Genomic DNA, 144,179 nt, shown 5'->3' with positions numbered 1-144,179 from the left:
CACTCCCCTGACATCAGTCTGGAGAAGGGACTTGACCCGAAACGTCACCCATTCCTTCTCTCCAGAGATACTGCCTTTCCCGCTAAGTTACTCCAGCATTTTGTGTCTATCTTAGCGCAATTAGATGTTCGGGTGTGCAATAGACCACTGAACACATGAAACAACTGTAATTTTACTCCAGTTTAGTTTAGTCTCGAGATACAGCTCAGAAACAAGCCCTTTGGCCCACAAGGCCGCACCAACCACCAAGCCCCACGCATTAACACTATCCTACACACATGAGGGACAATTTACAATTTTATAAAGCCAATTAGCCTGCAAACCTGTATGTCTTTGGAGTGTGGGAAGAAACTAGAGAAAACCCAGGCAGGTCATGGGGAGAATGTACAAACTGCATATAGACAACACCACTAGTCAGCATTGATCTCAGGTCTCTGGCGCTGTAAGGCAGCAACTCTACTAATGCGCCATGTGCCACCCAATAATAATTTTAAAATCGTAAAGATGATATTTATCTACCAAGCCTCAAAAAATTTGAAGGATCAAGCAAAAATTCCCTTTGAGGAAGATGACTGAAATAGAAATTGAAAGTTTGCTTTGAAGCTTATTGGGCTGATTGAAGTATAATAAACTAATTTTGTAGGAAATGACAGGCAATACTATATGTATAAATTATACTTTACAAGCATTAACACAGAATAAAATCTCCTGCAGGTTTTATTATTTTTAAAATGGAGTAATACTATTTTTAAAGTGGTATATTTAAAGTGGAGATTGATGGATTCTTGATGAGCAAGAGTGTCAGGGGTTATGGGGAGAAGGTAGGAGAATGAGGATGAGAGAGGGAGATAGATCAGCCATGATTGAATGGCGGAGTAGTCTCAATGGGCCGAATAGCCTAATTCTGCTCCTGTGTCTTGTGACAGTATGAACTTTTGATAGTGATGAATAAACAAGCTTAAGAAAATATAAAGATATTTAGTTTACTGTAGATACAGCACAGAAACAGGCCCTTCGACCCACCGAGGCTGCACCAACCAGCGACCCCTGCACATTAACACTATCCTACACGCACTAGGGACAATTTACACTTATACCAAGCCAATTTACCAACATACCTGTATGTCTTTGGAGTGTGGGAGGAAACCGAAGATCTCTGAGAAAACCCATGCAGGTCACGGGGAGAACGTACAAACTCCATACAGACAGCACCCGCAGTCGGGATCGAACCCGAATCTCCGGCATTGTAAGGCAGCAACTCCACCGCTGCATCACCGTGCCACCACACAAGGCGGTTTGCCGGTTATTTCCATACTAAAAAGTAGGTCAAATTTGAAGAATGACATAATGTTGTTTATTATGTGGTTGTTCTTGAACCATGTGGTCAGCATTAACACTCTGCTCCCTTCACAGCACAATGAGGTGAGAGAAAGTCGCTTCAGCTTCACCGCCTACGGGGTGGGACCGTGTCTCCAATCAAAAGATGGAGTCACTCCAAAAGGTGCCATTAGCACGCCGCAGCCTGCGCCAAAAGGTCACGATGACATGAGGAAACTCTTCATCGACAGAGCCAAGAAGATCGACACGGTAGCGCGGGCTGGTTTCCCTTTAGCCTTTTTAATCTTCAACATTATGTACTGGATCATCTACAAAATTGTCAGACATGAGGACTTCCACCAGCAACAATAGTCCCAGGCCTCGACGAGACATCGTCGGAAGCGGAAAGGAATGGCAGCGTGATAGATAATCCATTAGGCCAGGGAATTCATCTTTAACACATTGAACAGTGGTATTGGAAGAAATTATGCAAATCTAAAGAGAAACCTAAATGAATAAGAATAGTCATCCAGCGCTTTCTGCATTTTCACATCACATGGAATACTTGAGGAAGGGATTATTTACCTGAGCTGAACAACACTGGCAAGGGAAAACACTGGCAGGAATAATAATTATTTAATAGCTCTGTCCTATTTTCTGTTTTTTATCTGATTGCTTCCAGTTTGGAGACAGTAATAATAAAACAAAAAATGACTGCGGAACGCATGTGAGAGGACCATTCTGGGAAAGGAAGTCCTGACAGAGAGAGAGTGCAGGTAATTGCAACTCACGGCTCATCTTTGCGTTGGGCCGTTCTTTAATCCGACTCAAACAAAGGGGGATAAAGTAGTGGATCAGTTCACCACCCCAATTCCACCCCCTGTGAGAATTATCCTTTGTCAGATGCTGTGAATATTCCTCACCCCACGAGTTATAGAAACATAGAACATAGGTGCAGGACGAGGCCATTTGGCCCTTTGAGAATCACAGCACCGCCATTCATTGTGATCATGGCTGATCCACAATCAGTAAGTAACCCATGCCTGCCTTCTCCTCACAACCCTTGATTCTGCTGGCCCCTAGAGCTCTATATAACTCTCTTTTAAATTCATCCAGTGAATTGGTTTCCACTGCCTTCTGTGGCAGAGAATTCCACAAATTAACACACTCTGGGTGAAAAAGTTTTATCTCATCTCGGCTTTCCCTTTATTCTTAGACTGTGGCCCCTGGTTCTGGACTCCATCAACATTGGGAACGTTTTTCCGGCATCTAGCTTGTCCAGTCCTTTTATAACGTTATATGTCAGTGTAGGTTCACTGATGTCGGGCAGGAAGGTGAAAGGCAATGGTGGAATTGAGCAACCTTCAGGAGTTTGGAACAATAAGCGGAGATCTCGCTGAGGTGTGCAAGATCGCGAGAGAAATTGACAAGGGCGACACAATTAAGCTGTTTCCTTCCTCTCAGGGTGTCAGGGATTATGGGGAGAAGGCAGGATAATGGGGTTAGGAGGGAGAGCTAGATCAGCCATGATTGAATGGCGGAGTAGACTGGATGTGTCGAATGGTCTAATTCTGCTCCTATCACTTATGACCTTATGACATCTAGAAAATCCAGAACAAGGTACAAGATCTCGGAATAAGGAATCAGCCGTGTAAGATTGAGATGAAGAGAAGGCTGTGAGGTACATTGAAAAGCTTCAGTTGCGTGCTAACCAGTCAACGGAAGGACAAAACATTGTTACAATGTGACCTTAGTGCAAGAGGTACAGGGTTTGTGGAGTGGATGTGACAGGGGGAGGATAGATTCGCTGAACATATTTTCCTGAATGGTACCTTCAGAAAAATGCATTTAATTTTGAGATAGTTGGTATGTGTAAGGAGGCCCGTATGGAAAAGCACTCCCTGTGATGGTGTTGTGAAAATGCTGGAAGGAATCTAATAGCGTCTGATGGCGCAAGGCAAATTTTCAGCCTCTCCATTGGAAGCACCAGCACTAATATCTTACAGCTTTGCTGCTTTACTACTACAGCGATGGAGTTTTCTTTTGTGCAGGGTGCATTGCATGCCGTAACTGTGTGATACATTCAGTGACTCCGACGGCTCCGTCTGCACCATCTGCGGCCCAGATTAAAATAGACAATGAAACTAGGTGACGCCAGACTGTTCCCCATTTCCAGCGCTTCCACTCAGCATCCTTATAGGCGGCAACAGGGATGTGATCGGCAAACACATTCAATCCACTCCACCCCTAGCTCCTCGACGCAAGCCCACGCCGCCATTTCTCCAACCAAGGAAGCTAAAGGGCCTGTCCCACTTAGTCGGCTGCCAGGAACTAGTTTTAATGGGATTCACCTACGACATCTGGGGACAACATACGACAGCACCTACGACAACCTACGACAACATCTACGTCAACTTACGACAACCTACAACAAGCAAAAATTGTCGCCACTGTCACCAAAACATTTTCAACATGTTGAAAATTTTGCCGCAGTCGCCTATAGTTGTCCAAAAATCGGCAGAAGAAGGGGGGGGGGGGGAGGGGGAGGGAGAAGGAGGGAAGAAAAAGAAAGGGGGAAAAGAAAAGAAGAAGGGAGGGGACAAGAAAAGGGAAGAAAGGAAAGAAAGAAGAAGAGGAAGGAGGGAAGGAAGAAAGAAGGAAGAAGGGGAAGAGAAGGAAGGAAGGAGAAAAAAGAAGAAAGAAGGAAAGGAGAAGAGAAGGGAAAAGGAAGAGAAGGAGAGAAGAAAAGGGGGAATGAGGAAGGGAAGAGACAGGGAAGAAGAAAAGAAGAGAAGAAGAAAGGAAGGAAGAGGAATGAAGGGAAGAAGAAGGAAGAGAAAGGAGGGGGAGGGAAGGGAGGGAGGAAGAGGAGAGAAAGAGAAGAAAGGGAAAGAGGAAAAGGAAGGAGAAAAGAGAGGGGGAAGGGAAGGAAGGGAGGGGGGGGAAAAGAGGAGAGGAAAAGAAGAGAAGAAGAAGGGCTAATGGGACAGGCCCGTAAAATACACTGTTACCTCGGGAGAAAATCGCCAGGGGCAAACTGCAGAAGGTCAGCGGCGTCCTGTCAAAAAAAGCATCGACACCTTGCTGGCTTCACTGACCAAAGCTTAGCAGTCTAACAGCAACTGATACAAACCCTTGTCATACGATGAGGTGTGAAATGCCCCAATGCTCACAAGTGGACGTATAAAGTTGTAAACAATGCCCATTTTAGCGTCTCGGACTTGTCACATTCAGATCTCCAAACAAAAAGTGCTTTTGTTACAAGTTCAGAGTGTCTAACATGTGGCAGCGTTTTCATAGGATGGGCAAGCTCAGTGTAACGCTCTCCAATTTTCACAGTTGGCGCGGGGAGATATATTCTAATCACATGTCCTTTATAGAGTCGTAGAGATACAATGTGGTAACAGGCCCTTCAGCCCAACTTGCCCACACTTGCCATCATGTCCCAGCTACACTAGGCCCACCTGCCCGCGTTTGGTCCATATCCCTCCAAATTTGTCCTATCCATGTACCTGTCTAAATGTTTCTTTAACATTGGGATAGTCACTGCCTCAACTACCTCCTCGGACAGCTGGTCCCATACACCCACCACCCTTTGGAAGGCAAAAGTTAACACTCAGATTCCTATTAAATCTTTACCCATTCACCTTAAACATATGTCCTCTGGTCTTCAATTCACCTACTCTGGGCAAGAGAATCTGTGCATCTACCCAATCTACTTTTTGTATACCTCTATAGGTTCACCCTTCATCCTCCTGCGCTCCACGGAATAGCGTTCCAGCGTACTCAACCTCTCCCTATAGCTCACACCCTCTAGTTCTGGCAACATCCTCGTAAATGTTCCCTGTACCCTTTCCAGCTTGACAACATCTTTCCTATAACATGGTGCCCAAAACTGAACACAATACTCACCAACTCACCAACGTCTTATACAACTGCAACATCTATACTCAATACTCTGACTGATGAAGGCCAATGTGCCAAAATATGTATCTTTACAATGTAAACAGACTGGCAGCGGTTTATTGTGTTCACTGTGGATAATCTCGTAAAATGGATGACATTGGCTCATTCCAAGCTGCCCATTTTATGCAAAATGTCACTCTCTGAAGAATTAAGGAGAAAGCCTTTCTTTTCACTGCCTTCAAAACAGCAGGCTTTAAGATGGACCTGTAGGTCGGATCTGCGTTGACCTTTCTCCTATGGCCTCTGTCCTTAGATGGACCTCCTATATCTGTACTCTCAGAGGTTAAAAGAGGTTAAGTCTGGTGTGAAGTCATAGAACTGTTTATTGGTGAATCGATGTGCCCACTGAGTCTTGCACACACACTCGCAGACACTTTCTACCATGAAGGGAACAATATGTGTATGACCTCCCTGACTGTGAACAGACCTCCACTTATCTGTACACTCACAAGTGGAAAACAAACCTGGTTTTAAGCCAAGCTTTAGAACTATCTACTCTGCCCACTGAGTCTTGCACGCACACACACACACACACAGGCACTTTTTACTGTTAAGGGAACAATACGTGTACCCATGAGCCGATGATTTTATAACTTTCATAATTGACAAGCAAAAAATAAGGAACAATTTTTTAAATATTAAATTCCACTGCCTCAAGGTCTCTTTTAAGGGAAGGACAGGATTTCCCAAACTACTTTCTATAGTTCTTTCTCGAAGTTGCATGTGAATGATTTAGTTCTGGCTATCTGAATGGAAACTTTTAAACAGATGTCTGTTACTGCCACCTCTCGCAGGTAAACTCTGCCTGCACACCTGCCCTTCCAGCCTGCTGCAAGCAAACTGCACCTGGGCGGAGTGCAGAACCGCCAGTGCAGCATCGAGTGATTGCATCAAACCCGTGCATTCCTCGTTTTAACAAGGGCGAGGGAACAGATGGGAACAACACCCAGCTCTGATTGAGCTGACAGTAATACGGCTTAGATGGGCTGTATGGTGTACTGCCACCCTCTGATATTTATATGAATGAATACATTGAATTAAATGCTTTATTGTCACAGGTCACAGGATGTAGTGAAATTCTTTGCATGTTTACCCAAGGTATGCAAATAGTCACCACATAAAGGGCGCTGACAAAAGTACAATGTGTCCCGCACCAGGTCCTCCATAGTTCCCCCCTCCCCCTCCCTCTCCCTCTCCCTCGCAGCTGTTCCCCAACGCCGGATCTTCCTTTGTTCTTCCTTTCCCCCCTCCCCCCTCTCATGGTGTTCCTCCACACCATGTCCACCTTCGTTCTGCCTCTCTCCCCCCCCCCCCCCCCCCCCATGGTGATCCCGCCATGCCAGGTCCTCCTGCGTTCAAAGATACACAAATCTCGGTTATAAATGCAGCTGCAGAAGTTTCGACAAAGTTTTCACTCAACACTCTTTCACAGGGTCATTCTCAGCTGCCAGATTGCCCAATAAGGATTTATTCACTTGGAATTTGCAGGTTAAATAATATTGCGACTGTTTTTATTCGAACTATACAGTCGCTAAACAAGCATCCACCTTCTTGTAAGATTTTATACGGAACTGCATTGATTAGCTTATTAGGTCATAAGTGATAGGAGTAGAATTAGGCCATTCAGCCCATCAAGCCTATTCCACCATTCAATCATGGCTGATATACCTCTCCCTCCTAACCCAATTCTTCTGCCTTATCCCCATAACTTCTGACATCTGTATCGATTTGAATGACCACCATCAGTATATCCCCTTTCCCAACCCTGGCCACAGATCCCCCTAGTCCCGTAGCCCCAAAAAATGGTACACTGACAAGTGATTACATCAAAGGCATCTGATTTTCTAACACACAGGTTTAAGAGCGCTTAAAAATGCCGGACAACAAAAATAGACTGCAGATTCCAAGGTAGGATAGTGGGGTTTAAGAGATTTTTCGAGATGCAAAATTGGAACTAAAGAAACTTTTCAATAGGCACATGGAAATGCAGGGAATGGAGGGACATGGATAATGTGTAGGCCTTTAAGAGTTGGCCTTGGCATCATGTTCAGCACAAACAAGGTGGGCCGAAGGGCCTGTTCTTGTTCTGTACTGTTCTTTGTCTATGTCTTTGTGTATGATTACGTCTATGTCTATGTCTATTTCTCTGTCTATTTCTCTGTCTATTTCTCTGTCTATTTCTCTGACTATGTTTATAATTATGTTTATGGCTATGTCCATGTCTACGTCTACGTCTATGACAATGCCGATGACTAGGTCCATGCCTAAGTCCACAACATGTGGATGAAAGTGAACGATAGGATTATGTTCGGGGCGTTGCTGGATTGGAAGGTCCACCAAATGAGACGTTCATCTTCGAACACCCTCACTAAGTGTGTGCAAAAGCCTTGGCTCTTGGTGACCTGAATCTCCAGTACAACCACTCTATTGTGTGTAGTGTTGCTGTTGAGTGGAGCCGGAGGCCAAGACTCTTGCATGCATTTCACACCGGCAATCTAAGATATGTTTCTCCAACCCACTCCTCCATTGTGCAAATAAAGTTTCAGCTCTCCAGGGTCCAGGTGTGAGGGTGACTCAGCGGTAGAGTTGCTGCCTTACAGTGCCAGAGACCTGGGTTTGATCCTGACTACAAGTGATGTCTGTACGGAGATTGCACATTCTCCCTGTGATGGGGTGTGTTTTCTTTGGGTGCTTCACTTTCTTCTTACACTCCAAAGACGTACAAGTTTGTAGGTTAATTGGCTTTGATAAAATTGTAAATTGTCCCTAGTGTGTGTGTGTGGGATAGTACTCGTGTATGGGAGATCTTTGTTCGGCACGGACTCGGTTGGTCGAAGGGCCTGTTTCCATGCTCTATCTCTGAAACTGAATCTCAGGATTGGTACTTTGATCAGAATGAAATTTACAGCACAAAACTGCCCCGACTTGCATGCAAGTCAAGAGTCCGAGTGGGTTATTTCCAGGTGTTTCGGTTTCCTCCCACACTCCAAAGACCCGCAGGATTTTGTTGGTTAATTGGCTTCCGTAAATTGTCCCCATTTTGTACAACAGAACTAGTGTACAGGTGATCGCTGGTGGGCAGAAGGGCCTGTTTCCACGCTGTATCTCTAAACTAAAACTAGGTAGAGCACTTGTTTCAGGACTCTGGTGTGGGGCATACAAACAATGCACCCATTTGATCACAGACTGTTTCAATGTTGGTCCCAGAAATGTAATGGCCATGGACACGCCTATCCTACCAATGCCTCTGGAGAGTTCTTGTGGAGACAATGCTTGAGGTACCGCTCCATTGTTCTAGGTTGCCTGTATTTCAGATGGCCTGTAGGAGTGTAGGTGGTACTGTTTCCTGATAGACCACGTCTCAACTTTGAGGGTTTTGACCTGCAAACACTTTTTAACTCCGTCAGACATAGACCAAGCAGGTCACTTGTTCCAATACAGCTGAACATGTGAAGTCTGTTATCACGACTGACTTACTTTTCTTACACTGTACAACAAAATCTCAAACGATGAGAAAAATACGTCTACATGTTGTGAAATGTACCAATGGACATTGCCTCCCACAAGCTATACAATTTATGCGATGGTGAGCATTGCTACATCATTTTACTGCTGTATTAGTTCAAACATGACAATATTTTCAGTATGTTTATATTGCAGATATATTAAGTATTTCCGATGAGGTGTTATTTTAGCCTGTACTTTGTATGTGGAGACCTTTTTGGGACCAGTTTTGGAGTGATTTCTCATATTTCAGCCAAACACAAATGAAAATATTTCTTCACGTATCTATAATTATAACAGATTCATAAATAGAAGTAATATTGCATGAAATATATTATGTGAATTTTACTGTGCTTGTCCTATTTTGAATAATATGCAAGCTATGTCAGTGATCAATGTGAAAATTACAGTGTATATGTACATGTAAATATCTTGCTGAATAATTTATGCAAATAAACTTTTTTTTTAGAATCCAATGCTTCATGGTGTGTTTGTATTACAAACAAAATGATTGAATGCAGGAGAATCGAGGAACTGCAGGTGCTGGTTTGCTAAAGAAAAGGACACAAAGTATTGAGGTGTATAAAATTCATGAGAGGAATAGATCGGGTAGGTGCACAGATTCTCTTGCCCAGAGTAGGCGAATCGAGGCCCAGAGGACCTACGTTTACGGTGAAATGGAAAAAATTTATTAGGAATCTGAGGGATAACCTTTTCACACAATGGGTGGTGGGTGTATGGAACAAGATGCCAGAGGAGGTAGTTGAGGCAGGGACTATCCCAACATATAAGTACCAGTTATACATGGATAGGACAGGGTTGGAGGTGGGACTAGTGTAGCTGGGACATGTTGGCTAGTGTGGGCAAGTTGGACCAAAGGGCCTATCACAACACTCTATGACTAAGTGTCACTCTATGACCAAGTGCTGGAGGAACTCAGTTGGTCAGGCAGCGTCTCTGAAGGAAAGAGGACAGACAACATTTTTATTTGCCATCCTTCATTCTGAAAAACTTGTGTCCAGTTAAAGATAACTCTGGGGAAAGACAAGGATGAAAAGGTATAGACACCTCCAACGGGATCCGTAGTGTAAGGGTTAAACTGACAATTTCAGCTGAAAATGTGAAATGGAGTTAACAGTGAAATTAGCAGGGTCTACGACAGGGGTTGGCAACCGACGGACCCCGGACCGAATGCTGCCCGTAACCCGAAATCATCCGGCCAGCAGGTGGATTTTTTTACCCGTAATTATCCGGCCCGCCGAGCGCCGAGCATGGCCGAGCGCCAAGAGTCGAGCTCTGGCTGTAACGCATCCTGCGCAAAGCCGCCGGCACAGCCGCGCACCTTCTGTGAACACGTTTAAGAAAGAACTGCAGTTGCTGGAAAAACCTAAGATAGACAAAAATGTTGGAGAAACTCAGCGGGTGAGACATGCAAGAGGCTGCCTCACCCGGAGAGTTTCTCCAGCATTTTTGTCTACCTTCTGTGAACACATGATTTGATGCCTGCCATCCGGGGCAGGATCCATGTGTACACGTGATAGATGTGGCCCGCCATCCGCTCACAGACATGCGTCCTGGCCCCTATACAGAACAAGGCTGTCTATGAAAACAAATTTATCTCCTCGCACCTGCGATCAGCGCATTAGACAAGCTGCATTGGCGAACAAAACACAACAATGTTTGAGTAAAAGTTCCCAAACAATGTGTGGGTGAGCTGAGCAAAACAACACCAATAGTTGGGTAGACCAACCCACCCCCAGCCGCAAGCAGCGCAGAAACATTGCAGATGAGGGGGGGCTTATGATTGGCTCGGGGAGGGGGAAGTTGCGCTGTGTCTGCTCTGATAACAAATGCCATAAAGATTGGTGTTGGGCACCCTTTTGGGGGAGAGAAGCTCAGCCTTGGACCGTGTCACGAACAGAGCCAGATGATCTTGAACATAACACCCTGCGGCGTGCACTGCTGTGCACTCGGGGTTTGCGTGGGAATTTGGGGATATCCGTGGACACGTGAGTGTACGTGCCTTATTTACTGGCGTATTAAATTACTGAGTGAATCAAAACAGTTAACTGAATCCAGTGATTTATCAAACACAACAGGATCTCACCACTAGCCGCATTTTCCCATCTCCACCCCTTTCCGCCTTCTGCAGAGACCGTTTCCCTCCACAACTCCCTGGTTCACTGATCCCTTCCCACCTAAACCACCCCCTCCCCAGGTACCTTCCACTGCAACGGCAGAAGATGCAACACCTGTCGCTATATCTCCTCCCATGACTCTGTCCAAGGACACCAATCTTTCAGGTTTGGTAGAGTTTCACTTGCACCTCCTCCAACCTCATCTACTGTTTCCGTTGTTCAAGATGTGGACTCTTATACATCGGCGAGACCAAACGCAGACTGGTCGATCGTTTCACGGAACACCTTCGCTCAGCCCACCTGAACCAACCTGATCTCCCGGTTGCCAAACACTTTAATTCTCCTTCCATTCCCACACAGACCTTTCTGTCCTAGGTCTCCTCCATTGTCAGAGTGAGGCTAAATGCAAATTGGATGAACAGCATCTCATATTTTGCTTGGGTACCTTACAGCCCAGTGGTATGAATATTGATTTCTCCCATTTCAGGTAGCACTGACATTCCCTCTCTCCCTACTCCTCCCCAACCCAAGTCGCACCAGCTTCTCATTTTCACTCTACAAACAGCTAACAATGACCTGTTTCCTTTATGTTCATTACTTTTTTGCATTATCGTTCATTCATTGTTCTTTACCTCTCCACATCACCGTCTATATCTCTCGTTTCCCTTATCCCTCACCAGTCTGAAGAAGGGTCTCGACCCGAAACATCACCCATTCCTTTTCTCCAGAGATGCTGCCTGTCCCGCTGAGTTACTCAAGCTTTTTGTGTCTATCTTCGGTTAATTGAAGTGAGTTGGAGAGCAGGAGGAATCCTTATAACTAATACTCTGTAATCAAAGCAACCTTGGTTATGGTTTTAATCAAAGACATTCTCAATTTCGAGCATAATTGTGAGAAAATGTTACAAGCATTAGTTTTATTTTAACTTTATTTTAGCGGGATTATTTTCTTCCACTTTTGTAGATTGCTTAAAACCTTTTGATTAATTGAATAATCTTCTCATCAACTAATGGAGCAATTAGATTTATCTGCTGATTAAATAGGTTTACTGTAAATTCTTTTCAGGACCTGGACCAATTCCTTTCTGAACCTTATAACGCATAAGTGATGTAATACATTGCAGACAATCTTAGCGGTCTGAAAGGTATTATTCAAGTTTGGGAAATATTGCTGAAATATGTGTAGAAATTCAATCACTACATTCAGTCCTCCCTGGGTGACACATTGCCATAGCGGTAGAGTTGCTGCCTTACAGTGCTAGAGGCCCAGGTTCGATCCTGATTACAGGTGCTGTCTGAACACAATTTGTACGTTCTCTCTGTGACTGTGTGGGTTTCCCCCCACACTCAAAGGACGTACAGGTTTGTAGGTTAATTGGCTTCGGTAACAATTGTAAATTGTGAAAGATAGTGCTAGTATGCGGGGATCGCTGATTGGCGTGGACTCGGTAGGCTGAAGGGCCTGTTTCCACGGTGTATCTTTAAATTAAACTAAACTCGACAATCCAATTGGAAGCTGAAAATTGACTGTAAAATGCAAACCAGCACTGCAGTGTTGAGGAAACCAACATGGTTTGCCATGAGTGCAGTCACAGGATATAGGCGAGGTGTTGAATAAATATTCATCATTTGCATTTACCAGAGAAAGTCATGGAAGCTAAAGAATTGAGGGAAATGGATAATGATGCATTTGAACATACCCGCATTACATAACAGGAGGTGCCAGTGGTCTTAATGGATATTTTTATGTCAGAGAAAGATAGATTCCTGATTAGTACGGGTGTCAGAGGTTATGGGGAGAAGGCAGGGAAATGGGGTTAGGAGGGAGTGATAGATCAGACATGATTGAATGGCGGAGTAGACTTGATGGGCTGACTGGCCTAATTTTGCTCTTATGACTCATGAGTGCATGACCTTAAAACATATTAAAGTGAATGAATTGCCAGGGCCAAATCAAGTGTACCCGTTGATATGGTGGGAAACTAGGGAGGAAATTACAGAGGTCTTGAAAGAGATCATTGTATCATATTTAGCCATGCCTGAGGTAATGGAAGACTGGAAGGTGGCAAATATTGAATCTTTATTTAAAAAGGGGTGTACGGACAAGCCAAGGAACAACAGGCTGGTGAGCCCAACATCAGTGGTGATACAGTTTCTGAGAGACAGTGTCTGTCATTATTTGTCAAGGCAAAGTCTGATTAGGTTAAATTTAAAGACAAAGGCAAAGGACAAAGGACATTTATTGTCACATACACCATTTCTGGTTTAGTGAAATTTGAGTTGCCATTTGCAGCACACCAATAAAAGTAAGGCACCACATTAAAAAAGAATTGAACATAAAACATAAAAACATCCCCCCATAATGGTTCCCACTGTGAGGGAAGGCCTATTGAGGCCTCCGCAGTCGCCGCAAGGGCGGCCCGATGTTCGGGCCCTCTTGCCGGATGATGGGGCTTCGGCGTCGGGAGAACACTCTTTGGCAGCTTGGAGCATTTGGAGTAATTAGTTCTTCAGGCTACTGATTTCTCTAACTTCAAATAACTCCTGCATTCCCTCTCTCTCCATCCCTCTCCCACACAAGTCGTACCAGCTTCAGAGTCATCTTGTTAAGTCTCATTGTACTCGTTCTCACCTAACAAAGAGATAACAATGGCTTGTTTCCTTTATCATCATTACTTTTTTGTATACCTTTCATTCATCTTCTATCTATTTATCTATCCTCCATCTATACATAACTAAAACTCTGATCTTGTTATCTTCTGGTTTGCGTGGTCATTCTATTTGCACAAAAAACGGTACGCGATAGTGCTACGATTTTTCGCCAACTTAATCACCGATTTCCTCTGCTGCGATTGCACCAAGTTTCGTTCTGATCGGGGGTCTAATGTAAGAGTTAGCGAGGTTTAAAAATTGCGCGGGCGCAGATCGATCTACTCTCTTGCCAGTCGGAGTCGCGTGGATTGGTCTTTTCTCCTGTCACTCTGTGGGAGGCTCAGCCCCTTCCTGCCCCACCGTGTCTTTACTGGAGCTGATGGAGGCTCTGCATGGCTGGCGGAGGTCTCCAACCAGACACACTCACCCCCTCCCCCCATGCCACCCCTCCCCACACACCACCCTCTTCCCACTCTTACACTCCCCTGCACACACACGCACACACCCTCCCCTCCCCCCCCACACCCCCCTTGCCACACCCCCCCCTTCCCTCCCCCCCTCCCCTCCTCCCCTCCTCCCCTCCCATACATGAAGAGGAGGGAGAGGGAGTGCTGGCGGATGAGGGGAAATGAGCCGCGCCTGCACAGTTAGGGGCTATTGGTGAGTGGTGGAATATAGCTTTGGGGAATGGGTTGCATTGGGGGACCAGACCACCCAACGGGTCCCACTTAGTCTAGTTTGTTCTATATCTCTCTACGTCACCATCTATATCTCTTGTTTCTTTTTCCCCTGACTCTGAAGAAGGGACTTGACCCAAAATGTCAGCCGTTCCTTTTCTCCAGAGATGCTCTCTGACCCGCTGAGTTCCTCCAACTTGTTGAGTCTATCTTCAGTTTAAACCAGCATCTGCAGTTCCTTCCAACACAGCTGTGTCACTTTGCTGCTCGTGGTTGTAATCTGAACAAACTGGCTAAAGGAATGTGAAGTCATTCGAAGAGATATGAATAAATCCTGGATACTAAGAGGATCAATGGATTTGGGGATACTGCTGGCGAATTTCACTGCGATTGCCTAAAGGGCCTGGCCCACTTAGGATATTTTTAGGCAACTGCCGGCGACTGTCATAGTTGTAGCAGGTCGCTGAAAAAACGGTGACTGGACCCCACTTCGACATAAATTTGAAATGGAATCATTATTTTAACAACAAAAATAAACAAAGTCAGCACCGGCGACAACCTACGTCACCTGGCGACAACCACAACAGCACCTACGTCAGGAGAAGTCAAGCTACGCTCATTGGCGTCAAACCCACTGTCGCCGACTGTCTCCGAAAATGTTTCAACGTTGAAATTCCAGCGGCGACCAGAAAGACGCTACGACTCTTTGGGCGACTGAGGAGACGACTCACGACCATACAGGCGACACCCTGGTGACCATGTGGCAACAGCCTAGTCGCCTGTAGTCACCTACAAAATAGCCTAAATGGGACAGACCCTTAACCGTGGTCTTGGTGAATGACAGAGAATGATGAAAGGCCCAGACGGTCCTGTTTCTGATATTCATCTTCAGTGCAAGGACTGCCTAGGAATAGGGGCTCCATGGTCAGCCAAAGAGGTTGCTTATGTGTGTGAGAATCTATGAGTCCAAAGAAGAGAAGGAAACAGCTCGGTCATTCTCTCCAGTGCCGTTCATATGTCCTTCCAGGTACTTTAGAATATAACATCTCCGATAGATTAAATGGTCAATGTTAGTGCCAAGATGCAGTTAGCCTGATGCATCTGATGAAGGGTCGCGACCCGAAACATCACCTATTCCTTTTCCCAGAGATGCTGTCTGGCCCGCAGAGTTACTCCAGCTTTTTCTGTCTATCTTCGCATTAGTTTGGAAGCCGGGCTGAGTAGGGTTTAATATATTAGCCAAGATAATGCAAGTTTGCAATCTAATTCCATCAGTCTAAACAGATTTAATGCCACAGCCGTATATATGGTGTTCCACACGGTATTTCTTCCAGAGGTAAGGTATTTCATTTCCTCGTTCTTTGTTCAATGGGCAGTTCTCATAGTTTATTCACTGCCTGAAAATGAAAGCGTACGTTTCCATCGGTGATATTTCACTGACAACATTGGTGGCATGAGCCCCCCAATTTGTGTGCAGGTCCTCTCGCTGATTCTTCTGGTTGCCTTTGGACTTTACAGCATTTTGAAAGGAGCTTCTTTGGCTGCTTTCAGCTGGTGGTACATCGTGGGAGCATCCTGTATTGTGGCAGCAGCCTTTGCCTCCTTCCGCATCTATGAAGTTTGTTCACTCACATCACAGATGGAGACTACCTCGGAACTCCCACCCCTCAACTCATCACCGTAGCCAGCTCATATTTTTTCGCTTGGACAGCTTACAACCCAGCGGTATGATCATTATTTTCTCTAGAACATTTTTCTCTGGATGAAAGAATGGGTCGTCTGGGCTTGTACTCACTGGAATTTAGAAGGATGAGAGTGGATCATAGAAACATATTAAATTCTTAAGGATTGGACAGGCTAGATGCAGGCAGGAAAAATATTCCCGATGTTGGGGGAGTCCAGAACTGGGGTCACACAGTTTAAGAATAATGGGTAGGCCATTTAGGACTGAGATGAGGAAAAACTTTTTTCACCCAGAGAGTTGTAAATCTGTGAAATTCTCTGCCACAGTAGGCAGTGGAGGCCAATTCACTGGATGTTTTCAAGAGAGAGTTAGATATAGCTCTTAGGGCTAAAGGAATCAAGGGATATGGGGAGAAAGCAGGAACGGGGTATTGATTTTGGTTGATTAGCCATGATCATATTGAATGGTGGTGCTGGCTCAAAGGGCTGAATGACCTACTCCTGCACCTATTTTCTATGTTTCTATCTAAGTTCAAGTTACCCTTGCTCTCCGTCCCTCCCTGTCTCTCCCCCACGAGTTCTCCGACTAGTTTCCCTGTCTTCCTGATTAATTTTACTGATTGCACGCCTCGTTGTCACCTTCCCCTCAGCCAACAATGAACCATTCTACATTTCCTTGAACATCGTCTGCTTTGATCTCTCGTTTTTACACCTTACCCTTCCATGTTTCTCTAGTCTCCCTCTCCCCTGACTCTCAGTCTGAAGACATCTCGACCCGATACGTCACCCATTCCTTCTCTGTAGTTCCTTCCTACACAGTAGTCAGTTGATTCATCAAGCACGAGCATACTGTAACTGCAGTACACAGGTTCCTGTGTAGATTAACAACCTACCACATAATAATAATAATAATAATAATAATAATAATAATAATAATAATAATAATAGTACACTTTATTGTCATTGGAAATACATACAACGACATTTCAGGCGCACTGCCCAAGTGCGACATTTCATACTCCAACGTATCAGATAAATAATAACGAATAACAAATAACGAATAACAAAAATGGCAAGTAATAATGTGCAATATTTCACAGTATAGTGTTGTGGCAGTATAAAATATTGCCAATGGGGGCTGTGTGTTCAGTGCAGAGTTCAGAGTGGTGATGACCTTAGGGTAGAAACTGTTTGTTAATCTTGTGGTGTGTGATTTGATGGACCTGTAACGCTTTCCTGAGGACAGAAGGGCAAACAAGTGATGTGGGGTATGAGATGACTATATTCACTAACTTTGATTCCAGATGCCATGTTTTAAACTGGAATGTGACAGATAAGTACATAATATTCTGCCGTCTGGAACTGAAAGCATGTTTCCATTGGTTATATACAAAGCTAAATATGGTAAATATGGAAGTCTGCAGGATTTGCTTTTGAAAGTTCCTTGTTCCAAAACACTAATTCGGTTTCTCTCTCCACAGGTGTCATCTGACCTGCATATCAAGCAGTCCCTATCTTAATTCTAAGGCCTGGATAGGTATGATACATTGGAGATTCATAGTCTATGCTGTGGGATTGGGCACATCGCTAGGCATTTTATCTGTGATTATTTCCATAACCCTATATAATCTTCAATCTGCTCGAGAAGCTGAAAGCAGGTAGAATTTCAGAGTCAATGCTGCGAGTGGGTGTATAAAAAGGAAAGCAGACTAGCAGAACAATGTTTACCATTTTTAAAGGTAAAAACCCTCAAAGGTAAAGTGCTTTAGTTTAATTTAGTTTAGTTTAGTTTCGAGACACAGCGCGGAAACAGGCTCTTCGTCTCACCGGTTCTGCACTAGACCTGCGTTACCACTAAACCGACGAGCCAGCTCTTAAAATATTTTGTTTGAGCTATCCACAAGTGAAAAAATGTGAAACCACACACCATTAATGACATGCAGATGTACAGTAAGAGTGGAACATGCAAGGAAATCATTACTGCTGCCTATACGTGCTACAGAAAAGGAGTGTGCACTCACTAAGGAGCAGAAACTTGGTTCCTTGGTGCACACACAAGTTCAAAATTAAAAATATATGCAAGGGATATCCTAATTTGAAAAATAAATAAGAGAAGTTAATTTAGTGACAGCAGTCAAACCTGGAAATTAATGAAAACTATAGACCCGAGTGTGATCCTGACTACGGGTGCTGTCTGTACAGAGTTTTTACGTTCTCCCCGTGACCTGCGTGGGTTTTCTCTGAGATCGCGGTTTCTCGATCTAGTTTGTTTCTCTGAGATCTCGGTTTACATTTTTACCAAGCCAATTAACCTACAAACCTGTGCGTCTTTGGAGTGTGGGAGGAAACAAGATCCTGGAGAGAACCCACGCGAGTCACGGGGAGAACGTACAAATTCCGTACAGACAGCACCCATAGTCAGGATCGAACCCAGGTCTCCGGCACTGCATTTGCTGTAAGGCAGCAACTCTACCGCTGCGCCACCGTGACCGCCCATGCTGATGAATGGTTGCACGGACTCAGTAGGCCAAAGGGTCTGTTTCCAAACTGCATCTCTAAACTAACAAAATGTAATCTATCCTGAAGATAAACCAGCATCTGCAGTTCCTCCCTCCACATTTTGTCTAATCTCTTCTGAATGGCCGATCACTTATTTTGTAACTGTGATCCCTGGTATAAAAATCCCAGCGGGGTAACTTTCAATGTATCAGAGGGGTAACATTCTCTCTTCATTGAATCTGTCAAACCCCTTTAGAAATTTTATTGTTTCAAAGTTTCAATCAGCTCATTCTTTTAAACTTAAAGCTTGGGTCCAATTTGTTAATCAGCTGAACAAGTGGGCTGAGGAATGGTTAATAGAATTAAATGCAGATATGTGCGAGGTGTTGTGTCAATCCAAGGCAGGACCTTCACAGTGAATGGCAGGGCCCCTGGGAGTGGTGTAGAACAGAGGGATTGAAGAGTAGACTGAATGCGTAGGAAAGAACTGCAGACGCTGGTTTAAATTAAACGTAGACACAAAATGCTGGAGTAACTCAGCAGGCCAGGCAGCATCTCTGGAGAAAAGGAATGAGTGACGTTTCAGGTGGAGACCATTTTTCAAACTGATGTCAGTAGAGGTACAGTACATAGTTACCTGAAAGTGGTATCACAAGTAGATAGGTTGGTCAAGATGGCTTTTGGTACATTGATCATTCAGGGTATTGAGTACAGAAGTTGGGATATTGTGTATAGTAGTACAAGACATTGGTGAAGTCGCTTTTCCAGTATTGTGTACAGTTTTGGTCACCCAGCTATAGGAAGGAGGTGCAGTAGAAGTACAAGCGGAGGCGGGGTAGGCTACGACTTTATTCCTTGGAGCGCTGGAGGCAGGGTGCTGAATAGACAGGGTGAATAGACAGGGTGAATTCACAAAGCTGAAAGGCTTGTTTCTGTGCTGTATGACTCTTTCACTCTCTGACCCTAATCGCTTACATTACAATCCTCCCATCCCAGGAATCAATTTTGTGAACTTTTGTGACACTCCTTCCTTTAAAAGAATATCCTTCCTTATGCAGGAAGACCCGATCTGTCCCCAACATTCCACAGCAGCCATTGGGACTATAATTGGAATAATGCATTCCTACTCTTGTACCCCAATCCTCTTGCTATAAAGACCATTATAACATTTGCCTGCTGAACCTCCATGTCATTTTCAATGAATGTGGATGTCGGTGTCCCTCTAAGTACCAATACTTTTTAATTTCACTTAACATTTCTCCCTCTCATAGGATCATAAAGTCATAGAGTGATACAGTGTGGAAACAGGCCCCTTGGCCTGACTTGCCCTCACCATCCAACATGTCCCAGCTACACTAGTCCCACCTGCCCGCGTTTGGTCCATATCCCTCCATACCTGTCCTATTCATGTACCTAACTAACTGCTTCTTAAACTGTTCGGATAGTCCCTACTTCAACTACCTCCTCTGGCAGATTGGTCCATACACCCACCACACTTTGTGTGAAAATGTTACCCCTCAGATTCCTTTTAAATCTTTTCCTCTTCACCTGAACCCTATGATCTTCGATTCACCTACTCTGGGCAAGAGACTCTGTGCATCTACCCAATCTATACCACTCATGATTTTGTACATTTCTATAAAATCCCCCTCATCCTCCTGAGCTCTCAGCCTACTCAACCTCTCCCTGTAGCTCAGAGCCTCTAGTCCAGGCAACATACTCATAAACTCTTACCATACTCCCTCTCCTACTACAATATTTTCTGCAAAACCAAATTATCATTGTTTGAATATTTCTGTCCATCACGTGTTCTGACCACCCCACCATCAAAGGGATTTACAGGAGTCGATGTCTCAAAAAGGCAGCCAGCGTCATCAGAGACCCACACCAACCCAGCCACGGTCTCATCTCACTCCTGTCATCGGGAAGAAGATATAGGAGCCTGAAAACTGTAATGTCCAGGTTCACAAACAGCTTCTTCCCTTCAGCCATCAAGCTATTAAACACTACAACTTCCAAATACGCTCTGAACAACATTTACTTGGAAGCATTGGTTTTGTCTTTTTGCACTATTATTGTTTATTTGCATTTGTGTATGTATGTATGCATGTATGTGCATGTGTGCATATGTATGTGTACATATATGTATGTATATATGTGTATAGTATATATACACACACTGAACTTTTTTTTCTTGCTTATTATAATGTTTAGAGTACTATATTTACATATTCTGTTGTGCTGCTGCAGCAGAGTTTCATTGTGTAGATTAGGTTAGTTTGGTTTAGAGATATCGAGCCAACCGAGTCCGCACTGACCAGCGATCCCCGCACATTAACACTACCCTACACACACTAGGGACAATTTACACATACACCAGGCTGATTAACCTACAAAACTGCACGTCTTGAGTGTGGGAGGAAACCAAAGATCTCAGAGAAAACCCAAGAGGTAACGGGGAGAACGTACAAACTCCGTACAGACAGCACCCGTAGCCGGGATCGAACCCGGGTCTCCGGCGCTGCAAGCGCAGCAAGATAGCAACTCTACCGCTGCGCCACCCCAGCCGCCCTATCTTGACATTCCATTGTTCGATCTGGGACAGATGACAATAAAACTCTCTTGACTCACCAACTTAGCATTATTTTTGTCTGTGAAGTATCTTGAGACAATTCTTTATGTTACAGACTTTATACAATTACAAACAGTCATAATGGTGGGTTTCATAATTTCAGAATATTGCATACCTGCAGACTTGTGAATTATTTCTGATAATTAGCATTCTCACAATGGGCACCTTTAATATAATCATCTTCCCTGCTCTGGAAAACCAAACAGTGATGCCCTAAAATGGACCGTCAAAATGAGGAGATGTTCAACTTTGTAAGTGCCGGAGTTGTGTGAAAAGATCATAATAGTCATAATAATATTTTATTAGCCAAGTATGTTTTGCAACATACGAGGAATTTCATTTGCCATACAGTCATACCAATAAAAAGCGACAGAACACACAAAATACATTTTCATATCCATAAACCCTTTGAGGGGGGATCTTATCGAAACTTACAAAATTGTTAAGGGGTTGGACAGGCTAGATGCAGGAAGATTGTTCCTGGTGTTGGGGAAGTCCAGGACAAGGGGTCACAGCTTATGGATAGAAGGGAAATCCTTTAAGACTGAGATGAAAAAAATATTTTTCACACAGAGAGTGGTGAATCTCTGGAACCCTCTGTATCAGAGTATCAGAAGGTAGTTGAGGCCAGTTCATTGGCTATATTTAAGAGGGTTTTAATTGTGGCCCTTGTGGCTAAAGGGATCAGGGGGTATGGAGAGAAGGCAGGTACAGATGATCAGCCATGATCATATTGAATGGCGGTGCAGGCTCGAAGGGCCGAATGGCCTACTCCTGCACCTATTTTCTATGTATCTATGTAAACATCCACCACAGTGACCTCCATATTCCTCACTGTGATGGAAGGCGAAAAAAAGTTCCATCTCTTCCCTACTTTGTTCTCCCGTAGTCAGGGTTATCGAGCCTTCCGTTGACAAGGCGATCTTTGCTCCTGTAGACGGCGGTCGGGCCCTCCTGTAAAGTTTAGGAGTAGAATTAGGCCATTTGGCCTATCAAGTCCACTCCGCCATTCAATCATGGCTGATCTCTGCCTCTTAATCCCATTTTCCGGCCTTCTCCCCATAACTCTTGACACCCGTTCTAATCAAGAACGTGTCTATCTCTACCTTAAAAATATCATCTGATGTGGCTTCCACAGCCCTCTGTGGCCACAGAGAATTCCACAGATTATCTACCCTCTGACTAAAGAAATTCCTCCTCACCTCCCTTCTAAAGGAGCGCCCTTTAATTCTGAGGCTATGACCTCTGGTCCTAGACTCTCCCACCAGTGGAAACATCCTTTCCACATCCACTCTATCTATGCCTTTCATTATTCTGTAAGTTTCAATGAGGTCCCTCCTCAACCTTCTAAACTCCAGCGAGTAGAGGCCCAGTGCCGTCAAACGCTCATCATATGCTAACCACTCATTCCTGGAATCGTTCTTGTAAACCTCCTTTGGACCCTCTCCAGAGCCAGCACATCCTTCCTCAGATGTGGGGTCCAAATTTGCTCACAGTACTCCAAGTGTACTCCTTATAGAGCCTCAGCATTACATTTCTGTCTTTGTATTCCACATGTCTTGTGTTCAACATGTCTAAATCTTTTTTAAACATTGCAATTGTGCCCACCTCCGTCGTTTCCTCTGGCTTTTTGTTTCATATCCATCCCTTCTCATCCCAAACCTATGCCCTCTTGTTTTAGGCACCCCTACCCTTGGAAAATGACTGATTATTAGCCCTGTCTGTCTACACCGCTCATGAGTTTACAAAGCTCAACAAGGTGAATCTTCAGCTTCCTTTGCACCCGGGCAGGGAGTTCCATTCCCCTTATAATTCAAGCCTTCAGGTCAAGGCAACCTTCTAATTATTGTTTTCTGCACACTGTCTACCTGAATCCCAACCTTCCTGCAGCGTGGCCATCAGAACTACACTTGGTATTTTGCTAGGCGCTCCCTCTTCCATTCATTCAGCTTAATAGACCAGTAGTTTCAAATGTACTTCGGTTATAAAGGCAATTTGTACATGATATTACATATCACTCCAGAAACGTTCAGTTTTGTAGGTTGACAAAAATGATGGAGAAACTCAGCGGGTGAAGCAGCATCTATGGAGCGAAGGAAATAGGCAATGTTTCGGGTGGAAACCCTTCTTCAGACTGAAGAAGGATCTCGACCCGAAACGTTGCCTATTTCCTTCGCTCCATAGATGCTACCTCACCCGCTGAGTTTCTCCAGTATTTTTGTCTTCCTTCGATTTTCCAGCACCTGCAGTTCCTTCTTAAACAGGCTTGTAGGTTTGATATATATGTAAAAATTGTCCCGTGTGTGTGTGTGTGTATAGGGTTAGTGTTAATGTGCGGGGATTGCTGGTCGGTGTGGACACGGTGGGCCGAAGGGCCGGTTTCCACGCTGTATCTCTAAAACTAAACTAAAGAAGGGTCTCGACCCGAAAAGTCGCCTATTCCTTCTCTCGATAGATGCTGCCTCACCTGCTGAGTTTATCCAGCATTTTTTGTCTACTTTCGATTGTTCCAGCATCTGCAGTTCTTTCTTAAACTTAAGTCTGAAGTGTCTCGACCCGAAACCCCACCTATTCATTTTCTCCAGAGATGCTGCCCGGCCCACTTGAGTTACTCCAGCTTTTTGTGTCTATATTTAAAAAAAATCTAGATTTAACTTGCAGAGAAACCAAAGGTAACAATTGTAAGGATGTGTCATATTCCACTCAAGTTTACACTGAGGACATTCTGAAGCGGCGCAGTGGCCACGCCACCTTTGATGGTTTCAGTGTGGATTCCTCCCGGTGAATGCGCTTTATAAGGTGACCATATTAACCGCGCCCCTTGATATTAACCTGGCGCAGCTGGCGCTTGGACAGTGGGACTCTGATGTGGGCGGGATGCTGAGCTCCAGCGGTAGTTTCCACGCTCTGCCCTGTCCCTTCCTCCGCCACTGTGGGAGAGTTTACTGCCACTTCAAGCACGCCAAGAGACTGCCAACTCCACAGGGTAAGGACAAGGATCGGGGAGAGGGGTCACGTTTAAGACTGACGCCACTTGCGAGCAGGTGGAATATGTAGGCTGGAACTGCAGATGCTGCTTTACACCGAAGATCGAGACAGTGGATATACGCAAAATGCTGAAGTAACTCAGCGGGACAGGCTGCATCTCTGGGGACATTACACGTCGAGAGGCTTCTTTAGGCAAGGTCTCGACCTGAAAAGTCAGTCCATCGCTCCAGAGATGCTGCCTGTCCCGCTGAGTTACTCCAGCTTTTTGCGTCTATCCTCGATACTTCAATGTAGTTGCGCAGCTGCCCACTCTCTGTTGAGAAGGGAGCGTTTGAATTAAATGCTTTGCGAATTGGTGGCGCTTTGGGCCCGGGTACGGTTTTCCTTGCCTACCTTGCTGGCTCGCCTGCTGTTCCCATACGCATTGTCCTGGCGCCGGTTGCATGGTCTGCATGCAACCTTTCTCGTTGTCTGAAACCCCCACCCGTCCTTCGGCCTTTCTGCTGCGAATGAGGTGGCCCGACCTCTCCAATTAGGGTGGGCACAAGAAAGCGAGATGCTGGTTTGCAGAAAAAAAGACACGAAGTGCTGGAGTAACTCAGCGGGTCAGGCCAACATCTCTGGAGGATATGATGAGGGTCGATTCGAGACGGGGCCTTTCCTCGGATTGATTGTGGGAGGGGGAGGGAAACTGAACAAATGGTGGGGTACACGACAAAGTCAGGCATGTGATGGGGAGGGGTGTTGATTGTCAGATGGGCCAGAGATGGGAAGACCTCGTATCCATCCACTGACCCCAACAACTCTTCCAGATGAGAGAGGTTCACATAATCCTCCTCCAACTTAATCTTCTGCATTCGTTGCTCTCATTGTGGCTTTCTTTACCGCAGTGAGACCAAGTGTAGGACCGTTTCGCTGAACATGTGTGCTTGGTCTGCCAAGGCTTGCTGGATCTCCCGGTTTCTAACCATCTTGACTACCCTTCCCTGTCCCACAATGACTTTTCTGTCCTGGACCTCCTCCATCGCCACATGCAAAACTGGAGTAGCACCTCATAGTTTGCCCGGGCAGCTTACGACCCAAAGACATGAACATTGAATGTGCCAATTTTAGGTAACTAACTAACCACAACATCCCTCTCCTTCAAGCGTCTCACCTGGTTGTGCACACATTAGCTTTTCCCCGTACCTTGGTACACGTGACAATAAACTAAACTATTTATTCTGCTATCCCTTCCCCTTCTGTCCTCTTCCAACTATATCTCTTCTTCTGGCTTCACATTTCATGCCTCTTGTCTCACACATTGTGTCATCTTCCCATCTCCAGCTATTCTCCACCCATCTGCCATTCAACCCCTGACTCACTGCTACTCTCTGGTTTAAACCCTCCTGAGTAGCATTAGTAAACCTCCCTGCAAAGCTATTTGTCCCTATCAAGTTCCGATGCCACCCCTTGCATCTTGTGCCATTCCCTCTACCCCAGAAGAGAACTCCATGGTCTTTATAAAAAATTTAAAAAAAACGGAATCCCTGCCCCCTGCTCCTGACTCCTGACACACGCATTGATCTGTCCTATATTCCTATTCCTACCCTCATCAGTTCAGTTCAAATGTGCAGCAAGGACCTGCGGATGTGGCCCTGTGGATTAAACCGAAGATAGACACAAAACGCTGGAGTAACTCTGCAGGACAGGCAATATATCTGGAGAGAAGGAATGGGTGATGTTTCGGGTCAAGACCCAAAACTTCACCCATTCCTTTTCTCCAGAGATATTGCCTGTCCTGCAGAGTTATTCCAGCATTTCATCTACCCTCTGTTCTGTTCAGTTTATTGTCACTTGTACCGAGGTACAGTGAAAAGCTTTTGTTGTATGCTATCCAGAGAGCAGATCATGCCACTGGGCGTAATCTGGAAATTCCGTCGGGGCCCTGCCTTTTAATCTGTTGAGGGAATGGGTGGTGACGTTTTGGGTGAGAGCCCTTCTTCAGACTGTGAGATAACATTGTTCAAAATGTTGATTCATTTCATTTGTCTAATGTATTTTGCTCAAAATGCTTAAAAGAATGGTCTTTGTTGCTTTCGGCCAGTACTGCTTGAGTTGAGAGTAAAAGGGCTGTCCCACTGCGGTGACCTAATTGGCAAGTTTAGGAGAGTTTGAAAAAAAATGTCATCTTGAAGACCGCCTTCGACTATGTAGATGACCTCCTTCGACTATGTTGAAGACTAGCTTCGACTAGCTACGACTAACTTCGGGAAAATTGGACACCGAAAAGTGGAGAGTGAAGACGATCTCCTTCGACTACCTAGCCGACCTACTACGCCTAAATCCATGAGTAAAAAAGGTATCATTTTGTTCCATGGCGACCTTTTTTTACTCGCAGGCATTTTTCAACATGTTGAAAAATGCACCGTGACCTAGCTGAGGCCTCGATTACACGGAGTCTACTCTCGAGCATGAAGGAGAGTTACAAAGACCTCCTAGCACCACGTGTCGACCATGCTGCGAGTATGAGTCTAGGGCAAACTCGCCAGAACTCGTGGATTAGGTCGCCCAAGTGGGACAGCCCCTTAAGAGAAGATTTCTCTGACGTTTGATCGCCTTTCTAGTTGTAGAATGATTTTCAAAGCAATGCTAATGTGGTGAATCTGTGGAACCCTTTGCCACAGAAGGCTGTGGAGACCAAGTCAGTGGATATTTTTAAAGCAGAGAGATAGATTCCTGATTGGTACAGGGGTCAGGTGTTTATGGGTAGAAGTCAGGAGAATGGGGTTAGGAGGGAGAGATAGATCAGCCATGATTGTACGGTGGACTAGACTTGATGGGCTGAATGGCCTAATTCTACTCCAATCACTTGTGACCTTGTGATGTTTCAACAGGGGCATCTGCCAATATTTTGGGGGACCATCGTGACCGGCCGGTGTCATCTGAAGCTGCCTGCACTGTGGTTGAGTTGGAAAAGATTACTAAAGCAATTGATGACATCAAGAGTGAGGTGGAGCAGCAACAGCAGTTTTTCTTATGCCAGTCTTCATATGAAAATAACAGCTCAGTAACTGCAATGAACTGTGATCCCAGTATTTTTTCCACTACTGGCAAGACATCTACAGAACACAACCTTGCCTCCTTACCTGAATGCAGTTACATTGAGTACAGTCCAACAGCAATACCTAACCGTTCTTCATGCAAATATGTATCCAATGTCCTATGTGAAGAGGGTGCATCCCAGGATATTGCTGAGGTTAATTCCAACATTAAACCTGATAGTTCCATGCATAATAAATATAAGATTGAGCACTACAAACCTAGCAGTGATTTGGAGTATGATCCGTTGGTAAACTACTGTTCCAACTTGAAACCAATTTGTAAAAAGGTATATATGGAGATGAAGCATGAGTCCATTGAACAAGGTCCTGAAACTGAGCACTCTCTTGCATCTGAAACAATGAGGAATTTTCAATCTATTGAAGCTGAGGAGAGCTCTGAAGATGAACTTGTCATTGATGTACCAAACTTGCCTCCACTCGCTCTAAACCCGAGGACCGATGGGAGGATTTGGAGAAAGGGAGATGAAAACCTCCCTTTGATTCGTAAAGTTAAGCCACCCAATGTTGAGGGGTCTTTGGGAAAACCTGTGAGCAACTTTACTGATCTTTGCTTGGAAACCGATTCCCGGGAAATAAAGATGGGTGTGGCTACTTTGCAAAGCAAGCAACCATTTGCCACAGCTGAATGCAGCATAGCCTCCACCATAACCAGTGTCCAGATGAGTGAAGCTAGCTGCTATCACAAATGTATCCAGCTTGCCTCAAACACCAAGTGTAGAGGAGACCCCCTGAACTTAAGACTGGTTCAGATGGAAAATACGCTGGCTCCAATTAATGTTAAACGGCCAAATCGGAAAACTGGACCAGAATATGCATCACAAAAGCTGGGAATGAGTGTCCAGAAACGTGGAAAAGCTAAAGAGCAAACTTCATTCCGTCCGAAAGCCTTAAAACTGTCAGGTTGCACCGGGCAGCTCTCTGGGGATGGGAGTCCGTCGCTGAAAGTTGGTCAAATGACCTTTACTGAAGTGAGGTGCAATGAATTGGAAACTTCATCTGCTTCTTGCGCTGATAAATTGGGAAGGAGCCTGAAAAATGTCCGAGCTTGTGTAAAGTCACCGGACCAAGTTGGTCCTTTTGGCAACGACACCTGTGGTGGAAGCCTTCAAACTACAAGTTGGGACGATGAAGAATCGTCTCTCTCCAGTGAAGATCTGGAACTATCTGACTCTGACCCAATGGAAGAGTGCTTGAGGATTTTCAACGAGTTTTCAGAACAAGAAGTTAAAGCAAATAAAAGTGAAATTGAGCAGGTATTCGTTGTATATTTCCCATGCTTTCACGGGTTGAGCAGGAAGCTAAATGTAAGAAGTAACCAAACCTGGAGCAGGATTTAGACCAGTCTATCTTTGCTTCGTTATTTGCTAGCAATTCCAAAGAGAAGTGCAGGTGTGTAGGTTAATTGGCTTCTGTAAATTGTTCCTAGTTTGTCACATAAAACTGGTATATGCGTGATGGATGGTGGGCATGGAATCGGAGCTCTGAAGGGCCTGTTTCCATGCTGTATCTCTAAAACTAAATTAAAACTAATGTGTCAGATTTAATAGTCACTGCACTATTGTCGAATTTGTTTGATCCAATAGTGAAAAATATCTTTCCTCCCTGCATTGGTGAAAGGCTCTAGTGATGATGAAAATGTGGAGAGGCATTTTTCCATCCATTGTTGCTAAACAACATCTCTCGTGCTTGATTTATTCTTCAGTACTACAATGGTGCAAGTTGCCATTTTAACACTGAGAACAGCAGACATTTTGATGCGGGGCCCAAATCGTCAGTGTGAAACTTGCACTGTTTTTCTCTTAAGAATCTAAATTAAATGAGATGACGTCTGATCCCTTCAGTTCACAAAATTGAAAACTATGAAAATTATATTCCTTCACTTGGATGGACATAAGAGTCAGGCCGTTAGGACCAACTTGTCCACACCACCCAAGATTCCCATCTAAGACGCTCCCATTTGGCTGCGTGTGACTAAATCCTTTAACCTTTCTTGGATATGTACCTGCCCAAATTATTTTAAATGCTGTTATTGTACCAGTCTCAATCACTTTTTCTGATGGCTTGTTCCAAAAGCTTAGTACCATCCCTGAGGAGAAAAGTTTGCCTCATGAATCCCTGTTAAAAACCTTCTGTCTCACCTTAAATCTTTGTCCTGCCTTAAAGTAAAGATTCCCCAAACCCTGGGGAAAAAAATGCATTTACTCTATCTTATGTCCGTCCTTATTTTAAACAACTCTAAAAGATCATCCCTCGGTGAAATAAATTAGAGGGAATAAAGTCCAAGCCTGCCCATCCTCTCCCAATAGCTCTGCCTTGAGTCCTGCCAACATCCTCATAAATGTTCTGCACTCTTAATTACATCTTTCTTACAACAGGGTAACCAAAATTGAACACGCATTGGATGGGTTGAGTAGGAAGGAACTGCAAATGCTAGGTTACATTGAAGATAGACACAAAATGCTGAAGTAACTCAGCGGGACAGGCAGCATCTCCGGATAGAAGGAATGGGTGACGTGTCGGGTCGATACCCTTTGTCAGACTCTGAGAAAGGGTCTTAACCTGAAATGTCGCCCAGTCCTTCTATCCAGAGATGCTGCCTATCCCACTGAGTTACTCCAGCATTTTGTGTCTATTTTGGATGGATTATATTCTTTTTGATGAATTATTAAATTGAAGAAGTAATGTGGATTTTTTTTCTACTCTTCAATGCTTACATTCTTTGTTCTGATGTTCCATTGCAAGGATGTGATATTGTTCGATCCCCACCGATCCCCACCATATTTGGTTTAGTGTATTTTTTCTTCTAGAGTTCTGTTGCAAATCCTGAGGTTCCTGTGAATGATGTTGGTGCTCGCCCAAAGCAAAAGAAGCGGATTGCACATGTTGCAAAATATAAGGTAGAATTTCAGAATAGCTAATTTTGACAAACGTTTGTTGCAAACTAGTAAAATTAATAAAGTCAATTATATTATACATTTCTGCAATGCTGTTTTGCAAAGGTCACAAATAATTGGATAAAATCTCATCTGAGTTGTGTACTTAGTTATTCTTCTCCAAAATAATACATTCAACAAATTTTTTTCAAGCCATGTTGATATGGGGAAAAAATGGGAATGGTATTATAGAAATTCAATAAAATCATGTAAGTGTACAGAAGTGGGGAAGGGATGGGATGTTATACAGTTAGAAAAGGTACAGAGAAGATTTCCCTAGATGTTGCCAGGACTAGAGGGCCTGAGCTATAGGGAGAAGTTCAGTAGGCTGGGACGCAGGAGGATGAGGAGTGATCTTATAGAGGTGTATAAAATCATGAGAGGAATAGATCAGGTAGATGCACAGTCTCTTGTCCAGAGTGGGTGAATCGAGGACCAAAAGACACAGGTTTAAGGTGAAGGGAAAAAGATTTAATAGGAATCTGAGAGGCAACTTTTTCACATAAAGGGTGGTGGGTAGATGGAACAAGCTGCCAGAGGAGGTAGTTGAGGCAAGGACTATACCAACATTTAAGAAATGGTTAGACAGGTACATGGATACAACAGGTTGGGAGGGATATGGGCCAAATGCAGGCAGGTGGGACTAGAGTAGCTGGGACATGTTGGCTGGTGTGGGTAAGTTGGGCTGAGGGACCTGTTTCCACACTGTATCACTGACTCTCTATGACTATGATCAAGAAGCATGGCTTCAGCGGTAGCAATACATTTGATTTACTCCCAGTGCAGGTGTCATTGAGCATGGGAGGGTGGTGCAGTTGAATGTGTGGCAGGAGATGTGGTGCAGGAGAGAAAGCTTTAAATTCCTGGAACAACCAGAAGGGGTCTGGGAGAAAGTGGGAGTTGCACAGCGTAGAGAGTGGTATTTTACACGATTGGAACCAATTTTGTTATCGGCAGGTACACAAAAATGCTGGAGAAACTCAGCAGGCAGCATCTATGGAGCGATGAAAATGGGCTGACGGAGCACAGAGGGGTGGCAGTGAGGGAGGAGGTTGTTAAGCTGCCTTCGGAGAGAGGAGGAGAACATCTTCAAAGTAGGCATACCTTGAGGAGATTTCGCAGTGGAGTAGCCAAAATGTTTAAGAAAGAACTGCAATGTTTGAAAATCAAAGGTAGACAAAAATGCTGGAGAAACTCAGTGGGTGAGGCTAAAGGGTTTCGTCCTGAAACGTTGCCTATTTCCTTCGCTCCAAGATGCTGCCTCACCCGCTGAGTTTCTCCAGCATTTTTGCCTACCTTCGATTTTCCAGCATCTGCAGTTCCTTCTTAAACAACTTGTTATCGGCAGGTTTAATTGCCGTTGTAAGAAATTTAATAACGAGGGTGCCCTACCATTTTCCAAGGAGGCCATTCTGGGACATTACAAAGGCCTCTGCAGGCTTGCAGAGCAACCCCAGTCCTTATGTTCCATGTAGCCTACTCTTTTTCCACATTTCCTTCAACTTTCCCAGATTCAATTGCTCGTCATTGGCAAATTAAACCACCATCAGGGCGACACGGTGGTGCAGCGGTAGAATTGCTGCCTTACAGCGCCCGAAACCCAGACTGAGATCACGACAACGGCTGCTGTCTGTACGGAGTTTGTACGTTCTCCCCTTGACCGCGTGGGTTTTCTCCGAGATCTTCGGTTTCCTCCCACTCTCCAAAGACATACAGGTTTATAGGTCAATTGGCTTGGTGTATGGTAAATTGGCCCTAGTGTGCGTAGGATAGTGTTGATGGTATCTATTTGTTCGACATATGGGGAGAGAGATTTTCAAAACAACAAGAATCATAAGGTTAAAGTTAACTCTGAGGAAAGACAGAGATGGAAGCTTACAGAGACGATGATTAATGATTTCATTCAACTCCAGTAACCACTGTATCATAGACAAATCTTGTTATTATGGCTTGTTAAAACATATGTTGTCTGATGTACATCGATAAGGCCTTTTAATAAACCGACTTGTTCGATCAGCTCACCACTGATCTAAGATTCGCTGATTCACTGATTCTCAGTCTGAAGAATTCCTTTGCTCCATAGATGCTGCCTAACCCGCTGAGTTTCTCCATCATTTTTGTCTACCTTCGATTGTTCCAGCATCTGCAGTTCCTTCTTAAGCACTGATCTAAGGGCTGTTTGTGTCTATGCCTATCTGTGTAGAGTCAGATAAAGGGTAGAGATATAGTAGAAAATTCTCTCCTTCAGTCTGTAACACTGAAGGGTCGCAGAAGACCTTTTTACCTTTGTGCTTTAGAGCTTGGCTTGGATGATGCATCTGATGGGGCAACTTTCAGATTAGACTATTGTCAGATACACCAGGGTGCAATGACATTTCTTGTTTGCATGAAATTTGGAGAGTACACAGTGTGAAAAATATACATCTTCCACATGCGCTGGGACGCTTCCTCAGTGATGTAATCTGGGGTCATCGGGTGTTTTGGGTCTCCCCACACCAGACACCCTCGCCCAGGCGACCCAGCCGGGGTTGATCAGGCCCCGACTTGCGTCCCAGCAGCAACCGCCCACGGATCAACCATCTTAATAACTATTCTGCAGGGGTTGGGAGACTCTAGTGCGTGGAGGGACTGGGCTCTGTGGGGTGAGTCCTGGTCGGGCTCCTCCTGCGTCTCACCAGGTTCAAGGCCTGTGCGCTGCACCTCTTTCTCCTTCTCCGAGCATTTCATTCTCGCCTGATGGATTTTTTAGGCCACGGTGGTTCATTAGGCCGTTCCGTAGCTTAATTGGGTGTCTTTCTCACGAAAGACACAGACTGGGGTGTTAACTCGGCGTGTCCCGGGTGCCGTCTTTCCGTGCCGTCAACTGTCTCTCCAGTAGTCACCAAACTATTCTTGGTTGTCACCCAGTCTATTTCTAGGTGCCACTGGCTGAGCAGTGTATATGATAATGATGAATACAATACTAAATACAATGACTTTGCAAAATGGCAGAATTATGCAAAATTGCAAAACTATCTGAAATAGTAGAGTACTCCAAAGAGTAACGTAATTAATTATGTTTCCATCATGAAACGTGGTGATCTTATTTGTATGTTTTGTACGTTTAAAGCTAATAAATTGTCATTGTTAAATAGATGTTGAAATGTCAATTTCCTTTTAGAAGGGAAGATCGGCATCGAACCGGGTGATTATTCCGTGCACACTGCCAGCACCAAAGCTGAGGGGTCAGAGTCGGATCAAGCTGGTCCAACAACAGGCCGTGCAGCTCATGGCCAATGTGAAAGGTGGTCAGGTTTATAAAGCAAGAGTGTCTGACTCCCCAGCTCCGAAGAGCCCGCTGTTGCAAAGCTCAAAGCCCCAGACTACAAACTCAGTGAAAAAGGGTAATCCGCTTGAGACAAGTTTTTCGATGATCACCCGGGTAGTTGGAGTGTTTGACCGGAGGTCTTTCAAATTGCAACCTGTTCCATGTCCTTGGGGTATTATATCTGTGTACACCATTCATGCTTGTTTGCTGAAGTTACCTTGTTGACATACTTAGCAGTTTTCTAAGATGGACACAAAATGCTGGAGTAACTCAGCGAGCCAGGCAACATTTCTGGAGAGAAGGAATGGGTGATTTTTCAGATCGAGACCCTTCTTCAGACCTTGTTCAGTCTTTCATTCATTTGTTCTATATCTCCCTACATAATCGTCTCCATCTTTCCCTTCCCTTTCCCGTGACTTTCACTCTGATGAAGGGTCTCGACACAAAACGTCACCGATTCCTTCTCTCCAGAGATGCTACCTGTCCCGCTGAATTACTCCAGTATTTTATATCTATCTTCTGTTTTAATATTTTATTTGTTCACCTGGGGGGCCGGGTGGAGTGGTAGAGCACAAATTAACGCGATATTCATGAAAGAACGGCCTTTCTTAATATTATTTATTCTGGGTTGCTTCCTAGTTTCTAGGGATTCGTTCAGGAATATACCAGGTACTTCCCAACACTCCAGAGGTAATGTGCCACAGAGAAAAGGAAAGATCTTGTGCCCTACACCGAAACATAGCCATGATATTTTGTCACGGCATCCAGCAGCAACAGTCCCCGTCTCACAGGTATGCCGACCACTTTTATTTTACTGGAATATTTAGTTCATTTTATACTCAAGGTAATTCTCCCTCTTCGTAGAGAACTAATTTAAAGCAGAGATCGAGAGTCTCTAGTAATATCCGAAGGCAATATCTTGGCTTCTTTATTGAGGAATTCCTGAAGACCTGTTCATCTCGACAGGAAGCAGTCAATAAGGTTAGTATGGGAAAGTGAGTTGTTTGAAGAATTTGATTGAGTTTAATAACCTGCAGATTTTGGAATATGAAATATTACCATATTGCATTTGAGTTATTAAAAAAATTGAGAATTTGTTAATTGAAATAGATGTCTCATCTGTAATGGTAACCATGGAACTCTTGGGTTGTCCGTTTTGTCATTAAGGTGCATTAGAAAAGAAAATTACCATCCTTGTCTTGGGTGACCTGCATGTGATCCCAGATTGTGTAGGGGGGAACTGCAGATGTAGGTTTAAACCAAAGATAGACACAAATAGCTGGATTAACTCAGCAGGTCAGGCAGCAAATCTGGAAAAAACTATTGAGGGTCGAGACCGTCGAGCAGCGACCTGAAACGCGCCTGATCTTTTTCTCTGGAGAAGCCGCCTGATCTGCTGAGTTACTCCAGCTTTTTGTGTCTATCTGTGATCCCAGCTTCCTGAACTGTCTCCCCTCATAGATGCAGTATATTACAGATTAGGATAATTGCAAATGAAATCGCTGGTGAAGTCCAAAGTCAAAGTCAATTTTATTCGTCAGATGCACATTGCATGCAGTGAAATGAATTTGCCAGCAGCAATACACTTAAAAGAACACAGCATACACAATAAAATTTAACACAAACACCCACCACAGCATTCGTCACTGTGGTGGAAGGCAACAAAGTTCAGTCAGTCCTCCCTTGTTCACCTGTGGTCGGGGCCATAAACCTCCGTAGTCGCCGTTCCAGGCAGCCCTCTCATCCGGTTGATCTAAACTCCGATGTTGGGAAGGTGAAACACGCTCCGCGGCTTGGAGGTCCCGAATCGGCACTTTCGTACCGTGGTTTCAGGATGTTATAGGCCGCAGGTCCGAGCTTTTCTCTGGTGATCCCAGGCTCCAGAGGTAAGTCCACGCCCCACCGGAGACTAGTAGCTCCACAGACCGCGGCTTCAAGATATTATCAGCCACGGGTCGGCAGTCAGAGCTCTTCTCTGGAGATCCCCTGAGGGATCCCAGGCTCCGGATGGTAAGTCCACGCTATGGCTAGAAGCTCCACAGACCCACAATGTCAACGACACCAGGCCAGCATTCGGAGCACTCCTCTCTGGCGATTCCCAACAAGGGTTCGCCCGCTCCGTGATGGAAAGTCCACACTGCACCTGCTGCCGATGCTCCGGGCCCAAATCCGGGAAAGGCCGCTCCAATCCATGATGTTGGGCCGCGAGGGAGGCGACATGGAAAAAGTCGCCTCTCCATGGAGGAGGCGGTCGAACGCGGTTTCCCCCTTTCCCACCCCCCCCTCCCCAGCCCCCAAATAAGACATACCAAGAGATACCCAAACTGACACTAGACACCATGTTATTTAAGCACATAATTTGTTGGGTGGCACAGCAAAGCATGAGCACTACAGTAATACACTGCGACCTCATGGCTCCAGAGACCTGGGTTCAATCCTGTGCTTGTTTTTTTACTATATTGGTAGGTTAACGAGCCATTATCATTCACCCATTGTATTTGCCCATTGAGGCGAGACCTGATAGCAGTGTATGGAATCATGGGAGATGTAGATAAGGTAGACAGTCAAAACTATTTTTTCCCAGGATGGAGATATCGAATGCTAGAGATCATGGTTTTAATGATGGGGAATGTTTAAAGGAGATATGTGGACAAATTATTTTGCACAGAGCATAGTTAGTGCCTGAAACGTGCTACCATGGATGGTGGTGGAGGGTATACAATTGTGGCATATTTGATAAACACATGGATATGCAGGGATATGTATTATGTGCAGGAAGATGAGTCTTGGAATCTTGTTCAGTACAGACATCGTGTGCCGAAGTGGCTGTTTGTGTGCCGTGTTGTTCAATGTGAATTACAATGAAAGAGAAAAGATGGTGTTAACATAGATATTTGCATGATGGTCAGCGTAAATGATCCTGGTTCCCAGTGCGGAGGCTGATGTTATCTTTTCCTGTTGCTGCTACTTTGGTTCTTCTCCACACCATTGACTTGAGCATATGTTGTGATCTGCTGCCACAATTTGACCATATTTTGACTAACTTTTCTCTGCTTACTGATTTCAGGCCATGTCTGAGGAAAATAGCATCTTTGAGCACAGCACAAGTAGGTTCATGTATCTGAATGTAGCGGTACATACCCTGAAGATGCTCCGCCATCTTGCAACTCATGAACCCGTCCTTTCAGATGGTATGTTTTCATCACTAGCTCTGAACATGTGCATCTACTGCCCAATATACTCACCTTAAGATTAATTTTCCATTGACTAAAACACGTGAAAGGGTGCAAGAAGATTTATGATGTTGTTGCCAGGATTCGAGGGCCTGAGCTATTGGGAGAGGTTGAGCATGCTAGGACTCTATTCCTTGGAGCACATGGATTGATCTTGTAGAGGTGTACAAAATCATGAGATGAACAGAACGTGTAGACGCACAGAGTCTCGTGCCCAGAGTAGGGGAACCGAGAGCCGGAGGACATAGGTTTGTGAGGGAGGGGGAAAGATTCAATAGGAATAACTTTTTCACACAAATGGTGGTGAGTGTTGGGAATGAGCTGCCGGAGTAGATAGTTGAGGCAGGTACTATCGAAACGTTTAAGAAATATGTAGACAGGTACATGGATAGGATAGGTTTAGAGTGATATGGGCCAAGCATTGGCAGGTGGGACTGGTGTAGTTGGGATAAGTTGTGGGCAAGTTGGGATGAAGGGCCTGTGTCCACGCTGTAAGACTCTGATTCTATAAAGATTACAAGGAATGTTGCTGGGACAGGAGGTACTGGAAACTCCTTAACCTGGAGGAAGGAAGCTGAGGTTTATTAAAAAGAAATTATGAATAGCATAAATGATATGGATTGTCAGTGTATTTTCCCAAAGTAAGAGAGTCTAAAGCTGGCACACATACAGTTAAAGAAAGAGGAGACATTTATTATGAAGATCCCACAGAGATTTCGAGGAATATGGACCTGAGAGGCAAGCTTTTCACGCCAATGGCGGTGGATATATGAATGAACACTTTATTGTCACATGTAACAAGTCACAGTAAAATTCTTTGCTTGCATACCCAAGGTATGCAAATAGTCACTACATGGAAGGTGACTACAAAGTACCCCCGCACCAGGTCCCCCTTTGTTCTCTTGCAAGGAGTTGTCAGTGATAGAGGCAGGAACAAACAACATTACAAAATATATTTTTGTAGATATATGGAAAGGAAAAGTTTAGAAGGATATGGGACAAGCTCAGAAAACATCTTGGTTAGCATGGATAAGTTGAGCCAAAGGGCCTATTTCCATCCAATATATTTGCTTAATTGGATTTGATTTATTTTGAAGGCCAACACCCAGTGAAAAGAAAAATGCCAACTTCAGTAACAACTTTCAAAGGTGAGACTGCCATATCCTGTTAGGATGTTAAATGAGTACATGCTTGTTTTAAAGTTAAAATCCTTTTTGATGTCCATCTCCACGTGACCTGCTCTCTGGGTGAAAATAGTCATTCGTATCAAAAAATTTTGACTAAAATATCTGGTATCATAGAAAATAAAGATGGTTATCAAGAATGTGGTCTTGATCAGCTGGGCAAGTGGGTCGAGGCAGAGTTTAATTTAGATTAAGGAAGTTTAACATGGGCAGGACCTACACAGTGAATGATCGGCTTCGGATGTTGTAGAGCAGAGGCATCTAGGTGTGCAGATGCATGGTTCCTTGAAGGTAGAGTTAAAGGTAGATCGGATGGTCAAAAAGGCTTTTGGCGCATCGGCCTTCATCCTTCAGAGAATTCAGTATAGAAGTTGGGAGGTCATGTTGCAGTTGTATGATTCAAGAGAGTTTATTGTCATGTGTCCCGGATAGGACAATGAAATTCTTGCTTTGCTTGTGAGACGATGGTGAGGCTGCATTTTGAGTATTGCGTTCGGTTCTGGGCACCATGTTATAGGAAATATGTTGTCAAGCTGGAAAAGGGTGCGGAGAAGATTTACGAGGGATGTGGACCAAACACTGGCAGGTGGGACTAGTATAGTGAAGTTGGGCTGAAGGGCCTGTTTCTACACCGTATCACACTGTGACTCTAAGATAAGTGCAAGGTGTTGCATTTTTGAAAAGTCAAACCAGGAGGACCGTCACAGTGAATAGCAGGTCCCTGGTGAAATTTGTGGAGCAGAAAGATCTAGTACATTAGTCATAAATGGCGGTAAGTAATTTGTGAGTGGGAAATTGTATCTCACAAATCTGAGTCTTTGTTTGAAGAGGTCACCAAGAGCAGGGCAGTGGACATCATCAATATGGACTTTGGCAGGCGTTTGAAAAGGTCCTGCATGTTTAGTTTAGACGTACAGCTTGGAAGTAGACCCTTTGGCCCACCGAGTTCACGCCGAACAATGATCACCCATACATAGTTCTGTTATCCTCGTTATACATCTCACACACTAGGCGCAGTTTGCAGAAGCCAATTAACCTACAGGTCTTTAAGCTTATGGGGGAGGAAACCAGAGCGCCTGGAGGTAGTCCACACTGTCACAGGGAGAATGTTGTCTATGTTGTCACTAGGATACTGAGTTGAATGATCAGCCATGATCATATTGAACGGCGGTGCAGGCTCGAAGGGCCAAATAGCCTACTCCTGCACCTATTTTCTATGTCTGTTTCTATGTACAAACTTTGTACAAATAGTCGGGATCAAACCTAGATCTTTTAAGTCAGCAACTCTACTGCTGTGCCACTGTGCCGCCCATACAGACAGCACCCTTGGTCTGGAATGTTGGATCACATGGAATCCAAGCTGAGCTAGCCAAGTTGATTAAAAACTTGCTTAGCGGAATGACTCAAAGGGGATTTGCAGATGGTTATTTTTCTGATTGGAGGCATGTATCCAGTGGTGGGACACAGGTGTTGGAACTGGGTCCCCTGCTGTTAGTCATCCAAATCGCTAATGTATATAGCTAAGCAGTTAACATTGATAAATTTGCAGATGACGCCAAAACTAGGTCAAGGAAAGGCAAATGAAATTTAACCGATGAGTGTGAGGTGTTGCATTGATATGACAAACCGGGACAGGACTTGCACAGTACATGGTAGAGCTGTGGCGAGTGGTGTAGAATACAAAGATCTGGGACTACAGGTTCACAAGGTATAGGAGTAGAATCAGGCCAGTCGGCCCATCCAGTCTACTCTGCCATTCAGTCATGGCTGATTTCTGCCTCCTAATCCCATTTTCCTGCCTTCTCCCCATAACCCTTGATGCCCGTTCTAATCAAGAATTTGTCTATCTCTACCTTAAAAATATCCACTGACTTGGCCTCCACAGCCCTCTGTGGCAATGAGTTCGACAGATTAACTGCCCTCTGATTAAAGAAGTTCCTCCTCATCTCCTTCCTAAAAGAGCGCTCTTTAATTCTGAGGCTATGACCTCTGGTCCTAGACTCTCCCACCAGCGGAAACATCCTTTCTTCATCCACTCTATGCTTTTCATTATTCTATACTACAGGATCGTGGTTCCCTGCAAGTAGAGATTCAGGTGGGCTGTATGTTGAAGGTGGTGTTTGGCACGCTTGCCTTAGTTGGGAAGACCGAGTACAAATGCTGGGACATCATGATGCAACTGCCCAAGTCGTTGTGGCGATCACACGTGTCGTACTATCAGAGTTCTGGTTGACCAACTGTGGGACGGACGTGATTAACATGGAGAGTGTGCAGTAAAGATTCCCCAGGACCTATAACTGGGCTTGCGGGCTGGGGTTATAGGGAGAGGTTGCATAGGCTGGGACTTTTATTCTTTGGAGCATGGGAGGCTGAGGGGTGACCTTATTGAAGTGTAGAAGCTCAGGTAGGGCATGGATTAAGTGAACGCTCAGTCATTTTCCTAGATTAGAGGATTCTAAAACAAGAGGCTTCAGGTGAGATGGAAGAGAATGATGAGGGATCTGGGTGGTGGTGTGGGAAGAGGGTGGGGGAAGATTGGTGCAATTTTTTCACTCGGTGTGCAGTTTGTATCTGGAGTGAGCTGCCAGACAAAACTGCAAAAGTGGATAGATACAGTTAACAGCTTTGAAGGTCATTTGGATGGATGTACGAGTAGGAATGTTTTGGAGGGCATTGCACCAAATGAGGGCACGCATGACTTACCCAATATGTCAACTTAGCAAGGTGTGCTGAAGGATCTATTTCCTTGCTGTACAGTTCCACGACTCTCTGGCTGGAAATTGCATGGGTATTTCTGTTGGATAGATACAGATGGAATGGTATCGACTTCAACTGTTGGTGGAATGTCAAGTAGAATGATGCAAGGTCAAACTGATAAATGTTTCTGGGTTGGTATCAGCCTTGGAATTTGAAGACTATTGTAAATTGAGATAGTATTTATTGGACAATAAATATTACCCCAGATATCCCTGCGGAGAACGTCTGATTTGGGGAGGAAAGGCAATTATCCCAGATTTAATCCTGTGTATCTGAACTAAATTTATGTGATGGGAGGAGAATTAGGCCATTCATCCCATCGTCTATTCCACCATTTTCCGCCAAGTCTATTCCGCCAAGTCTATTCCGCCATGGCTGATCTATCTCTCCCTCCTAACCCCATTCTCCTGTATTCTCCCCATAACCCTTGACACCCTTACTAATCAAGAGTCTATCTGTCTATGCCTTAAAAATATCCATTGACTTGGCCTCTACAGTCTTCTGTGGCAATGAGTTCCACAGATTCACCAGCCTCTGAGTAAAGAATGTCCTCCATCTACCTGAAGGAACGTCCGTTATTTCTGAGGCTCCGGTTCTAAACTCTCCCACTAGAGGAAACATCCTCTCCACATCCACGCTATCCAAGCCTTTCACTATTCGGTCAGTTTCAACAAGGCTTCTATCCTTATCCTTCTAAACTCCAGTGAGTACAGGACCAGTGCCATCAAATGCTCATCATATGTTAACCCACTCATTCCTGGGATCATTCTCATAAAGCTCCTCTGGACTTCTCCAGAGCCAGCACATCCTTCCTCAGATATGGTGCCCAAAATTCTCCAGATGCAGTCTGACCAGCATTAATTACATCCCTGTTTTTGTATTCTAGTCCTCTTGAAATAATTGCGTTTTCCTTGCCTCCCTCGATTCGACTTGCAAATTAACTTTTTGGGGATCCTGTACCAGCACGCTCAAGACCCTGTGCACCTTTGATTTCTGGATTCCCCTTTACCAGTAGGAGAGAACCAAATTGGACACAGTGTGGGAAAGGTGACCTGTTCCATTCTGTTTTGTAGTTTTTTTGCACAATCCGCAAGCATTGCCACTTTTCATTTCACTGCACATCTCGTACGCGTATGTGACTAATATACTTGACTTGACCAAAACGGAGGTGGATCAGACCTTAATGGAGAGCTGTTTGAGAGCGCTGTGCACAGCTGAGCTTATGAGTGTTTAGTCGGAGAGCAGAGCAGCAATGGGAAGGCTCTAAGGAGCATCATGTTAACAGCGGAGCTGCTGCATTTCCAGCCAGGAGGCAGAATAGCAGCAGGAACATTTAAGAGAGCTTCATGTGAGCAGCTGAACTAGTAAGTTGCCAGCCAGGCAGTAGAGCGGAGCAGCGCAGCAGTGAGATGGTTTAAGTGCAGCGTGAACACAGCTGAGTTAGTGTTTCTAACCGGGGCCAGAACAGAGTCGCATAGCAACGGGAAGGTTTTAAAGAATGCAGATCGAGTGGTTCAAGGTGATATAAATTATAGAGTTGTCCAACATGGAAATGTCTCTCTGGCCCAATTTGTACATATGAATCAAGATGCCCCATCCTCGCTAGTCCCACCTGCCTGTGTTAGGTCCATAGGATAGTGTTAATGTGCGGGGATCGCTGGTCGGCGCGGGGCCGGAAAGGGCCTGTTTCTCCGCTGTATCTCTAAACTAAAGTAAACTAAACACAGAAACAAACTTTTGGTCCCACAATGTCTGTGCTGAACAGTTGGAGAAATTTGCCAAATGTCACCGAACTGTTAAAATAATCTTTGCTAATGTATTAAGGGAATAGAATACTTCAAGTGTGTATTGATAGATAGACACAAAATAGTGAAGACAGACTCAAAATGCTGGAGTGACTCAGTTGGGCAAACAGTATCTCTGGAGGGAACGAATGGGTGACATTTTGGGTCGAGACCCCTCTTTAGTTTAGTTTAAAGATACAGGGTGGAAATGGGCCTTTCGGCCCACCGAGTCCGCACTGACCTGCGATCCCCGCACATTAACAATGCCCTACACACACTAGGGACAATTGTTTTAATACACCAAGCCAATTAACCTACAAACCTGTACGTCTTTGGAGTGTGGGAGGAAACCGAAGATCTCAGAGGAAACCCACGCAGGTCATGGGGCAAAACCTACAAATTCTGTACAGACAGCACCCGTAGTCAAGATCGAGCCCGGGTCTCTGGCACTGTAAGGCAGCAACTCTACAGCTACACTACACCACTGTGCCACCCTATTCTTCAGACCTGTAATAAATGTGACTTTGTTTCCTTGTTTGTTACACCAGCTCATGGATCGAGATCTATTGAGGAAGGCCACACATGCATGGAGCTTGTGCTGTGGAAAATGACGGAAGATGGAAATTGCTTAGACTAATCAGTGAAAGGCCACAGACTTCATACCCTCCAGCTTGTATCTTGAATAGCTTCATCCCATCTCTCAGTCTGAAGAAGATTTCTGAGTTTTGTTTGCAGTTTGCCCTGTTTATGATGCCGTTGTTCATCTGGAACAATATGCAGTCCAGTTTCATTGTATCCATTGAAACTGGACGCCCCTTCAAGTTCAAATACTTCCTTCGATGTTGTCTCTTAACTTTCATGGGTATTCTGCTTTAAGTTTCCCTGAAAGACGTTTGTCGTTAATGTTAACTGTTTGCTTGAGTTTTTTTTAACTGGTTGTATTTGCCACTGCAAACTTGAATCAGACGGATGTTAGAATAAGGAATCCAACAAACGGTTGATGTATGTATACACTTTTAGTGTTGGCACTCAAGATAATGTCCTCACTTGAGTGTGTGAGAGGTTTTGGGTCCGCTTGTCCAGTCCAGTAATTGATGCACACTCTGTGTTGTGATGCAAGCTAAGGGTAAGATTGTGTTCAGTGGACAACATGAACCCTCCAACCAGTGGTAAAAGCAAATGACTGTGATTAGTTTCAATGTTCAAATGGGTTAGATGTTTTCCAGCATTGCTGTAGATCTACATCACGGAGATGTGTTCAGGTACAGATGAGTACTTAATAAAATCCCAATGGGATCCACAGTTATCATGGGGAAAATAAAAAAAAATGTTCTGAATGTGTTCTCGATAGAAAGTGCAACAAAACGTGTAATAACTGTGATTCATAAAATGCACAATTACTTGTGTTGTAAATGTAGTTGGCCATTAAAGGATGTCTGCAAATCTGGTGCTAGTTCTCTTCAAACACTGCATGTTGGGTTATTCCCAATAATCTAAAGTGAGTACCCATGTACCAGTGCCCAGACTGGTGACAACATACTGGTTACTTGGGTAACAAATTCATAAGGAATAGGAGTAGGATTAGGCCATTCGGCCCATCAACTCTACTCCGCCATTCAATCATGTCTGATCTATCCCTCCTAACCACATTCTCCTGCCTTCTCCCCATCACCTCTGACACTTGTACTATCCATCTCTGCCTTAAAAAAAAAAAAAATAAATAAATAATCCACTAACTTGGCCTCCGCTGCCTTCTGTGGCAAATAATTCCACAGATTCACCACCCTCTGACTAAAGAAACTTCTCCTCATCTTCCTAAAAGAATGTCCTTTAATTCTGAGGCTATGATCTCTAGTCCTAGACTCTCACACTAGTGGAAACGTCCTGTCCACATCCACTTTATCCAGGCTCTATTCACTATTCATGTGTGTTTCAATGAGATCCCCATCATTCCTCTAATCTCCAGTGAGTACAGGCCCAGTGCCGACAAACGCTCATCATAGGTTAACCAACTCATTCCTGTTGTATTTTAAGATCAATAAGTTTCATTTGTGAGTGAGCAGCTGAGTGGAGGAGCAGGACAGGGGATTTAAAATTCAGTCGTGAGTGCCCGCTCCCAGTGGTGTATATAAGGAAGTTCGATGTTCAAAGTAAACTCTATTGTCAATTCAAATAAATTGGATTGAAATTGTGTTTCCCCATACTCCAAATGTGCAAGTAATATTTATAACACAGACAGACAATATACCAATAAGATAGACAATATACATTATTTAAAATATTCACAGTGTGCCAGACTGTAGTAAAATTTTGAGGTATGTTATTAAAGTGCAATAATAAAGGTGCAATATAGAAAAGTGCAAATAGCATACTGCAGACATTGAGTTAAAGTTAAATGTTCATGGAATTTTCTTGAGTGTGTTGAGTAATCTGATGGCCTGAGAGAAAAAGCTGTTTTTGAATCTGGTGGTTTTGCTCCGCATGCTGCGGTAGCGCTTGCCAGATGGTAGGAGAGTGAACAGTTTGTGTGCTGGGTGGGTGGTGTCTTTGATGATATTGGTTGCTCTCTTGCGACAGCGAGATGGGTATAAATCCTGGATTGCAGGTTGGGGTGATCTGGTGATCTTCTCCGCTGTCCTCACCACTCTCTGTAGTGCCTTCTGGTCAGCAGCAGAGCAACTGCCATACCAGACTGAGAGAAGGCAGACACTTGTGGGACAGCCATTTAAGAACGGCCATTTTGTGATGGACTATGTTGATGTACAAGAGCTGAGGCTTTGGCAATGAGGTTGAGCAAGAGATGACAGCGAGATAAGGGCTGTTTTTAAACTCTTCCGTCTTCGAGCAGTATAGATGGCATTTAAGGCAGTGGTATGCTCCTTGCAGGATGTGGGAAGTCATATGTTCATAAGTGATAGCAGCAGAATTAGGCCATTCAGCCCATCAAGTCTACTGCGCCATTCAATCATGGCTGATCTAGCTCTTCCTCTCAACCATATTCGCTTGCCTTCTCCCTATAGCCCCTGACACCCCAAGTGAGAGAAACATGCATGGGAAGGAAATGCAGATGCTGGCTTACACCAAAGATAGACATAAAATGCTGGAGTAACTCAGCGAGGCAGGCAGCATCTCTGGAGAAAAGGAATGGGTGATGTTTTGGGTCAAGACCCTTCTTCAGACTCGGGGAGATGGAGACACAGGAATAAGGAAGTGTAAGGTGTGAAAATGAGACATAATAAGAGACGGGAAAGTGTGTCGGACTGTAGCTCCTGACTGATGGAGGGGGAGCTGCAGCTGTACGACTGGATCAGGAGACTGAGGAAGGTACAGAGAGGAAGTAGATGGATGATCACCACCAGGAAAGGGCGAAGGCAGTCATGGTGGCGCAGCGGTAGAGTTGCAGCCTTACAGCAAAATGCAGCGCCAGAGACCCGGGTTCGATCCCAACTACGGGTGCTGTCTGTATGGAGTTTGTACGTTCTTCCCATGACCTGCATGGGTTTTCTCCAAGGTCTTCAGTTTCCTCCCACACTCCAAAGATGTACAGGTTTGTAGGTTAATTGGCTTGATAAAAAGGTTAAATTGTCAAAGTTGGCGATATGCAGAGTACTGTCCTGCCGAGTACAACATTCAGAAGGTTAGGCAGAGAGTGCAGAAATCACCTGTGTCTATTCTCCTCGAATAGGTATACCATTTTGATTTTTGAAATTTTTGAAACGTTCAGTCTGAAGAAGGGTCTCGACCTGAAACGTCGCCCATTCCTTTCAGAGATGCTACCTGTCCACTCAGTTACTCCAGCAATGTTTTGTCTACCTTTGATTTAAACCAGTATCTGCAGTTCCTTCCCACACAAACCCTTTTGCTTGATGTTAGGGGAGATGACTTGAAAGGGGAGCAGTGGCCTCAATCATGCCTGTGACACTAGGACCAAATCCAAGGCACAGCCAGGTAGGGTGAAGTTAAATAGGACTATAGTGACAGGAGACACAATAGTTTGGGCAGATGGGAGACACTGGCCACAAATGGGACTCTAGGTTGTCATTACCTCCCTGCTGCCAGGGTCCATTGCATCTCATTGCGGTGGGATCTCTTCAGGGGGCAGAGGTGAATTGTAACAAGGGGGATGGTAGCACCTCAACTGGAGGGGGACCAATATCCTGGCCATATCCAAACAGTTGCCAAAGAAAATCTCCCTCATCTGTATCCGCTATCACTTGCCAGACTTTGTCCTGCCCCTACCTCTCTTCCCGCTTTCTTTCTCCCCACCACAATGTCTGAAGAAGGGTCCCAAACCAAAACGTCACCTCTTCATGTTCTCCAAAGATGCTGCCTGGCCTGCTAAGGTACTCTGGCACCTTGTCATTTTTTGTAAGCCAGCGTCTACAGTTCCCGTGTCTAGATATCCCAGTGGGCAGGTTTTTAAGTGCTCTGTGGACAGGTTTAAACTGGTTGTCGGGGAGATGGGATCTAATGCAGTAGTGAGGCAGGTGGAAGGCTGGAAGTCTGTTCAGAAGGTCAATTAAGGCACGTTTACTTGATGGTAGGCAGGAGCATGGTAGGGAGCAAGGAATGACGGCTGGATTAAGTTGCATTTATTTCAATGCTAGAGGCCTGGCCAGATGACCTTACTACAGATGAGCCTTTACAGAAACCTAGCTAAGGGATGGACAAGGGTGGCAGCTTCCAGGGTAAAGTTGTATGAAGCACTTTATGATGGTGGATGTCAAGGCCACAGGATGGTAGTTGTTAAGACATTAACAACTTCTGTTTTTACACAGAGAGTGGTGAATCTCTGGAACTCTCTGCCACAGAAGGTAGTTGAGGCCAGTTCATTGGCTATATTTAAGAGGGAGTTAGATGTGGCCCTTGTGGCTAAGGGGATCGGGGGGTATGGAGAGAAGGCAGGGATGGGATGCTGGGTTGGATGATCGGCCATGATCATATCGAATGGTGGTGCAGGCTCGAAGGGCCGAATGGTCTACTCCTGCACCTATTTTCTATGTTTCTATTGGGTCTTGCTTTTAGTAGCACCTCAGAACAAAGTAAGCAGAGGTTAAAGATGTCCACGGATACTCTCGCTAGTTGGTTAAGATACAACGCTAAAATGGGCCCTTTGACCTACCGGGTCCGCGCCGACCAGCGATCCCCACACATTAACACTGTCCTACACCCACTAGGGACAATAATTTTTAACGTTTACCAAGCCAATTAACCTACAAACCTGTATGTCTTTGGAATGTGGGTAGAAACTGAAAATCTCGGACAAAACCCACGCAGGTCATGGGAGAAAGTAGAAACTCTGTACAGACGGCACCCGTAGTCTGGATTGAACCTGAGTCTCCAACACTACAAGCGGTGTAAAGCAGCAACTCTACTGCTCCACCACCGTGCCACATTTGCTTCAGTACTGAGATGATAGTTGTTTTCTGGAAACAGGTGGGTACCTCAGAACGGAGGATGCAGAGGTTAAAGATGTCCATGAATACTCTCGCTAGCTGGTCCATACAACTTCTAAGGACGTGGTCAGGGACTCCGTCCGGGTCATTTGCTTTCCGAGGGTTCACCCTCAGGAACGCCGATCTAACCTCTGCAACAGTGACCCTAGGAATAAGGCACACCTGGGTCTGATCGGATGGATGTAATCGCCCCACTGTCCTTCTGCTCAAAGCGAGCAGAGAAAGCATTCAGTTCATCGGGTAGGGCTGCACTATCACCAATGGTGTTGCCTAATCGAGCATCGCAACCAGTTGTATGCAGACCTTGCTGCATTCTGCATGCGTCTGAGTGATAATTCGGGGACTGAAGTATTGTCTCCTTACATCCTTGATGGCTTTGTGAAGAACATAACGAGCCTTTGTGTACCGCTCGGCATTGTTTGCTGCAGACCTGACCTCAACCTGTGAATGTACCTCACGGTTCATAGTTTCCGGTTGGGTTGGCCACATCAGCACACAGTCTTCCACGCACTTGTTGATGAAGCCAGTCACGGACGTGGCGTACTCTTCCAAGATAGCTGCAGAATCGCTGAATATGGACCAGTCCACGGACTCAAAGCAGTCGCGGAGGTTGTTATTTGTGTCCGTCGACCAGCAGTGCACAACTGTCTGCACCAGATTCTTCTGCTCCAGGTTTTGTTTGCAGGCAGGGAGTAGAAGTACATAGAAAATAGGTGCAAGAGTAGGCCATTCGGCCCCTCGAGTCAGCACCGCCATTCAATGTAATCATGGGTGATCATCCAGAATCAGTATCCTGTACCTGCTTTATCCCCATACCCCTTGATTCCATTAGCCCAAAGAGTTAAATCTTTTTTTTTTATTTTATTTTTATTAGCAGTACAGTAAATCACATTAATACATCGCATATATCTTATTACATTATGTTGTACCACTTCATTTTTTGAGCTTTAAAAAGATAGAAATAAAAGAAGTAAGGAAAGTAAGCAAGAATCGTGAAGGTGCAGGAAAGTGTTGGGAGAAGAGAACCCCTTATCCACATTTTTGTTGTTGGTATTGGAGCATTTTTCCAAAATTTAAGTATAAGCTTTTTTCCCATTATTAGCCCATAATTAAGTAAGTTCTTTTGAAACATATTTAATTCTGGGTTACTTTCCGATATTCCAAAAATGATCCATTCTACTTTGGGTAGTAGTTTTGTTTTAAATAATTTTGTAAAGATTTCAAATATTTCGTTCCAAAATTTTTGAATTTTTATACAGAAAACAAAAGAGTGCGCTATGTTAGCTTCTTGTGACTGACATTTATCACAAATGGGTGAGACATTGGGGAAAAGTTTATTTATTTTAGTTTTTGAATAATATAGTCTATGCAATGTTTTATATTGGATTAGAGTATGTCGTACGTTGATCGAGCATTTATGCACATATAGTAAGTGTTTATCCCAGCTCTCTTTTGAAATTTTTATAGCTAGTTCTTGTTCCCAGTCTCTTCTAATAGTATCTGTTGTAGGTATTTCTATATTCAATATAATATTATATAAGTATGATATTAGATTTGCTGATTCAGCCTTTATCTTCATGGCTTAAATCTAACTCTCTTTTGAATACATCCAGTGATTTGGCCTCTACTGCCTTCTGTGGCAGAGAATTCCACAGATTCACAACTCTCTGGGTGAAAATGTATTTCCTCATCTCAGTCTTAAATGGCCTCCTCCTTATTCTTTAGATAATACCTAGCACAGCCAAGGAGCGGTTGGTGTATTTTTATCGATGATGTGTAGCAGTGGTTGAGGGTATTCTGCCCTCTAGTGGGACAAGAGACATGGTGTAGAATGTCCCTGCAGTCTCCAGCTACAATGGCCGGGATTTCAGGGTGTCTTATCTTAAGGCTGTTGATTGCGGCGTATTGTTCATTCAGAGCAAACTTGTTGTCCACATCGGAAGGATGTGGACTGCTGCCTTCAAGGAGGTACACGGATACTGGTGGTGGGCGTCAGCCGATACTAGTGGTGGAAGTCAGCCCGGCTTCTACTGGGACCTGCTGAGAGTCTGGAACTTGGTTGCCGTCCACCTGTGCCTGTGGAGAGCGATGGCCCGGGCGTGAGGGCGACAGGCCCTTGTCCCGCCCCACCGGATGTCAGTGAGGCTCAAACGTGCGGAGTACTCGCGGCTAAACAAGCCCCCGCTGGAAGTGCTCGTCAGACCTAGGGACTGTAATCCTTCTTGTGAGCCGGCCCCACACAACCCGAACCGCCATTCCTCTGCACCCTTCATCCCCCTCTGAGACTCAGAGAGACGTCTCCTGTATGGGCTCCTCCTCCACACCCTGCACTTCCTCGCCCTGATCCACCATCCGGACACAAAGTGGCGGTCGGTGTTGCTTTTGGCCTCGAGAGGGCCCCCCCCAGTGGAGGCCTATGCAGGGATTCTCCCCCTCTACATCTGGGACCTATGGTGGAGGGTACTGCACCGAGGAATCCCATGCAACCTGGTCTTATCCCGGTTCACTGGCCTGCCGCCTGCCAGTTTTGCGGGCTGGTAGAGTCTGTGTTCCACATAGATCACATGGAGTGTGTGAGGCTGCAGCCCCTGTTCCATTATCTAAAGGGGCTGCTCCTTGCCTTGTGGCTGCATTTCACCTCTACCATCCCCATCTTTGGACATCCTGTGCGTAGGGGAGAGGGTAGGGCTGAAGATGACCTGGTCGGGTTGCTCCTGGGCCTGGCCAAGCTGGCCATCCGCCAGTCACGGTGCCAGGCGGAAGAGGGCTCAGCCTGAGCTGGCTGCCTGCCCCTTTTCCGGGGTTACGTCCACACCCTGGTGGTGTTAGAGCGGGCACCCTGGGGAATCTCCGGGAACACTGGGTACCGTGGGGGGTGGAATGCATCCTCAATAAGGATGGGGAAATAGTTGTAATATGTAAGAATATTTGTTTAGATAATTGTGTGATTTTGTATTATGGTGGTGGGTTTGGTATTAAGTAACAATGTTTGGTATTGTTTTGTATTGTAACTATTATTCTTGCAATGAATTATTACATTTTTGTATTAAAAAAAATATAGAAGAAAGAAAAGAAAAGAAAAGGATAGCTGAGCTGAATTCCCTCAGCAGGTAGTAGTGAAGGCACTTTGCAGTCAGATATTCCAGGTCTGGATATCGTGAGCTCACCAGAACTGCTACATCTGAGCGAGACAGTAGGCTGTGGGAGAGCTGGGAAGGGGTGGGGAAGGAAGGAGAAAGCAAGGACAACCTGAAATCGGAGAAGTCAATGGTCATACTGCTGGGGTGTAAACTACCCAAGCGAAATATGTGCTGTTCTTCCAATTTGCGGTGTGACTCACTCTGGCCATGGAGGAGGCCCAGGACAGAAAGGTCGGATTCGGAATGGGAGGGGGAGTTGAAATGCGGAGCCACCGGTAGATAAGATTGGTTATTGAGATCTGAGCAGAGGTGTTGGGCAAAGCGCTCGCCGAGGCTGCACTTGGTCTCACAGATGTAGAACAGTTGACACCTGTAACAGCGGATGCAATAGATGAGGTTGGAGGAGGTGCAGGTGAATCTCTGCCTCACCTGGAAAGACTGCTTGGGTCCTTGGATGGAGTCGAGGGAGGAGGTAAAGCGACAAGTGTATCATTTCCTGCGGTTGCCAGGGGAAAGTACCAGGGGAGGGGTGGTTTGGGTGGGAAGGGACGAATTGACCAGGGAGCTTCGGAGGGAACGGTCTCTGCGGAAATCAGAAAGGGGAGGAGATGAGAAGACATGGCCAGTGGTGGGATCCCGTTGGAGGTGGCGAAAATGTCGGAGGATTATATGTTGTATGCGGCGGCTGGTAGGGTGGAAGGTGAGGACAAGGGGGACTCTGTCCTTGTTACGAGTAGGGGGATGGCGAGTGAGAGCTGAGCTACGGGATATAGAGGAGACCCTGGTGATAGCCTCATCTATAGTAGAGGAGGGGTACCCCTGTTCCATAAAGAATGAGGACATCTCCGATGCCCTGGTGTCGAACACCTCATCCTGGGTGCAGATGTGGTGTAGACGGAGGAATTGAGAGTTGGGGATAGAGTCCTTACAGGAAGCAAGGTGGGAAGAAGTGTAGTCCAGATAACCATAGGAGTCTGTGGGTTTGAGAATCAAATACACAGGACTAGATGTTAAAAGTCCCTTGTGCCAATAGGTGGGGAGCATTTCACGACATCCGTTGATTGTTGAGAGTGGTAGACGCTCAACATCGGTGGGGGGCGGGGGGGTGATACACATATCTTGGCCTGTGTAACCTTCAGGATAGTTGGGCACAGGACACATCATCAGTAGTGTACCCTTGCATCACTGGGTGATTCGGCCTTTTAACACTATACACCCTCCACAAGGGCGGCCCGCTGCAGGATGATCAGCCCTCAGCGCGTGACCCGTGTCAAACCATCCCAAAGATTCACCCTGACGTACTTGGGGCCCAGCATGGGTCTTTCCGCTTGAGCCAAATCCACCGGCTGCTTCTTTCAGCCGCCTCTGAGAGTGATCTTATGGTCTGCCGCAGAGCCTGACCATGGATTCCAAGCTCCTTCAGCAGTCTGATTGTAGATGACGCAACAAATCCTCTGCATCCCACTTCAACTGGATAGACTTTGGTGTTCCAGCCACGCTGCGTTGCCTCTGCTGCAAGCTCTGCGTAGCGCAGCTTCTTACGCTCATAGGCCTCCTCAACACAGTTCTCCCATGGAACTGTGAGCTCTATGATGTAAGCAGTCTTCTGTGAAGGGGACCAGAACACCAAGTCTGGCCTGAGGTTGGTGGAAGCAATTTCAGGTGGAAAAACTAGTTGTCGGCCGATGTCCGCCAGCATCCTCCAGTCACGGGCCCTGCATAGGTTTCCTTCTTCTGATCTGGTGGAAGGATGTTTAGATGTTTTCTGTCCTTCTCGGACAAAGGTTGTTGCCCTTAGGCGGGGGGGGGGGTTGCTTGCTCTCGGAGGCAAGGAGTTGGTCGCACACCGCCTGTTCTCAAGGGCTGATGCCAGGCTTTTTAGTACCTGATTATGCCGCCACGTGTATCTCCCTTGCGTGAGGCTGGTCTTGCAGCCTACCATGATGTGTTTCAGGGTTGCTGGAGTTGGGCAGAGGGCACAGGTTGGATCCTCGCCGTACCACTGCTGGAGGTTCTTTGGTGTTGGAAGCATATCATAAGTCGCTCTGATGATGAAGCTGATCTTATTCCATTTCCCATAGTTCTTTCCAGCTGATCTTCCTCCGCTCCACACCTTCCCACTGCATCCATTGCCCCTGTTTGGGAAGAGAGACCGCCTTTGCACTTCTTGCGGCCTCCTCCTGTCGCCGCACCTCCTCGACCACCAATGTCCTCCGCTCTGATGTTGTGGCCTTTCGCCAAGTTGGTTTACTTGTCGTAAGGCCAAAGCCTCCTCTTCCCTGCTGGACTTGCCCCACGATGTCTTTGTGCCTCAGGGCTGATGAAGCTTGCTGTACTGCATCAGATGGTGTCCACTTCCGGCCAGTTACTAGGGGTGGCGTAACAGCACTGATGGTCTTGTCTCTAGAGTCCCTCAGTGTCATCTGAAGTCTTACTTTAGAACACTTGTATTCCTCTGTTAGACTAGTGAGAGGTAGTTCCAGGACCCCTTTGCCATATAGGCCGATGTTAGTTAGACATCGTGGGACCCCTTCTATCCTGATAGAGTCCTTACAGGAAGCAAGGTGGGAAGAAGTGTAGTCCAGATAACCATAGGAGTCTGTGGGTTTGTAGTAGATTTACATCTCAATCATTTATCTGCAGTGCAGATAAGTGTGAGATGTTGCATTCTGGAAGTTAAACCAGTGCGGGACCATCACTGCGATGAAGAAAGCTTCTGGCACACTGGCTTTCATTAGTCAGCGAAATGAGTACAGATGTTATGTTTATTCTGACAACAAGAGATTACCCATTTATGACTGCTATTGATGCTCAAGTTATGGAATTAGTTTGAACAGAGATGAAAAATGGTAGAAGTAAAACATCATTGGTGGAGTAGGTAGTTAGGTGGCAGTAATGGTAGTTATTATCCAGCAGGATAAAGAATAAATCAAGAAACAGAATGATTGTCAGAATGGTACAACAATAATCCATGCAATTTTGATCATCACATGAGACGGTCAGGTCGAGAAGGATGAGGCTCGCTGGTCACTGCCACTGCTACCCGGAAATGCCAGCAAACAGGGTTGTGCTGGGGGAACCCACCCATGGAAACATGGTTGCTTTGCCCAACACCTCTGCTCAGTTCTCAATAAACAATCTTATCTCCCGGTGGCTCAGCATTTCAACTCCCCCTCCCATTCCGAATCCGACCTTTCTGTCCTGAGCCTCCTCCATGGCCAGGACGGCCAATCAAGACATAAATGGGCAAGCATAACCTTGAGGGATTCTTAGTGTGAATTCAGAAAGATAAAGGTTCAGGCAGCAGGCTAATTTAGTTCTAGTATTGCAACATAATTTTGCTCCATGCTGGAGGGTGAGATGGATGTTCGGCAACTGTATAAGGCAAAATCAGGAGGCAGCTCAATTGTCAGCGAAGCATCACTTCCTGATGAGCTCAATGCGTTTTACGCATGCTTTGATAGGGAGAACACTGATGTGCTTTTCCGAGCCCCCATTCGCCGTGACGGTATTTCAGTCAGTCACAGAGGACCACGTCAGAAAATCCTTCAGGGGGGTGAACTGTCGGAAAGCGCCTGGACCTGATGGTATACCTGGTCGTGTTCTAAAAACCTGTGTGGACCAACTGGCTGGAGTTTTTACGGACATTTTTCAACCTCTCTGAGGTCTGAGGTTCCTACCTGCTTTAAAAGGGCATCAATTATACCGGTGTCCAAGAAGAGCAAGGTGACGTGCCTCAATGACTAACGACCAGTGGCACTAACGTCTGTGGTGATGAAGTGCTTTGAGAGGTTAATTATGGCGCATATCAACTCCTACCTCGACAAGAACCTGGACCCACTGCAGTTCGCTTACTGCCACAACAGATCAACAGTGGATGCGATCTCACTGGGTCTCCACTGCGCTCTGGACCACTTGGACAACAAAAACTCATATGTCAGGCTGTTATTCATTGACTATAGCTCGGCATTTAATACAATCATCCCCTCCAAGCTGGTTACCAAGCTCTCAGACCTGGGTCTCTGTGCATCCCTCTGCAATTAGATCCTCGACTTCCTCATCCACAGACCACAGTGTGTCCGTATTGGTGGAAATGTGTCATCCTCGATAACAATCAGCACGGGAGCACCTCAAGACTGCGTGCTCAGCCCCCTGTTGTACTCATTCTATACTCATGACTGCATAGCCAGACATAGTGCGAACTTCATCATCAAGTTCGCCGACTACATCACTGTTGTGGGACGAATCACTGATGGGGACGAGTCAGAGTATAGAAGTGAGATCGACCGATTGACCAAATGGTGCCAACACAACAACCTGGCCCTCAACACCAGCAAAATCAAGGAACTGGTTGTGGACTTTGGAAGGGGTAGGATAGGGACCCACAGTCCCGTTTATATGAACGGGTCAGGTCGATGGGGGAAAGGATCAAGTACTTCAAATTCCTGGGCGTGCATATTTCCGAAGATCTTTCTGGTCCCAGAACACTGATGCAATTATAAAGAAAGCACATCAGCACCTCTACTTCCTGAGAAGACTACGGAGAGTCAGTATGTCAAAGAGGACTCTATCAAATTTCTACAGGTGCACAGTAAAGAGCATGCTGACTGGTTGCATCATGGCTTGGTTCAGCAACTTGAGGGTCCAGGAGCGGAAAAGGATGCATAAAGTTGTAACTACTGCCCAGTCCATTATCAGCTCTGACCTCCCCACCATCGAAGGGAGCTTTCGCAGTCGCTGCCTCAAAAAGGCAGCCAACATCATCAAGGACCCACACCATCCTGGCCACGCACTCATCTCCCCGCTACCATCGGGCAGAAGGTACAGGAGCCTGAGATCTATTACATCCAGGTTCAGGAACAGCCACTTTCCCACAGCCATCAGGCTATTAAACTCCCCAACAAACAGACTCTGAACTGTAACACCCTATTGCACTTTATCTGCTTATTTACGTGTAAATTGAACAGGACTGTTCTGTATTTTTGCTTACAATATTCTGTTGTGCTGCAGCGAGCAAGAATGTCATTGTCCTATCTGGGGCACATGACAATAATCTCTCTCTTGACTCTTAAGAGATTTAATTAATGACTTAATTTTACAGGAACCCCACAGGAAAAGTGATCATAGCATGGTTGAATTTTAATTCAGTTTGAAGGTGAGATATTTGTGTCTAAAACTACTACTAAAACTCAAAGGGAATTACCATAGTGTGAGGACTGTAACTCAAAGTGGACTCGGAAAATCGATTCATAGGGAAAGCCAGCAGACCATGAGAGCAGATGGACACAAAATGGGACAGGCAGCATCTCCTGGAGAGTAGGGGGACAGCGGGACAGGCAGCATCTCTGGAGAGTAGGAATGGGTGACGTTTCGGGATGGGACCCTTCTGCACAGGTTTTAAGGAGATGGGTCATATTCTGTGATTTCAGCACAAAGTGGGAAACTGATCTTTAACATTTGAAGTCACAATTACTATTTTACAAGATAATCACAGAATGGACTGGGACGGAGAAAGTACTCAGTATTTCCAGTGACAGCTTACAGCGCGGGTCGGCAACCTTGGTCTGCATAGGAGCCAGGACCCATGTGTGTGTGCGGATGGGATTGGGGGGGGCACATCTATCGTCATAGTTAATAAATAATTAATTATAGTTTTTTTAAATCGCAACAAAATTGTAACAAAAAGACAATTACCCCCGCGACAAACTACAACTACAACACTGTTGCCGGAGCGGAATTCCTCACCGACCCCACTGATGCTTCGCTCTCCTCCAGCCCACCCGCCGCCGCTGGGCTCCCGAGGAAACCGCTCCAGTGCCGCCCTGCCGAAGCCGCTCTCAGCCCGCTTGAGTTTCACACATGCCGCGGCAACGTGGTGGGGGGCGCTTTCGCTCCGGGTGGTCGGGAGGATGGGAGAGGAGGTGGGACGGAGAAAGAGAGAGAGTGAGCCGACAGGTGTTGTGATAAGGAATTGGCTGTGTGCAGGGCCGGATTTAGATGAAGAGAGGCCCTAGGCTATTCCACTTGGGAGGCCCCTCCCAATCAGCGTATGAAGCCTATAGGTAAATCCAGCCCTGATGAGGGCCCCCTAGATCTCGAGGCCCTAAGTTTAAGCTTGTGAAGCTTATACGTGAATCCGGCCCTGGCTGTGTGTGTGAGAGAGTACTACTCTCGGATAAGTGTATGTGTGTTCTGTGCTACACCTGCGGGCCGGATGATTTTGGGTTACGGGCCGGATCTGGCTCGTGGGCCGTAGGTTACCGACCCCTGGCTTACAGAAAGCTACACGTTTCAACAATGTTTCAATTATGCTTTTAATGTCACATGTGTGAAGTGCAAAGCACAGTGGAATTATTTTCATACAGGTTGCTTTAATATTAAATGCACTTAGGACACTTAGTTGTCAAATAATTTTATTTTACCATATGGAATTAAACAGATACAGAGATAAACGTAAGTAATTTGGTAGAAATGGAGAATATTTTATTATCTTCTCAAACCAATGCGTTGGTGTATGAATAACAAACAATGCTGGAGATCACTGCATACTGATTCACTAAGGTACTGCATCCTTTCAAAATTATCATCCAGCGTAGATATACATGACATGTAATACTGCACATTAGTGGGAGAAAATGCTTACATGCATGAAGTCAGACACAAATATCGATGCAATTATTTTTTTTAAAGCAGATTTTTAAATATTACCTTTGACTAAATGTGGCTATGCTATAACCTATAGTCACACATCATGGAAACAGGCATGCGGGTTCAATGTATCCATGAACAAGCACCCACTGCCTTTAATCTCAATCCTTTCCTCTTTATCCCCATCAACTGCCCCCGATTTCCTTTCCATCCATTTGTTCCAGGGATAATTTACAGAAGGAGTTAACCAGCACATATTTGGCATGTGGGACGAAGTTGAGACACCTGGAGGAAACCCATATGGTCACAGAGAGAGCACAGAGGCGCAGCGGTAGAGTTGCTGCCTCACAACGCCAGAGACCCGGGTTCGAACTTGACTATGGCTGCTGTCTGTATGGAGTTTGTACATTCCTGCGTGGGTTTTCTCCGAGATACTCGATTCCCTCCCACACTTCAAAGACGTGCAAGTTTGTAGGTTAATTGGCTTGGTATAAATGTAATTTGACCCTACTCTATGATAGTGTTAGAGTATGTGTGGACTCGGTGGGCCGAAGTGCCTGTTTCTGCGCTATATCTCTAAACTAAACTAAACTAAACATAAACTCCTCACAGACAGCATCAGAATTGAACCCAAATCAGTTGAGTTGTGAAGCAGCAGCACTAACTACTTGTATTTTGCTGTAACAGGAATTAAATAGGTTTTGACCGAGTCATATAAAAATAGTGGGTTTTTTGGAAATCCAAGAGAAGTTGTGGTAGTTTGATTTTAAAAAATGAGTTCAAGTTCACAGGTTCAAAATCTAACACATTTCTTTTAACTTAGTGTTCCTATTTTGATGTTGTTCATGTTTGCAATGTGCCACAGCCCCAGTTTTAGGCCTGGGCATTGTACAGGGCACCATGGAAATAAACAGAATTAATATTCAATAACAACTGTAGCATTGAGAATTTTGCCTTGGATTAGATGCCCTTGTAATTAAAATCAAAAAAGCTATTACCTTGGCATGTTCAACTGCAAGTTGTTCAATAATGAAATGCCAAGAACAAAAGACAAATATATAATTGCCAATAACTGGGCCACTGCAACATCTAAATACTATACAGCTCTACTTCCATGTTGGAATCTATCTACTACCTACCTGCCATATTGACCACAAAGAGAAAGAGTCCCACTACAATTTTTTCACGAAAGGCCAAGAATTCTCCCCAGCAAGAGGTAGCACAGTCGTGCAGCAGTAGAGTTGCTGCCTGACAACACCAGAGAGCCGGGTACAGTCGTGACTACGGGTGCTGTCTGTATGGAGTTGGGCGTTCTCTCTGTGACTGCCTGGGTTTGCTCCCACACTCCAAAGATGTACAGGTATGTAAGTTAACTGTCTTTTGCTAAAATTGTAAATTGCCCCTAGTGTGTAGGATAGTGCTAGTGTATGGGGTGATTGCTGGTCGGTATGGGCTCCGTGGGCTGAAGGGCCTGTTTCCATGCTGTATCTCTAAAAGGTCTAAATCTGGGAATTTATCACTCTACCAATACAATGGAACAAAGTTTATCTGTTCATTATCACACTGTTTTTTGAAGTGATTTCACTCTAGAAAGTTTATACATTGGTATAAAGTAGTTGTGATGTTCTAAAGCCGTGAAAGCATTTCTTTATTGCACCATTTTTAATCTACAATTTCTGTCTGTGTGTTATTTTCCCTGAAGGCTTAAAGTTACGATGCGGGAATATTTCACACGCTTAAAAAGCCCATATAGGTGGTTTAAATAAAATTAACCTCTCCACTAAGGGATGAATTTAAGATTAATGCAAAGGTGTTTCCAATTCAAGATCAATGTGTGGCATATTTCCATTTGGGTGTAAATTTATTAATATTGTGTTCACTAGCATGGAAATTCTCAAAGCATTATGGCTTTTAACCAATTTTCAAAACTAGTAACAATTTGGGAGCTTGCAATAATTCCTTAAACATTCACTTTCAATACCTTTCACATCACAAATATAATATAGTATATTTCTAGTATATATTGTAATGCTATATTTGATGGTGATCTGTATTTTACAATAGTGTACTAATGCAATTTGGCTTAATTTCTGCGATGCTTATCCTCACGAACTGTTTATCCAGCTTCTTCGGCAGAGCAGTCAATGCCAGCGTAGGTGAATTTCTCAAAAAGTGTTGTGTTCACATAGGTCTGAGTGGACATTAAGAATATAGAATGAATGAATACAAAAATAAATATGGAATTAACACTTTGCAAATGAGAACACACATCCCATCCAGCTATCCCACCTGCAATAAAGGTTAGCACACGGTTTTATCTTAACGTCTTTTCCTGAGATACATTGAGGGAAGATTTAATACAGATATATAAGATTATGAAGGTAGACAAAAATGCTAGAGAGACTCAGCAGGTGAGGCAGCATCTATGGAGCGAAGGAATAGGCGAAGTTTTGGGTCGAGTCACTTCTTCAGAGAGTCGGGAGAAAGGGAAACATGAGATATACAGTAGACGGTGGTGTAGAGGGATATAGAAATTAATGAAAGATAAGCAAAAATGTAACAATGATGATGCACACACGCACACACACACACGCACACACAAACACATCGCAAAGGCGGGGGCCAGGGAAAGCGGAGGAGCGCTGTCTGAGATTCACACCCGCGATGAAGAGGAAGGTAAATGACTGCCACAGTGTACGGTAAGTCCTTTAGAAAGTGTGGGGTGGGGGGGGGGGGGGAGAGAAAGAGGGGGAGAGAAGGGGGGGGGGGGGGGGGAGAAGGGGGGAGAAGGAGTGGAGGCACTTTTAAGAAGCCAGACAACTTATAATAAAGTTTAGCGGGCATTTTACCTACCGGTCGGTTTTCCCTGACCTGGAAAACTCCAATGAGCCAATCAAAATGCCCGGTCAGGGAAGGAGATTGCCTATGGCTGCCCTCGACTGCCTGTAACTAAATAGCGATCCCACTCCACTGCACTACGAGTCAAAAAGAACCATGCCAACCAAATTTTACTCGCGGAAAATTTTTCAACATGCTGAAAATTTTCTACGACCTAGCTGCGGCTATGAGTATGCGGGAACTTCCTTCGAGCATGTAGGAGAGTTCCAAAGACCTCATAGGACCTCCTAGGACCTCATGTCGACCATGCTGCGAGTTTGAGTCGAGGGCAAACTCTTCTAAACTCGCAGATTAGGTCGCTGCAGTGGAACAGCCCTTTAACTATGGGAAGGTAGGACTGCTCAAGGATAAAGGGGGGAATTTGTGTTTGTGATCAAGGGATGTAGGCGAGGTATTACATTAATACTTTGCTTCTGTTTTCACCAAGGAAAACAATGAGATCAGTACAGAGAATACTAACATGCAACGATAGTTTGACATCAAGATGAAGGTGATGTTGAAACATATTAAGGTTGATAAATCACTGGAATCTGATGGGATCGATTCCAGGTTATCGGGAGAGGCAAGAGAGGAGATTGTACTATCTTGACAAAGAACTTTCCGCGATACTATCTTGACAAAGAACTTTGCTACATTTTAAAATGTTCTGATAGGATCTGCATCAATATTTCCTCGAAGATAGACACAAAATGCTGGAGCAACTCTGGGATAGGCAGCATCTCTGGAGAAAAGGAATGGGTGGTGTTTTGGGTCCAGACCCTTTCGACCTGAAATGTCACCCATTCCTTCTATCCAGAGATGCTGCCTGTCCTGCCGAGTTACTCCAGCATTTTGTGTCTATCTTCGGTGTAAACCAGTATCTGTAGTGCATTCCTACATAATACTTCCTCTGGCAGCTGGTTCCATACACCCACCATCCTTTGTGTAAAAAAAAGGTTACCCCTCAGGTTCCTATTAAATCTCCCCCCCCTCACTTTAAACGTACTGTATGTCGTTTGGTTCTCGATTGCTGTGCTTTTCCCCCGATCTATACGATTCATGATTTTGTACACCTCCATAAGAGCACCCCTCACCTCCTGCGCTCCAAGGAATAAAGTCCTAACCTGCCCAACCTCTCCCTATAGCTCAAGCTCCTCGAGTCCTGACGACATCCTGGTAAATTGTCTCTGTACTCCTTCCAGCTGTTATATATTTCCCGTTTGGATGAGAATGTTGGTGATCAGATTAGAATGTTTGCAGATGGCAACAACATTGGTCGTGTAGTGGACACAGAAGAAGGTCACAACAGGATCTAGATCAACTGGGGAAAGTGGGCAGAGAAATGACCGATGGAATTTAACTTAGACAAGCATGAAGGAAGTGCATTTTAGGAATTAAACCAGGGCAAGACACATACAGTGAACGGCAGGAGATCTTGGAGAGTGTTGAAGGGCAGAGAACTAGGGGTATAAATACATAGTTGCCCGAAAATGTTGATGCAGTTAGATTGAATGGTGCAGGTGGCATATGGCATGCTTGTTGTCAGCTGCTGGGCATTGTGTACAAGAAATAATTGTTTTATGGTCGTATGTCAATAGTACACCAAATGTGGCCTCACCAACGTCTTATTTAATTGTAAGATGACCTCCCAACATCTATACTCATTACTCTGACTGTTGAAGTCCAATATGCCGAAAGCCGTCTTGACCACCCTATCGACCTGTAATGCCAGTTTCATGGGGTGATTGGTTACATTGAGATTTGAGGACTGGAATTAGTAGGATCAGATCTGGGATTGGTAAATGGGTTGGAGTAAGAACTATGCCCAGGTTGTGCCAAGGGTTGTGAGGAGAATTGGGGACAGTTAGTGGCTGAAAGTAGAGACACAAGAGGCAGTAGATGACTGAATCTGGAGCAAATAAATAAACTGCTGGAGCATGGACATTTGACGGCACTGGGCCTGTACTCGCTGGCATTTAGGAGGGGGGACATCATTGAACTTACCAAATGGTGAAAAGCCTGGATAGAGTGGATGTGGAGAGGACATTTACACTAGTGGGAGAGTCTTGGACCAAAGGGCACAGCCTCAGAATAAAAGGATAAGAATAGTACATGTCCCAGATAGAACAATGACATTCTTACTTGCAACAGCACAACAGAATATGAAAACATAGTACACTGTAAACAATATAATAAACGAGAAAAAATAGTTCAGTGTGTGTGTGTGTATATATATATATATATATAATTGCACTATTATTGTTTGTTTTTTATATGTACGCAGCATCTCATGCGTGGCGTTGTGGGTCCATACCCTTTCGACCTGAAATGTCACCCATATAGATATACACATACATACGCACGCATGCATACACATTTAAAAAAAAAACAATAATAGTGCAATAATAGACTGTAGTTCAGTGCTTAATGGAGGTTGTAGTGTTTAATAGCCTGTAGGGAAGAAAATGTCCTAGATTCAAAAAATTGTCTAAGCGAAAGAAAGCTTGTGATCTGGCAAGCTTTTTCACAGAGAAGTGAGTGTCTGGAACGCATTGTCAGGGGTGGAGACATATACCATAGTGGTGTTTAAGAGACTCTTAAGAGGCACACTGAAGTGCAGGGTATAGAGGGATATGGGCCATGTACGGGCAGATGCGATCAATTTAACTAGGCATCATGTTCGGCACAAATAATGGGGGCCGAAGTGCCCGTTCCTGTGCTGTATGTTTTTATAGACTCACCTTCCTCTCCTCAAGCATTCTGTTCAGCGGTGCCAGTATCTGACCAAACATCGGCCTCTCATAAGGCTTTTCTCTCCAACACTGTCTCATCAATTCATACCTGAAATAATGATATTTGATGATTCACAACTTCTCTCACTGCACATGCTAAATCACTTTAATGTTCAGTTAGATGAGCTTTAAAGCAGCATCGTTGCTTTTGTTAATATCAAAACTTTCTTAATAAACCCAACAATGGATTCAGGAAATATTTCTTCATGCACACAATGCAAGACTCATTCCGGCCGAAGGTGCCCACAGTGAGGGGCAGAAGCCTGTCCCTCTCGATTAATTATGGACTAACCTGCCTCACACGCTTGGCAAATATAAGAGGAATAGGATCTGCTGTTAGTTGATGAGAGGTGAGTGGGTTAGGAAAGGAGGTTCTTGTGCGGCATACCATCCTAGAAGGTACCATCTGGTCATGAATGCAGAATACAAAAATAGGGATGTAATGCTGATGCTCTAGCAGGCACTGGTCAGACTGCATTTGGAGCATTGTGAGCAATTTTGGGCCCCATATCAGAGGAAGGACTTTCTGGTGCTGGAGAGGGTCCAGAGGAGGTTTACGAGAATGATCCCAGGAATGATTGGGTTATTGTTTGATGGCACTGGGCCTGTACTGGCGTTTAGAAGGATGAAGGGGTACCTCATTGAAACTAACTGAGTAGGTAAAGGACTGGATGGATTGGATGTGGAGAGGATGTTTCCACTAGTGAGAGAGTCTAGGACCAGAGGTCATAACCTCAGAATTAAAGGATGTTCCTTTAGGAAGGAGATGAGGAAGAATTGCTTTAATCAGAGGGTGGTGAATTTATAGAATTAATTGCCACAGAAGGCTGTGGAGGTAGTCAATGGATATTTTTAAGCCAGAGATAGATATATTCTTGATTAATACAGGTGTCAAGGGTTATGGGAAGAAGGCAGGAGAATGGGGTAGATAGGGGAAGATAGATCAGCCATGATTGAATGATGGAGTACACTTAATAGGCCGATTGGCCTATATCTGCTCCTATCACTTATGATCTTATGATGCACATCATTAACCAGCATTCATAGAAACATAGAAAATAGGTGCAGGAGGCCATTCAGCCCTTCGAGCTAGTACCGCCATTCATTGTGATCATGGCTGATCGTCGCCAATCAATAACCCATGCCTGCCTTCTCCCCATATCCCTTGATTCCACTAGCCCCTAGAGCTGTATCTAACTCTCTCTTAAATCCATCTAGTGATTTGGCCTCCCCTTTATTCTAAGATATATTGATAACATTCCACAGACTCGCCCATGTTAAATGCTGATTTGTATGTCTCAGCCAGGACTGATGATCTTAAGAATCAAGTCAAATTCTGATCGAAGCTCGCACATGATCATTTGTAAAAGAGAGACCAGCAAATGGATTAAAAAAATTGTCACCAAGGATGAGGCAGGTTGGCCCATAATTAACCGAGATGCCGTGTTTTGAGACGAGGTGCTTGCAAATGCCTACGATTTAAGTAGGAAAGGTTTAGCACCAGCTGAATGCAGGCGTAATTCCATGCACCCATTTGGAGAAGAATGATCTTCTTCTTATCGAGTCCACACACAAGATTATTAGAAGTTGTTCAGCCAGAGTTGAACACACTTCTCGGCATCTGCATCCAATGGTGTCTGTCTTGTCGTGGTGGTGGAAAGATTGGGGGAAACAGGGCCCCGATGTAAACACTCTTCCCTTGACCCCGAGAAGAATGGTGAAAACGTACACTTCATCAACACAATTGGGTGGTTTCTCCATCCGGTATCCTAGTGGCAGCTTCTCGTAGAGTTCTGCGCAGGTCATTCCACAGTAGGGTGTGCCACCTGACCAGAGGCAAGAAGTAGAAAGAATCATTTTATCGGAACTTTTGCCCAAAATCACTTGTTGACAACATTTTGCTGTCGGTACAAAGCTGGACAGCATTGAACATACATTACCCAACGCGTCACGTCTTTTCCCTCCCACCCGACATAGTTCCCTGCCCACCACACAGCTTTCCACCCCATACTAGTCATGCACCTGTCCTTGCAACAGCCTCGCACCCAGTTCTCTCTCTCTCTCTCTCACACACACGCACACCTACAGACACACACAGCTCTTGCCTGGAAAACTATCCCCTGCAACAAATGACATCCCACAATCAGACGCTGACCTTCCCGGAGATGGCCGAGCGAAGTGAGTGATTAGAATAATATTACTCACCCAGGCTAACAATCTCCCACAAAAGGACGCCGTAGGACCATCTGCGGAAAACAGTGTACGTTTTGGGAATCTGCTTCATAAAGTTCCTTTCTAAAAATATTAATGCCTTTTCAAAATGAATTTCATTCAAACACTTTTATGAATTTACTGAGTGTTTTAAAGTCATGGAGTCACAGAGCACGGAAACAGACCCCTCGATCCAAATCCTCCATGCCGATCAAGATGAGTAATTTAAGCTAGTTCCATTTGCTCATGTTTGGCCCATATCCCTCCAGATCTTCCTCATCCATGTACCTGCTCACAGTCTTTAAAATGTTGTTATCGTACCTAATTCCACTAGCCCCTCTGGCAGGTTGTGCTATAAACCCACCACCCTCAGTGAAAAAGTTGTCCCTCAGGATCCTATGAAATCTTTTCCCTCTCACCTTACACCTATGTTCTCTGGTCTTTGATTCTCTTATCCTGGGTAAAATACTTTGTGCATTCACCCTATCCATTCCCCTCATAATTTAATAACATTTATAACATCATTCCGCAGCATCCTGCACTCTAAGGATTAATGTCCGAGCCTGTCCAACCTCTCCCTCCAGTTCGGGTTCTCAAATCCCAGCAACATTATCAGAAATATTCTTGGCACTCTTTATTTTAGTTTAGAGATACAGTTTGAAAACAGGCCCTTCGGTCCGCCGAGTCCACACCGACCTGCGATCACCGATACACTAGTTCGATCCTACACACTAGGTACAATTTACAGAAGCCAATTAACCTAGGAACGCGCAAGTCTTATCAGCTTAATAACATCCTTCCTATAGCAGGGTGACCAAACCTCAATAGAGTACTCCAAAGGCAGCCTCACTAACATTTTGTACAACTGTATGATAACTACCCAACATCTATACTGAATACCTCACCTGATGTAGGCCGATGTACCAAAAGTCTTCTTTACCACCCCATCCAACTGTGACACCACTTTCAAAATCAATATTTATATTCATCTGCATTAAACTAATGATTACTTATCCTACGTGCCCAGCTGATGCAAATTTACTAATCATGCCTTGCATATTCTCATCCAAGTTATCGATATAAACCACAGACTGCAATGGGGCCAGCACTGAGCCCTGAAGCACCGCATGAGTTACAGACCTCTTGTCCGGAAACCACCACTCCATCACCACCCTCTTCTTCCTTCCAAGAAGCCAATTCTGTGTTGAGTTACCTAATTCTCCCTGGATCCCATTCGATCTAGTCTACCAGATCAGCACACAAGTGGAACTTGATCCATGCTGTGTCTCCAAACTAAGACTAAATGTTTTGCTGACATCTATATAGACAAAGTTCAACAAGGTTCCACATGGTAGGCTGCTATGGAAGGTGTGATCGCATGGGATCTAAGGAATGGATAGAAAATTGGCTTCATGGAAGGATGCAGAAGGTGATGGTGGAGGTTTTCTTCAGACTGGAGACCTGTAAATGGTGGTGTGCCTCAGGGTTTGGTGCGGGGCCCATTTCTGTTTGTCATCTATATCAATGATTGGAATGAGAACATGATGAGCAAGTTTGCAGATAATACAAAAGTGGTAGGAATTGTAGGTAGTGAAGATGGTTGTTAAAAACTGTAGCAGCATCTTGGGTAGGTTGGCTCAGGAATAATTGATGGAAATTAACACAGAGAAATGTGACATGTTGCATTTTGGGATGTCTAACACAGCCAGGACCTACACAATGAATGGCAGGGCTCTGGGGAGTGATGTAGAGCAGAGGGATCTAGGAGTGCAGGTGCTCGGCTTCTTGAAAAGGGTGTCATAGTTAGATAGGATGGTCATAAATGTTTTTGGCACATTGACCTTCATCAGTCAGAGTACCGAGTATAGAAGATGGGAGGCCATGTTGCACTTATATACAATGTTGGTGAGGCCACATTTAGAATAGAATAGAATAGCCTTTTATTTGTCATTCAGACCGAAGTCTGAACGAAATTTAAGCAGTCATACATACAATAAAAAACAACAATAAACACATATTAACATCCACCACAGTGAGACCACCCAACATCTCCTCACTGTGATGGAGGCAAAAGTCTTTGGTCTGCAGTCTCTTCCCTCCTCTTCTCCCTCTGCGCCTCTAACTAGCCTCTCTTGAGGTTTCTCATCCTCCTACTTTTCAGGGAAAACAGACCCAGTTTACACAGTGCAGCAGTCTGAAGAAGGGTCTCGACCCGAAACGTCACCCATTCCCTTCTCTCCAGAGATGCTGCCTGTCCCACTGAGTTACTCCAGCATTTTGTCTCTACTCAGTTTACGCAGTCTCTCCTTATAACATAAGTCCTCCAGTCCCAGGAATATCCCTGTGACTCTTTTCTGCACCATCTCTAGCTTAACCATTCAACACTGTTTTCTCATTCCTGTTATTATTAACTTCATACTAACTTGCAATGTCGGTTAGGAAATCTGTCTTTGGTCGGAACATCTACTAGATTTTTGTATTCATGCATTTTGGGAATCTTTTTTTTAGTTTAGAGATACTGTGCAGAAACAGGCCCTTCGGCCCACCAAGTCCGCACTGACCAGCAATCCCCGCAGATTAACACTACCCTACACACACAAGGGACAATTTACACATACATCAAGCCAATTAGCCTACAAACCTGTAGGTCTTTGCAGTGTGGGAGGAAACCGAAGATCTCGGAGAAAACCCACGCAGGTCACGGGGAGAACGCACAAACTCCGTACAGACAGCACCTGTAGTCGGGATCGAACCCGGGTCTCCGGCGCTGCAAGTGCTGTAAGGCAGCAACTTTACCGCTGCACCACCGTGGCCGCACTTTTTACTAGATGAAACATCGGCAATAAACAAGCACTAATCCGATCAGACTGTGAAGACCATAAAGAACTTACACATCGCTATTGGTCGTGTAAACGCTGTAATTTAGAGATTCAATGGCCATCCATCTGACTGGTAGTCTTCCCTGTTAAAATGATAAAAACAGGAGTGGAAAACGACATGTGACTTTAATCACAACATCCTGTTATATGAAAATAATAATATTCCCCACGATGCTGCAACATCTGCTGACTAAGTTATAAAGAGCAAAGTTATTGATTATCTGTTCCAATGGCCCTCACTGGTGCGGGCAACATCCCTTTGGTTCATGAGCCCTCAAAGAGATCCCACCCCTGTATTGTGTACAGGAAGAGGTGCCGGTTTTCATTTGATGTCTGCTCTCCCAGTAAGGGATAGACACAAAAAGCTGGTGTAACTCAGCAGGACAGGCACCATCTCTGGAGAGAAGGAATGGGTGACGTTTCGGGTCGAGACCCTTCTACAGCCTCCCAGTTGGGGGGGCCTTGCTTGGTGACAGTTCTAGACAGAAAAGTACGACTCGGAATGCATCTGATAACAGTGCAGCCAGCTTGAGGACATCTCCTCGAAGAAAGAAAAACCTCCCAAGACTGATTGCAGATTGTCAGTGGTCATTACTGTTTCCACCAAGGCTACGTGGTCAGCATTTTCCAACCCCACAACCTCTAACATCAAGGAGAACAGAGGTAGTAGGTACATTAAACCTAAATCCTACAGCACTGTGGCTGAACCTTGAATGGAAATGGTGGTTGAAGAAGGTGACTCCACCAGCAACTCAATGGCATTGAGAACAGGCAATAGGTGCAGACCTTGCCAGTTAATCAATTTTTTCACAACCTTCAGGCTTTTATAGTGCTTCTGGACTGGGATGAATGCAGTTCTGTTGAACTATGTGGCCTTTGGAGATCTTCTTAAGGAAAAATTCTTAAGGGATTGGACAGACTGGATGCTGGGGGAATACAGAGCCGGGTGTCACAGTTTAAGAATAAGGGGTAGGCCATTTAGGGCTGAGAAGTGGAAAAACTTTTCACCCAGAGAGTTGTGAATCTGTGGAATTCTCTGTAACAGAAGGCAGTGGAGGCCAATTCACTGGATTCTTTTAAGAGAGAGTTAGACAATAGACAATAGGTGCAGGACTAGGCCATTCGCCCCTTTGAGCCAACACCGCCATTTACTGTGATCATGGCTGATCATTAGGTATAGCTCTTAGGGCTAATGGAATCCAGGGATATGGGGAGAAAGCAGGAGCGGGGTACAGATTTTGGATGATCAGCCATGATCATATTGAATGGTGGTGCTGGCTCAAAGGGCCGAATGGCCTACTCCTACATCTATTGTCTATGCTTCTATCATGCTACATGATTTCACAATGTTCCGTTAATGTTTTGGACTTACCATTGTTTTTTTTACATACACTTCCTTTCCTCTAGACAATCCAAAGTCAGCGATCTTTGCGACATAGCCATCTCCTACAAGTACATTCCTAGCTGCAAGATCCCTGTGAATTAACTTGAAAAGTAGAGAATTCTTAATGATACTGTCATTCAGTATTGCCCCTCTAATACTGCAGTATTCCCTCAATACTGTCCCTTTGAGATTCTGAGTGCACACGCTCAGAACTGTCCCTTTTGCATGTGCAGAAAGGAACTGCAGATGCTGGTTTACACCGAAGATGGATACAAAATGTAACTCCGCGGGACTGGCAGCATCTCTGGAAAAAAAGAATAGGTGACTTTTCAGATCGAGACCCTTCTTCAGACTGAGAGTCTGGGGAGAGGGAGTCACAGAGATAAGGAAGTGTAAGAGATCAAAAGGGATGAAGATCAAGGAAAATGTAGACTAGACCATTGTCAGCTGGAAGAAGATGACAACAAAGCAAACAGAGATGCAGTGTAATCAGAGGGCCAGTCAGAGTGGTCGGAGAACTGGAAAGGGGGAGGGATGGAGAGAAAGGGAAAGCAAGGGTTACTTGAAGTTAGAGAATTCAATATTCACACCATCTGCTCAAGCAAAATATGAGGTGCTGTTCCTCCAACTTGCATGTTCCTCTTACATGCTGCATTCCTTCAGTATGCACTCTAACAACATAGCATTCCCCTTTGTCACTGCCACTCAACAGAGTGAACTTACTTCAGTATTGCTGTTTTGACAGTGCAGTGCTCCCTTGGTAATGAAGATAGACACAACAAGCTGGAGTAACTCAGCGGGTCAGGCAGCATTTCTAGAGGAAAGGAATAGGTGACTTTTCGGGTCGAGACCCTTCTTCAGACTGAGAGTCAGGGGAGTGGGAATGTGAGATATAGATGGTGATATAGACAGATATAGAACAACGAATGAAAGATATGCAAAAAAGTAAGAATGATAAAGGAAACAGGCCATTGTTAGCTGTGTGCTAGGTGAAAACGAGTTACAGACAATGAGACGCAACACGGCGACTTTAAAGCTGGTACGACTGATGCAGGGGTTACTTGGATAGAGAAATCAAGCTTCATACCACTGGGATGTAAGCTGCCCAAGCGAAATATGAGATGCCAAATAGGAGATTCTTCCAATTTGAGTTTGGCCTCACTCTGACAATGGAGGAAGTCCAGGACAGAAAGGGCAGTGTGAGAATAGGAGTGGGAGTTAAAGAAACTGGGAGATCAGGTAAGTCCAGGCGGATTGAGCTCCCTTAGTACTGCCACTATGAGAGTACAGAACTCCCTCAGTAGTGTGACACTTGCTCAGCACTGCCCACTCTAGTTTAGTTTAGTTTAGAGATACAGCGTGGAAACAGGCCCTTTGGCCCAACGGGTCCACGCCGACCAGCGATCCCCGCATATTAACGCTATCCTACACCCACTAGGGACAATTTTTACATTTACCAAGCTAATTAACCTACAAACCTGTACATCTTTGGAGTGTGGGGGGAAACCGAAAGTCTCGGAAAAAACCCACGGGGAGAACGTACAAACTCCGTACAGACAGCAGCGTATTTGGGATCGAACCTGGGTCTCCAGCGCTGTCAGGCAGTAACTCTACCACTGCGCCACTGTGCTGCCCATAAAGCTGCTACAAGCTATCGTCACTTCTGCACTCAGATCATCTTGCAGTGAAGGCCAGAATACAATGTGCCTTCCTAACTGCTGCTGCACCTGAACATACACTTTCAGCGAAAACCACCTGGGTCTTTGTTGCGAACGATAATGTAAAACGCAGCACACCTGCTTTTGGCTGAGATAATCCATGCCCTTGGCGACATCGGCTGCAAACTGCAGCAGCTGCTGGGAGGAGAGGGTGGAGGCTGTGCTGTGGGCAATGGCATAGTCCGGGTCAGTCTCCAGTACTCTGCTGTTGCGCAGAAAATCCAGCAGGTTCCCGTGTGGCGCAAATTCAATGGCCACGTAGAGGTATCCTGTAGCCAGGCAAAGCCACACAGAAAATTCAGAACAATTCCAGGTGTGAAACAATGTAGCCACAGTCTCAAGAGATCTGCACAAATATTTTTTCAAGCATTTATCAATTTTTCAAGTGGGGGTGGTTAGTGCGTGTGTGACGCCGCAGGCCCCACCTCCCCCCCCCCCCCCCCCCCTTGCAACTGCGCGCTGAGGGGACGGGCACAACAGGTCCTACTTGGTCTAGTCCCTACTAATTCTGTTCGCCTTTTCAGCAGCACATTCCAGAGCATAGACATTCACTTTCTTAAAACATTTGCTACCATCTCCTTTGCCTTAAATTTGAGTCCTCCATTTCCGTATTCAACTTTCTTACACTACCAAAACACTTAATAATTTCCCTGTGTCCTTCAGTTTCAGCTTCAGTTTAGTTTAAAGATACAGCGCTGAAACACGCCCTTCGGACCACCGAGTACGTACCGACCAGATCACCCAGAGAGTTGTGAATCTGTGGAATTCTCTGCCTCAGAAGGCAGTGGAGGCCAATTCACTGGATGCTTTCAAGAGAGAGTTAGATAGAGTTCTTAAAGATAGCAGAGTCAAGGGATATGGGGAGAAGGCAGGAACGGGGTACTGATTGTGGATGAACAGCCACGATCACAGTGATTGGCGGTGCTGGCTCGAAGGGCCGAATGGCCTACTCCTGCACCTATTGTCTATTGTCTATTGACCAGCGATCCATTAACAATATCCTACGCACACATTAGGGACAATTTACACTTATGCCAAGCCAATTAACCTACCAACCTGTATGTCTTTGGAGTGTGGGAGGAAGCCGAAGATCTCGGAGAAAACCCATGCGGACAGGGGGAGAACGTACAAACTCTGTACAGACAGCACCCATAGTCAAGATCAAACCTGGGTCTCTGGTGCTGTGAGGCAGCAATTCTGCCACTGTGCCACCATGCCACCCGCTGGGGATAATATTTCCCAAACAAATATTGTTGATTTTGTAACCGTTTTGGGAGTGATAATATATATTTTAAACTCTTAAGTTCTATTGCCCCGGCATTGATCAAGCTGCAGAGTGTGTGTTTTGTGAGAATTTACACCTGAAAGTGAACGCTTAAAATCTTTTGTGATTTGTAAGCTTCATGAAAAACCACAAACATAGTTATTTTTCAAAAATAAATGTGATTCTTAACCTTCTTTGTAGTGAAGTAAGCTTCAGTTAGAAGGATGCTTTCAATAAAAGGGAATTTCACTTAGAAAATCTTTTGGAAATAGCTATTATCAGTTGTTATCAGGCAACTGAATCATGCCACCACAAAAAGAGAGCAGTCCTGAACTACGACCTACCTCATTGGTGAACCTCAGACTATCCTTAATCGGACTTTGCTGGCTTTACCTTGCACTAAACGTTATTCCGTTATTACACTATAAATGGCTCAATTGTAATCATGTATTGTCTTTATGCTGACTGGTTAGCACTCAACAAAAGCTTTTCACTGTGCACCCCTGTATACGTGACAATAAACTAAACTGCATAACCTAAGCTGAGCTAGTTACTGAACAAGCTTTTTGATGATCAGAGATTTCATACATTTCTTCTTTACTTTGAGATGGTCATGAGCTGGGTATTTTCAGGAGAAGTACTTAGAAAGGTACAGCATTGGAACGGGCCCGTCAATATTTTGTAATCACTTGGGATGACTGGCTCCTTCACCAGCTCTGTGTGTTCTGAGGTGGATAATGAAACCAATGTGGGAATCTGCAGACTCTGCCACAAGAGATGCTGGCTGGGGCTGTGCTTTGGGAAATATATCATTCCTTCCACTGCTTATGCTGCTCCTATAACTTATGAACTGTAAACATTTGCTATCCATATATCTGTTTAAAAGTCATAACTGTATCCGTTTCTATTGTTTCCTCTGTCAGCTCATTCCAGATACAGATGGAAACAGGCCCAACTCCATGGAAAAGTTGCCCTTGATGTCCCTCTGAAATGTTTCCCCTCTCACATTAAGCATATGCCCTCCAGTTTTAAAATGCTCTACCCAGGGAAAAAGACTGTGAGGGTTCCTGTCCCTGTCCCTGTCCCAAGATCTCTCAATAAGGTCACCCTCAGGGTCCTACATGCCGAAAGGACCCAGCCTATCCAACCTCTCCTACATCGCAAGCCTACAACCATCTTATGCACCCTTTCCAACTTAATGACATACTTCCTATATCCGGGTGACCGGCTACTGGGCAGGCCATATTGTTGGCATCCTATTTCAGGTTCCATCACAAATAGTGATCACCTTGTTGGTGGTGGAAATACAAGCATCATGTAAACGTTCCTATGAACTCCTGGGAATCTCTAGTCTGTCCACTTTAAGTGAATGAACATTGGAGGAAGCACGCTGAACCTTGATTTACAAATTCATAAAGTCATATAGCATGGAAACAGCCCCTACAGCCCAACTTGTCCATGCAGACCAAGATGCTCCATCTACACTAGTCCCACCTGCCAGCGTTAAGTCCATTTAATTAGTACAGGAGTCAGGGGTTATGGGGAGAAGGCAGGAGAATAGGACCAGCGATCCCCGCACACTAACACTATCCAACACACACTAGGGACAATTTACACTTATACCAAGCCAATTAACCTGCAAACCTGTACGCCTTTGTGGTGGAAACCGAAGATCTCGGGGAAAACCCACATGGTCACGGGGAGAATGTACAAACTCTGTACCCACAGCACCCATAGTCGGGATCGAACCCGGGTCTCTGGCACTGTGCGGCATCAAATCTGCCACTGTGCCAACCTACTGTTCCGTACTTAGTGTGCACTTATACTTTGCTAAGTAATGGGAGTCTAAGGAGTCCATACCCCTGTGTTCACAGGCTCCAAGCAGATTGATGATATTTGGATGATGACCAAGCCTGCAGAGGACTTCCAATTCACCAGCAAAATCCCGATGATCATCCTTGGAGGCATATTCTATAGGAGCAAGAATCAGAGGCAAAGTTAATCCCAAATATCACCAATAATTTTTAAACTTTCATGAGATTGCTAGCGGAAAAAAGGTGACTAACGTGGTGTGACAAACTCCTTACCATATCATTCATGCACCAATCAGCATTTAAACACTAAGATACGGAAATATTCCATAGAGGATTTTGCAAATGAAAACTGCAAGGAGATTTAGAAATAAAACAGACCGAGAATGCTGGAAATATTCAATAGATCAGACAGCATCTGTGGTGTGTACACAAAGTTTAACATTTTGGGCTCATGAATTTTCAATCAATCACTTCAATCCGAAATGTTCAACTCATGTTTCGGGTCGAGACCCTTCTTCAGATTTAAAGAAGGGTCTTGACCCAAAACTCCACCCATTCCTTCCTTCCACAGATGCTACCTGTCCAACCTAGTTACTCCAGCATTTTGTGTCTATATTGTGTCAAGGACGTTGCCTAGATTGGAGGATTTTAATTATAAGGAGTGATTGAATAGGCTTCACAGTCTGCTACCTCTCTGTTCCAATAAAAGGCAGAAATCTTACCTTTCATTCTTTTAATGGCAGCATTCATCTTGTGCCCGTTTTTTTTAATACGAGCCTTCAAGACCTGTCCAAAATTCCCTTCACCAATAATGTCTTCAAACTTGATGTCATCCCAGTGAAGGACAGGGTAGACGATTGGCATGAGCAGCTCAGGCTTTGTTTTCCTGGAGAGTGTCAGGGTCCCTGCATTAAATTGGATTATCGGCTCTTCTCGCTTCAAAGACAAGAAAGGACAGATTAGGCGTCAATCTGCTGAAAAACAAAGCTGGAAACCACTTTAATAATTTACACTGATGTCAAATTGGGAATTCCCCTTTGAGTCACCCCCTCAGATCCACCTCAACCTTTGCTCAATCCTTGATTGTGGATTCTGCCATAAAATTAACGTGGGATCATATTTCCGAGAGATTGTATTTAGTGTCTAAGTTTGTTATTGCAACGTGAACCAAGGTACAGTGAACAGGTTGTTTTGCGTGCATGCGGACAATACTATATACATAAATCCAATTAACTCAAACTCAATCATAATAGGTGGAGCACAGTGTGCCTGCATAATATAGCTCTCAGCATTGTTTAAGAAGGAACTGAAGATGCTGGAAAAATCAAAGGTAGATAAAAATGCTGGAGAAACTCAACGGGTTAGGCAGCATCTATGGAGCGAAGGAATAGGTGACGTTTCAGGTCGTGACCCTTCTTCAGACTTCTCAACATTGTGCTGCAGTGTGCAAGAATGCACCACTGGAATTGATATGGGTCCAAAAACAGAGACAAAGCTACCTTACAGGTGGAATCAACAATCTCATGGTGGTCCTTGTGAAACCAGCTGGATCTAACCTGCAGGAATAGTAAGTTATTACATAAGATAGACACAAAAAACTAGTAACTCTGCGGGTCAGACAGCATCTCTGGAGAAAAGGAATGGGTGGGTCAAGACATTTCTCAACACATCTATCTTTGGTTTAAACCAGCATCTGTAGTTCCTTCCTACATGTTGGTGATAGTCAGGCTATAGTACAAGATTAATGAGTTGGTATGGTGGACCGAGCATGACAAATGAAATTGAATGTGCAGGAAGGAACTGCAGATGCTGGTTTAAATCAAAGATACACAATATGATGGAGTAACTCAGCGGAATAGGCAGCATCTCTGGGGAGAAGGAATGGGTGATGTTTCGGGGTCGGGACCCTTCTTCAGACTTCTTCAGAATAAAATGTAATCCTTTGCTGGCAAACAACCTACTGCAATCAACTTGAGCAGGTTCCTATCTAATACCATCAAAGTTAGCCTTACCCCAATTTAGAATTTTAACTCATCTTTGTCTTTATCCTGAACTATCTTAAAGCTAATAGAACAGTGATCACTGGTCCCAAACGTTTCATTCTTCATTCACTTGCCCTTCCCAATTTCCTAAGAATAGATCCAGCTTTGCCCTCTCCCATGTATGGTGTTTACATATTGCAGCACGGTGGTGCAACAGTAGACTTGTTGCCCTCGCGCCAGACACCCGGGTTCAATCTTGATTATGGCTGCTTGTCTATATGGAGTTTGTACGTTCTCCCCATGACCTGCATGGGTTTTTCCCAAGATCTCTGGATTCCTCCCACACTCCAAAGACATACAGGTTTGCAAGTCAATTGGCTTGGTATAAATGTAACTTGTCCCTAGTGTGTAGGATAGTATTAATGTGCGGGGATCACTGGTCAGGGCCCGTTTCCACGCTGTATCACTAAACTGAACTAAACTAAACTATCGTCTGATAAAACTTTCCTGAAAGTATTTCACAAATTCAACACGACCAAGCCCTTGGCATTTTGACAGTCACAGTCTATATTGGGAAAGTTAAAACCCACGAATTTGACTACTTTATGAGCCTTAGAGCCGCCTGCAATCTCTTGGCATAGTACACTCTCAACAAGGTGATCATCACCCCTTAGCTCCCTCTGCAGGTTCACTGGATGAATGATCAGTAAGATGTACACAAAATGCTGGAGTAACTCAGCGGGTCAGGCAGCATTTCTGGAGAAATGGAATAGTTGGCGTTTCGGGTCGAGACCCTTCATCAGACCCATCAGTAATGTTATCTTAGACAACTGCCGTGATATTTTTCCTCATCAATAAGGCAACACCCCTCCTCTTTTACCCCCACCTCTATCTCTCTTGTAACATCTGCACCATGGAACATTAATCTTCGGTAGACAAAAATGCTGGAGAAACTCATCGGGTGAGGCAGCATCTATGGAGAGAAGGAATATTCCTTCACTCTATAGATGCTGCCTCACCTGCTGAGTTTCTCCAACATTTTTGTCTACCTTCGATTTTTCCAGCATCTGCACTTCTTTCTTAAACATGAATCTTGCAGTCCTGTCCTTTTCTTATCCAGGTTTCCATAATGGCTACAACAGTCCAGTTGTAATTACCTATCCACGCCCCGAGATCATCCTCCTTACCCATCAGGCCTCTTGCATTAAAATAAGTGCAATTCAATCCCTCATTCTTCTTCGCTCCTGTCTTGCTCATTCTGTCCACTGGATTTTCTTCCATCACAATCCGTACCAACTTCCAGCCTCTTACCTGCTTCAGTCCTCAAGTCCTGCACTTGCCTGCCAAGATACAGGTTCCCCCCCAGTTCAGGTGCAGCCCATCCCTCTTGACATCACCTCTGCTCCAGAAGAGATCCCCATGGTCCACATGGACGAGTTGGTCTGAAGTCCCTGTTTCCATGCTGTATGACCCTGTGATTCTATGACTATATGACAGTCCCTTACTTCTACATATACACCTAGATTGTTGCTGAAGCATGTCCGCTGTAGAGTCCTTACATTCGGCAATACAGTTTAGCTTGCCAGGCTTTAATCCCAATCCGCATGGGCCAGGTCTAGTTTAGTTTAGATTACTGTTGAGTGTACCGAGGTACTGTGAAAAACGTTTACAATCAAAATATAATCTAATCTCTTTAAGAATCACACTTCTCTAGTTCACTGTTTTTACCATGGAATAGTCTTCTTCCTCTACCATCTCAAAAAAGCTGAACAGTTAAACTACAGACGCTGGTTTACACCAAAGATAGACGCAAAAAGTTGGAGTAACTCAGCGGGACAGGCAGCATTTCTGGATGGAAGGAATGGGTGATATTTCAGGTGAGTCTGAAGAAGGGTCTCCACCCGAAACGTTACCCATTCCTTCTATCCAGAGATGCTACCTGTCCCGCTAAGTTACTCCAGTATTTGTGTCTATCTACAGTTAAAAGAGGTCTTCCAGACTTACCGTGCTGTTTTGAAAAGCCTGAACCATTCTCCGTTGGAAGTTGCTCCGCTTGAAATGAAGCACGATGCAAAAGGCTAATAGAATGGTCAGGCACGTCATTCCTGCTGATCCCAGAATAGCATAAAGCAACAGGTGCCTTCCATGTTGTAGAACGAGAGCTGAAAAAGACACACCACTGATGTTGAGATATATCTCAGCCATTTAACACTTTGTTAAATTACAGTTAGATACAGCTCTAAGGGCTAGTGCAGTCAAAGGATATGGGGAGAAGGCAGGCACGAGTTATTGATAGGGGACGATAAGCCATGATCATAATCAATGGCGGTGCTGGCTCGAAGGGCCGAATGGCCTCCTCCTGCATCTATTTTCTATGAAAAGATTAGACACAAGAGGACATTTTACCTAATATGCCTATGCCAATAGAGTGCAAGGCCAATTGCTCAGTCATAAGTTCATGTGATTGGAGCAGAATTGGGCCATTTGGCCCATCAAGTCTACACCGCCATTCCATCATAGCTGATCTATCTCTCCCTCCTAACCCTTTTCCCCTGCCTTCTCCCCATAACTACTGACACCTGAGCTAATCAAGAATCTATCTATTTCTGCTTTAAAAATATCCATTGACTTGGCCTCCAGGGCCTCCTGTGGCAAAGAATACCATAGATTCACCACCCTCTGACTAAATGAAATTCTTCCTCATCACCCTTCCTGAAGGAACGTCTTTTAATTCTGAGGCTGGTGACCTGTGGTCCTAGACTCTCCCACTAGTGGAAACATCCTCTCCACATCCAAGCCTCTATCCAAGCCTTTCACTATTCGGTAAGTTTCAATGAGATCTCCCCTCATCCATCTAAACTCCAGCAAGTGCAGTCCCAGTGCCAACAAACGCTCATCTGATGCTAACCCACTCATTCCTGTTGAATCTGCACATTTCAGGGAGCACATTCCAGATCAGAGTGGTGCACTGGGAATGAATTGTTCTTGCCATTCCTCTTCAATCCGTGTCCTCTGGTTACCCACTGCCACCAGTAACATTTTGACGACTTTAAACCGATTAGAATCACAGAATCATACTGCATGGAAACAGGCCCTTTGGCCTAATTTTCCCATGTCAATCAAAATGCCCCTTCTACACTAGATCCACCTGCCTGCGTTTGGCCTATATCCTTCCTGTCCATGTACCTGTTCAAAAGTCCTTTAAATGTAGTACCTGCCTCAACCCCCTCTGATAGCTCGTCCATTTACCTATCAATCTCTGTGTGAAAAAAATGTCCCTCAGGTTCTATTTCCCCTCTCAGCTTAAACCTATGTCCTCTGGTTCTTGATTCCTCTATTCTAAGTAAAATACCCTGCTTATCTACACTATCTATTCCCCTCATGATCTTATACACCATTATAACATCAGCCTTCCACCCCCCTACTGTCTAAGGAATAAAAATCCTAGCCTGCCCAACATCCCCTGATAGCTCATGCCCTCAGGACCTGGCAGCATCATTGTAAACATTCTCTGCGCCCTTTCCAGCTTAACAACATCTTTCCCACAGCAGGGTGACCAAAAATGAACACAGTATTCCAAATGTGGCCTCACCAACATCTTGTAAGCTGTAACATAACATCCCAACTTCTATTGTGAATACATCTGACTGATAAAGGCCAATGTGCTGAAAGCCTTCATGACTTCAAGTGCCTTACTGAAATCCATGTATAAAACATCTACAGCTCTGCCTATCAACCTCTTTGGTCACATCATCAAAAAACTCAATCTGATTCATGAGACACGACCCACATTTGTAACTTTCTGCCCACAGATGTTAAGCTCACTGGCTTGTAGTGTCTTGCCTTTTCCCTTTTAGCCTTGCCCTTCGTGAATAGAGGCACAACATTTTACAGCCCGCCAGTCTTCCGTCACCTCATCTGTATTTAATGACGACTCGTAAATCTCCTCTTGTTTAAGAAAGGTTATACTGAAATTGGAGGTAATCTGAAAGACATTCACTGGGCTAATTCCTGGGATAAGATTGTTGCCCTATCAAGAACAGCTAAGGAAATCTATATTATTTTGAATTTAGAAGAATGATGGGTGACCGTATGGGGAGAGAGACAGAATAAACTTTCTAGATTTTTACCAGGTTTGGGAGGATCTTGAATAAGTGGACATAGTTCACAAGATTGAGGGGTGGCCATTTAAAACTGAGGTCCATAGAGCTAGTTAGGTTTATGGAAACAAAAATGGGCTGATGTCATGGTTGAATTTAAAAAGATGCAGAGTTTAAAATGAGAAATTTCTGGTGTGTTTTTTTCGTGTAGGTTGATAGAGAAGATAATGATGGAATCTGGTGAGTTCATACACAGGCAACAGACTGAAGGGAGAACACACATAAAATTAGAGACGAACAAACAGAATAGTCCCAGGAAAATTCTGCAAACTGAAACTATGGCAACTAATGAACAGATAAACCTAGTTTATCTAAATTAATTATAGAGGTCTAGGAGCAAATTGGAAAGGCCATGCGGAGTTGGTGTTTGAAGTAATGGGCGATTTATTCAGACTGGTGCTTGGGCACCAGAAGGCAGCCAAAGCTGACCTGTCAAGTGTGACTTTGGTACAGTTTTTATATTCTCAGATGACAAGATTACTCAGAAACCTGATTAACAGTAACTCTAGGTCTGAATTACAGAATGGAACTCGGAAAGACTTAATTTGGTCACAAACAGAATGAGATGATTTATCCACAATTTGTCAACAGTAGATTCAAATTTCTGTTACAGTGATGGGTGCTCGCATAATCAATGAAATTCCTGTCTGCGGTTTCCTGTCACCGCATTTGCACAATCCACGTCCCTAAAATACGATACGATCCAACTTTATTTATCCCAGGGGGGAAATTGATCTGCCAACAGTCTTAAAACATGATACACAAAACTAAAAGGAAACTAAACATGAAACTAAAGGGATGAGTGGAAACGATTGGAGATGTGCAAAGATGGGGGGGGGGGGGGGGGAGTCAGTCCACCCCATGACAGAAGGGGGGGAGTTTTAAAGTTTGATAGCCACAGGGAAGAAAGATTTCCTGTGGTGTTCTGTGCTGCATCTTGGTGGAACCAGTCTGTTGCTGAAGGTACTCCTCAGGTCGATTATTTACTAATTTAGTATATACTTATTTACTAATTATTAGCCCTCACTATTGTTTACCCTGCAACAATTGGCATTTCTGTTAATTATGATACATGCATGCCATAGGAAATTAAGTAGGAGAATTACTTGGTCATAGGTTTCAGCCTAGTCACTAATAATGAGATGGTACCTGCAGACTCCTGTAGTGTATGCAGTTCCATTGTTGGGTTGGGTTCGCTCTCACCAATATTGTTCTTCGCACAAAGTTCCACTAGGTATGGTGAATTTGGCTCCAGGCCTCGCAGTTGAAACTGCGAAGCAATGGTGTCTTTCATTTTGATTTCTGTCTCCTGGGTGTAATCATCAGCCCCAAAGATTTTGTAACGTATGATGATAGAAGATATCGAGTTGCCACCGTCAATTCCCCAGGATATGAAAGCTGAAGAGTCAGAGATGTTAAAAATCTTGATGTTGGTGGGAGCGGGAGGCCGTTCTGAAAAAATAAATTACCTCAGTATTAATCACACGACAGTCCATTTTTTAACCCCATCCAACTGAAGGAGTAGACAACGATGCTGGAGAAACTCAGCGGGTGAGGAAGCATCTATGGAGTGAAGGAATAGGTGACGTTTAGGGTCGAGACCCTTCTTTGGACTGATCTCTTCAGAAGGGTCATGACCTGAAATGTCACCTATTTCCTTCGCTCCATAAATGCTGTCTCACCCGCTGAGTTTCTCCAGCATTTTTGTCTACCTTCGATTTTTCCAGCATCTGCAGTTCTTTCTTAAACAACTGAGGGAGTAGTGTGTGGCTGAAGTCCTGGTAACGTCTGAGTGAATGAGGTGTGGTCAAATGGGCACCCAGGTCTATAATGGCTCATTCTTGAAAAGGTGTGAAGTATCCTTGACTATTAATAGAAAAATAAGGCACAGTCTCGTAAATTCATAAATTCATGTCAACAGTCTTAAAACAGTAGGAGTAGAATTAGGCCATTCGGCCCATTCGAGTCTCCTCCATCATTCAATCATGGCTGATCTATATTTCCCTCTCAACACCTTTCTCATGCCTTCTCCCCATAACTCCTGGCACCCGCACTAAAGAATCTGCCGTATAAAAACTCAATGACGGCCTCCGTCAATGACAATGTATTCCACAGACTCACCACCCTCTGTAAAGATATTCCTCCTAATCGCTTTTCTAAAGGTGTGTCCTTTTATTCTGAGGCTGTGCCCTCTGGTCCTGGACTCTCCCACTAGTGGAAACATCCTCTCCATCCACTATATCCAGGCCTTTCACTATTCTATAAGTTTTAGTGAGGTCCCCCTCATCCTTCTAAACTCCAGCAAGTACTCCAGGCCCAGAGCTGTCATATATTCAAAATCTCGATGATATAGTATTTGAATGTAGAGGGAGGGAATGCAGTGGTTACTTGAGGTTAGAGAAATCAATATTCATACCCCTGGGTTGTAAGCTGCCCAGGCGAAATATGAGATGCTGTTCCTCCAGATTGCATTTAGCCTCACTCTGACAGTGGAGGAGGCCTAGGACAGAAAGGTCAGTGTGGGAATGGGAAGTGGAATTAAAGTTTCGCAACCGGGAGATCAGGTAGTGAAGTCGTTCAGCAAAACGATCGCCTGGTCTACGCTTGGTTTCGCCGATGTATGAGTCCACATCTTGAACAACGGATACAGTAGATGAGGTTGGAAGAGGTGCAAGTGAACCTCTGCCTAACCTGAAAGGACTGTCGGGGTCCCTGGACAGAGTCGAGGGAGGAGGTATAGGGACAGGTGTTGCATCTCCTGCGGTTGCAGGGGAAGGTACCTGGGGAGAGGGTGTTTTGGGCGGGAAGGGACGAGTTAACCAGAGAGTTGGGGAGGGAACGGTCTCTGCGGAAGGAGGAAAGGAGTGTAGATGGGAAGATGTGACTAGTGGTGGGATCCCGTTGGAGGTAGTGGAAATGTGTTGTATGTGACGGCTGATGGGGTGAAAGGGACTGACTAAGATCTCTGTTGCAACTAGGGGGATGGGGAGCAAGGGCGGAACTTCCGGGGTACCGAGGAGACACGAGTGAGGGCCTCATCTATGACAAGATGGGAACCCCCGTTCCCTAAAGAATGAGGACATCTCAGATGTCTTGGTATGGAACAGGAGTTTTGTTATAGTTGTGCATGGCAATGGTGTGGCCTCATTTGGAGTATTGTGTTTAATTTTAACCATCCCACTATAGGGATGTCATTAATTTCAAAAGTATCTATCTATATTTGCACAGATCTCAATGGAATTCCACTGGTTACAAACCTCCAGCTTGAATATCATCCCACCACCACAACCCTTTGTCTTCTATCAGTAAGCCAGTTATAAATCCATACAGCCCTTGCATCTTAATCTCCTGGATCACGTTACCACGGGAGACTTTATTAAATCAAATACCCTGCTAAAATCCATGTGGACAACCTCCGGTGTCCTTCCCTAATTGATCACCTTCATCACCTCCTCAAAAAGACGTGATCAATTTGGTAACAATGTGATGAAGCAGTAGAAGTCCTGACCTCCATCGTCCCTTCATTTCTTCCAGATTCTGACCAATGACTGTAGTTCCCACATCCCTGCCTCTCTAGTTTAAACCCTTCCAAGTATCAATAGTGAATGTCCAGGCAAGAATATTGGCCCCCTGCAAGGATGCCAGTCCCCCTGCATTCAATGCCTTCTCCCTTCCCTGGGGGTATTCATTTACTTACATTTTGTACCATAGGCATGACCACCTCACTATATCTCCCATCCAGGCCGTATCTCCAGATTATCCTTTTTCACTCAGATTATAGGGTGATTATACGCGAGCGAGCTGCCAGAGGACGTAGTAAAGGCAGGTACAATAACATGGATAGAAAAGGTTCAGAGGGATATGGACCAAATGCAGGAAAATGGGACTAGCTTCGGTGGGACATCTTGCTCAGCATGGACAAGTTGGGCTGAAGGGCCTGCTTCCATGCTGTATGTCCCTATGTCTCCAATCAAGAGAAATATATAGACGATACAAATCTAGTTAAAAAACCGCCATGTTCATTTTTGTAACCCTTGTTCCCAATTTTCCAAAATACAGCTGGAGAAAGCATTTGTCTAGGCTTTCTACAAGCCCGCCATCTGTAAATGTCCATTCTGATCATATTTATGTGTCGGGAGGAACTGCAGATGCTGGTTTAAATCCAAGATAATGGAATTTGATTGCAGACTTTATCCAGATTGATATATTATGCCCTGCTCAGCCCAGTTTTCAAACTAATACAAAGATAGACACAAAATGCTGGGGTAACTCAGCGGGACATGCAGCATCTCTGGTGAGAAGGAATGGGAGACGTTTCGAGTTCTAAATCATCTTTATAACTGTTATCGCCAAGGAGTGCATCTGGGAAATTCAGTGCAAACACCAGATGGCGCCAGCAATGGCTACCTCGCCAACAGTCTGTCTGTCCCTTTCTGCTTTGTTGTATTTTTAGTATGTTAAAGGTATGTTGTTAGTGTTCTTTAGCTTGTTTTATGTGGGGGGTGGGGGGGGGGGGGGGGGGGGGGGGGTTGGGGGAAGCTTTTTCTAAACTCTAACTTCGGCGGAGATGCGATGTTTTTCTATACCGTATCTCCGTTCGCACTGCGGGCTAACATCGAGGAGTTGGTGGCCTTTGCTGGAGACCGACGTTGGAGTTCCACCGCGGGAGGTTGCGGAACTTTAACATCACGGAGCCCACGATCCCTTTGCCAGGGATCGACCTCTGAACTATACCGCGAGTGCCCGCGGATTTTGACAACGTGGAGTACGTGGTCTCAGGTCAGAACTGACTACGGGAGCTCCAAGCCGCAGGAGCTTCGACCGCCCCCACACGGGGGCTTCGACCGCCACGACGCAGAAGCTTTGATCGCCCCGACGAAGCGGCTTCGACCACCGGCTGCGGGAGCTTCGATCGCCCCACGGGAGAAGGATGAGGGAGGAGGATTGGACTTTGTTGCCTTCCATTGCAGTGAGGAATGTGGGGAATACACTGTAGTGGATGTTTACGTTAACCTTTGTGTAGTTGTGTGTCTTGTTGGATTTTTTTTTGGTATGGCTGTATGGTAATTCACTTACCTTAATTGGTGCACGTGACAATAAAAGACCTTTGAAACCTTTGACCAATGAAACCTTTGAGATCCCACATGGAAGGGTGTGATCCAATGGATCCAAAGAATAACTTTCCATTATGCTTGTCCTGATTTTTGCATAGCATTGTACAAAGTACACGTTGCCAAAAGTCACAATGAAATGGCTGGGAGTAATTACTTGCGCAATCGGTCCAGAAACTTGCCACCGGACCGGGATGTCCCTCTCCTCTGTCTCCTGGGCGGCTCAGTTGAACACATACATTGTATTGGTACATTGGTTGCAGATTGTCCAGTTTCACCACGTCCGACGCATCTGTTACTGAAAAGAAGAAGACCACGGACAAAGAGGTTAAATCTTCACAGCAATTCACTGGTAGTCTGAAGCTCGACCACATTAGACTTCCTCATCACCCGCAGTCCCCAGCAAGGAGGATTGACAGAAGCAACAGGCAAAATGTTCTTACGTTGGCCTGCTTCATCATCAGCACAGTCACAGTCAACCAAAGGGCACGAGCAGAAGCCGCACAGGTGTACGAGCACCTCCCCACTGCTGCCCATCAGGGTATTGGGTCATAAGGTCATGTGATAGGAGAAGAATTAGGCCATTCGGCCCATCAAGTCTACTCCACCATTTAATTATGGCTGATCTATCTCTCCCTCCTAACCACATTCTCCCGCATTCTCCCTATAATCCCTGACATCTGTACTAATCAAGAAATTGTCTATCTCTGCCTTGAACATATCCATTGACTACTTGTCCACTTGTTTAGATGCACAGATTTGATCTCAGTGGTGTTGCAGAGGTTAGCTGTGCAGACTGACCCAAAATGTCACCCATGCCTTTTCTCCAGAGATGCTGCCTGTCCCGTTTAGTTACTCCAGCATTTTGTGTCTATCTTTGCTGTGCAGATGTTGGCTCTCTACATTCTTACGTAACAACAGTGGCTACCCTTTCGTGTTTCGTTGCCGTGAAGCTTTCAAGACATGGAGTGACTCTTCTTCTTGATTCCATCCCATAGCTTTGCAAATAGATACTGAGAATAGTACAACATGGAAACAGGCCCTTCGGCCCAACCTGCTCATGCTGACCAGGATGCCCGATCTATACTCATGCCACCAGCCTGCATTTGCCCCATATCCCAATAAACGTTTCCTATTTATGTACCTGTCCAACTGTCTTTTAAATGTTACTAGACCAAGTGCCTGTTCGGTCTGCCAACCTAACACAATACTCCAGCACTCACCCTTTTCACCCAATGCAATGTGAGGAGCAGGTGTGTGTGTGTGTGGGAGGGCGGCTTGTGTGGGGGGCAGGGGGGTGTGTGTTGGGGGGGGTGTGGGGGGGAGGGGGGTGTGTGGGGGGGGGGGGGGAGATGCTGCGGGGGGGGGGGGGGGTGTTTGGGTGGGAGGGTGTGTGTGGTGGAAGGGATAACTTTATGGCTTTGCAGTTTTGGTCCTTCTCTTGCTGAGAGCAAATTACAGAACTATGTGCATTGAAGTCTCTATGGTTTCTGAGCTGTTGACAGGAATGTGAAGTTGGAGAATGTCCTTGAATAACTTTAGAAGCTGGCCTGTAAGTGGGATTGAATTCCTTTACCACAGTGTTGAGAATTGGCCGTATTACTTTCAAATCATATTTGGTCTGCGATGGGAAATGTGTGGGAGGGAGTGAGGGAGGGAGGGGTGGTGAGGAGGGAGCACCGCGCTGTGGGATGGAGGGAGGGAGGGAGGCCACGGGCGGGCGTGGACTAGAGAACCCGAGCGAGGCCGCAGGCTGGCGTGGACCCGAGGACCTAAGCAAGGCCGTGGGCGGGCATCAAGCAGTCAGAATGAAGCAGCTCGACCGTTGGGGAGGCGGTGAAGCATTTGAGGAATGTTCTGGAAATGCAGCCCTCCCCCTGACGTCACTCGAAGCTGGTGGAATATTCTGTGTGTGAAACGGGCGCCGACCCAGGCCATCGTGCTCGCCCACCTCATTGTGACATCATCAGTCGAAGTTGGTTGAAGAATGCGTGCGTGAATGTTTGTTTAAAAGGCAGTTTTGTCTTTTTTTTCATTTTATTCACCAATAACGTAAAATATAGGATCAAATATATGTGGAGGGGGAAAATGGGAGTCAGAATATGTAAACATTTATGCACTACAGCATAGCGTTTTCTCGAAAATACAAAAATCTGTCTACCTCTCTATCACATCAGAAACATTGAAACCCTTTGAGCTGCCAGTCCTATCCCTCTCACAAACAAGTCTCTGTCATGGTCCCAACCACTTTTCATGGCTCTAAGTCCAATCGTTTTATTACGATGTCCCAGCATTGAAAGAAATACACTTCAGCACATGGGATTCACTCAGATTCCTTAACCTCTCCCTGCCTGTCCTTTCTTTGAGACAGACTGGTCTTAACCTTCACCTTCCCACCTGCCCTTCCATTCGTTGACCTTCTATTCTGGTTCCCCACCCCCTATATGTCTCTCTAGTTTAAACATTTCTGAGTTGCATCAGTGAACCTCCCAGCAAGGATATTGGTCCCACACTAAATTCAGGCACAACCTGGTTAGTTTAGTTTAGTTTAGTTTAGTTTAGAGATACAGCGCGGAAACAGGCTCTTCGGCCAACCGAATCCGCACTGACCAGCGATCCCCGCACATTAACACTATATTACCTACATACACTAGGGACAATTTACACTCTGCCAATTAACCTACAAACCTGTACATCTTTGGAGTGTGGGAGGAAACCGAAGATATCGGAGATGACCCATGCGGTCACGGGGAGAAGGTACAAACTCCGTACAGACAGCACCCATAATCAGGATTGAACCCGGATCCCCTTCGCTGCAAGCGCTGTAAGGCAGCAACTCTACTGCTGTGCCACTATGCCGCCACCTGTCCCTCTTGTACAGGTCAACTGTCCCAAAAGAGATCCCAATGGTCCAAACATCCGGATCCTTGTCCCCTATACCAACTCCTCAGCCATGCATTCATCTGTCCTATCTTTCTATTCGTACCTGCACCCACCTGTGGCACAACAGACAATAGACAATAGGTGCAGGAGTAGGCCATTTGGCCCTTTGAGCCAGCACCGCCATTCAATGAGATCATGGCTGATCATCCCCAATCAGTATCCCGTTCCTGCTATCTCCCCATATCCCCTGACTCCGCTATTTCTAAGAGCCCTGTCTAGCTCTCTCTTGAAAGCATCCAGAGAACCTGCCTCCGCCGCCCTCTGAGGCAGAGAATTCCACGGACTCACCAAAATTGTTTCCTCGTCTCCGTTCTAAATAATAATAATAATAATAATAATAAATTTTATTTATTGGGCGCCTTTCAGACATCTCAGGGACACCTTACATAGGTTAACAGGAAATATAAACATATAATCAGAATAAAATAAATAATAAAGACATCACAGAAACACAAAATTAAAAACAGAATTCAGTCCAAAAACAAAAATCAAAAACACAATGTAAATGGCTTACTCCTTATTCTTAAACTGTGGCCCCTGGTTCTGGACTCCCCCAACATCGGGAACATGTTTCCTGCCTCTAGTGTGTCCAAGGAGATTATTCTGGTGGTGGTTATTATGGTGGAGATCCTGCTTTTTAATTTTTGCCTCAATCCCTGTATTCAGTCTACAGGACATCATCCCTTTTCCTTTGTGCCAGCCCTGTGTCAATTGTGCCAATGTGCACTATGACTCCTGGCTGTTTGTCCTCCCCTTTGAAAATGTTTCTTCAGCTACCCTGACACATCCTGAACCCACCACCAGGGATGCAACACACCATCCTTGCATCACATTTGCAGAATCTCCTGTCACTATCACTGTAATTAACACATCTCCTATCACTATCACTCTGTTTGCTTTCACATTTCCACACTTACCAGGCCCAGTACCACACTTGTGACTGCTGCTCCTACTCTCCCCTGACCAGTCATCTCTCCTAACAGTATCCAAAACGGTACACGTTTTGGACATGAAAAGGTCATAAGGTCATGAGTAAAAGGAGCAGAATTAGGCCATTCGACCCATCAAGTCTACTCCGCCATTCAATCATGGATGATTTATCTCTCCCTCCTAACCCCATTCTCCTGCCTTCTCCCCATAACCTCTGACACCCGTACTAATCAAGAATCTATCTGTCTCTGCCTTAAAAATATCCATTCACTTGGTCTCCTCAGCTTTCTGTGGCAACCCATCTCCTTCTTACACCTAACTCCTTCACAGCTCAGCACTCGCAACAAGGGCCGAGTCCCCCTAGTCCTCACCTTTCACCCCACCAGCCGTCACATACAAAAAATAATCCTCCATCAGTTTCGCCACCTCCAACGTGACCCCACTACTCGCCACATCTTCCCATCTCCCCCCATATCTGCCTTCCGCAAAGACCGCTCCCTCCATAACTCCCTTGTCAATTCTTCCCTTCCCTCTCGGTCCACCCCCTCCCCGGGCACTTTCCCTTGCACCCGCAAGAGATGCAACACTTGTCCCTTTACCTCCCCCCTCGACTCCGTTCAAGGACCCAAGCAATCGTTCCAGGTGCGACAGAGGTTTACCTGCATCTCTTCCAACCTCATCTATTGCGTCCGCTGCTCTAGATGTCAGCAGATCTATATCGGTGAGACCAAGCGGAGGTTGGGCGATCGCTTCGCCGAACACCTCCGCTCGGTCCGCAATAACCAAGCTGACCTCCCGGTGGCTCAGCACTTCAACTCCCCCTCCCACTCCGCCTCCGACCTCTCTGTCCTGGGTCTCCTCCATGGCCACAGCGAGCAGCACCGGAAATTGGAGGAACAGCACCTCATATTCCGTTTGGGGAGTCTGCACCCCGGGGGCATGAACATCGACTTCTCCCAATTCTGTTAGTCCTTGCTGTCTCCTCCCCTTCCTCAGCTCCCTTGCTGTCTCCTCCCACCCTCCAGCCTTCCGGCTACTCCTCCTTTTCCCTTTCTTGTCCTCACCCACCCCCACCCCTGATCAGTCTGAAGAAGGGTTTTGGCCCGAAACGTTGCCTATTTCCTTCGCTCCATAGATGCTGCTGCACCCGCTGAGTTTCTCCAGCTTTTCTGTGTAACCTTCGATTCTCCAGCATCTGCAGTTCCCTCTTAATCATCCTTCACAGCTCATCTACCTCACACACACAATACCCCCTCATCTCCTACTTCCTATTCTCCCCATTCCCCTTTCTATCCTATCTCTTCCTTAACATTTCATCATTCTCTCCCATCTCTTAATTCCCTCTTCTACTCCAATATCCTGTCATAATGCACCTCACACTCACAGCCCAGCACCTTCCTTTCCTTGCTCCAAATCTCTTTTACCCCATTCTCCTGTTTAACTACCTTCTCCTTCTACCCTTCTTTTCCTCATCCCCCTCGTCACACAGCCCAGTCCCTTCCCATACCTATTCACATTCACCCCATTTAGCCACAAGGGAGTTAGATGTGGCCCTTGTGGCTAAAGGGATCAGGGGGTATGGAGAGAAGGCAGGTACAGGATACTGAGTTGGAGGATCAGCCATGATCATATTGAATGGCGGTGCAGGCTCGAAGGGCCGAATGGCCTTCTCCTGCACCTAATTTATATGTTTCTATTTTTCCCTTTCAATTCCTTTTCACTCCATCTCCCTCACCCACCTTTTCGCTCCCACCGCAGTTCCCTTTCACCTGTCATGTCCCTCTCACCAACCATCTTCCTCCCATATAGTCCCTCTCGTCCCTATCTCCCTCACATCTTCAGGTTCCATCAAAACCCATATTTCCCTTCACCCCCATTATAGCCTGGACACATCTCAGCTTTGACTTCATGTCTTCATGACTTCAACAGACTGGTTCCCCCAAGATGCAGCACAGAACGTCACCGGAGATCCCTTTTCTCTGTGGCTATCAAACATAGAAACATAGAAACACAGAAATTAGGTGCAGGAGTAGGCCATTCGGCCCTTCGAGCCTGCACCGCCATTCAATATGATCATGGCTGATCATCCAACTCAGTATCCCGTACCTGCCTTCTCTCCATACCCCCTGATCTCCTTAGCCACAAGGGCCACTTCTACCTCCCTCTTAAATATAGCCAATGAACTGGCCTCAACTACCCTCTGTGGCAGAGAGTTCCAGAGATTCACCACTCTCTGTGTGAAAAAAATTCTCCTCATCTCGGTTTTAAAGGATTTCCCCCTTATCCTTAAGCTGTGACCCCTTGTCCTGGACTTCCCCAACATCGGGAACAATCTTCCTGCATCTACAAACTTTACAACTCCCCCCCCCCCTTCTGTTGTGGGGTAAAGTAACTCCACTTCCCTTCCCCTCCTCCTCCCAAAATCTTTGCACATCCCCAATCCAGGACTTTCCACGTGTCACATTCATGTATCTTGCTGTATCTTATGACTGTTGGCAGACCAATTTCCCTCCTGGGATAAATAAAATTCTATCGTATCGTATGTATTTCTATCACTTTCTGTTGCCGCCACTGCCACAATGGAAATACTTCCAAGTCTTCCTCACAAAATGAAATAATATGCAAAATGCATCCTTACCTTCAACTGCTGACCATGACTGCAGTGCTCCAGTGGGCTTATACAAGAGTTTGGTCTGGACGATAGGTCCATCACCCATGTGCGGCTCAACGTTGGCATTAACAATAATGTATCGTGTGCCGCTCTTGGCCTTGGTTGGAGGAGTCTGAGGTGAAGGAGGGACTGTTGAAAGTGCACATGTTGCATTAAGATGTAAGGCAGGAAAGAAGAAGCACATCTTCAGAGGCCACTCTCTCCACCTCTGAGGGAGGAGGGGCAGTGCACACATGAAATACCTGGTCATTGGTAGAATAACTAACAGCTTTAAAGTAGCCAGGGCTGCACAGTGGGGCAGCGGTCGATTTGCTGCCTTACAGCGCCAGAGACCCGGGTTCGATCCTGACCACGGGTGCTGTCTGTACGGAGTTTGGACGTTCTCCCCGTGACCTGCTTGGGTTTGGCACATGATCTCCGATTTCCTTCCATACTCCAAAAAGGTACAGGTTTGTCAGTTACATAAGATCATAAGGTCAGAAGCGATAGGAGTAGAATTAGGCAAGTCTACTCCACCATTCAATCATGGATGATCTATCTTACCCTCCTAACCCCATTCTCCTGTCTTAACCTCTGACACCTACACTTGGCTTGGTATAATTGTAAATTGTCCTAATGTGTGTAGGATTAGTGTTAATATGCGGGGATTGCTGGTCGGTGCGGGCTCGGCTGAAGGACCTGTTTTCGCAAGAGTTCTGTACAAGAGTTAATTTGTACATCTTCACAAGAGTTTTATACGTTCTCCCCGTGACCACGTGGGTTTTCTCTAACACCTTCGGTTTCTTCCCACACTCCAAAGACATACAGGTTTGTAGGTTAATTGGCTTGATATATTTGTAAAATTGTCTCTAGCGTGTGTCGGGTAGTGTTAATGTGCGGGGATCGCTGGTCGGCGCGGACTCGGTTGGCCCATGGGCCTGTTTCCGCTTTGTGTCTCTAAACTAAACTAAACTAAACAATTCAAAGCAAAATTGATGCTGATGGAGAAGCAACAGAAGCTATGATGTTTTGTTAGAGGGAACATGTTTTGAAGTAAACTAGCAGAATACAAATTTGGAAATGTGTCAGAAGCAGGCATAAGTGCATAAAGTAAACCAGCAATGACCAGGCATGGTTAGAATCATACAGCACAGAAACAGCCCGATGTTGCCCATCATTATCTATCCTATCCTGTTTACCAGCACTTGGTCCTTCCAAATTGAGTGAAAAAAAATCTTCCCCAGGTCCTTTCTTGACTTCTAACCTCTTAACCTAAACCTATGTTCTCTAGTTTTAAACACCTCTGCAATAGGAAAAAGATTTAGTTTTGAATGCAGCGCGGAAATAGGCCCATCGAGTCCGCGCCGACCAGCGATCCACACACATTAACACTATCCTACACCCACTTGGGACATTTTTTTTAAACATTTACCAAGCCAATTAACCTACAAACTGTTTGTCTTTTGGGTGTGGGAGGAAACCGAAGATCTCGAAAACCCACGCAGGTCATGGGGAGAAAGTACAAACTCCTTACAGACAGCACCCATAGTCGGGATCAAACCCAGGTCTTCATCACTGCACTCGCTGTAAGGCAGCAACTCTACCGCTGCGCCACCGTGACTGCCTTCATTTCTAAGCATCTACTCCATCTATGCCACATAATTTTCTAAACCTCTATCATAATTCCTCCTCACTTTTTGCCCATTTCCCATTCAACTTTGGCTGTACATCAATCGATCCAAATATCTTTTAAATGTTATAATTATACATGTCTCCACAGCTTCCTCCGGCTGCTCATCCCATATACCCCCCGTCCTTTGTGTAAAAAATCTGCCCCTGAGGTCACTCTTAAATCTTTCCCCTCTCACCTTATATCTCTGCCCTATAATGCGAGACTCCCCTACCTTGAGTTAAAGACTGTGACCATCGCACTTATTTACACCCCTCGATTTTATATTCTTCCACGCTGTATCATTCTACTTTCTAGGAGACTCAGCCTTCAATGTCCTACTTACCAGGGGTAAAAGTCCCAACATATCCAGCCTCTCATGTTGTCCACTCCTGGCTGCTTTTAGACTTTACTTTAGATATACAGGAAACAGGAAGCAGGCCCTGTAGCTCATCGAGCCCGCACTGACCAGCGATCACCCCGTACACTAACGCTATCCTACACACTTGGGACCATTTACAAATTTACTGAAGCCAATTAAACTACAAACTTGTATGTCTTTCGAGTGTGGGAGGAAACCGGAGCACATGGAGAAAATTCACACAGTCACAGGGAGAATGTGCAAACTCCGTACGGACAGCAGCAGTAGTTGGGTTCGAACCCAGGTCTCTGGTGCATTAAAGGCTGCAACTTTACTGCTGCACCACTGTGCGGCCCCTTAAGATCTGGAAGTTCAGATTGTTTGGGATCCAGCTAACTAGATACTGAATTGGCTTGATGTTGGAGAACAGTAAGTTCTGTAACGCAGTGACCAGAACTGCACACAAAAATAGAAATGTGGCCTAATCAATATTTTTATACAGCTGCAACCTGCATTTACAATTTTTATACGCACCACCACCGCTCTTTACTGTATACTTTCCTCTTACATTTCACCACCCAAAGTGCAACACCTCACACTTGTTTAAAGTGAACACCATCTGACATTTCTGTCCATATCTTCAATTGAGTGACATAGAGTCAGAGTCATAGAGTGATACAGCATGGAAACAGGTCCATCGGCCCAACTTGCCCATACCAGCCAACATGTCCCAGCTACATGGGACCCACCTGCCTGCTTTTGTCCCATATCCCTCCAAACCTGTCCTATCCATGTACCTGTTTAACTGTTTCTTAAACATTGGGATAGTCCCTACCCCAACAGTTCAGGTTTAACCCGTCCCTCTTGTACAGGTCACCTCTGCCCCAGATGAGATCTTAGTGAAAGTCTGCCATTCAATCATCACATATCTACTTTTCCCTCCCAACCCCATTCTCCTGCCTTCGCCCCATAACCTCTGACACCCTACTAATCAAGAATCTATCTATCACTGCACTAAAAATATCCATTGATGACCTCTACAGCCTTCTATGGCAATGAATTCCACAGAATCCCCACCCTCTGACAAAATTAATTACTCATCATCTCCTTCCGAAAGGAACGTCCTTTAATTCTGAGGCTATGACCACTGGTCCTAGACTCTCCCACTAGTGGAAACATCCTTTCCACATCCACTCTATTCAGGCCTTTCACTATTCGATACGTTTTAATGATGTCCTTCCTCATCCAAACTCTAGCAAGTACAAGCCCAGTGCCTTCCTGACTCGAGTGATTCCTGAAATATCACGGTCAATGCCTCCACAATCTCTAAAGCCACCTCTTTCAGAACCCTAGGTTGCAGTCCATACGGTCCAGATGACCTATCCACCTTCAGCCCCTTCAGCTTCTCAAGCACCTTCTCCACTATAGCCACTCCACTAACTTCCAAGTCCTATCCTTGCTCAGGGCCTCAAGTCCTGGCAGCATTCTCATAAAAAACATGGCAACATTCTTGTACTCAGTGGGACTCAGATGGGAAGAGTTAATGCAAAAGATGAACAGATACCCTGACATGTTAAGCTAAGCTAAATGGCTTGCTTTTATACTGTAAGTAACATACCTTTCACTGAGACGTTGAATGATCTTGCGGCCATGCCAGTTGGAGTTTTAACACGACAGATCCACTCCCCTGAATTCGATGGGGACATTTTTGGCACTGAGAATGTGCTAATGGTGTGATTGAATGGGTGTGTAATAATTCTTGTGGATGTGAGCTAGGGGAAAAAAATGAAAAATTGATATTGCTGATGGCACATACAACATCTTTCTTCTTTATTCAAATAAAAATTTCAGTCATAAAACGTGACAATGCAATACTCTAATCTGCTTCAATATCTGCAATTTGTGTTGAATGCAAAAGGGGAAATTACAGAGAACTACAGGTCTAAAGTGTATGGCAGTTGAAAGATATTAACATTGATAAAAAAACTAGCATTGCATTAATTATTTGAATGGAAAAGCAAGAAAGCTCGCGGACTTAATGAACCATATTCTAGGTTTTGAAGTAGGTAGCAATGGTAACAGTGGATGCATGTTCAAAATGACCATATGCAGGTTCACATGCACATCCATACACTCCAGAACAATTGCCATAGATCTCATGAATGACTTGCACAGTCTTATAATGATGTCCCAACATTTGTACTCAATACCTTTCCCAATTAAGGCAAACACACCAAACACCTTCTCAATCACATTGTCCACTTTACACTCCACTTTCAGGGAGCCATGCACCTGTATTCCCAGATATCTCTATTTTGCAACACTCTCCACCAAGGTTCTATCATTTATGCCTTTGTGAGCAATTTTAGGCCGCATATCTGAGGTAGCACGTGCTGGACCTGGAGAGGATCCAGAGGAGGTTTACTAGAATGATCCCAAGAATGAGTGGGTTATGGTGAGCGTTTGTCGGCACTGGGCCTGTGCTCGTTGGAATTTAGAAGAACGAGGGGGGACCTTATTGAAACTTACCAAATAGTGAAAGGCTTGGATAGAGTGGATGTGGAGAGGATATTTCCACTAGTGGCAGAGTCTAGGAGTCAGAATTAAAGGATGCTCCTTTAGGAAGGAGATGAGGAGTAATTTCTTTAGTCAGAGGGTGGTGAATCTGTGGAATTCATTGCCACAGAAGGTTTTGGATGCCAATGGATATATTTAAGGTAGAGATAGATAGATTATTGATTAGTACGGGTGTCAGGGGTTATGGGGAGAAGGCAGGAGAATGGGATTAAGAGGGAAAGATAGATCAGTCATGATTGAATGGCAGACTTGATGGGCCAAATGTCCAAATTCTGCTCCAATCACTTATGAACTTATGAACATGACATACCAAAGTACAGTCTGAAGAAGGGTCTCCACCCGAAATATCACCTATTCCTACTCTCCAGAGATGCTGCCTGTCCCACCGAGTTACTCCAGCATTTTGTGTCGACCAGACCAAAGTACATCTCACACTTGTCAGAGTTAAATTCAATTTGCCATTCCTTGACCAAAGTTAATTTAGATCCTGTTGTTGACTTAGATAACCTTCCTTACCATCCACTACACTATCATATGCAATGGCATCTGTAAATTTACTCACAATGTTAACTACTTTGTCATCCAAATACAAAAAGGCAGCAGTAGACCCAGCACTGACCCCTACGGTGCCCCACTGGTCACAGACCTCCGATCAGAAAAACTACAACTACCCTTTGAGTCCTTTCTCCAACCCTCGTTTGAATCCAGTTCGCTTACTCACCTTGGCTTCCATGTGAAATAACCTTCCAGATTAGCCTACCATACTGGACCTTCTAAAAAGGCCTTGCTAAGGTCTATGTGGTCAACATCGTCTGCCTTTTGCCTTCATCAATCCTCTCATTGACCTCTTCAAAAAACTCTATCAGATTTGTGAGACATGATTTCCACGCACAAAGCCATGCTGACTATCCCTATTCAGTCTGCGCACTTGCAAATCCTGGTAAATTCTGTCCCTAAGAATTCCCTCCAACAATCTTCCCAGCTATCAACACATCTAGATAGTGGTAAAAAAGACATATGGTATGCCTGCTTCCCTAGGTCGGGGAATTGAATAGAAGGGCCTGGATTTATGATGAATCTGGGGCTGTGGACAGTGAGCAAATCTATCGGTACACAGTGGGATATAGACCAACTGCAAATGGGTGGAGAAATGGCAGATGGAGTTCTATTTTGAGCAAGTGTGAGATGCTGACCCTTAAGAGCATTGATGTATGGAGAGATATTGGGGTCACTGTCAATAACTCCCTGAAAGTGGCAACACCAGTAGGTAAAGTGCTAAATAAGGCTTGGGGTAGGTTAGGGGTATTGAGTATAAGAATCAGGAAGTCATGATGCGGCGATATAGGACTTTGGTTAGGCCGCATTTGCATTTTGCGTGGGTTCTGGTTGCCTCATAACAGGAAGGATGCGGAGACTTCAGTCAGTTAACTACAAAGTTTAGTGTAGGAATTAACTGCAGATGCTGGTTTAAACCAAAATCTGAAGAAGAGTCTCGACACGAAACATCACCCATTACTTCTCTCTGGAGATGCTGTCTGTCCCGCATTTTGTGTGTAACAAAAACGGTTGTAGAGGCCAAGGCTGTAGACATTGTATATATGGATTTCAGCAAGTCATTTGACAAGGTTCCACAAGGTAAGCTGCTTTGGAAGATTAGATTGGATGGGAGTCTAGGAGAGCCAAAGAATGTACAAAGCATGATTGCACAAAGCAGCAGTAGACCCAGCACCGGGGTGGTGGGTATATGGAACGAGCTGCCACAGGAAGTAGTCTTTTAACCATTTTAGAGGAATTAAGAACCAGAGGACATAGGTTTTTCATGAGGAGGAAAGATTTATAGAACCTGAAGGACTACTTTTTTTTATCACAAAGGGAAGTGGACATGTGAAAAGAGCTGCCAGAGGAGGTAGTTGAGGCAGGTACTAATACAATGTTTAATAAACATTTGGACAGACACATTGAAACATAGATAAAATAGGTACAGGAGTAGACCATTCGGCCCTTCAATCCAGCATCGCCATTCAATATGATCATGGCTGATCATCTAAACTCAGTGCCCCATTCCAGCCTTTTCTCCTTGATTCCTTTAGCCCTAAGAGTTAAATCTAATTCCCTCTTGAAAACATCCAGTGAATTGGCCTCCACTGCCTTCCATGGCAGAGAATTCCACAGATTCACAGCTCTCCAGGTGAAAATGGTTTTCCTCATCTCAGTCATAAATGACCCCTTATTCTTAAACTGTGACCCCTGGTTCTGGACACCCCCAAAATCGGAAACATTTTTCCTGCTTCAAGCCTGTCCAATCCTTCAAGAATTGTATATGTTTAAGTTCCCCTCTCATCCGTGTAAATTAAAGTGAATACAAGCCCAGTCGACCCATTCTTTCATCATATGTCAAGTCCAGCCATCCCGGGAATTAACCTGTTGAACCTACGCTGCACTCCCTCAATAGCAAGAATGGCCTTCCTCAAATTAGGAGACCAAAATTGCACACAATACTCCAGGTGCAGTCTCACCAGAGCCCTGTACAACTGCAGTAGGACCTCAAACTCAAATCCTCTTGTAATGAAGGCCAACATGCCATTAGCTTTCTTCACTGCCTGCTGCACCTGCAAGCATACTTTCAGTGACTTATGTACAAGCACACCCAGATCTTGTTACACCTCCCATTTTCCTAATCTGACACCATTCAGATAATAATCTGCCTTCCTGTTCTTGCTACCAAAGTGGATAACCTCACATTTATCCACATTATACTGCATCTGCCATGCATCAGCCCACTCACCCAACCTATCTAAATCACTGCCTGCCATTCTGAAAAGGACCTGTTAATTCCTAGTCTTTGCTTCCTGTCTGCCAACCAGTTCTCTGTACATGTTAATACCCTACCCCCAATACCATGTGCCCTAATTTTGCACACTAATTTCTTGTGTGGGACCTTGTCATAGGCTTTTTGAAAGGCCAGATACACCACATCCACTGGCTCTCCCCTATCCATTCTACTTGTTACATCCTCAAAAAATTCCAGAAGATTAGTCAAGCATGATTGCCCCTTCTTAAATCCATGCTGACTTCGACCGACGCTGTCACTGCTTTCCAAATGTGCTGCTCTATCTTTAATAATCGACTCCAGCATCTTCCCCACTACCGATGTAAGGCTAACTGTCCATAATTCCGTTTTCTCTCTCCCTCCTTTCTTAAAAAGTGGAGTTACATTGGCTGCCCCCCAGTCCACAGGAACCGATCCAGAGTCTGTAGAACACTGGAAAATGATCACCAATGCATTCACGATTTCTAGGGCAACCTCCTTGAGTACTCTGGGATGCAGACCATCAGTCCCTGGGCAGGTAGATGAGTGCAGATGGGGCATGTTGGTCAGAGTGGGCAAGTTGGAAGCCTGTTTCCACACTCACTCTATGATTCTATTAGAAAAATGGCTTGTCTCGTACCCTGCACCTACTGTGATCAGGAACCAAATATCTGAGGACGTTTAGGTGGTAAACCTCTGCTAAACATCGCTGCATTAATGCTGAATTACTGAACTCTGAGAACTGGGAGCAGCAGTAGTCTTACATTTAGTACTTACATTTACTTCCGTTCCATCGGGTGTGATAAGCTGTATGTTTCCATCCACTGATCGTGGCTGTCCAGTTGCAGTACAATTGATCTGCATTGTCACTCCTGTGTTAACCTCAATGTTACCATTGGAATTCACCAGCTGGGGAAGCATAATGCCAAAACCTGTAAGAAAGAATATTGAGTTTACAACCAAGAGCAGTATTATTAATAAAGTAGCTACAATTAATTTACTTTAGAAATACAGCGTGGAAAAGGGCCCTTCGGCCCACCAGGTCCGCACAAACCAGTGATCCCCACACACTAACACTATCCTACACACACTGGGGACAATTTACAGTTATACCAAGGTAATTAGCCTACAAACCTGTACATCTTTGGAGTGTGGGAGGAAACCGATCTCGGAGAAAACCTACGCAGGTCACAAGGAGAACGTACAGACTCCACACAGACAGCACCCGTAGTTGGGATCGATCCCGAGTCTCTGGTACTGCAAGCGCTGCAAGGCAGCAACTGTACCGCTGCGCCACCGATCCGCCCTGGGGATAGGCAGCATGAATCGTGTTTAGATGTGCTCCAAGATGAACAAACATCGTTTCTCCTGTGCGCATCATCCCCATGCCAATGTAATAGCTGTTTACTCACACATGGTGAGGGACAATCATGCTGAATTAGACAGCAGCAATTCAGGAACAGCTGACTGCAGTGTGACTGGACTAGGCTGAAAACTTTCGAGTGAGATGAGGAAAAACCTTTTCACCCAGAGTTGTAAATCTGTGGAATTCTCTGCCACAGAGGGCAGTTGAGGCCAATTCACTGAATGTTTTCAAGAGAGTTAGATTTAGCTCTTAGGGCTAACGGAATCAAGGGATGTGGGGAAAAAGCAGGAATGGGGTACTGATTTTGGATGATCAGCCATGATCATATTGAATGATGATGCTGGATTGAAGGGCTGAATGGCCTACTCCTGCACCTACTTTCAATGTTTATAAACTCAGCTGGTTTTGTTTGTATTGATGATCAATGAAACCTTGGCAGGCATCTTTTTATATGATAACTAACAAAATATTTCCATTTTAGAAAGTGCTGGAGTAACTCAGTGGGTCAGGTATCATCCCTAGGAAAAATGGATGGGTGACATTTTGGATCAAGGGCCATCTTCAGGTTGATTAAGGGGGGGGGGGAGGGGGGAGGAGGGGCTACGGGTTCTGTCTGTATGGAGCTTGTACGTTCTCCCCATGACCGCATGAGTTTTCTCCGTCTCAACCCGAAATGTCACCTATTCCTTTTCTCCAGAGATGCTACCTGACCCGCTGAGTTAATGTCATTTCATGGCCCCTTTCAACACATCGAACTGCCAAATTGAGTCCTTTTTTACTTGCTATTTTTTCAAAGGCCCAGTCTAATTTTGTCTTTCTAAATATTACCCATGCTTCCTTTTTCCTCTTTGACCATCCGCGGTTCCCTTCCCTTGCCATCCATATCCTTCCCCCTTACTGGAACATGCCAGTCTTGAACACTAATCATAAGTTTATGTGATAGGAACAGAATTAGGCCATTTGGCCCATCAATTCTACTCCGCATGATGGTTGATCTATCTTTCCCTCCTAACTCATTTTTTGGCCTTCTCCTCATAACCCCTGACATACGTACTAATCTAGAATCTATCTATCTCTGCCTTAAAAATACCCATTGACTTGGCCTTCACAGCCTTCTGTGCCAATGAATTCCATAGATTCACCTCCCTCTGACTAAATTAAATTCCTCCTCATCTTCCTCTTTAATTCTGAGGCTGTGCCCTCTGGTCCTAGCTTCCCCCACTAGTGGAAACATCCTCTCCACATCCACTCTCGCTGTTCTGTATGTTTCAATGAGGACCCCCTCATCCTAAACTCCAGCGAGTAGATGCCCAGTGCTGTCAAACACTCATCATATGTTGACCCTCTCTTTTCTGCTGCTCTCCATTCGCCAGCACATCATTTGTCAGATATGAGTTTTAAATAACTGCCCATATATCAGATGTGCATTTACCCCTTAACAACTGCTCCCAATTTACCCTAACTCCATGTGAAATAGTACTCATGAGATCGTACCTTCATTCTCACAGTGCAGGCACAGGCAACCTCGGAAACGATCACACTTTTCACCATTGTAGCAATCACACTTGAGTTGACAATTGGCCCCATAATAATTAGGGTCGCAAGCTGCAATCAAAAATTGCACGTTAGAAAGCATTCATTTTCATTTTTTCTTATGGCATAAAGTGCCCATCAATCTATTCTGTCTCTCAGAGTAGCCCCATTGCCCCTTAATTCCTCTATAATGACTTCCCTCGCATATTCTCATCAACCCGTGGAGGATTTGTGCAGGAAGGAACTACAGATACTGGTTTACACAGAAGATAGGCACAAAATGCCAGAGTAACTCAGCGGGACAGGCAGCATCTATGCATAGAAGGAATGGGTGACCATTTTGGGTCAAGACCCTTCTTCAGATTGAGAGTCAGGGGAGAGAGAGAGACAGACAGAGTTAAGGAAGTGTAAGGTGTGAAAATGAGACATCAAGGCAGAGTTATATCCTTTCACACCATACACCTTCACCAGGTGTGGAAGATCTGATATGGATTATGGATCAGGTCATCAGCAGCAAAACGAGACACGGATCAAATCAGCAATACTGTTTGATCTACAGTGGGGTGGCTCTGTTAGTTAGGAATGAAATCCAATCTTTGGCAAGAAACAACATAGGATCAGAAGATGTAGAATCCTTGTGGGTAGAGTTAAGAAGCTGCAAGGGTAAAAAACACTGATGGGAGTCACATACAGGTCTCTGAATAGTATTCAGGATGTGAGCAACAAATTACATAAGGAAATAGAAAAGGCATGTAGGAAAGACAATGTTACAGTGGACGTGGGGGATTTCAATATGCAAGTAGACTGGGAACATTAGATGCAGAATGACAATGAGATGGCATCTTAGAGCAGCTTGTGGTCGAGCCTACTAGGGAAAACAATTCTGTATTTGAAATCGTGCAATGAACTAGACTTGATTAGGGAGCTCAAGGTGAACGAAGCCCATGACGCAGTGATCACAATGTGATAGAATTCAACCTGTAGTTTGAAAGGGGAAAGCTGAAATCCGATGTATCGGTATTACTGTTGAGAAAAGGCAACTACAGAGACGTGAAGGAGGTGCTGGCTAACGTTGACTGGAATGGGATCCAAGCAAGAATGACGGTGGAACGGCAATGGCAGGATCAATCCCAAGGGGAGAATGAAGCCACCCTGGTTGACAAAGGGAGGTCAAAGACAGCATAAAAGCAAAAAGAGAAGGCATATAATATTGCAAAGATTAGAAGCAAGCTGAAGGATTGGGATGCTTGTAAAAGCCAACAGAAATCAACTAAAATAGGAATAAGGAGAGATAATATGAAAAATGAAGGTAGACACTAAATGCTGTAGTAACTCAGCGGGTGAGGCAGCATCTCTGGAGAGAAGGAATAGGCGACGTTTCGGGTCAGTCTGAAGAAGCCTGAAGAAGGGTCTTGGCTCAAAACATGTGACCCGAAATCTCACCCATCCCTTCTCTCCAGAGGTGCTGCCCCACCCGGTGTGATACTCCAACATTTTGTGTGGGGCAACATCTCTGGAGAGAAGGAATGGGTGACGTTTCGGGTCACATGTTTTCACAAATGTAACTCGACTTTTCACTTGCACCTCCTCCAACCTCATCTACTGTACCCGCTGTTTCAGGGTTTAACTTCTCCACATTGGCGAGACCAAGCTCAGGCTCGGTGATTGTTTTGTTGAACACCTCCGTTCAGTACGTCTTAACTTACCTGACCTCGTGGTTGCTCAGCACTTCAACTCCCCCTCCCATTCCCAATCTGATCTTTCTGTCTCTTGCCTCCTCCATTGTCAGAGTGAGGCTGAGCTCAAATTGGAGGAACAGCACCTCATATTTTGCTTGGGTAGTTTACACCCCAGCGGTATGAACGTTGACTCCTCTAACTTCAGATAGCCCTTGCTTTCACCCTTTCTATCCCCTCCCCCTTCCCAGTTCTTCCACCAGTCTTACTGTCTATCTTTGTCCCACCCACTCCCCTGACATCAGTCTGAAGAAGGATCTCGACCCAAAACGTCACCCATTCCTTCTCTCCAGGGATGCTTCCTGTCCCGCTGAGTTACTCCAGTATTTTGTGTCTACCTTCCACTTTCTAAGAAATGTGCAAAGCAGAAAAAAGGATATTCCAGGCCAATTAGTCTGACTTCTATTGTTGTTAAAATTCTAAAGTCCATTTTTAAGGATGAGGTTTTCGGGGTGCCTGGGATCACATGATAAAATAGGACAAAGTTTGGTTAAGGGGAGATCATGCCTGACATCTCTGTTGGACTTCCTGAGGAGGTAACAAGCAGCATAGACAAATGAGAGTGAGTTGATGTTAGTCAGTCTGACAGACAGCCTGCCTGTCCCGCTGAGTTACTCCAGCATTCTGAGTCTATCTTCGTTTGCAAACCAGCATCTGCAGTTCCTTATTATATATTTTGTTAGTTGATGTTGTCTACTTGGATTTTCAGGAGGCCTTTGATAAGGTGCGCACATGAGGCTGCTGCACAAAATAGGAGCCCGTGGAATGAGATGTAAGGTAGTAGAATGGACAGAAGTTTGGATGACTGGCAATTGGCCAAGCGAGGGAACAAAGGGGCGTTTTCTGCTTGGCGGACGGTAACAAGTGATATTCTGCGGGGGTCGAAGAAAGATTATTTTGTAGGATAACAGGGTTAAGGGGAAAATGTTTCATGTTTTAAGGAGCATTAAGGATTAAAAGAGGTTTGCCGGGGATAATGTATATGTCCCATTGGGTTGAGCAAAGTTGGCCTCGGCTTTTAACCACAGGCTACCTTCATCACATTGAAGCCCTTTCCATCCTGTTGCACAGGAACAGCCATATGGATCCATCAGGCAGAACATGGACAATCTGCAGTTCCCTCCTTTACATGCTCCTGTGCAGTTCTGGCCATATGTATTCTCGCCACAGGCTGAAAGTTAAAACGTTCTCATTAATTAAATCACAGCAAGGCATTCACTTAGGGAGAAGACACAACTCATGCATGCTGGCTCTTTGTTGGTGCAATCGTGGCTTCCTCTGAGATCTTCGCTTTCCTCCCGCACTCCAATGACGTACGCGTAAGTAGGTTAATTGGCTTGGTAAATGTAAAAATTGTCTCTAGTCGGTGTAGGATAGTGTTAATATGTGGGGATCGCTGGTCGGCGTGGACCCGGTGAGCCAAAGTGTCTGTTTCCACACTGTATCTCTAAACTAAACTAAACTAATCCAACTTTAGTTTCTGCTCTGTTCTCTCCATGCCCCAATGTATTCTCCTTAGTGTCAATGACTTAACAGATATAGCAGCCAAAACCTCTGCACTTCTAATTTTAAAACATTCTAGGCTTTAACCTCATTCTCTCATCAAAAATATCAGTGAAGATGAAGACAAAGTGGAACGGACCAAGCTAACCTCCCGGTGGCTCAGCACTTCAACTCCCCCTCCCACTCCGTCTCCGACCTCTCTGTCCTGGGTCTCCTCCATGGCCACAGCGAGCAGCACCGGAAATTGGAGGAACAGCACCTCATATTCCGTTTGGGGAGTCTGCATCCTGGGGGCATGAACATCGAATTCTCCCAATTTTGTTAGTCCTTGCTGTCTCCTCCCCTTCCTCAGTCCCCCTGCTGTCTCCTCCCATCCCCCAGCCTTCAGGCTCCTCCTCCTTTTTCCTTTCTTGTCCCCGCCCACCCCCGCCCCCGATCAGTCTGAAGAAGGGTTTCGGCCCGAAATGTTGCCTATTTCCTTCGCTCCATAGCTGCACCCGCTGAGTTTCTCCAGCTTTTTTGTGTACCTTCGATTCTCCAGCATCTGCAGTTCCTTCTTAAACAAAGTGGAACGGAAATGGTTTTAGAAATTAAGCAGCAAGGCACAATCTCAGAAATGTTCCTTTCAATTAATATATCAGACCTGGTGACAGAGTCCAAGACAACGGAAGCAACTAGTCCATGCCATTCAGGATACTCCATCTTAGCTGGTCATTCACCCATACTTGGCCTCAATATTTCTAATATTTTCCATGTGCTTGTCAGATTGACCAAAACTCAACACAATCTTCCAATCTTGATGTAAATTTACCTGCCTCAACTACAGGTGCACAACCTTTTATCCGAAGATCCAAATAACGAAAACCTCCGAATAGCGACATTTTTTCGGTCCTTGAAGAAAGGTCCTTGAAGACGTTCACCGAGGGCGGCCCGCAGAGGTGACAGCGGAACCTCCAGTCGGTCCTCGAAGAATGGGGAACTAAATCCCCATTCATAAAAGAGAAGGTGAGGGTATATTGCGCGGGAGGGTTAATAATTGACAATATGCTGCTACCTGCCAGCTGAGTTAAAAAGTTCCCACGGTAGACTCACGATACACAGTGTGTCGTGAGTCTTGCGTGGGAACTTTTTAACTCAGCGTGCAGGCAGCAGTAGATTGTCGCTCCCTTCAGTTTCACCCCACCTACACCCCTCTGCTTCCCGGCCATGTGTGTGACCCCTTCCCTCCCCTCTCCAGCTCCCCGCTCATTGCACCGGCGCGGGGGCTTTGTACTGTCTTCACGTCGCGATGCTAGCAGCACAGTGCCAGTCACCGGAGACGTCAGGACCAACGGAACACCGACCCCCAGGCCCACTGCAAGCACGGAGATCCCAGAGACCCACAGCCAGCAGCAGCCCAGCCCCGTTCCAACTCCAGAGGAACACGCTCCCCGTATGGGCAGAAGCTGATGGTGTGCAAGGGGTACGTCTTGTTCTTGGGGTCGCGCAGCTCGGGCTGTGGGCGAACTGCCACTTGTCACCATAGCGGCCCATCGGGGAGCGGATTCCTCTGGAGTTGGAGGGGGAGGGGGGTATTGTGCTGTTTGATCGCCCCTTACTATTCCAGGGACAGGGAGGCAGGACGTTCACCGAGGGCGGCCCGCAGAGGTGACAGCGGAACCTCCGGTCGGTCCTCGAAGAAAGGGGAACTAAATCCCCATCCATAAAAGAGAAGGTGAGGATATATTGCGCGGGAGGGTTAATAATTGACAATATGCTGCTACCTGCCCGCTGAGTTAAAAAGTTCCCACGGTAGACACGATACACAGTGTATCATGAGTCTTGCGTGGGAACTTTTTAACTCAGCGTGCAGGCAGCAGCAGATTGTCGCTCCCTTCAGTTTCACCCCACCTACACCCCTCTGCTTCCCGGCCATGTGTGTGACCCCTTCCCTCCCCTCTCCAGCTCCCCGCCCATTGCACCGGCGCGGGGGCTTTGTACTGTCTTCATGTCGGCGATGGCAGCCAGCAGGTCAGTGCAGTCACCGGAGACGTCAGGACCAATTGGACGTCGACCACCAGGCCCACCGCAAGCACGGAGAACCCAGAGACCCACAGCCAGCAGCAGCCCAGCCCCGCTCCAACTACAGAGGAACCTGGGTTGCGGATGACGGGGCGCAGCTCGGGGCGTCGTAGGGGCCCATCGGGGAGCGGGTTCCTGTTGGTCCTGACGTCTCCGGCCACCTGCTATCCTCCGGGAACTGTACCGCCCTTGCAGGAGAGTGGGGTTGTTTGCAGTTGCAGAGGGAGGGGGCAAGGGCGGTACAGTTCCCAGTCTCAGCTCCAGTCCAGGGGGGTGGCCGGAGACGTCAGGACCAACGGGACAGCGACCACCAGGCCCACTGCAAGCACGGAGATCCCAGAGACCCACAGCCAGCAGCAACTCCAGCCCAGCTCCGCTCCAACTCCAGAGGAACACGTAGGGGCAGAAGCTGATGATGTGCAAGGTGTTCTTGGGGTGGTGCAGCTCGGGCTGTGGGCAAACTGCCACTTGTCGCCATAGCGGCCCATCAGGGAGCGGATTCCTCTGGAGTTGGAGGGGGAGGGGGGTATTGTGCTGTTTGATCGCCCCCTGCTATCCCAGGGACAGGGAGACACAGCGGCTTTTTAGACTGGTGGGCAATCACTTCCAAAGTTCTGCCCACACAGTCAGTACACCACTCCTACACTGCATTTCATACAAACATTTATTCTGCAAGAAAAAACGACATTGAAGACTCAAACTCGCGACCGAGTAACTGCCGGGATCAAGGCGCAAACTCACGACCTTGCGGATATGAGCCGAACACTCTACCACTGAGCCAGCCATTAAAATCTACGCTAAAAAATTTCCATTCCGAAGACCGACAAATTCTGAATTACGAAAAGTGTCTGGTCCCAAGGCTTTCGGATAAAAGGTTGTGCACCTGTACTTCCTTTGTGAGCTCATTACATATATCCCCTAACTTCTGAAAAGGTTACGCATGAGGTTATAATTATTTTTTTCTTTTCTCACCTGAAACCTATTACCCTATCTATTCCCCTGCATGATCGTATACACCCCTATAGGATTACCCCTCGTCCTCCTGCACTCCAAGGAATAAAGTCCTAGCCTGCCCAATCTCTCCATATATCTCAGGCCCTCAAGACCCTCAATGTAAAGGGCCTGTCCCACTTTCACAACCTAATTTACGACCTTTTTTACTCGTGGACATCATGCTAAAAAAACGCCCCGACCTACTTGATGCCATGAGTACTAGCATCACAACCTGCCTACGACATCTTATGACCTCGTGACGACCACGCTGCGAGTATGAGTCAAGGGCAAACCCGACAGAGGTCGTGAATTAGGTTGTGAAAGTGGGACAGGCCCTTAAAGCTGGAGGGAGGGATATGGGTGACAGCAGAGTAAAGAGCGGTGGGAGACGATGAATGGGAGGAGAGCCAAGAAACTGTCAACGGGAATGATTTGAGGAGAATGGGAGAAATGAGAGAAGGGGCATGTGACTATCAATCTATACCCTCCTTGAGTCTTACTGATACCCCAGAATCTCCAGTCCTTCTCCCTAATATCTGGGTCTCCTATCACTCCAGCTCTGCCCGTCTACACTCTCCACCGCTGTGCAACAGAACCAGTTGTGTACTACAGAGCTGGCTGCTGCTGTGGCTCTCTTCTGAAAGGCCATCCCCTCATTGATGCAGCATCTCTCGATGGTTGGGGTGGCGGAACCATCTAAGAGTCATAGAGGCATTCAACACAGAAAGGGTACTTCGGCCCAACTTGTCAATGCCATCCAAGATGCCCCATCTACAGGTCCCATCTGCCCATGTTTGTCCAGATCTCTCTAAACCCTTCCTATCCATGTAGCTGTCCAAATGTATTTTAAATGTTGATATAATACCTGCCTCGACACCTCCTCTGACAGCCCTTACATATACCCGCCACCCTCTGAGTGAAAATATTGCCCCTTAAGTTCCTATTAAATCCTTTCCTTCTTACCTTAAACCTATGTCCATTGCTTCCAGGTTCCCATATTTTGGGTAAAAGACTCTGTGCATTCACCCTATCTATTCCCCTTGTGATCTTATACACCTCTGTAAGATCTTCCTTGTCCTCCTGCGCTCCAAGGAATAAAGTCCCAGCCTGGCCAGCCTCTCCCTATAACTCAGGGCCTCAAGTCAAGGTCATGCGGGTTTGAAGGTTAATTGGCCCTCTGTTAATTGCCCCTCATATGTAGGATGCAAAAATCAGATAACATGGAACTAGTGTACGGGTGATCGTTGGTTGGTCGGCGCGCACTCGGTGGGTCGAAGGGCCTGCTTCCACATCTTATCTCTAAACTACTCAATGTGCCAGGCACAGCTCTGGTGAGTAAAACAAAGTTGACGTTTCTGGTCGATATACTTTTGCAATTGGTAATCAAAACTAAAAACAGAAAATGTTGGAATTATTGAGCAGGTCAGGCAGCACCTGTGAAAGGAAATAGGGTTAACAATTCAGAGTGAATTAGAAACCGGTGTCTGGGATCAGAATGCTCATTGAGCTTGTGATTCAATGGCAATTGTTTGTTTATAGTGACTGAAGTAATCAAAAATCTTTGATTAGATCGTTGGCCAGTGACAACAGCTTCACCAGTAGAAAGCATTTTTAGAGATTTGTCCCATTGGAGTAATGCTTACCTGATTCACATTGTTTGCCCATGAAACCTGGTGGGCAGATGCAATGTCCCCACTCATCATGGCAAATCCCTCCATTCACACACAGTGGACAGTCCTTTGTACAGTCGACTCCCCATTTTCCTGCCTTGCACTCTGTAATTCATAAAATGCATTATGAGTGGGAAGGAATAGCAGATGCTGGTTTAAACCAAAGATGGACACAAATTGCTGAAGTTACTCAGCAGGACAGGCAGCATCTCTGGAGATAAGGAATGGGAGAAGACTTGCTTCGAGACCCTTCTTCAGACGAATCAGGGGAAAGGGAAACGAGAGATATAGACAGCGATGTAGAGAGATATAGAACAAATGAATTAAAGAAATGCAAAAACGTAATGATGATAAAAGAAACGGGCCAGTGTTAGCCGTTTGCTACATGAGACTGGGAACCTGGTACGACCTGGGTTGAGGAGGGATGGAGAGAGAGGGGGTGCAGGGGTTACTTGAAGTTGGGGAAATTAATATTCATACCACTGGGTTGTAAGCTGCCCAAAAGAAATATGAGATGCTGTTCCTCCAATTTGCGATTAGCCTCACTCTGACAATGTAAGAGACCTGGACAGAAAGATCAGTGTGGGAATGGGAAGGGGAATTAAAGTGTTTGGCAGCCGGGAGATCAGGTAGGTCCAGGCGGACTGAGCGGAGGTGAGTGCAGCATTCCGCATTGCAAGTGACAAATCAAGTTCAAGCTCAAGTTCCCATTTATTGTTACATGCACCAATTAAGGTCCAGTGGGATTTGACTTACCATGCACATACTACCAATGCTGGTCACACTACCAATTTTATATAACATGCTGCATTTAATGTCATACAACATTTCCCAATGTAGACACGAGAACTGAAGATGCTGTTTTGCATAAAAAGGCACAAAGTGCTGGACTGCATTATGGTAGGGAAATGCTCAACAGGACTCTACGGTGGGCAGAAATGTTGATGCCAGATTTGCAATAATGACAAACACATAAGAGAAATGAAACAGAAGGATCGAGGATTAGCAGAACACATTTCTAGTGCTGGAGGAGGTCATTAAGATGAGAGCTCAGATCATGCAATATGGTTTATGCTGCAAAAATAAATGATTATTTGAACAGTCAAATATTTTTGGCGGTTTTGAAAATATAGAAAGAAGTAAGTCATAAAAGTAAGATAGCCCTGCTGAGCCTCACCACCAGGTGGGAAAACACAAACCTCCAGATTCTGGAGAGACACAAAAAGATGGAATAACTCAGCAGAATGTCTCAACCCGAAACATCACCCATTTCTTCTCTCCAGAGATGCTGCCTGTTCCGCTGAGTTACTCATTTAGTTACCCATTGAGAACGGAGAAGAGGAGACACTTATTCTCACAGAGAGTGGTGAGTCTGTGGAGTTCTCTGCCTCAGAGGGCGGTGGAGGCAGGTTCTCTGGATGCTTTCAAGAGAGAGCTAGATAGGGCTCTTAAAAATAGCAGAGTCAGGGGATATAGGGAGAAGGCAGGAACGGGGTGCTGATTGGGGATGATCAGCCATGATCACATTGAATGGCAGTGCTGGCTCAAAGGACCAAATGGCCTACTCCTGCACTGTTGTCTATTGTCTATTGTCTACTCCAGCTTTTTGTGACTATCTTCGGTTTAAATCTCCTTTAAACCTTTAAACCTTCTTCCTAATTTCCTAATAAGAGACAGTTTCTTCCCAGCTGTTATCTGGCAACTGAATTATCCTGCCACAACCAGAGAGCAGTCCTGAACTACTATCTACCTAATCGGTGACCCTCACACTGTCTTTTCTCAGACCTTGCTGGCTTTACCTTGCACTAAACGTTATTCCCTTATCATGTACCTATACACTGTAACTGGCTTGATTGTAATCACGTTGCCTTTCCGCTGACACGGAACAAAAGCTTTTAACTGTATACGTGACAAAACTGAGACTGAAACTGAAAACTGAAACTACACAAACGGCAGAAAATAAAGGTGTACCTTGCTCAATAGGAACAACAGGAATGGGTTAGTAAAAATTCAGCATCAAAAGTTAATTTGAATGGATTAACTAAAATCTTGCCAGCATTTAATTATCTCTATAATGTATGGATATCTCAAATTATAGGCATAGATTCAATACAGCATGGACACAATGCATTTGGCTCAAATTGTCCATGCTGACCACCAGGCACCCATCTTCTAGGCTTCTATGCCTAACTAATTTAAGGGTTCATCTTGACATTTCTTAAGTGCAATCGGTGACTATTTCTATTTTCCAATTTCACATTCTATTATACATTAATCTCTATAGACAAGGTCACAGGGCTCATAGAGTCATTTAACTATGCAGTATGGAAACAGGCCCTTTGACCCAACTCGTCCATGCTGACCAAGTTGCCAAACTGAGTTGAACGGGCATAACAAGCCAACAAATGTGACAGAGTCATAGAGTGATACAGTGTGAAAACATGCCCTATGGCCCAACTTGCCCACACCAGCAAACATGCCCCATCTACACGTCCCACCTGCTTGCGTTTGGCCCATATCCCACCAAACCTGTCCTATCCATGTACGTGTCTAACTCTTTTGTAAATGTTGGGATAGTCCCAGCCTCACCTATCTCCTCTGGCAGCTCGTTCCATACACCCACCACCCTTTGTGTGAAAACGTTACCCCTCAGAATCCTTTAAATCTTTCCCCCCTTCACTTTAAACTTACGTCCTCTGGTCCTCCTCTGGGCAAGACACTGTGCATCTACCCTATCTATTCCTCTCATGATCTTATACACCTCTATAAGATCACCCCTCATCCTCCTGCACTCCAAGAGTCCCAGCCTACTCAACCTCTCCATATAGCTCAGACCCTCTCATCCTGGCAACATCCTTGTAAATCTTCTCTGTACCTTCTCCAGCATGACAACATTTGACAACATTTGACATCAGTCATTGGAATTTTGGGGAGAATGCCTGTTGTATGGAGAGGTGTTTCATAATGCCTACCTCTAAGATCTAGATAATGCTCTGGACTCACCACAGGAGTAGTGATTTGTCTTTAGCAATTAATTGATATTAGATCCATGTTTAAATAAATAAAAATTTAGGCAGCAACCAGCTCTTACAATATGACACTTTCAGCTTTCACATCAGTCATATAAGCAGTAGCGTGATTAAAATATAATAGTCTGAAATTAAAATACTGGAAATCTTAAATAACAACTCTGAAGAAACTCTGCAGGTCAGGCAGCACCTGTGGAGAAAGGAATGGAGTTAACATTTCAGATCAATGAAGATTAAATCTGAATACTAACTGAAGATAGACAAAATCTGCTGTAGTAATTCAGCGGGACAGGCAGCTTCCCTGGAGAGAAGGAATGGGTGAAGTTTTGGGTCAAGACCCTTCTTCAGATTGAGAGTCAGGGGAAAGGGAATCTAGAGATATGGAAGGGTAAGGTGTGAAAATGACTGATCAAAGCAGATGAATAAGGTCACCCATTCCTTCACTCGAGAGATGCTGCCTGTCCCGCTCCAAGTTACTCCAGCATTTTGTTTACATCTTCAGTGTAAACCAGTATCTGCAGTTCCTTCCTACACATTTTGTCTGAATACCAATCATTTTTCTCTTCATAAATGCTGGCTGACTTCACGCGATTCCAGTAAATTCTGTTGATATTCAAGGTAAAAATAAAGAAGTAATATTTGTGAGTCTTACTTCTGACTATCAGCCGTGTAAAGGCTATGGACGAATTGCTCTGTCCGATCAGATATGCGGCGTAGACACCTGCATTGTCCAAGCTGGCTGAGGGGATATGATATTCCGAAATATTCGTGATGTCATTATGAGGAACGGACGAGATGAATGTATCTGGAAAAATAAAAATAAATGTCAAAAAATGCAAAATAGTTACTGAATGAAGTAAAGATTGAAATTTAAATGCTGGTGTAATTGTTATGAAAAGAATAGTCATAAAGTGATACACTGTGGAAACAGGCCCCTCGGCCCAACTCGCCCACACCGGCCAACAATGTCCCAGCTACCTTAGTCCCACTTGCCTGCGTTTGGTCCATATCCCTCCAAACCTGTCCTATCCATGTACATGTCCAACTGCTTCTTAAACATTGGGATAATCGCAGCCTCATCTAACTCCACTGGCAGCTTGTTCCATACAGCCATCAAACTCTGTGTGAAAAAGTTACCCCTCAGATTCCTATTAAATCTTTTCCCCTTCACCCTGAACCTATGTCCACTGATCCTCGATTTCCCTACTCTGGGTAAAAGACTGTGTATTTAAAAAAAAGACTGTGCATCTAATAAAAAAAAGACTCTGTGTAACTAAGAAAGGAATGTTTTTTTCTAAAAGGCCTAAAAGGGGTGGCACAGTGGCGCAGTGGTAGAGTTGCTCACCTGAAAGGACTGGATGAAGTCGAGGGAGGAGGTATAAGGATGGGTATTGCATCTCCTGCGGTATTTGGCAAAGGGGAAGTTTTGGTGGGAAGGGATGAGTTAACCAGGGAGTTGTGGAAGGAACGGTCTCTGCAGAAATCAGAAACAGTTGGAGATGGGAAGATGTGACCAGTGGTGGTGGGATACCATTGGAGGTGACGAGAATATCAGAGGATTATGTGCTGTCTACAACAGCTGATGGGGTGAAAAGTGAGAACTAGAGGGACTGAAAACCTGTTGCAACTGAGGGGAGGGTGATCAAGAGCAGAACTACGGAATACAAAGGATACACATGTGAGGGCCCCTTTTTGATACAATTGGGGAAACCCCCATTCCCTAAAGATTGGGAACATCCCGGATGTATTAATCCCGTGCATTGTAATCTTCTGAATCAGCCTATAGATCTTCATCAAGGCTCATACAATCTTCCCATTTGCCTTGCTCAATAACCTGGGATAAATGCTATCAGTTCCTGGGGATTTATCCACCTTAATACTCTTCAAGAGCCCCAGTGTCTCCTTCTTCTTTTGCCCTTACATATTAGTATTCTCCACATTGGCCTCACTGTTGTCTATGTCCTTCTCCTTGATAAAATAGATGCAAGGTACTAGTTTAGTGCATTGCCTGGGTCAAAGATAAACACAAAATGCTGAAGTAAGTCGGCGGGACAGGCAGCGTCTCTGGAGAAAAGGAATAGCTAATGTTTTGGGTCGAGACCCTTCTTCAGACTCACCAGACTCTAAGAACAAATTTCTTCCTTTATCATTAAGTAGTCTTACCATCTTCCTGGTTAACCTCTTATTTATAATGTAACTCGCCAAAGCCATTTTGTGGCCCCTTTTGGTCCTTCTAATCGCCTGTTCTTTCCTTCTATATTTATCTTCCTCAAAGGCCCCGATTCCAACCTCTTCATCCTTTCTTTTTCTTTTTGATCAAATTTACAGTCTCTTTCGTCATCCAAAGTTCCCTTACTTTTGCCATCCTTATCCCTCCTCCGTACAGGAACATATCGGTTCTGAACATCGATCAAATGGTCGAAAGCCTTCTCTATCCACCTGTGACACCATTTCAAGGAACACCTCCCATGTCAGACGTGGACTAACCCAATAACAATTGCTCCCAGTGTATTCTCACCGCTTCCTGCCTAACAATATTGTAGTTTTCCTTCCTTCAAATTAGCAGCTTTCTGCAAGGTCCAGTTTTCGCCCTTTTCAAAACAATCTTAAAACTAATAGATAGACACAAAATGCTGGAGTAACTCAATGGGGCAGGCAGCTTCTCTCGATAGAAGTAATTGCCAATGTCTGAAGAAGCCTGAAGAAGGGTCTCGATTCAACATGTCACCCATTCCTTCTCTCCAGAATTGCTGCCTGCCACTGAGTTACTCCAGCATGTTGTGTCTATCTTCATTTTAAACCAGCATCTGCAGTTCCTTCCTACACATTAAAACTTATAGAGTTGCAATCACTATCCCCATCGTGCCTTGACACTGGTCACCCGGCCAAGCTCATTTCCCAACACAAGTCTCTCTCGGTTTAACAAACGGTTTCAAGAAAGCCTCTTGGATACATCTCACGTTCTGCTCCACCTAAGCCTTTGGCAAAAAGCAAGTCATGGAAGTTCAATGGTAGTCTTTTGAGGACATTCAGTATTACGGTCGAAGAGCTAATGTTGTGCCACTACTTTAGAAGGGCTGCAAGTAAAAGCCTGGGAACGATAGATCAGTGAGCTTAACATCTGTGGTAGGCAAGTTAGTGGAGAGGATTCTGATTGATAAGATATATGTGCATTTGTATAGACGGGGGCTGATTAGGGATAGTCAGCATGGTTTTGTACATCACGTTGAGCTTTTGGAAGAAGTAGCAAAAAGGTTAATGAGGCCAAAGCCATAGACGTTGTCTATATGGACCAGCAAAACATTTTATATGATAAGGTTCCTCATGGCAGGCTGGTCTGTGAGGTTGGATGGTATGGGATCCAGGGAGAGCTAGCCGACCAGATAGAAAATTGGCTTCCTGGAGGGAAGCAGAGGGTAACAGTGAAAGTTTGTTTTTCGGACTGGAAGCTTGTGACTAGTGGTGTGCCCCAGGGTCATGGTTGCCTATGGTTTATATCAACGATTTGGATAAGAATGTACAAGGCATGGTAAGTATGCAGATGACACAAAAGTGGGTGGCATTATAGATAGCAAAGATAGTTATGAATAATTACAGCAGGATCTTGATCAGTTGGACAAGTGGGCCGAGGAATAGTTAATTTAGTTTAATGCGGATAAGAGCAAAGTGTTTCAATTTGACACGTCAAACCAAGGCAGGATCTTCATAGTGAATCGCAGGGCTCTGCGGAGTGTGGTAGGTGTAGAGGGATCCAGGAGTGCAGGTACTTAGTTCCTTTAAATGGGCGTCACAGGTGGATACAGTAGGCTTTCGGCACATTGGCCTTCAACAGTCAGGGTTTTAAGTATAGTAGTTGGGAGGTTATGTTGCAGTTGTACAAGACCTTGGTGGGGCTACATTTGGAGTATCGTGCTTAGTTATGGTTACCCTGCAATGGGAAAGATGGTGTGAAGCTACAAAGAGTACAGCAAAGATTTATAAGGAGACATTAGGGCAGGCTTGAATTTTATTCGTTGGAATGCAGGAGGATCTCATTGACTTGGATAAGATCATGAGGGGAATAGATAGAGTCGATCCCTTTTACCCAGAGTTGGGAAATCAGGAACCCTAGAACATAGGTTTAAAGTAAGAAGGGAAAAATGTAATGGGAACATGAGGGGCAACCTTTTCACACAGAGCGTGATAGGTATAGGGTGATAGGGTGGTGGAACCTATCCTCTGAAACAAGCTGCCAGAGGAAGTAGTTGGGGCAGATACTATAACAACGTTTAAAAGACGTTTTGATGGATAGATGTGGGATTAATTTAGATGGGGCATCTTGGTTAGCATGGGCTAGTTGGGGCGAATAGCCTGCTTCCATGACTCTAACTCCCAGTCAATATTGCGAATGTTAAAATCGTCTACCAAGACAACCCTTTTGCCTTGGCATCTTATAGTAATTTCTTTACTTACCTTATGCTGCCTGACCCGCTGAGTTACTCCAGCTTTTTGTGTCAACCTATCTTTTAGTTTAGCTAAGAGATACAGTGTGGAAATAGGCCCTTCAGCCCACATAGCCCACACCAACCAATAGATCTGAGTGCCGCCGTGACAATCTCCCTGATCCGTCGCGCGACTCCTTCACTTCTTTTGCCTCCCTCTCGATCATGTCTGTAACACCGAAAACCTGGAACATTGAGCTGCCAGTCATGTCCCTCCCACAACTACATTTGCAGAATGGCCACAACACACTGTCCCATCCATCAACCCCGGCTCTAAGTTTATTTGTATTCCCCACAACATTCCTTTTATTGAAATAAACACACTTCAACCCAGCAGCGTCAACATATTCCTTCACCTCAACCCTGCCTATTCTTCCTTTGAGACCTTGTCTATTATTATCTTGATTTTATATAACTCCACGAGGTCACCGCTCTTATGCCCCTGTCCCACTTAGGAAACCTGAACAGAAACCTCTGGAGACTTTGTGCCTCACCCAAGCTTTCCATGCGGTTCGCAGAGGTTCCCGGAGGTTTTTGTCAGTGTCCCTACCTGCTTCCACTACCTGCAACCTCCGGCAACCACCTGCAACCTCCGGGAACTGCACGGAAACCTTGGGTGGGGCGCAAAGTCTCCAGAGGTTTCCGTTCAGGTTTCCTAAGTTGGACAGGGGCATTATGCTCCAGTGAAATAAGCCCCAGCCTATTCATTATATCTTTAAAACTCAAGCCTTCAAGACCTGGTAACTTCCTTGTGAAACATTTCTGCACGCTTTCTAATTCGGGTCATATAGTATGGAAACAGGACCTTCAGCCAACCTTGCCCACACCAACCAATATGTCCCATCTACATTAGTCCCACTTGACTGCATTTGGCCCATATCCCTTTAAAGTGTTGTAGAGCAGAGGGATTTATGTACCTATGAAAGACACAAAAAACTGGAGCAATTCAGCGGGTGGCGGCATCTCTGGAGAGAAGGAATGGGTGACGTTTCAGGTCGAGGCCCTTCTTCAGACTACGCCTCCATCTATGTACCTGTCTAATTGCTTCTTAAACATTGCGATAGTCCCTGACTCAATTATCTCCACTGGCAGCTCCTTCTGTACACCCACCACCCTTTGTGTGAAAAAGTTATCTCACAGATTCCTATAAAATCTTTCCCACTTCACCTTAAACCTATGCCCTCTGGTTCTCGATTCCCCCACCTTTTGCACCTTTGCACCTTTTCCATCTGTGCGTCTACCCGCTCAACGCCTCTCATGATTTTATACACCTCTATTAAAATCACCTCTCATCCTCCTATGCTCCAGGGAATAGTCCCAGTCTGCTCAACCTCTCCCTATAACTTAGACACTTGAGTCCCAGACATGTCCTTGTAAATCTTCTCTGCACCTTTTCCAACTTGACAATATCTTTCCTATAACACGGTGCCCAGAACTGAGCACAATACTCATAACGCAGCATCACTAACATCTTATACAACTGCAACATGACTTCCCAACTTCGATATTCAATACTGACTGATGAAGGCCTAAAGCCTTTTTGACCACCCTATCTACTTGTGATGCCACCTCCATGGAACTATGTACCTGCACCCCTGGATCCCTCTGCTCTACAACACTTTCCAGAGCCTTACCCTACACTGTATAGGACCTGCCCATGTTAGACTTTCCAAAATATAACACCTCACATTACTCTGTATTAAATTCCATCAACCATTCCTCAGCCCACCTGGCCAACAGATCACAATCCTACTGTTATTTTTGATAACTATTTTCACTATCTGCAATACCACCCACACCTGCAAACTTGCTAATCTTGCCATGTACATTCTCATCTAAATAACCATATAACCATATAACAATTACAGCACGGAAACAGGCCATCTCGGACCTACAAGTCCATGCCGAACATCTTTTTTCCCTTAGTCCCACCTGCCTGCACTCATACCATAACCCTTCATTCCCTTCTCATCCATATGCCTATCCAATTTATTTTTAAATGATACCAACGAACCTGCCTCCACCACTTCCACTGGAAGCTCATTCCACACCACTACCACTCTCTGAGTAAAGAAGTTCCCCCTCATGTTACCCCTAAACTTCTGTCCCTTAATTCTGAAGTCATGTCCTCTTGTTTGAATCTTCCCTATTCTCAAAGGGAAAAGCTGATCCACATCAACTCTGTCTATTCCTCTCATCATTTTAAAGTCCTCTATCAAGTCCCCCCTTAACCTTCTGCGCTCCAGAGAATAAAGACCTAACTTGTTCAACCTTTCTCTGTAACTTAGTTGTTGAAACCCAGGCAACATTCTAGTAAATCTCCCCTGTACTCTCTCTATTTTGTTGACATCCTTCCTATAATTGGGCGACCAAAATTGTACATCATACTCCAGATTTGGTCTCACCAATGCCTTGTATAATTTTAACATTACATCCCAGCTTCAATGCTCAATGCTCTGATAAAGGCTAGCATACAAAAAGCTTTCTTTACCACCCTATCTATATAAGATTCCACCTTCAAGGAACTATGCACGGTTATTCCCAGATCCCTCTGTTCAACTGTATTCTTCAATTCCCTACCATTTACCATATACGTCCTATTTTGATTTGCCCTGCCAATGTAAATAATTGATACAGTGTAATGGAATCCTTCCTGTAGCTTGTTGACCAGAACGGAATACAACCCTCCAAGTGTGGTCTCACCAATATTGTGTAGTTGTAACTTGAATTCCCAACCGTGTACTCAAATAAGGGGCCTGTCCCACTTAGGCGTTCTTTTAGGCAACTGCAGGTTACTAGGCTGTTGCCACATGGTCACCGGGGTGTCGCCTGTATGGTCGTAAGTAGTCTCCTCAGTCGCCCAAAGAGTCTTTTTTTTCTTTTTTTTTTTTTTTTCTGGTCACCCCTGGATTTTCAAAATGGCCAAAAATGTTGGCGAAAGTCGGTGACAGTGGGTTTGACACCAATGAGCGTAGCTTGACTTCTCCTAATGTAGATGCTGTTGTAGGTTGTCGACAGGTGATGTAGGTTGTCACTGGTGCTGACTTTGGTGAATTCCATTGGTGACTACCTACATCAACCGGCGACAGGTACTGGTGTCAAGAGAAATCTTCAGTGGGACAGGCCCCTTATGGAGAAATGTTTGAGATTGCAATGTCAATTGCAAAATAATTGAAAAGAATACAATTTATTTGCATTTAACTTTAAGATAATTAGCTAGAGATTCTAAATATGGTGTTTCTTTTTGTTTGATGGTAATTAGATTATAAATGAACAGTTTTGTTACCATTTTTATAGATCATTAAATCTGCTTCTGTCTTGTGCTGTCGGTGGAACCGAATGGTAGCGCTTTCACCTTTACTCACAGTAATAGTAAGTAAATCTGGCAAGAAGTGAGCTGTAAAATAAAAGATTTTTATTCAAATTCATCATCTCACATAAATAGTTATTCTTAATCACATTAAAACAACGATAATGAATATGTGAAAGAATCTTGCTGCTAATTCAAAGCCACATAGCTTCTAGCTCCATCCATATGGGTTCATATTCAGGAGAATTGGGGTGCCAACATCATGTTTTTATAAGTGATAGGAGCAAAATTAGGCCATTCGGCCCATCAGGTCTGCTCCACCATTCAATCATGGCTGATCTACCTCTCACTCCTAACTCCATTCTCCTGCCTTCTCCCCATAACCCCTAACACCCGTACTAATCAAAGATCTATCTATCTCGGCCTTAAAAATATCCACTGACATCCTCCACAGTCTTCTGTGACAATGAATTCCACAGATTCACCGCCCTCTGACAAAATACATTTCTCCTCATCTTCCTAAAAGAACGTCCTTTAATTCAGAGGCTATGACCTCTAGTCCTTGAATATCCCACTAGTGGAAACATCCTCTCCACATCCACTCTATCCAAGCCTTTCACTATTCTGTATGTTTCAATGATTGAAACATTCTTCTAAACTTCAGCGAGTACAGGCCCAGTGCCGACAAACGCTCATCATTGGTTAACCCACTCATTCCAGGGATCATTCTTGTAAACCTCCTCTGGACCCTCTCCACAGCCAGCACATCCTTCCTCAGATATGGTGCTCAAAATTGTTCTCAATATTACAAATGCACCCTTAGCAGCACCTTATAGAGCCTCAACATTACATCCCTGTCTGCAAATGTTATGAAAATTAATAGAGTTGTGCATACAAGGAAGGTTGACAAAGGATACAGCATCCCCTCCTTGCTGCCAAACATCAGTCTGGCCATTTCTCCATCACTAACAATAGATATTGACGAGGTGGAAAAGGTATTCAGGAGACAGAAAAGCCAGAAATCCCCAAGACTGGACAATGTTTCCCCCTCTACGCTCAAGCTCGGTGCCAAACAACTGGCACCGGTCTACACAGACATTTTTCAACCAGTCCCTGCAAACCTGTACTGTCCCTGCCTGCTTCAAAGTCTCCACTATTGTTCCCGTACCTAAAAAGCCATGGAATACTGGACTTAATGACTACAGGCCTGTCGCACTGACCTCTGTAGTCATGAAGACCCTTGAAAGACTTGTGCTGGCGCACCTGAAAAATATCACAAACCCTCTACTGGACCCTCTGCAGTTTGCATACCGGGCAAATAGATCAGTGGATGATGCAGTCAACCTAGGCCTGCACTTCATCCTGTCTCGGTCTTCAAAGACTCTTTTCCTGAGTCTGGCGTAGGCTCCACTGGCACAAGTCAGGCGATGGTTGACCTCAGAGTCAATGTCAGCTTTTGAGGATTGAATGCTGCCAAGGTAGGGGAGGTGGTTAGCGTTTTCAAGAGTGGTTTGTCGTCCACTTTTATAATGGGCTGGGTAGAGGGTGATGTAGGACCTGGGTCTTCTTGATATTCAAAGCTAGACCCAAGGCTCTGTATGCCTTGGCAAAGGCATTCAGGATGCCATGGAGGTCTTCTGCAGAGTGTGCTGCAATGGCGCAGTCATCCGCGTACTGAAACTCCATGATGGCGGTGTTACTGACTTTGCTCTTGGCCTTCAACCTATTAAGGTTGAAGAGCCCACCGTCAGTTCTGTAGAGGATTGGGATCCCCTGTGGCAGCTCTTCACCAATGAGGTAAAGTATAGCAGCAATGAAGATGACAAACAGGGTGGGTGCGATGATGCATCCCTGTTTGACCCCCCGTTTCCACAGTGAAGGGCTCGGACTCAGAGGCTCAGTTGCTGAGCACTGTGACTGACATGCCATCATGTAGAATCCTCAATATTCTGATATACTTCTCGTGGCAACCGTACCTTGATAGTATGCTCCAAAGAGCCTGGCATCAAAAGCCTTTGTCAGGTCTATGAAGGCCATGTACAAAGGCTGCCTTTGTACATGGGATCACTGTTCGGTGCGGGCTCATTGGGCCAAAAGGCCTGTTTCTGCGTTGTATCTCTAAACTAAACTAGACTAAAAAGTTTAGGGTGATATGGGCCCAATGTGGCTTAGCCCAAATTTGAAACTTTGACTTGAGGAACTGCCCTGTCCTTATCTGTAACTAATTAAAAACCAATGGATGTATGGTCCCTGGTCCCAAAAGGCTCATCAACTGACATTTCAAACACTTGCCCCGATCACTTCCCATGGCGTGGGTCAAGTTCTGATCTCTTCCTTGTAGGGCCACTACAGATTGCCGAAAGGAACTTTCCTGAAAGCACTTGACAAATTGTCCCCATCTAAGACTTTAGCACTCTGGCAGTCCCAACATATATTGGGAAAGTAAAAATCCCCCAATTTGACAACCCTTTTAGTCTAGGGACGACAGATGGCACAATGGGCTAAGTGTTCGGCTGGCGACCGGAAAGTAGCCGGTTCGAATCCTGCTTGGAGTGCATACTGGCGTTGTGTCCTTGGGGCAAGACACTTCACCCACCTTTGCCTGTGTGTAAATGTAATGTAATTATGTGAAGCACTTTGGGGTCAATGCAAGTTGACTAAAAATGTGCTATATAAATAAGATTATTATAAGATTATTATTATTACAGCTCTCTGCAATCTCCAGGCATATTTGTCCCTTAATTCCTTCTCACCACCTGGTGCCAATAGTACAATCCCGACAAGGTGATCATCCCATTTTTATTTCTCTGCTCCACCCACATACCCTCAGTAATGTCATCTCAGACTACTGCCGTGATGTTCTCCTTAATCAATAAAGCAACTCCCCCTCCTCTTTGCTGTTGATCCTGCAGCACTGGTACCCAGGAACATCAAGCTGCCAGTCCTGTCCTCTCTAGATAGACACAAAATGCTGGAGTAACTCAGTGGGACAGACAGCATCTCTGGAGAGAAGGAATGGGTGACATTTCGGGTTGAGACCCTTTTTCGGCCTCTGCTTAGCCAGGTTTCCATAATGGCTATAATGTCCCACTTACATGAACCTATCCAAACCCTGCCTTAACTGTTTAGCCTCTAGCAGTGGAATAAATGCAATTTTATCCAACTACCTTTCCCCACTCCCTGCCTATCCTGTCTACAGAACTAGTAGTCATTGAGTTTGTTGCCGACTTCCAGCCACCCACCTGGTTCGCTATTGCATTGGTTCCCCTCCTCCTGCCAATCTAGCTTAAATCCTCTAAAGTAACATTTGCAAACTATGCCGACCAGGATGTGGCTTCCTCCCTGGTGCATTAATTTTGTTTCGTTCTCCAGAAATGTTTCCTGATCTGCTGTGCATCTCCAGCATTGCCATGTCTTATTCCAGATCTCTGGCATATTTTGACCTCTGTTGTTCTGCTCTGGCCAAAGGAAGAAAAATTATACATTTATCTCAGCAACAATTGTGCCTCAGTAGTGAGCAGCTATCAAAAGGAAATAAGATAGCATTAGGACAAAAACACAGTGGCGCGCTGGTAGAGCTGCTGCCATATAGCGCCAGAGACCTGGTTCGATCCTGACCACAGGTGCTGTCTGTGCGGAGTTTGTACGTTCTCCCTGTGACTGCGTGGGTTTCCTCCAGGTGCTCTGGTTTCCTCCTGATTTCCAAAGTTGTGTAGGTTTTAAGGTTATTCGGCCTCTGTAAATTGACCCTCGTGCATGAGAAAGAGGGATAACATAGAACTGATGTGAACAGGTGATCGATGGACGGCGTGGACTCGATGGACTGAAGGGCCTGTTCCCATGCTGTATCTCCGAACTAAACTAAAACTAAACGTATTTGACAGAATGGCTACCAATAGTGCAGGGACAAAGCCTGCCAATGTAATTCTTGAATGCAAACCATAAGCAGTGCACCAATCTAAACCCATCTAGTGAACCATCACATTCCAAATTTACATGATAGTCTACTTGTGTGCACACAAATGTGCATGATTTACCTTCTTGTAACATCTTCATTGTAGTAATTCGCGCAACTTCTTCTTTCACTCTTCCCTCACAGAAGAATACACCTTCGCCTTCACGTTTCTTGTCTATACTCCACAAAACACTTGAAGAATAGTTTTCAGTCATTCTTTGTTCCAGAGGGCTCTGTAGCTGATCATGGTAGGCATCGATATCACGTGCAACTGATATCCGGTCAGGATTAGGTGAGCCATGAAGGACACATATGAATGAGGTTTCCGATGTGGAGATTAGAGGGCTGGAGTTTATTAATGTTAAATCCAGCAATGCCTCGACTAAATCTGCAGGCAAAGAAAAAAATAATTAATTAAAAGAGCATTTAATCCATAATGAAGTCTAATGTGGTATTTTACAAACAATGTAGGAAATGTAGGGCCGCATGGTGGCACAGCAGTAGAGTTGCTGCCTTACAGCGCTTGCAGCACCAGAGACGCGGGTTCGATCCCAACTACAGGTGCTGTCTGTACAGAGTTTGTACATTCTCCAGGTGACCACCTGGATTTTCTCCGAGATCTTCGGATTCCTCCCACATTCCAAAGACGTACAGGTTTGTAGGTCAATTGGCTTGGTGTAGTGTAAATTGTCTCCGGTGTTTGTTACTTACTTACTCACTGCCTATTATGCCTCTTGGCATGTCGGGCAGCAACGAAGGTCCTCCACTCCTGTCTGTTCTGGGCTAGCTTCTGGACACTACCCCAGGTCAGGTCCATTGTTTTCATTTCATCCTCTACAGTTCGCCGGCAGGTGGTTTTGGGTCGCCCTCTTTTCATTTTCCCTTCAAGTGTCCAGTGCTGGGCTATTCCTGGGATGCTGCCTGGTTCTCCTATATTCATCCTAGCATCTGTCGATAGCCCTGGAAGTCCATCACACCCAGTAGTGTTGATTCCTTCAGTTGCTGTTTCCGTAACATATTTGTTTTACGAGACAGGGTTGTTAGCCCTGTGCTCAACCTCCAACCTGGAGAACCAATGGATCGCTCTTCGTCTCGCCTCTACCCTTAGACCTGTCCAGCATAGGAGACCCTAACAGGAGATTAATTTCCATTGGCATAGCTCTAGGGGTCACTGAGACACACAAGCTCCCCGACCACGACAAGGTTGCAATCCAAGGAGTCTGGTGTTTGTAGGATAATGTTAATATGCGGGATCTGGCCACAAATTTTCTCAGTACTTTGTTGTTACCTTCTCCCAGCTAACAATGATCTCTTGTACATTTTCCTTGATCTCCATTCCCTTAGCCCTGTTTTCACACCTTCACACATCCTTATCTATGTATCTCCCTCTCCCTAGAAGTCAATCTGAAGAAGGTTCTTGACACAAAACATCACCCATTCCTTCTTTTCAGAGATGCTGCCTGTCCTGCTCAGTTACTCCAGCATTCTGTGTCTATCTTCGATTTGAACCAGCATATGCAGTTCCTTCTTATACACTAGTCATAAAACACAAGGTGCATGAAACATGAAATTAAACTCCTACCGGGTGTTCCCCGTCTCCAATGCTCCACAGAAAACAAGCCAGCTTCTCCTACCTTCCATATAGCTGAAACCCTCCAAACTAGGCAGCATCCTGGTAAACCTCTACTTCACTCTCTCCAAAGGTTCCACCACCTTCCTGTAAGGGGTGCCCAGAACTGTAGAGTGTGGCCTTACCACAAAGCTTTATAAACCTGCCACATAATCTCCTGACTCTTATACTAAAAATCACTGTGGGAACATCTTCACCAGATTAACCGCAATAGCTCAAGTGGGCAGCCCATTCCCACGTTCTCAGGGGCCGCCCCATTGCTGTTTGTCATTTAGAATCAATGATTTAGATGAGAATGTATACTGACAATATAATAAAATACAATAGAATACAATACAATACAATACAATAATACTTTATTAGCCAAGTATGTTTTGCAACATATGAGGAATTTAATTTGCGAAGTCAATGCCAACATTGCCCAGATGCTAGAAAATGAATAAACAAGAGCTAAATACAAGAGACGAGTATTGAAAATAATCACCAAACAGAAAGTAGAGACATTAAGAATTTGTTGCAAAATATGATTGCAAAGTTTAAGCAACTAAGAATTTCTTTGTTCCAGTTCAAATCCGGTGCATATGACAAATAAACTCTTCAAGGTTTTTAGAATGATAGCATATTCTGATAGAAACCGAAACCATTACGGTAGTATTAACTTCAATGAATTCAACTACTGAGAGGGAACCAAGAGTCACAGTTTAAGAATATGGAGCTGGCAATTTAGGACTGAGATGAGGAAAAACATTTTCACGCAGAGAGTTGTGAATCTGTGGAATTCTGTGCCACAGAAGGCAGTGGAGGACAATTGACTGGATGTTTTCAAGAGAGAGTTAGATATAGCTCATAGTGCTAACAAAATCATGGGATATGGGGAGAAAGGAGGAATGGGGTACAGATTTAGGATGATCAGCCATGATCATATTGAATGGTAGTGCTTGCTTGAAGGACCGAATAGCCTACTCCTGCACCTATTGTCTATGTTTCTATGTTTCTAAGAGCAGTTAGTCAAAACGGAAGAATTCATTTAGCTCCAACAGCCAAACAAAATGATTTCAACAGTTTTAACTTTCTTCGATGTTATACTTTTAAAAAGGTTTTGGAACTATTCTGATCTCAAAAACATAGCAGAGATTTTTCACCAAATAATGTGAGTGGAATTACAACCTCCACTGCAACCTCCCCACCCCACCCCAACTCAACCTCCACAATATTATGGAGTACATGCGCAGAAATGTCAGAGTGAAGGACGAGGCAGGCAAACGTAAGGAAGCATGGATGATGAGGTGAAATTGAGGCTTTTGTCAAAAGTAAGAAGGATCAGCTAGGATCAAGTGTTTTAGGATCTGTTATTTAGTAACTTGTCAGTTTAGTAAGTGTTTTAAAATCAGTTCTTTAGTAACTTGTCAGTTTCTTTGTTTCAGGAACTAAGAAGTAAATGAAAACAGGAAATCAGAAGGACAAAAAGGTAACAGGAGATAGCATTGGCAGATAGAATTAAGGATAATCCCAAGAAATGTTATGTATATAAAAGAAAAAAATATTACTAGAGAGAGAGTGGGACTCCTCAGAAATCAAAGCTGTCAACTCTATGTGGATTCGCAGGAGATGGGCAAGGTTCTCAATGAATATTTGTCCTCTGTTTCTACTCTGGAAAAAGGCAGGAGAATGGAGGAACTTGGTGTAGTCACTGGAAGTATCTTGAGAGCAGTCAGTATTAAGATCCAGGAGGTGCTGAAGGTCCTAACGTGTATGAAGGGGAGACACATCTCCCAGCCCTGATCAGATATATCCGAGGACACTGTGGGAAGCAAGAGAGGAAATTGCAGGAGCCCAAGCTGTAATTTACGAGTCATTAAATACAGGCAAGGGTAGTAAATGTTCTATCTCTATTCAAGAAGGGCTACAGGGGAAAGGCTGGGAACAGGCCAGTGAGCTTAACATTCGACGACACAGTGAATGGCAGGGCTCTGGTGAGTGTTGTAGAGCAGAGGAATCTAGGAATACAGGTTTATTGAAAGTGGCACCACAGGTAGGGTGGTCAAAAAGGCTTTTGGCACATTGGCCTTAATCAGTCAGAGTATTGAATATAGAAGGGAGGTCATGTTGCAGTTCTATATGTTGCACTTAAAGTATTGTGTTCATTTCTGGGCACCATGTTATGGGAAAGATATTGTCAAGCTGGAAAGAGTGCAGTGAAGATTTACGAGGATGTTGCCAGGACTCAAAGATCTAAGTTATAGGCAGAGGTTAGGACTCATCCTTGGAGTGCAAAAGAATTAGGGGTGTTCTTACAGGTGTACAAAATTACCAGAGGAATAGATCGGATAGATGCACAGTCTCTTGCCCAGAGTAGGGGAGTCGAGAACCAGAGGACAAAAGTTTAAGGTGAGGGGGGAAAGATTTAATAAGAACCGGAGAGGTAACATATTCACAGAAAGAGTGGTGGGTGTATGGAACGAGCTGCCTGGGGAGGCATTTGAGGCAGGTACAATCACGATGTTTATGAAACATTTAGACAGGTACATGGATATGACATGTTTAGAGGGATTGGGCCAAACGCAGGCAGATAGGACTTGTGTAGATTGGACGCTAATTGGTGTGGGCAAGTTGCGCTGAATGGCCTGTTTCCACGCTGTATAGCTCTGTGACTGACTCTAAATCACATTTAGTCTAAGATCTTGTTGCAAAGTTTGGAGCAGTTTTTGCCTGAGATATACTCACTGGGGACATGACAAGGTAGGTGGAAAATTCATTCTGAGCGCAATGACAAGCTTGTGATTGTTGGAAAATATGACCATTGTTGCATACTGCATTGTTTGATTTTTTTATCATTATTTTACAGAGTCTGAGTCATAGAATGAAAGAGTCATAAAGCAACGAAACAGGACCTTCGGCCCACCTAGCCCGTGATGATCAACATGCCCCATCTACACCAGTCCTAGTAGGGGAATCAAAAACGACAGAATGAAGTCATCTTTTGTTGAACATTTGAATCTTCGGTAGCTGGTTAAAGTATATTTAGCACTTGTGGGTCATACACCTCTGCTACCATGTAGAAGTCATTAAGCTTAACTCTATAATGGTTATAGGCTATAATGGTTATAGATCTTATGGCTATAAACATTAAAGCCATGATTAATATTTCTAGTTTTTATCTGTCTACTTTGGAAGGTGGGATTTGTTACGTAGAGGGGTCTATTTCGGAGGAGACTAACTTGGACTCATAGATTGGGAGTTTAGTTTAGTCTCGGAGGATGATGAGAACTTTTTTACCACACGATGATGTGGTAACTTTTTTATCACACGGTAACACCCGCACGGTCATGACTGTATTGTTTGAATAAGAAAAGGTTAATAAGAACGAAAAGTTATGTTATTTCTTTGTTATATATTACCTCAATAAAAGACCAATTAGTCAAAAAACAGCATATGGAAGATTAGTTTTTGCTATCTTAAGAGTGCGGTGAGTGCGTAAACTATATCTTCACCGCATATCTATATCAAAATTAGACTTTGAGAACATAGAAACTGCCATTACACACCATATTATGTTTTGTTTAAGAAGGAACTGCATATGCTGGAAAAATCAAAGGTAGATAAAAAATGCTGGAGAAACTTAGCTGGTGAGGCAGCATCTATGCAGCGATGGAATAGGTGACGTTTCAGGATGAGACCCTTCTTCGGACTCATTATTTTATGTTATGTTTTGTTTTGTGGTGCTTGAAATCTACCTTCAAGATAAAAAACGGAGATAGCACTTTGTGTCTTAGTTCTCTTTCACTAGAACTTTTAAATGATACTTAAGGGGTTGACGGTGGATATGCAATGGCAAAGATTTAAAGGTCGCATGGATGAATAACAACAATTGTTCCTCCCTGTCTGGCGTAAAAATAAAACAGGGAATACGGCTCAACAGTGGAGGACAAAGGGGTTCAACAGTGGAGGACAAAGGGGTTAATTATGAGGGGGAAAATAGACCATGAAAGAAAGCTGGCAGGGAATATAAAAACACTGTAAAAGCTTCTATAGATATGTGAAGAGGAAAAGATTAGTGAAGACAAATGTAGGTCCCTTACAGTCAGAAACAAGTGAATTTATAATGGGAAACAAGGAAATTACAAATTATTTGGTTCTGTCTTCACTAAGGAAGACACCAACAACCTCCCAGAAATGCCAGAGGACCAAGGATCTAGCAGGAAGGAGGAACTGAACGAAATCCACATTAGTCAGGAAAGGTTGTTAGGTAAACTGTTGGGACTGAAGGCAGATAGATTCCCATGGCCTGATGGTCTGCATCCCAGAGTACTCAAGGAGGTGATCATTTTCCAATGTTCTATAGACTCTGGATCAGTTCCTGTGGACTGGTGCAGCTAATGCAACACCACTTTTTAAGAAAGGAGGGAGAGAGAAACGGAAATATAGACCAGTTAGCCTTACATCGGTAGTGGGGAAGATGCTTGTGTTGATTATTAAAGATGTACTTATTGGTGTGAAGAAGGGTCTCGACACGAAACGTCACCCATTCCTCTCCAGACATGCTGCCTGTCCCGCTGAGTTACTCCAGCATTTTGTGTCTACCTTCGATTTAAACCAGCATCTGCAGTTCTTTCCTACACAGTATCAGTCAAAGTCCGCATGGGTTTATGAAACGGAAATCATGCTTGACTAATCTTCTGGAATTTTTTGAGGATGTAACAAGTAGGATGAATAAGGGAGAGCCAGTGGATGTGGTGTATCAATAATTACACATTATTGTGTGTAATGGCCCACACAAGAAATTAGTGTGCAAAGTTAGAGCACATGGTATTGGGGGACGGATATTGAAATGGATAGATAGCTGGTTGGCAGACAGGAAGCAAAGAGTAGGAATTAACGGGTCCTTTTCAGAATGGCAGGCAATGACGAATGGGGTGCCACAATGCTCAGTGCTGGAACCCTAGTTATTTACAATATATATTAACGATTTAGACAAAGGAATTAAAAATCACATCTCCCAGTTTGCCGATGACACAAAGCGCGGTGGCAGAGTGAGCTGCGAGGATACTATGAGGCTGCAGGGTGACGTGGATAGGTCGGATGAGTGGGCAGATACATGGCAGATGCAGTATAATGTGGATAAATGTGAAGTTATCCACTTTGGTGGCAAGAACAAGATTATTATCTGAATGGTAGACACAAAATGCTGGAGTAACTCAGTAGGACAGGCTGCATATCTGGAGAGAAGGAATGTGTGATGTTTCGCGTCTAGACCCTACTTCAGACTAAAGAAAGGTCTCGTCCCGATATGTCACCCATTCCTTCTCTCCTGAGATGCTGCCTGTCCCGCTGAGTTACTCCAGCATTTTGTGTCTACCTTCGATTTAAACCTGCATCTGCAGTTCTTTTCTACACACATTATCTGAATGGTGTCAGATTAGGAAAAGGGGAAGTGCAACAAGACCTGTTTGTGCTTGTACATCAGTCACTGAAAGTAAGCATGCAGGTACAGCAGGCAGCGAAGAAAGCTAATGGCATGTTGGCCTTAATAGCGAGAGGATTTGAGTTTAGGAGCAAAGAGTCACAGGAGTCATCGTTTCATGCCCCCTTCACACTTAGGAAACCTGAACGGAAACCTCTGGAGACCCGGAGGTTGCAGGTGGTTGCCAGAGGTTGCATGTAGTGGAAGCAGGTAGGGAGACTGACAAAAACCTCAGGGAACCGCACGGAAACCTTGGGTGGGGCGCAAAGTCTCCAGAGGTTGCTGTTCAGGTTTCCTAAGTGGGACAGGGGCATAAGAATAAGGAATAAGGCCATTTAGGACTGAGATGAGGAAAAACTTTTTCACCCAGAGAGTTGTGAATCTGTGGAATTCTCTGCCACAGAAGGCAGTGCAGGCCAATTCACTGGATGATTTCAAGAATGATTTAGCTTTTAGGGATGATGGAATCGAGGGTTATAGGGAGAAAGCAGGAATGGGGTACTGATTTTGGATGATCAGCCACGATCATATTGCATGTCGGTGCTGGCTCGAAGGGCCGAATGGCCTACTCCTGCAACTAATTTTCTATGTTTCTATGTTACTTATACAGTGTTCTACAAGCTTCTCACTCTGCAACTGGTCACACTATCTGGATCACATGATTTATATCATGCATTTAATTTGCATGATACAACCCAGTTTCAATTGTAACAATATAACAATAGGTTTAAGATGAGAGAGGAGATATTTATTTGGAATCTGAGTTGCAACTTTTTTACAGAGTGTGGAGTGGGTATATGGAACTGATGAGCTATAGGGCTGAGGAGGCCAAGTCAGTGGATATTTTTGAGGCAGGCATAGACAAATTATTGATTCGAAAGGGTGTCTAATTCTAATTCTACTCCTGTAACTTGTGAACTTATGATTTGGGGCAGATACTATATTAACATTAAAAAAAAAAACATTTGGACAGGTACATGGACAGGACGGTTTAGATGGATAGGGGCCAAACCCATATGGGACTAGGGTAGATGGGGCATCTTAGCCAGCATGGGCAAATAAGGCTGAAGGATCTGCTTAGGTGCTGTATGACTCTATAATTATGACTCTACAACATCCTTCCTGTTGTAGGGTGACCAAAACTGATCACATTACTCCAAATGTGGCCTCATCAAAATCTTTTTAAGCTATACCATAACATTCCAACTTCTATACTCAATGCCTTGACTGACAAAGCCAATGCACTGACTGATGAAACCATTACACTGAGAGCCTTCTTAACCATCCTATCTACCTGTGATGGGCACACGCATGGGCCCCAGCTATGCCTGCCTATTTGTAGGTTACGTCGAACAATCCTTGTTCAATACATACCAGGGCCCCATCCCCAACCTCTACCTCCGCTACATCGACGACTGCTTTGGTGCCACCTCCTGCACCCGCACACAACTGACTGACTTCATCCACTTCACCACTAATTTCCACCCGGCACTGAAATACACCTGGACCATCTCCGACACTTCCCTACCATTCCTTGACCTCACTATCTCCATTGCAGGTGATAGACTTCTAACCGACATACACTATAAACCCACTGACTCCCATGGCTATCTGGACTACACTTCTTCCCACCCTGCTTCCTGTAAGGACTCCATCCCCTACTCCCAATTCCTCCGTCTACGCCGTATCTGCTCCACGGATGAGGCGTTCCACACCAGGACATCTGAAATGTCCTCACTATTCAGGGAACGGGGGTTCCCCTCCTCCACCATAAATGAGGCTCGCACCAGGGTCTCTTCCATACCCCACAACACTGCTCTCTCTCCCCATCCCCGCACTCGCAACAAGGGCCGAGTCCCCCTAGTCCTCACCTTTCACCCCACCAGCCATCACATACAAAAAATAATCCTCCGTCAGTTTCGCCACCTCCAACGTGACCCCACTACTGGCCACATCTTCCCATCTCCCCCCATATCTGCCTTCCGCAAAGACCGCTCCCTCCATAACTCCCTTGTCAATTCTTCCCTTCCCTCTCGGTCCACCCCCTCCCCGGGCACTTTCCCTTGCGGCCGCAGCAGATGCAACACTTGTCCCTTTACCTCCCCCCTCAACTCCTTTCAGGGACCCAAGCAATCGTTCCAGGTGCGACAGAGGTTTACCTGCATCTCTTCCAACCTCATCTATTGCGTCCGCTGCTCTAGATGTCAGCAGATCTATATCGGTGAGACCAAGCGGAGGTTGGGCGATCGTTTCGCCGAACACCTCCGCTCGGTCCGCCATAACCTAGCTGACCTCCCGGTGGCTCAGCACTTCAACTCCCCCTCCCACTCCGTCTCCGACCTCTCTGTCCTGGGTCTCCTCCATGGCCACAGCGAGCAGCACCGGAAATTGGAGGAACAGCACCTCATATTCCGTTTGGGGAGTCTGCACCCCGGGGGCATGAACATCGACTTCTCCCAATTCTGTTAGTCCTTGCTGTCTCCTCCCCTTCCTCAGCTCCCCTGCTGTCTCCTCCCACCCTCCAGCCTTCCGGCTACTCCTCCTTTTCCCTTTCTTGTCCCCACCCACCCCCACCCCTGATCAGTCTGAAGAAGGGTTTCGGCCCGAAACGTTGCCTATTTCCTTCGCTCCATAGATGCTGCTGCACCCGCTGAGTTTCTCCAGCTTTTCTGTGTAACCTTCGATTCTCCAGCATCTGCAGTTCCCTCTTTAACACTATCTACCTGTGATACCGCTTCCAATGAACTATGTACTGGATAACTCTGTTCTACAACACTTGCAAGTCCCATCCAGGGCGGCACTGTGGTGCAGTGGTAGAGTCGCTGCCTTACAGCACCGGAGACCTGAGTTCAATCCTGACTATGGGTACTGTCTGAACGGAGATTGCATTTTCTCCCTGTGATCGTCTGGGTTTTCTCCAAATGCTCCGATTTCCTCCCACACTCAAGTCTTGAAGCTTTGTAGATTCATTGACTTCTGTAAATTGTCCCTAGGATCATAAGGCCAGATAGGAGCCATATTAGGGCATTCGCCCCATCAAGTCTACTCCGCCATTCAATCATGGCTGATCCATCTCTCCCTCCTAACCCCACTCTCCTGCCTTCTCCCCATAACCCCTGACACCTATACCATTCAAGAATCTATCTATCTCTGCCTTAAAAATATCCATTGAGGGCCTCTACAACCTTCTGTGGCAAATAATTCTACAGTTTCACCCCCCACCCCCTGACTAAAGAAATTCCTCCTCATCTTCCTTCCTAAAGAAACGTCCTTTAATTTCAAGTCCATGATCACCAAGTCCTAGACTTTCCCACGTGGAAACATCCTCTCCACATCCACTCTGTCCAAGCCTTTCACTATTCAATAGGTTTCAATGAGGTCCCCCCTCATTCTTCTAAACTCCAGCTAGTACAGGCCCAGTGCCATCAAACGCTCATCATATGTTAATCCACTCATTCCTGGGATTATTCTCGTAAACCTCCTCTGGACCCTCTCCAGGACCAGCACATCTTTCCTCAGATATGGTGGCCAAAATTGTTCACAATATTCCAAATGTGGCCTGACCAGCACCTTATAGCACCTCAGCATTACATTCCTGTTTTGTATTCTAACCCTCTTGAAATAAATGTTAGCATCGCATTTGCCTTCTTCACTACCGCTTCAACTTGCAGATTAACTTATTGGGAATGCTGCACCAGCACTCCCACGTCCCCTTGCACCTCCGATTTCTGGATTCTCTCCCCATTTAGAAAATAATCTCTGCCTTTATTCCTACTTCCAAAATGCATGACTCCACATTTTGCTACACTATATTGCATCTGCCACTTCTCTGTCCACTCTGCCGAGTCCCTGCTTTCTCTACACTACCTGCCCCCTCCACTTATTTTCGTGTCATCCGCAAACTTGGCCACAAAGCCTTCTTCAATCCCCTCGTCCAAATCAGTAATATACAACGTGAAGAGTAGCGGCCCCAACACCGACCCCTGTGGAACCCCACTAGTCACTGGCAGCCAAACAGAAAAAGCCTCCTTTATTGCCACTCTTTGACTTCTGCCATCCATCCAACCTGCTATCCGTGCTAGTATCTGCTCTTTGATAACATGGGCTCTCATCTTCTTTGGCAGCCTCACGTGTGGCACCTTATCAAAGGCTTTCTGAAAATCTAGGTAAACAACATCCACTGTCCAGGGTGTAGGATAGAATTAGTGAATGGGGTGATTGGTGGTCGGTGAGCTGAAGTGCCAGTTTCCACGCTGTTTCTCTTAACCTAGCTAAACACTTACCGTGTAGGTCTTGCCCTGGTTTGTCATCCTAAAATAGCAATACCTCTCACTTCTCTGCATTAAACTCCATTAGTCATTCCTTAGCCCTCTTGCATAACTTATCAAGACTTTGCTGCAATTTGTGATAACTATCTTCGCTACCTACGGTACCACCCACTTTAGAATCATCTACAACTTTACTAATCACGCCTTCCACATTCTCATCCATATTGTTGATTATAAACCACAAACAGCAATGGGCTCAGCACTGATCCCTGAGGCACATCACTACTCACAGCCCTCCAGACCGAAAAACAACCTTCCACGATCACCCTCTGCTTCCTGCCATGGTCAACGTTCTATCCAGTCGCTAGCTCTCCCTGGATCTCATGCATTCTAACCTTCCAACGTAGCCTACCATGTGGAACCTTGTTGAATGCCTTGCTGATGCCCATATGGACAACATCTATGGCTTTGTCCTCATCAACCTTTTCAAGTCAAGAGTCAAGAGAGTTTATTGTCATGTGAACTCTACCCATTTTGCCAGAGTGTATAGACACAAAATGCTGGAGTAACTCAGCGGGACAGGCAGCATCTCTGGACAGAAGGAATGGGCAACGTTTCAGGTCGACACTCTTCTTCAGACCAAAGTCAGGGGAAAGGGAAACAAGAGATGTAGATGGTGATGTAGAGAGATATAGACCGTGAATGAAAGATATGCAAAAAAGTAACATTGATAAAGGAAACAGGCCATTGTTAGCTGTTTTCTGGTCTGAAGAAGAGTCTCGACCCGAAACGTCAACCATTTCTTCCCTCCAGAGATGCTGCCTGTCCAGCTGAGTGACTCCAACATTTTGTGTCTATCTTGTGTTTAAACCAGCATCTGCAGTTCTTTCCTACACACCGAGCCATAGTGGATGGTCCCTCCGGTACATTATTTCTTAATGCACCTGATTGGTAATGCAACATTGGTGGGCAGCACAGTGGCACACTGGGCGGCACGGTGGCGTGGTGGTAGAGTTGCTGCCTTACATTGCTTGCAGTGCCAGAGACCAGGGTTCGATCCCGACTGCGGGTGCTGTCTGTATGGAGTTTGTACGTTCTCCCCATGATCACATGGGTTTTCTCCGAGATCTTCGGTTTCCTTCCACACTCCTAAGACGTACAGGTTTGTAGGTTAATTTGCTTGGTGTATGTGTAAATTGTCCCTTGCGTGTGTAGGATAATATTAATGTGTGTGGATCGCTGGTCGGTCCGGATTTGTGGACCAAGGGACTGTATCCGCACTGTATCTTTAAACTAAACTAAAAAACTAAACTCCTCTTCTTGGTTGGCCTCCCTCTCCATCAAGTCCAAAACATCGAAACCCTGGATCGTTCAGTCATCAGTCACATTCCTCTCACAAATAATGGCAAGACCACCATAGTTTCATGTACTTTTCAAAGCTCTAGGTTTATACACTTTAACCACAATAGTCCTTTCATTGAATAACCACATTTCATCCCATCAGTCTCACAAAGTGTGAGAGAAACTCAGCAGGGCAAGCAGCATCTCTGGAGGGCATGTGTCAGGTTAGGACCCCTCTTAAGACTAAGGAAGTGCTGCATTGTTAGAGGGGAAGTTTAGTTTAGTTTAGTTTAGAGATACAACGTGGAACCAGGCCTTTCGGCCCACTGAGGCAATATTTACACTATCCTACAAACAACTTGGGACAATTTACAATTATACCAAGCCAATTAACCTACAAACCTGTACGTCTTTGGAGTGTGGAAGGAAACTGGAGACCCAGGACAAAACCCATGCAGGTCACGGTGAGAACGTACAAACTCCGTACAGACAAGCACCCGTAGTCAGGATCGATCGCGGGTCTCTTGCGCTGTAAGACATCAACTCTGCCGCTGCGCCTCCTTGCTTTTGGATGAGAAACAAACAATTTGGTTTCACAGCTGGGCAGAAAAAACATGATGATGGTTTTGAAGAAGAACAGGGGAGGTCATCCTGTTGTTGTACATCATGCAACATTAATGAAGATTAGCTAGCGTTTATAGAATCTTGCTGGACACAAATTGGTGGCTTTTTGTTTCCTATTTTACAATAGTGAATGCACTTCAAAAAATGTACTAATTAGCTTCAATAGAGACATTTTGTAGTATGCAGTGTGACAGCGCCCTCTCTCTTAGATACCAGCCTGATTCATTTAACCAGCTGACAGGCCAGGAGAGGATTGTGATTGTGACTGTGACTGTGATTGTGACTGTGACTGTGATTGTGACTGTGACTGTGACTGTGACTGTGATTGTGATTGTGACTGTGACTGTGACTGTGACTGTGACTGTGATTGTGATTGTGACTGTGATTGTGACTGTGACTGTGACTGTGATTGTGACTGTGATTGTGACTGTGACTGTGATTGTGACTGTGATTGTGACTGTGACTGTGATTGTGACTGTGATTGTGACTGTGACTGTGATTGTGATTGTGATTGTAACTGTGACTGTGACTGAGACTGTGACTGTGACTGTGATTGTGATTGTGACTGTGACTGTGACTGTGATCATTTATGTGACTTACCCCAATTGTGATTGTGACTGTGACTGTGATTGTGATCATTTATTGCTTACCCCAATCAGCCCCTGTGCTAAGTGACTAATTGCTCCATTTCAGAACTAATTGCAAGGGAATTACAGAATGGTTGACTGGGTAAGAACAATGGATTTTATTGCGTAAGACTTGAGTGAACCTTGCTGTCTTTAAATAATACTCCATTGGTTATCACAGGGTGGAAACAGGCCCTTCGGCCCACTGAGTCCACACCAGCCAGACATCCCCGTACCTTAACATTATCCTACACACTCGGCACAATTTACAATTATACCAAGCCAATTAACCTACAAACCTGTATGTCTTTGGAGTGTGGGAGGAACCAGGAGCTCACAGAGAAAACCATGCAGGTCACATTCATGATTTGGATGACAGTAACATTGTTTTAATATCCAAGTTGAGACCAAGATCTAGATCAGTTGGGATGGTGGGCATTAAATGACAAATGGAATTTAAATCTGATCAGTTTAGTTTAATTTAGTTCAGTTTAGAGGTACAGTGCAGAAAAAGGCCCTTTGGCATACCGAATCCACGCCTACCAGCAATCCCTGCATATTAACACTATCCTACACACGGGGACAGTTTACATTTATACCAAGCTAATTAACCTATAAACCTTGTTTAAGAAAGAACTACAGATGCTGGAAAAATCAAAGGTAGATAAAAATGCTGGAGAAATGTTTTACATCGGTTCTCAATAACCAACCTGATCTCCCGGTTGCTCAGCACTTCAACTCCCCCTTCCATTCCGAATCCGACCTTCGGACCTGAGCCTCCTCCATTGACAGAGTGAGGTCCAGAGCAAATTGGAGAAACAGCACCTCATATTTTGCTTGGGTAGTTTCCACCGCAGCGGTATGAACATTGACTTCTCCAATTTCAGATAGTCCTTGCTTTCTCACTCCTTCCCCTCCCCTCCCCTCCCCTTCCCAGCTCTCCCACAAGCCTACTGTCTCTGCCTCTTCCTTTATTTTTCCAGCCTCCCCCCCCGATATCAGCCTGAAGAAGGGTCTCGACCCGAAACGTCATTTATTCCTTCTCTCCACAGATGCTGCCCCACCCACTGAGTTTCTCCAGCATTTTTGTCAACCTATAAAACTTTGTGTCTTTGGAGTGTGGGAGGAAACCGGAGCACCGAGAGAAAATTCACGCAGGTCACAGGGAGAATGTATAAACTCTGTACAGACAAGCACCCGTAGTCAGGATTGAACCCGGATTTCTGGCTCTGGAAGGCAGCACCATGCCATAAGTGTGAGATGTTGTACTTTGGGATGTCAAACTAGGATAACTAGGATACTTTTTTCACAGTAAATTATAGAGCCCTACAGACCATTGTAAAACAGAGAGATCTGGGGGTACAGCTGCATTGACGGTCTTTAGCTCATTGGGAAGGGTATCGAGTACAGAATTTATCACATCATAATGTAGCTTACCGTACGGGTTATTAGTGAGACCTCACTTGAAGTACTGTGTACAATTCTGGCTGCCGAGTTATACGAAGGATGTCATCAACTTGGAAAGGGTGCTGACGAGATTCAGCAGGATGTTACCTAGGCTAGTGAAAGCGTTATACAGAAAGGATGGATAGGCTGGGACATAGTTCTTTTGGAGCATCTGAGGATACTGAGGAATTACCTTATTGAAGTGTACAAGATCACAAGGAGCATTGATACCGTTTTTTCCCTGGATAGAGGATTTTAAAACTGGAGAATGTTTGCTTAATGTGAGAGGGGAGAGATTGAAGAGGGACCTTGGGAGCAACTTTTTCACATGGAGTATAGTCTTTATCTGGAATGGGCTGCCAGAGGAATCTGTAGAAGTGGATTCAATCAAGATGCTTGTTTAAGACATTGGCGAAGATTTATGGATGGGAAAGATTCAGAAGGCTATGGGCCAAATGCAGCCAAATGGGACTAGCCCAGTATAATGAACAAGGTGAGCCAAAGGCCCTGTTTCCGTGCTGCATAACTCCATGACTTCAACATTATTCTGAGCACAAAGGAAAAGCAGTAGATCAGGAAAAGGGTGGACTAACAGTTTTTGAACTCTGAAAGAGTAACAAAGATCAAACTTTAATGGAACTGTACACAATTCAGGTTTGATGTTATATTTACCACATCGTGAAAGAAAGTGAGAAGTTAAATACATTAAAGAGGTCAAAATATCTGTGGCTATGGCATCTTTCCCCACCCTACAAATGGCGTATGTGTAGTCACAGGTGTTAAAACAAAATTGACTGACTGTTTAATTTGACTTTATAATGATATCAGCCTTTCTCAAAAAGGATTAATCTTAAAAAAAAAAACAAGAAAGAACGGCAGATGCTGGAAAAATCGAAGGAAGACAAAAATGCTGGAGAAACTCAGCGGGTGAGGCAGCATCTATGGAGAGAAGGAATGGGGACGTTTCGGTCAATCTCGGTCAAGATTTTGTCAATCTTGAAGGCTTGATTTGCAACATGGTGCAAAGAAAACGATCAGACCACCAGATCTGGGACGCGCTTACACAATCCTCGTGTGCATTCATTAGAATAATACTATTGCTCAGGAAGTGTTTTTTTTATGCATCACAACAAACTCCTTAGCATTTTATTTCAAATATTTGACCCGATATGAATATTAGCTCTCCCCATGATTGGACCTGTGATCTATTTAAATGTGTCTAGAAAGCTAAACACACTAATAGACCATTACGCACCATGAATTGTTCGTCACCAACAATGAAGTGACACATCGAGATGGTTTGAAAATTATAACCATATATATTATTCATCTAACACATTAAGTTGAAAATTCATTCAGTCTGATAATATTCATCTTTTATAAACGGTCACCAGCCACAGCACAAGACAACTAAAATTGTGCGCACCCACATATCTTTCAATCTTCGCTTCTAGTTTCTAGCATTGACTTCTATAAAGTTCCATAAAGTTCTATAAAAGTTACATAAAGTTCTATAAAGTTCTCCCGTGCTGGTATTCCTTAGAGTCGACATATTTTAAACCGAAGATAGACAAATTGTTGAAGTAACTCAGCGGGACAGGCAACGTCTCTGGAGAGAAGGAATGGGTGGGGTGACGTCTCGAGTCGAGACCCTTCTTCAGACTGAAGAAACCGACTCCCGACCCGAAACGTCACCCATTCCTTCTCTCCAGAGGTGTTGCCTGACATGCATTCTGTGTCTATCTTCGGTTTAAACCAGCATCTGCAGTTCCTTCCTACACGTTTTAAATCGGTTTGGTTACAGATCAGCCCGTTCCTTTCTCGAAGCGAAGATTACATAGATAGATGTACGTTTTAAACAACCTCAGCGAGCGAGTCTGAAGAAGCGAGTCCGACTCTAGTCGCTGGAAGCTGCGAACCTATCTTACCTGGACTTAACCAACAGGTAACATGAATGATCAAAATTCCCAGTAACTCCATTACTGGGCCACACGGTATTCGGTCAATTTCACATCACGGGTTTATTCCGTTTTCGCTGTTCCCCCATTATTATATCCATGTGACTGGTTTTCTCTCTGATCTTTCGCTTGTGTCACAGAACTTGGGCAAGGGACAATTCTTTAAAAAATAAAAACTGGATCAGAAAATTGGCTGAAATATTGCAAGGTTGAGGACAAGGCGGATTCCAGCTCCTCTGACCCAGGGAAGTGGGTGATTGTTCTCCTTTCCTGTTTCCTGTGGGAACGGCTCAGGACTGTTGTATCGGATGCGGCAGCGCGCACACAGCCAAGGAGTTTGGCACCCTTGAAATAGTCAACAGCACGGAGCAATGTACTGAAAACAACTCGCAGCGGCTTTCTCAAACACCAACTCAAGAACCAAAATTGCAGTTTGTAATGGTTGTTACACAGACATGTTTAACGTCTTATACAATCATAGAAAAATAGGTGCAGGAGAAGGCCATTCGGCCCTTCGAGCCAGCACCGCCATTCAATATAATCATGGCAGATCATCTAAAATCAGTACCGCGTTCCGTCTTTCTCCCCATGTCCCTTGATTCTGTTAGTCCCAGGGCGGACAAATAATTAACAACAAAAAAACGAATTGAGTCTATCTGATGATCGGGTGCTATTACTGGGTTTGCCTTGCTCCAAATGTACTCTATATATGGCGCACAGAAGAGTAGACTTCTGTCTTGGATTGCCTGTAGAAAAAAGGAACTGCATATGCTGGTTTACAAAAAATAAATTAAAAAAAGTGCTGGAGTAACTCAGCGGGTCAGGCAGCAGCCGTGGAGAACATGGATAGGTGACGTTTCAGAGTGCTGGAGTAACTCAGCGGGTCAGGCAGCATCTCTGGAGAACGTGGATTGGTAACTTTCTGGTGGGGACCCTTCTTAGTTTAGTTTATTGTCACGTGTACCGAGGTACAGTGAAAATATTTTTTGCGTGCCAACCAGTCAGCAGAAAGACAATCTATATAACTAAAAGTCACATCTTGGAATCCGCCCCCGCGCGGCTTGGAATGGCCGCGGGACTCTGCAAGCGCACGCCGGGGGCTCTAACATCAAGAACCCGGTGTGCGACCTTGCATCACCCGGCGTGGCTTTAATGGCCGCGGGACAATCGCAATCGCCAGCCGGGGGCTTTGACTTTGACTCTGACATCGGGGGGGTGGGGAGTGCAGTGGAGAGATAAGTTTTTTGGCCTTCCATCACAGCAATGTGATGGATGTTTATGTAAATTATGTTGTGTCTTGGGTCTATTTGTTTGTAATGTATGGCTGCAGAAACGTCATTTCGTTTGAACCTCAAGGGGTCCAAATGACAAATAAATTGAATCTTGACCCTTGAATCTTGACTACTTCCTGTTTGCGCTGTATATTGATTTTAGAAAAAAACGCTACCCTATATCG

At 44.9% G+C, this 144,179-nt stretch overlaps 3 protein-coding genes across 3 annotated transcripts in view; 2 read left to right on the top strand and 1 right to left on the bottom strand.

The window, feature by feature from the left end:
- LOC129693764 (glycine receptor subunit alpha-3-like) overlaps nucleotides 1-3,817 on the top strand; it is a 131,654-nt gene extending 127,837 nt beyond the window's left edge. Inside the window, exon 9 of the mRNA XM_055630537.1 lies at nucleotides 1,414-3,817. Within this exon, the coding sequence (XP_055486512.1) occupies nucleotides 1,414-1,689 (276 nt within the window). The 3' untranslated portion in view covers nucleotides 1,690-3,817. The remainder of the gene's footprint in view (nucleotides 1-1,413) is intronic.
- A 22,185-nt stretch (nucleotides 3,818-26,002) lies between these two features.
- On the top strand, nucleotides 26,003-29,271 carry LOC129693844 (uncharacterized). Its single transcript, XM_055630599.1, has one exon. It carries the CDS (start codon nucleotides 27,114-27,116, stop codon nucleotides 28,494-28,496), a length of 1,383 nt encoding a protein of 460 aa, XP_055486574.1. The 5' UTR covers nucleotides 26,003-27,113; the 3' UTR covers nucleotides 28,497-29,271.
- A 28,079-nt stretch (nucleotides 29,272-57,350) lies between these two features.
- On the bottom strand, nucleotides 57,351-143,392 carry tek (TEK tyrosine kinase, endothelial). The gene is made up of 22 exons (XM_055632195.1): nucleotides 142,694-143,392; nucleotides 125,452-125,757; nucleotides 121,391-121,501; nucleotides 114,276-114,428; nucleotides 110,568-110,699; nucleotides 105,401-105,538; nucleotides 102,593-102,703; nucleotides 100,510-100,664; nucleotides 95,965-96,118; nucleotides 92,305-92,466; nucleotides 85,951-86,091; nucleotides 81,832-82,134; nucleotides 78,527-78,684; nucleotides 75,263-75,476; nucleotides 74,587-74,697; nucleotides 71,541-71,731; nucleotides 69,733-69,846; nucleotides 68,373-68,443; nucleotides 65,476-65,516; nucleotides 65,000-65,096; nucleotides 63,220-63,319; nucleotides 57,351-59,792 (listed from the first exon to the last, which is right to left on the bottom strand). Exons 1-22 carry the CDS (start codon nucleotides 142,743-142,745, stop codon nucleotides 59,718-59,720), a joined length of 3,090 nt encoding a protein of 1,029 aa, XP_055488170.1. The 5' UTR covers nucleotides 142,746-143,392; the 3' UTR covers nucleotides 57,351-59,717.
- Between the last annotated feature and the right edge of the window lie 787 nt (nucleotides 143,393-144,179).

This window comes from Leucoraja erinacea, chromosome 3 (genome assembly GCF_028641065.1).
Source record: "Leucoraja erinacea ecotype New England chromosome 3, Leri_hhj_1, whole genome shotgun sequence".
In the NCBI taxonomy this organism is placed as follows: Eukaryota; Metazoa; Chordata; class Chondrichthyes; order Rajiformes; family Rajidae; genus Leucoraja; species Leucoraja erinaceus.
The sequence above is the reverse complement of the archived record's forward strand: the minus strand, read 5'-3'. Positions and strand labels throughout refer to the sequence as shown.

What these genes read in the sequence shown, in the direction of transcription:
- LOC129693844 (XM_055630599.1), top strand. Translation starts at nt 27,114, where the DNA reads ATGAACTGTGATCCCAGTATTTTTTCCACTACTGGCAAGACATCTACA.
- tek (XM_055632195.1), bottom strand. Translation starts at nt 142,745, where the DNA reads ATGGAGTTACTGGGAATTTTGATCATTCATGTTACCTGTTGGTTAAGT. An exon ending in AGGGCTTCAATGTGATGAAG is followed by an intron (nt 102,704 to 105,400) that starts GTAGCCTGTGGT and finishes TTTTGATTGCAG; the next exon opens with CTTGCGACCCTAATTATTAT. An exon ending in TACACGACCAATAGCGATGT is followed by an intron (nt 65,517 to 68,372) that starts GTAAGTTCTTTA and finishes TGTTTTCCGCAG; the next exon opens with ATGGTCCTACGGCGTCCTTT.